The sequence below is a fragment of the Medicago sativa genome, chromosome 1 (genome assembly GCF_051527215.1).
Source record: "Medicago sativa cultivar Bolivia chromosome 1, Bolivia_mono, whole genome shotgun sequence".
Classification (NCBI taxonomy): domain Eukaryota; kingdom Viridiplantae; phylum Streptophyta; class Magnoliopsida; order Fabales; family Fabaceae; genus Medicago; species Medicago sativa.
In genome coordinates this window covers 22858170-23002348 of record NC_140749.1, presented here as the reverse complement: position 1 = coordinate 23002348, position 144179 = coordinate 22858170, and the positions used below count along the sequence as shown (strand labels likewise).

The following is a 144179-nucleotide window of genomic DNA, read 5'->3' as shown; positions in this document are numbered from 1 at the left end:
AAATATGCCTCATTAAAACCTTACTAAAATAAAAACCTAATGGAAAAAAAATTCTAGTGAAGGAAAAAGAGTACAATATCCTTTTGAGTGTGAACTGCCTCGTTAAAAACCTTACCAGGAAAACCCAATGGGATAAAACCTAGGTGAAGGGAAAAAGAGTGCAGTATACATTTATTTCTCCCCCTCATGAAGACAAATATCTTTTAGACGGCGAAGACCAATTCTTGACACAAGTTTCTCAAATACTTTACTTGGGAGTGACTTTGTAAAAACATCTGCAAGATTATCACACGATCGAATTTGTTGAATGTTGACATCACCATTCTTCTGAAGATCATGAGTGAAAAAGAATTTTGGAGAAATGTGTTTTGTTCTGTCTCCTTTAATGTATCCTTCTTTCAACTGAGCGATGCATGCTGTATTATCTTCGTAAATTATTGTTGCATCCATTTTTCCAGAGGATAAACCACAATTCTTTTGTATATGTTGAACCAATGACCTTAACCAAACACATTCTCTACTTGCCTCGTGAAGTGCTAAAAGTTCTGCATTATTTGATGATGTTGCTGTTATGGTTTACTTTACAGATCTCCATGAAATGGCTGTTTCTCCACTTGTAAACAAGTAACCTGTTTGTGATCTACCATGATGAGGATCTGACAAATAACCTGCATCTGCATAACCAATTAATTCTAGCTTGGGTACTTTGGGATAAAACAATCCCATATCCATTGTACCTCGAAGGTAACGAAGTATATGCTTAATCCCATTCCAATGTCTTTGTGTAGGTGTAGAACTATATCTTGCTAATAGATTGACAGAAAATGATATATCGGGACGTGTATTATTTGCAAGATACATCAATGCACCTATTGCACTGAGATATGGTACTTCAGGACCAAGTATTTCTTCATCTTCTTCTTTAGGTCTGAAAGGATCTTTCTTTACATCCAGTGATCTAACAACCATTGGAGTAGATAATGGATGAGATTTTTCCATGTAAAACCGCTTTAACACTCTTGTTGTGTAAGCTTCTTGATGCACAAGAATCCCGCCATTTAGGTACTCAATTTGTAATCCAAGACAAAACTTAGTCTTTCCTAAGTCTTTCATCTCGAACTCTTTCTTTAAGCAATCTATGGCTTTTGGAAGCTCTTCAAGAGTTCCGATAATGTTTATGTCATCAACATAGACAGCAATTATAGCAAATTCTTTTCCAGATCTTTTCATAAAAATACATGGACAAATGGAGTCATTTTTATATCCTTCCTTCAGCAAATATTCACTGAGGCGATTGTACCACATGCGTCCTGATTGTTTTAGCCCATAGAGAGACTTATATAATTTTATGGAGTAGTCTTCTCTAGATCCTGAATTATTTGCTTCAGGCAAATTAAATCCTTCAGGGAGTTTCATGTAAATGTCACTGTCAAGTGAGCCATACAAGTAGGCTGTAACAACATCCAACATGTGCAAATTGAGCCCTTCATGAGCTATAAGGCTCATTAAGTATCTAAAAGTAGTTGCATCAACTACAGGTGAGTATGTCTCATCAAAATCAATTCCGGGTCTTTGGGAAAACCCTTGAGCAACAAGTCTTGCTTTGTATCTTGCAATTTCACCATTCTCATTGCGTTTTCGGACAAACACCCATTTATATCCAACTGGCTTCACATCTTTAGGTGTTCGGACAACAGGTCCAAATACTTTTCTCTTATTAAGAGAATTTAATTCTGCTTCAATTGCATCTTTCCATTTTGGCCAATTTTTGCCTTGTCTACATTCCTTAATAGACCTTGGTTCTTGATCATCATTATCATTTATCACATTTAACGCTATATGATATGCAAAAGCATCATCAAGGTTGACTTCATCTCGGTTCCATTGTATTCCATTGGTGACATAATTTATTGAGATCTCTTGATTTTCAGGTATTTCAGATATCTGATTAGGTTCTTCTGGAACTGAAATATTGATTATGTCATAAGACTCTTTTAGAGTTTCTATATCCTCTTTTGGGTCATCTTTCCTTTTAGCTCCTTTGCTTGCTCGAGGATTTTTATCTTTGGAACCTATTGGTCTACCACGCTTCAAGCGTGGTTCAGACTCATTTGCAATTTTAGATTGTCCAACAGGGACATCCATTTTTATAGGAGCATTAGCAGCTGGTACATGTGATTTAGTCACACTTTTTGGATCAGTGAATGCATTTGGTAATTGATTTGCTAAACTTTGCAAATGAATTATCTTTTGAACTTCGAGTTCACATTGTTTAGTTCGAGAATCAAGATGAGACAATGAAAGTTCATTCCAACTGATCTCCTTCTTCAGTTGCATTTTCTCTCCCCCTAATATTGGGAAATTTGATTCATCAAAATGACAATCAGCAAATCGAGCTGTAAATAAATCTCCTGTTGTTGGTTCGAGATACTTTATAATGGATGAAGATTCATATCCAACATATATTCCCAACCTTCGTTGAGGACCCATCTTAGTGCGTTGTGGTGAAGGAATTGGAACATACACCGCACATCCAAAAATTCTTAGATGGGAAATATTAGGTTCTCGACCAAGAACCATTTCTAAAGGGGAGGAGTTATGATAACTTGTTGGCCTGATGCGAATCAATGATGCAGCATGCAAAATTGCATGTCCCCAAGTGCAAATGGGTAATTTGCATCTCATGAGAAGTGGTCTTGCAATTAACTGTATACGCTTAATAAATGATTCCGCAAGTCCATTTTGTGTATGAACATGTGCTACAGGATGTTCAATGTCAATCCCAATGGACATACAATATTCATTAAATGATTGAGATGAGAACTCAGCGGCATTATCAAGTCGTATTTTCTTGACAGGATAATCAGGGAAATGAGCTCTTATTCGAATTAGTTGAGCTAGCAATCTCGCAAACGCCTGGTTGCGAGTTGATAATAAACAAACATGTGACCATTTAGTTGATGCATCAATTAAAACCATAAAATATCTAAATGGTCCACATGGTGGGTGTATTGGCCCACAAATATCACCATGTATTCGCTCTAAAAAATTTAGAGATTCACTTCTAATTTTCGTTGGTGATGGCCTGATTATCAATTTCCCTTGTGAACAAGAGGTACATGAGAACTTATCAAATTGAAGATTCTCCTGGCTCTTCAACTGATGACCACAAGAATTATTAATTATTTTTCGCATCATTATAGACCCAGGATGGCCCAACCGGTCATGCCAAACAACAAATTTATTATGATTTGTAAACTTCTGGTTTACAATCACATGTGCTTCAATTGCACTTATATAAGTGTAGTACAAACCAGAGGAAAAGGAAGATAACTTTTCCACTACACTTATTTTATCCAAATTATGTCTCGTTATATAAAGATATTCAATATTTCCTTCATTTCTTGTTTCAATATGATATCCATTTAGACGAATATCCTTGAAACTTAATAAATTCCTATGAGACTTGGGAGAATATAATGCATTCTCAATGTTTAAATTTGTTCCTCCACACAATATTACATTAGCTCTTCCGGAGCCTTCAATTATTTTTGAACTCCCAGATATAGTACTAACACCAGATTGTTGCTTTAGAAAAGAAGAGAAATATTTTTTATCCTTGAAAATTGTATGAGTTGTTCCACTATCAGCGAGACACATATCTCCATTATTGGGGTTAATGTTAATATTCATTCTATCTAAAAAAAATGAACAAATAAGAGATAAGTATGAATATAAGAATTACTATAAAACATTTATAATTATCAGATAAAACATAACATAAAACAAATAGATACAACATAAAACTGTAAAACTTTTATTATCATTAGATAAAAACATATCATACAACACTTTTATTATAAGAAAATAAAAGGTACTCTTAAACATTTTATAGGTGGGGTTCTATTCCTGGATATTTTCATCTCTAATGAGACGATCAATCTTTTCATCAGGATCAACAAAGAAATCAGCAGCATCTAAGTGGGTACTTTCCATATTACCATAATCATCTTCATCATTTTCACATGCAAAATGCGTTTCAGGCCTTTTATCCTTATTTTGAAGTGATTGTTGGTAAAGATCAACAAGATGTTTTGGCGTACGACAGGTACGACTCCAATGACCTTTTCCTCCACAACGATAGCAAATACTCTCATTACTTTTGCTGCTTTGACCAATATCATTCTTTACAACATTTTTCATCTTCTGGTGAGAAAATGTGTTTTTGTTTTGGTGAGAGTATGTATTCTTGTAATCTCCATTGTGATTACGATTAAAACCAAAACCACGTCCCCTTCCATAACCACGACCACGTCCACGTCCACGTCCACGACCATAACCATGGCCACGACCACGACCACGAGTTTGTCCATAGTGATCATGCGTTGCTACATTCACTTCTGGGAATGGAGCACTGCCAGTGGGACGAGTCGTGTGGTTTTTCATCAAAAGCTCGTTATTTTGTTCTGCTACAAGCAGACATGATATTAAGTCACAATACCTTTTAAAACCCTTTTCGCGGTATTGTTGCTGCAAGATTACATTAGATGCATGAAAAGTGGAGAATGTTTTTTCTAACATTTGTGCATCAGACACCTTTTCTCCACACAGTGTCAATAGAGAAGTAATCTTAAATACAGCTGAGTTATATTCGATTACAGACTTAAAGTCCTGTAAACGCAAATACAACCATTCGTTACGAGCATTAGGAAGGATGACAGTTTTCTGATGGTCAAACCTTTCTTTTAAATTTTCCCAAAGATCTTTTGGATCTTCTATGGTAAGGTATTCATTTTTTTGATCCTTATGAAGGTGGTGACGAAGGAATATCATGGCCTTAGCCTTTTGTTGTTCAGTTGTTTTGTTTCCTTCTTTAATGGTATCTCCATGCCCTTCGGCATTTAAATGAATTTTGGCATCAAGGGCCCAAGCCAGATAATTATTTCCAGAAATATTAAGAGCCTCAAAATCAAGTTTTGCAAGGTTCGACATGATTCAATCTATAATACAAAAGAGCATAATCATCATTAAATACACACACATATATATATATATATTATGACGAAAATAAAAATACCATTTTATTTAATAGCAATGATTACAAAACATGATAATATAATATTTTAATCTAATCCTCCACGAAAACAAAAAGTAATTACACAAGCTAAGATTAAAAATGGTAAAACGCAAATTATAGCTAATAGTACAAAATCTTCTCCTATTTCTTCAATAAGAGCGAAAAAGAAGAGGAACACAATAACCACAAATAGAGAGATGCATATGAAAAGGTTTTTAGCCATTTTGTAAGTATGTGTAAAATTTTGAGATGTGAAAAATTATGAATGAAGGTGAGGTATTTATAAGGTGAATTTTGTAAAAATGACCGTTATTGTTACCGTTAAAAACACTGTTCATAGCCGTTTAAAATACTGTTTATGACCGTTGAAAACACTGTTCAGGACCGTTGATTTTACTGTTCATGACCGTTAAAAACACTGTTCATTAACGTTGGAAAATGAGAAAAATATTTTAAGAATTAAATATCATCTAAATTATGACACATGAGTAGTATAGAAAAACACAAGACAACATATATGATAAATAAATATATATGATAATCACATTAAATATTATTTATCTACCTCATGAATCAATATTATAAATGGGGTTTTAGACCTCCATTAAATATAAAAGTTAGATGGGGTTTTAGACCTCCATTAAACATGAAAGTAAAATTATATTAGATGGGGTTCTTTTAGACCTCCATAAAGCATAAAAGTAAAATTAGATTATATGGGGTTCTTAAACCTCCATAAAGCATAAAAGTAAAATTAGATTATATGGGGTTCTTAAACCTCCATAAAGCATAAAAGTAAAATTAGATTATATGGGGTTCTTAAACCTCCATAAAGCATAAAAGTAAAATTAGATTATATGGGGTTCTTAAACCTCCATAAAACATAAAATTAAAATTAGATTAGATGGGGATTTTAAACCTCCATAATAATAATAACAATAATAGCCACTCTTAGTTATAAATCACTTGACAGGTTGCCAGTTTTTTATAACCGGGGCAAATAATAATAATATTAAAATTATAAAGATAAATGATATTAAAGTGATGAGTATTAGGTGACCTACCTAGCAGTAGTGTAAACTTCCTGTAGAAACAATCGTGCTAATAACGTGTTATAAAAATACTGATTGATGAAGAGAAAAACAGAAAACTGAGAGAAGAAAGAAAAGAGAAATAATTGAGAGAAGCTTGCTTTGCTTTGTTTATGTTTGCGTGCGTTTTCTGTAATACATCGTTCCCTATTTATAGGGAGAAAAAGTAGTGCACAGTAGTAGTGCATAGTAACTGTGGTGGGACATACACAATAATTCATAACAAACATGATAATTATTTTTTTATTTTTTTGCTATTATGGTTTATTTTAAATTGCATTTGCCATAAAATATTTGAACTCTCCGCAGTCACATTCAAACTATGGATTGTGGTAGCCAAACTAAACTCAGTAAAACTAAAAACCTCCATGCTTGACATCTCATGTCAAGTGTAAGAGAAATTAAGAGTACAGAGCGTATCTATAAAACGTGTACTTACTTCATACACGACATTGACATGTAAACACAAATAATAATATGAGAAAATAAATGGCTAAAATCTAATTTTTTTTTCCTCACAATGGCATTTCCATAAAAGAACAAATTAGTCTATGTAATATCCCGCCTGTCAGTATCGAGATATTACCCGTTGATTGTGTCAGAGGAATTAAATTCATGGAAAAGTAAGTAAATGGAAAATATTTATGACATGTCAGCTTTTTACGGAATAAGTTTCGGTATTGTTTTAAACACGCTTGAGGCAAGGGCATTATTGTAATTTCACAGGAATGATTATTTATATGTTTTGGATGGGAAAATATCTCACTTCCCTTGTTATTTTCTCTCTCTTAAAATGTTGGAAAACATTTCCTCTCCCTTCTCTCTCTAGTCTCACGCCCTCTTCCTCTCTTCTCTCTACCAAATCTTCCCAAATCTTCATCCTCTCATGGCAAGTTTTGGATTATGTTTCCTCAAGATCTCTTAAGTTAAGGAAAGCTTGAATTTGGTTTAATTTCTCTACTTCTCCTCTCCTTCAAGAAGTTAGGGTTTTGGTAGTTTGGGAGTTTAAACATGAAGTTGTGCTTGAAGTGGTTCCTTTATGATTAAAGAAGGTGAATAGATGATGTTTAGAGGTTGGGTTGAAGAACTAAAGTGTGGATTGTGATTCTTGGAGTTTTGGAATCAAGGAGGCAAGTTAAGGTTTGTTTGATGGTAAGCTTCCAAAACTTATTCTTTTATGATCACTTGAGATTAAGGAAGTGTGTATTGTGTTTAATTCTTCTCTTTTCTCCTCTTGAAGAAGTGTTTGGAAAACTAGGGTTTGATGTATGGTGAAGATGGATGCTAATTGGTACAAGGAATGGTCTCTACATGATCAAGGTAATAATATTAAGTTGAATGGATTGATATTTCATCCTTCCTCACAAAATATTCCTTTTAATGTTAAGGTTTGATTATGTGTTTTGAGGGTGATGTTAGGATCATGGTTTGGAGCTTGATAAGGAGTCTTGGGTTGCAAGAATAGGATGACAACTTTGAATGGTATGGGTTAAGAGTGCAAGAGAATCAAGTTACGGCTTTGAATGCTTGGAAGCTTGGATATGTCTCAAGAAACTTGCTAGGTGAGTTCCATAGATAGCTATCCTACCCTTTGGGATTATGTTATGCCATGTTAAATGAATATGAATAACTTGGTAATTCTAGGATTTTCTAGTATAAGTTTAGTTGCCCTTTTATTGCCATGCTTGCTAAACATGATAATACTTGCTATATGAGTGTTTTATAAGTATCCTATGATCAAATGTGTTTCAAAATACTTAGAGGCAATTGGTTTGAGGTTTTTGGGCTTAAAATGCCATTTGTACAAGTTCTGAACTGTCATAACTCGCCACAGCGAGCTATTACTCGCCATGGCAAGCAAAGCATCCTCCCTGGTAGGTTACTCGCCACCAACTCGCCACGGCGAGTAAGTTACTCGCAATGGCGAGTAATGGTAGCTCGCAATGGCGAGCAAGAACCAGTTACTCGCAATGGCGAGTAAGGCAGCTCGCAATGGCGAGCAAGTGGTACATTCTGGTACTGCTTGCTCGTTCTGGCAGTTTTGATGATTTTCGTTCCGGATCTTTTGTGCAGTCTTTTATAAATGTAAACCCCTCAAACCAAGGCCCCAAATGATGATCAATGGAAGCAAGATTCTTATGTTAAAGAGGCAAGTATTGTGTATGTTAGTAAGGCATGGCATACGAGAGAAACATGTTATGAATCGGGTAGTAAATTATCCATTAAGCAAGGGAAAGCTAGAGCCTCGACCTAGTAGTCGAGAAATAGCATGTTAGCAAGAATCCCTAGAGGATAAGACGCGAAGAAGGATATCTTCGCACATGATTAAGTAAGATATAGCAAGTATGTTAAGATGTGGTTTGATTAGTTAATCACTCCACCATGATTAAAAATGTATAAGTAAGACTTTACCATTAATCGGATCGATTCAAGGATCCGAGGTAAACATGATTGCATGATTAGGTTTAACCTAAATGAATGTCAAGACCATGATTTATGTAATGTAGGTGCCATGTCTCTTGCAATCCATGAAGGTATGGATTCAAGGGGTTCTCATGATGAGAACGGGGAAGGCTCCGTAAGGGGATCACATGGTACTGAGTAATTTAAGGATGTAGGTGTTCGTGTCTCTTGCAATCCATGAAGGTATGGATTCAAGGGGTTCTCATGATGGGAACGGGGAAAGCTCCGTAAGGGGATCGCACGACACTGAGGGAGTCCGATGTACGTACATCGGTCATGATGGGATTGTGCTCGGGGTTACTCCACCCGGGACTTTCCGTAAAATGAACCAAGATGATAATGTTTGTTCAACACTAACATAATAAATGAACTTATGTACGACATGTATGTTATGAGTATGTATATATGTATGATGATGATATGCTCGTGAAGAGTACATGTATGATTATGTTTAAGAACAAGAACAAGAGCACAAGTTGCTATTAGGCAAGTGCAAGTTATGCATAGAACAAGTAAAGAACTTGATACCGGAGACGATCTTAGGTTTCCCCTAATCGTCCGGTTTAGCATCGTGCCATGATTATGTTATGTTTAGGCCTTGATACGTAGAGCGTATTCTTGGCAATGCGGTCCTAGGTTCCCCTCGACCGCCATGACACGTATAGGATGTGAAACCTATAACATGTAAGATGAAATTATGACGGCTATAGTATGCACGACCGTCTGAGTATGCATGTCCCCACACACGTATAATCAACCGTCAGGTTGTAAAGTAGACACGTGGTGACCGTAGGTTTCCCCTTGAGGTTGCCTATAGCCTAGGATTTAGGGGAACTCACTGAGACATTATGTCTCATCCCAATCCTTATTTGTTTCAGATAAGCAAGTTGGTATGTAAGCTTGAAGCGGATGGATGTTTCAACAAGTGCGTGCTCGTATCGCTACAAGATGCCAAGGATATCAAGGATGTGATTTTCTATGTATGGATAAGATGTTTATGTTATTGTACGTACGAACGCAATTTGTTGTATAAGTATTCATTCAGAAATTTTATTGTTGTATATTCTAATGTATCCAGTACTAAATTCAACGCACGTGCTAGACTTTCTAGATACGTCTAGTATGGGTGTTACATTTGGTATCAGAGCAGGTCGATTCAGACCGTGCCTTGGGTTATTAGATTACAACTAACGTAGTGGGACCATTGGGTTCCGGGTAAAAGTTCTAGTTGTTGTTGTTAGTTGAGCCTGATCAACTCAACTTAGCATTCAACGATTAGAATGGATGCCTGAGAGCTGAATAGTACCCAGGAGGAACGAAGTAAGTGATGAAGAAGTTCGATCGTGCCAGAAGGTGGCCGGTGAACAAAGCAAGTAGAAGTGTAAATCCTCCAGGAATGTAAGGCATGTTAAGACAGAATGTTCCGACAACGTTGGTGAGATGTTAGCAATACTTCGTGTACCCGTAAGTGAAGAAGTTGGATATACATATCTAATCATGACCGAAATATTCGGTAAAGGTTGTTGTTGGAACGGGTTTATGATATTCTGGAATGCCAGAATAAGATTACAAGGTAGTGAGAGGTCGACATGTGTTGATGGAGTCAGCAGGTTCTCAGGAATAGCAATATGTAAATGAAGTTAAGAATTCAAGAGAAAGATTTATGTTATCAGGAATAAGGCATTGATTTCCGACGTGCCAAGAATTGTATCGAAAAAAAAATTTGAGGATTGCCATGCATATGTTATAAAGTATTTCACGATGATAGGAATAAATGATGTGCATTGGATATTTGAGAATAAAAATTTCAAGCAAAGAATGTTTTGAAAAAAAATAGAGTTGGAGAAGCTCACCAATAGCAAGCCTGGGACGAAACTTTCCGTTTTTTTTATGAAACCTACCAGGTTGTCCTATGGCTTGCAATGACTATTGGGGAGATGTCTTCACAATAATCTTTTATGTGACGAAAATATTTTATGACCTCAAGTAACGAATGCATATCATATCCTAAGATTTCCACGGAAAAAGGCATGGGCAACCATCAACGAAATCGATACGATTCAAGGTAGCTTTGGAAGTTAATGTGTTAAGAGTCAAGAATGATCCAAAATCAAGAGTATATAAGTTCCGGTATTTAGAAGGAAAGTCACAGATGTTTATGCATGAGGTAAGAAGTAAGAAGTTTAAAGTGGTGCAAAGTTATGAGAAATCACAAGGTTCACGGACTATGTGGAATTAAGACGTATCTCTCAAACCTATGTTTTCCTGAATTAACTTGCTAAGGCTCATTATGAAGTTGGACTATAAAGTTTAAAGTATTTTTTAAAAGATTTACATGTATGGGTGATTGAGGTTGATATTTTAAAAATTTATGAGATTTTATAGGAACCGGTTTGCTACGATACTTGTAGAGCGAGCTAGACTCATTAAAATCTAGATTTGATGACACGTATGTGTTATCAACTCGTTCTATGATTTTAGAGTATCAACCGGGGCCTAAACTCAATATTTATATATAAAGTAGAAAATTATCAACGTCAATGACCCGTGCGCTAGTTTACGAAGTTTTCCTTAAATGAAAAGTTAACGAGCATGCAATGGTATTATTAAGCAAAATGTAGCATGTGAGAATACGAAGGTACAAAGTGTTAGAAGAGTTTGTCAAAGGAATTTGAGTTTACACGGTAATAAGTTCAAGTATGACATGTATGCTTTAGCCGGTAAATCCAATTAGTAAGAATGTAAGGTTATTTCCAAGTCAAGTATTATGAGTATAAGGTAAATTATCATGAGTTTTGAATTTACAAGACAAGTGTGAGGTTGAGACGTTGTTTGCAACATGGAAGATCTTAAGAATTAAGTATTCAAGTGATAAGCATGAATTGAAGTTTCACTCGCTCTAATGGATTATAGTATTGGTTTAAGCCAACCGGTGGGAATCAGAGTAGCGCCATGAAAGTTGATCGGTAATCATGAAATATGGAAACATGTAAGACTCAGAAGGTTCGACTTGCGACTCAAGTAAAGAATCAAAGTATCAAGAATGATGACCGGTTTCCGGAAAAGGTATTAACACTCAAGCGACAACTGAATAAGATGATGTGGAGAATCAAGTTAATGTCAAGAGGTCTAAGGATTGTATATGGTTATGATAGCGTGATACGAATAAGTATATCGGTTAATAAGGGCAGAATTCACTCACGAAGTTAAGCATGTTATTAAGAAAGGAGAAGCAACTCTTGAGTGTTATGCAATGAGCTTCATACCTTTGTGTGCAAGCTTGTTGAGTGAAAACGATACTTGTTAAGACATGCCAAGTCACGGTTTTATAACTTTTAAAGCTAAAATTGGTATTATGGAATTTGGGAACGATGATTATTTTTCTAACCTCATGGAATTATACAATTTCGAAACAGATGAGATACGTTTTAAGTAAACTCACTTAAGACGTACGAACTTCAGGACCAACTTGTTGTTGACAAGTTAGGAGCGAGTTGTTAAATCTTTTTCAAAATATAGAAACTCGTTCGGTGGTTCTGTGGTACCATTACAAATTCAGTTTTGGAAATGATAAAAAAAAAAAAAAAATTAGTCATGTATATATTTGTTCCAAGAACCCGAATACCAAAATTTAAGAAAAAATTTCTTCAAGAAAGATGCTTGAACACGTATCGTTATCAATTAACAAGAGACGACACTGGAAAGTATGCACATGTTATGGAAACAAGAATGTTCGTATGAAGTCAATATACTACGGGATACACAAAAATGTGTTAAGAATGTATGATGTAAGTGCAAGTAAATTTGCTAGAAAGTTTCAAGAATATGTTGACCACAACGTTGGTTATTAGATTGTCAGATGAAGTAACAATTTGATTTCACTCCTTCATGTCAAGCTATATGAGATACCCACTAGTTCGGGTGTGATGAGATGCAAAAAGTTTTCAATGAGAACGGAAGATTTCTTAAGACTCGGAAGGAGATTCGTGGAATCGTCTAGATGAGTAATGGAAGTAAGAGACATATGCCTCAAGGTACAGTACGTAAATGATTCATGAATTATGTATTCAAGATAAGATGTATGTATGAAAGATGTTAATATGTTACAAGTAAGCACTGCAGGGCAAACCTGGCTTCCGGTAGGATTCCAGTTAAAAAGGCAAATCCTGAGTGTTCATGTTTGTGATAAGATATCTTTATGAATGGTTTATGTTAAGCGGGTAAGATATGAGTTCAAGACAATGAGTCTATGTGTAGCAAGGTAAGTTTCAAATCATGATATACTAAGATAACTCTAAGTTTGAGTGGTATTAAGATCATGAAGACTATGTTCGGTTACTTGTGGGTTAAGAAACAAGATGAGGATATGATATGAAGAACCCTTTGGATAGATATGTATGGCTTAGACCACAGATGTTTAGCTCTTTGTCATGATGATTAGGAGACGGTCTCTAAATTTCGAGGACGAAATTTTTTTTAAGGGGGGGTAGAATGTAATAACCCGCCTGTCAGTATCGAGATATTACCCGTTGATTGTGTCAGAGGAATTAAATTCATGGAAAAGTAAGTAAATGGAAAATATTTATGACATGTCAGCTTTTTACGGAATAAGTTTCGGTATCGTTTTAAACACGCTTGAGGCAAGGGCATTATTGTAATTTCACAGGAATGATTATTTATATGTTTTGGATGGGAAAATATCTCACTTCCCTTGTTATTTTCTCTCTCTTAAAATGTTGGAAAACATTTCCTCTCCCTTCTCTCTCTAGTCTCACGCCCTCTTCCTCTCTTCTCTCTACCAAATCTTCCCAAATCTTCATCCTCTCATGGCAAGTTTTGGATTATGTTTCCTCAAGATCTCTTAAGTTAAGGAAAGCTTGAATTTGGTTTAATTTCACTACTTCTCCTCTCCTTCAAGAAGTTAGGGTTTTGGTAGTTTGGGAGTTTAAACATGAAGTTGTGCTTGAAGTGGTTCCTTTATGATTAAAGAAGGTGAATAGATGATGTTTAGAGGTTGGGTTGAAGAACTAAAGTGTGGATTGTGATTCTTGGAGTTTTGGAATCAAGGAGGCAAGTTAAGGTTTGTTTGATGGTAAGCTTCCAAAACTTATTCTTTTATGATCACTTGAGATTAAGGAAGTGTGTATTGTGTTTAATTCTTCTCTTTTCTCCTCTTGAAGAAGTGTTTGGAAAACTAGGGTTTGATGTATGGTGAAGATGGATGCTAATTGGTACAAGGAATGGTCTCTACATGATCAAGGTAATAATATTAAGTTGAATGGATTGATATTTCATCCTTCCTCACAAAGTATTCCTTTTGATGTTAAGGTTTGATTATGTGTTTTGAGGGTGATGTTAGGATCATGGTTTGGAGCTTGATAAGGAGTCTTGGGTTGCAAGAATAGGATGACAACTTTGAATGGTATGGGTTAAGAGTGCAAGAGAATCAAGTTAGGGCTTTGAATGCTTGGAAGCTTGGATATGTCTCAAGAAACTTGCTAGGTGAGTTCCATAGATAGTTATCCTACCCTTTGGGATTATGTTATGCCATGTTAAATGAATATGAATAACTTGATAATTCTAGGGTTTTCTAGTATAAGTTTTGTTGCCCTTTTATTGCCATGCTTGCTAAACATGATAATACTTGCTATATGAGTGTTTTATAAGTATCCTATGATCAAATGTGTTTCAAAATACTTAGAGGCAATTGGTTTGAGGTTTTTGGGCTTAAAATGCCATTTGTACAAGTTCTGAACTGTCATAACTCGCCACAGCGAGCTATTACTCGCCATGGCAAGCAAAGCATCCTCCCTGGTAGGTTACTCGCCACCAACTCGCCACGGCGAGTAAGTTACTCGCAATGGCGAGTAATGGTAGCTCGCAATGGCGAGCAAGAACCAGTTACTCGCAATGGCGAGTAAGGCAGCTCGCAATGGCGAGCAAGTGGTACATTCTGGTACTGCTTGCTCGTTCTGGCAGTTTTGATGATTTTCGTTCCGGATCTTTTGTGCAGTCTTTTATAAATGTAAACCCCTCAAACCAAGGCCCCAAATGATGATCAATGGAAGCAAGATTCTTATGTTAAAGAGGCAAGTATTGTGTATGTTAGTAAGGCATGGCATACGAGAGAAACATGTTATGAATCGGGTAGTAAATTATCCATTAAGCAAGGGAAAGCTAGAGCCTCGACCTAGTAGTCGAGAAATAGCATGTTAGCAAGAATCCCTAGAGGATAAGACGCGAAGAAGGATATCTTCGCACATGATTAAGTAAGATATAGCAAGTATGTTAAGATGTGGTTTGATTAGTTAATCACTCCACCATGATTAAAAATGTATAAGTAAGACTTTACCATTAATCGGATCGATTCAAGGATCCGAGGTAAACATGATTGCATGATTAGGTTTAACCTAAATGAATGTCAAGACCATGATTTATGTAATGTAGGTGCCATGTCTCTTGCAATCCATGAAGGTATGGATTCAAGGGGTTCTCATGATGAGAACGGGGAAGGCTCCGTAAGGGGATCACATGGTACTGAGTAATTTAAGGATGTAGGTGTTCGTGTCTCTTGCAATCCATGAAGGTATGGATTCAAGGGGTTCTCATGATGGGAACGGGGAAAGCTCCGTAAGGGGATCGCACGACACTGAGGGAGTCCGATGTACGTACATCGGTCATGATGGGATTGTACTCGGGGTTACTCCACCCGGGACTTTCCGTAAAATGAACCAAGATGATAATGTTTGTTCAACGCTAACATAATAAATGAACTTATGTACGACATGTATGTTATGAGTATGTATATATGTATGATGATGATATGCTCGTGAACAGTACATGTATGATTATGTTTAAGAACAAGAACAAGAGCACAAGTTGCTATTAGGCAAGTGCAAGTTATGCATAGAACAAGTAAAGAACTTGATACCGGAGACGATCTTAGGTTTCCCCTAATCGTCCGGTTTAGCATCGTGCCATGATTACGTTATGTTTAGGCCTTGATACGTAGAGCGTATTCTTGGCAATGCGGTCCTAGGTTCCCCTCGACCGCCATGACACGTATAGGATGTGAAACCTATAACATGTAAGATGAAATTATGACGGCTCTAGTATGCACGACCGTCTGAGTATGCATGTCCCCACACACGTATAATCAACCGTCAGGTTGTAAAGTAGACACGTGGTGACCGTAGGTTTCCCCTTGAGGTTGCCTATAGCCTAGGATTTAGGGGAACTCACTGAGACATTATGTCTTATCCCAATCCTTATTTGTTTCAGATAAGCAAGTTGGTATGCAAGCTTGAAGCGGATGGATGTTTCAACAAGTGCTCGCTCGTATCGCTACAAGATGCCAAGGATATCAAGGATGAGATTTTCTATGTATGGATAAGATGTTTATGTTATTGTACGTACGAACGCAATTTGTTGTATAAGTATTCATTCAGAAATTTTATTGTTGTATATTCTAATGTATCCAGTACTAAATTCAACGCACGTGCTAGACTTTCTAGATACGTCTAGTATGGGTGTTACAGTCTATTTGCTATTTGTTATAATGAATCAAACTTAACAAGAGGTTAATTTTTCCGTGTTCTATAAAAGGTTGGAGATTGAATTCGGCCACCACAAAAGTCGATATTATCTATCAAAGAGTGAAAGTGGCAGACCGTGACACATATAGCACATGTGAATTAGATAATATAACTTATGTGGTACTGATGTAAAAAATGGGAACAAAATTCATAAAAATCACATACCACAGATAAACGTTCAATCTTATCTTTATACATCTCTCCAGCATTATTCTCATCATCAAGCATATCATCTAACATATCACTTTTACCACAATAACCCTCCAACTTCCTCATCTTCAACCGTTGATCAACCAACCCTTGAAAAATACCTACCAACTTCCCAAAATATTCACCAGTGACCAGTCCTTCTTCTAATACCGATAGGATCCAAAACTTTCAAAACAGGAAAACAATCTGCAATATTAGCTCTTCCAACTTCCTTCATAATATTTCTAACTAATTCCTTAAACTCCCCAGCTATATCACTTGAACTAACCAAATCAACTGAATAAATTGTATTCGACAACATATTAATGGTTGTTTTAAAAGCAAGTCTTCCAATATTAACCGCTTCAAACTTCTCCGCGCTATTGTTTATATCGTTTGAAAGTTCGAGAATCTTCTTCTGTCTGAGTGTGTGATTCATGTCAAGGTTTTTGTTCGAGAATAATAAGTTGTTGCATATTTTTCTGATGTCTTTCCAACGTTGAGAGATATGCATAAATCCTAAACTGTAATTATGGTGGTTAGCACCTTTCATTGCATCAGGGACTATTCTATTAGAGAGGGATTGGTCGTTGATTTGAAGGACTGATTTGGCGGTTTCCGCAGAAGACATAACTATGGTAGTTATTTGGCCCAATTTTAAGGACATTATTGGGCCGTGGATTTTGGAGAGATTTGCGAGGGTTTGGTGGGGCTTTTGACCTAGTTGATGGAGGTTGCCTATGATGGGGAGGCCACATGGACCTGGTGGAAGTCGAGGTTTGTGTTTTAAGAAAAAGGAATGGAGGAATTGGAGGAAGATGAAGGTGAAGAGAATGAGGAGTATGGAGTTGAGTGTGTCCATTTGTTGTTGTAGGAGATGAAGTTGCAGAGGATGAAGAAGAGATAGCAAGTTTTTCTTTGTTACTAAGGGCACATGCTCTTAAGATTTTATAGTGTTATTTTATTTAGTTTTTGTCCCTACCACTCCAAATTGTGTGTTAGTAATATGAAGTTTGACGTTAAAGGTAAATAAAATTTGACTAGAAAATTATTTTAAAAAAGATGTAAATTCGAGATTAATCTTAAGTTTTGTTTGTGAATGAAGTTTTGAAAGGTTTTGCAGGATTAAATTTGTATTTTGATATTTTAAAAAGAGTGAAAGAACAACATCATAAATGATAATATAATACTTCAATAACACTTAATTTATTTTTAAAAATATTTTATAATGTTCTCATTTATTTTTAAAAGTTTTCTCTTTCAAAACCTAACTCACAAACAATTTGCTCAAGTTCGTTAACCACCTTATTGTTCATTTTACAAACAAAACTTCAGTTTTTTTTTTTTTTAAAGAATCAAACAAAACTTTGGTTGTTTTATGTTTTTGTTTGTTTCTGTTTATTAAGCATAAAGCATATACTATGACAATGTTGGATAAAAATAATTAAAGTGGACTTCAAATAAATCATATTTTTTATTCATTTTCTAACTCATGAGAAGCACGAGGGATTGAACTTACAATAAAATTCAAATAATTATGGGGGGATACTAAGTTCTTCCGACCGTCCCTAGGAAAAAAAAAAAATCTTCCGACCGTACATCAACAACATATCCTAAGAGAAAAAACAATTTTAATTAACAAGTGGAAAAAGGTTTAATTTTTTTTTTTTTGAAGGAGAAAAAGGTTTAATTTTGATATTTCATTTTCTTGTAAAGAAATATTTTGAGACAAAATTTGACAATAAAATATTGATAATTGCTGTTGACACATATGCATTGGCTGAGAAACACAAGTAAATTACCCAAATATCCCTCGGTAGTTAACTGCCGAGGAAACCTGAAACTACCATTATTAATATTTATTATCCAATTTCACGACATATTTATTATCTGAAAATATTCACAAAAAAGTCCAAAATGAAGTTGTTGTTTATTGTTGATGAATTCATGATTACTCCCTCCAGTCCTTTTTATAAGAAGGAAATGGGTCAACAAAAGTTAATGTATTTGGTCTATATCATAAACCAAATACATCAACTTTAGTGCAACCAATTAATGACTAGTGCAACCAATTAATGTCATTATGGGAATGATTGTCACAACAATAATGACATTAATATTCTAGACGGAGGGCCATTTCAACTTATATTTTTTTTTCGTGATTCATTTCATAAAAAAATTATATGTCATAGTCAATACTATACTAGTTAAAAATGAACAATAAATATACACACAGTGATAGTAACCGTGCCAAAAAAATTGGAAATCATCATTGCACATTATTGCATTTTCAACGTGAATTATATCCATTTAATAGAAAATTAATGTGAGGGTCACAAGTTTTATTGCTGCAAACTAGAAAAAAGAAGTAAAAATTGAAATATTAGTGGTTTAAGGTTTCCTCGGCAGTTAACTGCAGCCGGTTTTTTATTTCCTCGACACTTAACTACCGAGGGGTATTTGGGTAATTTACTTGTGTTTCTCAGTCAAGCAACATATGTATACAACAATTTTCTAAAATATTTCGACAACAATTTAGGGGATTGACGTAGTTTACATCTATAGTTAATTATGTTTAGTGAATACGGTATATAATGTGTTGGGGTTAATAGTGTTTTTCACCCCTGTAATATAGGTCATTTCCGGTTTTCGGCCTTATAAAATTTCCGGTTTGAAATGCACCCTTGTAAAAAAAAAATTTCCGGAATACACCCCTCCCCCCTCCAACTCAGCAGATTCGCTTACGTGGTGCTGACTTGGCTTTTTTTTTTCATTTTTTATTTTTTTTAAATGGCCAGGTGTAAAAAAAAATGGCACATCATATTTTTATTTTAAAAATATTTAAAAATAATTTTTAAAAAATAAAAAAAATCCAAAAAATAATAAAAAAATTCAGTTTTTTTCCAAAAATTAAAAAAATCGAAAAATAATTTTAAAAAATAAAAAAAATTCAGTTTTTTCCAAAAATTTTAAAAATCGAAAAATAATTTTAAAAAAATCATAAAAAATCCAGTTTTTTTCTAAAAATTTAAAAAATCGAAAAATAATTTTAAAAAATAAAAAAAATCCAAAAAATAATAAAAAAATTCAGTTTTTTTTCCAAAAATTTTAAAAATCGAAAAATAATTTGCGGGTGCATGTACGATACGATACGGATACACGGATACGCAAATTTTTTAAAATTCAGGATACGATACGGCTAAGATACGTTAACAAAATATTTATTCTAAAATTTATATGCATGTAAAATACTTTAAAAAAAAGCGTTGATTACTCTTCAATACTATATAATCTACGCTATTCTAAATGTTGATGGTAGCTGTATCGGGAACCCCACCCGTGCGGGCTTTGGTGGTATTATCCGCAACAATTCAGGCAACTATTTGTCAGGCTTCTCGAGTTTCATCTACAACTCCAAAGATATTTTGTTGGATGAACTTTCCGCAATTCACCAAGGGCTCAAGCTGCGCTATTCTAAGATTTTTCTAATTTTTAAAATTTTTGAAAAAAAATCTAATTTTTTTTTCGATTTTAAAATTTTTTGGAAAAAAATATGAGTATTTTTCTGTTTTTTTATATTTCGAAAAAAATCTTAATATTTTTTCTGAATTTTATAAAAACTATTTTTCGATTTTTTAAATTTTTTGGAAAAAAACTGAATATTTTTATTTTTAAAAAATTATTTTTTGATTTTTAAAATTTTTGGAAAAAAACTGAATATTTTTATGATTTTTTGGATTTTTTTATTTTTTTAAAATTATTTTTCGATTTTTTAAATTTTTGGAAAAAAACTGAATTTTTTTATTATTTTTTGGATTTTTTTATTTTTTAAAAATTATTCTTCGATTTTTTTAATTTTTGGAAAAAAAACTGAATTTTTTTATTATTTTTTGGATTTTTTTTATTTTTTAAATATTTTTAAAATAAAAATATGATGTGGCATTTTTTTTTACACCTGGCCATTTAAAAAAAATGAAAAAAAAAAGCCAAGTCAGCGCCACGTAAGCGAATCTGCTGAGTTGGAGGGGTGTATTCCGGAAGAAAAAAAAATTTACAAGGGTGCATTTCAAACCGGAAATTTTATAAGGGCGAAAACCGGAAATGACCTATATTACAGGGGTGAAAAACACTATTAACCCTAATGTGTTGTAACTCATCGAGTACAAATTAAACATAATTAAAGTTATTTTGAACCTTGACAAAAAAAAAAGTTATTTTGAACGTCATTAATTGCAACTTTCAAGCGTTCATACTAAGGGTGAGAATAAGCCGGATCGAGTCAGACTTTGCTTAAGTAAGACATGCATAGTTGAAAAAACTAAAACCTAAACTTGACCTATTAGTCTCTCAAAGACTTTACTTTAAGTCTGGTCTGACCTTTTTAAAAGCTCGACCTAACATATTATCCTGTCTAAAAGCCTAATTTGTACTAATAATTTTAAATATAACATTTGATCTATTTATAAAAAGGCTAGTAAACATATATATATTTTTTGAAGGAAGTAAACATATATTTTTAAAAGTCTAACAAGTCAATAAAATTTTGTAAAGCATGTAATTTCAATAAAATTTTGTAGAGCTGACACATCTATTTTGTAGAGGCTAATACGAGTGTATTATACAATGTAGTATATATAATTATGTAACAACCAGTTTTCCGCTGGAATTCTTGCATTTAATTATTATGTGTATTTATATGTGGGTGTGTGTGATTATTTGTCTTTGTGTGTATTTAATTCGGGATTAGTGAATTTTTGGCATAGAAGGGTATTTTAGTCATTTTTAGACTAAGGGATATTTTGGTCATTTGGCGAGTAAGGGTAAATTAGTCATTTTATTAAGAAGGTTATTATTGGTGTTTTAGTAATAATAGTATTTTTACTAAGTTACTTGTGAGTTGGGGTAATTATTTCGATATGGTAATTATTCGGTATTTTAGCGGTTTAAGTGAGTAGTAACTTTTGAGAATTAGTTGGTAAAAACCTAGCCCATCTGGAGAGTAGTATATAAACATAACTCTTATGAGAAAAATAGGTTAAACCATTCATTATTTCATTTCACAAACTTGAGAAGTAGCGAGAGAAAGTAGATCACAAACTTGGTAAAGAGGAAGCTAAGGTTTTGGGAGCTAGAAGGGAGATTGAAGCTTAAGCTAGTGGATTCAGAACTTAGAGGTAAGGGGGATAGATCCTTTCTATTAAATAAGCTAGAATTCTCATTTTTCACTTTTGGGTCATAATCACTTTTGTATGAATTATGATTTTGTTGATTTTAAATGTTGATTTTCGTGCTCATAAACTTGTTGTTTGTGCTTAAACTTCATGGTTGTTATGTGTTAAAATGATTATGTTGAAGTTTTGGCTTAAAATAGTGAAAATGAAGTTGTTGTTGTTTATTGTTGATGAATTCATGATTACATGCTATGAATATTGTTGGATGTTGTTGGTGATGATAATTCATGATTTGGGTGATGATAAGTTTAAGTTGTTGTTGTTGTTGCGTTGTTTTTAAATAAGTCAAAATGTTGTTGTTAGAACTTTGGTGTTTTTGTGAAAACTAATTGAATTGTTATGCAAGCTATTTTAAGGGTTGTGAAAAAGAGCTAATTTGATGTGTTTGAGCCTTGGAACAAGACTTTAACGGTTTTGGGATAAAGGGGATCTAAATAAGCACTTTTGGGACGTTTTTGACGAAAATCCGAGTCCAAAACACACCAAACGGGATTTGTCGCGGCACTGGCACCTGCACTGGAGCACTAGGCGCCCAGTTACACAGAGCCAGCACCTGGCCCTGACCCCTCTGGCGCTAGGCACCCTGGACAGTGCAAGTTTCTACTTGCTTTTGTTCCGAGTGCTTGGGGGCGACGCATAGGGTTCCTAGGCGATCTTTAGGTGATGTTCTTTTGCTGTTTTGATTAAAATTATTGCTGGAACATAGTATGCTTACACTTATATTGGTTTTGTTAATATGGAAAGAAACTTGAATTTGAGACGAACTTGATTTTGAAATAACCGGACCATGATTTTTTCTTAAGAGCGATGATTATGTTTTGAGTTGTCTACTATAATAATGGACTTAGATGATGTATGTAGGATTGATAAAGCACCATAAGAGTATGAAACTTTGTTTTCAATAAAAAGGTGAAATAGACGAAAACTTGGGATTTTCATAGGCGAACTTTAGTGAAATCATGAATTCAAACTTGTTAGTTTTCCAATGATTTGCATTCATGATAATATGATAGTTTATGATTGAATTGAGGATTTATACGCTTGAGATATGATGAATTGTATGAAAATGTCAAAATTGGTGTTTTGTGAAAAATATACGAACTTTATCGAAATTGAGTTTTATGACTTTCAAAACTTGTGAATGGTTTGTAATCATGTTTATATGGTGGAATGATGATGAATCAATGTTGAATATGTGTTTTATATGATGCATATCATGATATTGTTGTTTGTCCGTCTTTCATGCAAAATGTGAATTTAAAACGATATTGTTTCTTTAAGGTGATAATTGTTGATGGTGAATTATGTTGTTGATTATGATGATGATTACGATGATGATTTATTAATGGTGACGAAATCTTACATGGAAAATGGTGACGAAATTGATGATGTAAGCATGTATGAAAAATGTTGATGTTGATGATGACGATTTGTTGAATGAACATATGCGTTATTGAGTTATATGTTCATGCATTCATAAGTGTCAAGAGGCGATGATTAGAATACTTTGTATTCAAGAGGCTATAATTATGATATGGTTTCTTACCAAGAGGCAATGATTATGATATGGTTTCTTATCAAGAGGCAATGATTATGATACAGTTGTATCCAGAGGTGACAATTGGTACCATATACATACATATATACATATATATGTATATATATATATATATATATATATATATATATATATATAGTCGGGTCTAGAACGCATTGCATACATTTGTTATGTGTCATACTTGCTATGTGCTTGATGATTTTGTGCATTGTTGAAACTTGGTGATTAATGTACTTGGTGAATATGTGAAAACGTGAAATTGTGCTTGTTATAGCTTTAGGCTTGTATGCTTAATGTTTAATTATGTTGAATTCGTTGTAAATAATTTAATGAAGTGTTGTTGAACTTATGAAATTAAATATACCGTTTTAGTTTCAATTGATTATGTTGTATTTGTGAAATGTTATATAACCCCCAGTGGTAGTTTGGTTGACCGCCTGCCTATTTGTATGAATGAGTAGACGGCTTGCAGAATTAATTGCTTTGATTCTCTTGAGTATGCTTGAGGCTAGCTTTGGAGCAACCTCGTCTCTCTGCTTTGCGAGTCTTAGTTTAGGGCTCTGATTAGGTGTCGGTCTTATGTCATTTATGTTTTATGACTTTATGAGATTTATTCACCCAGTTTGTTGAGATTTGTAGATGTATTATGATTTATGTGGCATGACTACTTTGGAGATTTTTATTATCTGTTGATGAGATATTATGATATTATTCCACTGCGATGTTTTTGGAAAATTATTTATGCATGTTTTGGACTTATAGAAGAAGTAGCATCTAAGTCCTTTGTATGATTTGCGTGATTTATCGCTTTAAGGGTTTAGGGTGTTACAAATTACACATATATTGGCCGGCCTGATAGGCTTAGTAGAATTTTCTTTAAGCCTTAGCCTGACCTATTTAAATTAATGAGATTTTTAAAAAACTTAAACCTAACCTACTTAATAAACGAGCTTGGCCGAGTCAGGCTTTAAGTAGGCCAAGCTATAAGGTCTTTGACGGACGGTCTAACCTATTCCCATCCCTAAATCATACATACACAATATCAATTAACTAATTATTTCTTCTAAATATAAATGAATAAACTGCCTACAAACTTCACATGAAAGATTCAGATTGATTTTCCCACTGTCTGCACATGTTGGCATTGGCATTTGACATTTTTACCACATTACAATAACAAACTAAACACAATATGTTGGAACACTAGTTGGAATTGAGTGGAAGTTGAAAAGAATAAACACATATCCCTTATGAAAGAACTAGTGTTGGTATGAATTAAAAAAATGTCCCACATTGGATACGACATACCCACTAGTAGTGTTTATATAACTGGGGGTGACTTTCAAGGGTGTGCCCTTGGGGTACCCACTTTTGCCCTTGGGGATACGATATATCCGGAAGGTTTCAGATATATCCACTCGCATGAGAACCGGTCCGCGAATTGCTTAGAGATTAGGTCTGCTTAATCCGCAAGCTAACTTAATCCTTAAGTCGCTCCGGATTTGTTACGAACTCTCCCTATAAAAGGAGAGTTCGCCTCACTCATTCTTCACACCGAAAAACACAGTTGATGCTTCGCGTGCTTTTCCTCTCTTCTCCCTTTTTCGACTTGTGTTGACGAGTTCTTCTTCCTTTTTTCTACTCCTTTTATCCCTTCGGTTTTGAGTGGTCTTCGTACCATATAGAGTGGTTTAATCGAACGTAAACCACATTGAGGATATTATATTTCGAACGATTGCTTGCGGTGATGTACGTAACCGAACAGGTGAACTGAGATGTTTTATCCTTAAGGCGGCTCGGTTGTTAGTATATCTTGCACAAATTCGGATAGTGTCGTGAAACGTCTTAAAGAAAGCGACCTGGTCGTGACTCAACCGATAATATCTTCGGTGGTGATTTCTTTTTTCAAAAAGGTACTTTTCTAATACCGAAAACAACACAATATAATATTTTTTTTGGCTTAAATATGGAAATGGTCCCTGCAAATATCTGGCATTTTGGTTTTAGTCCCTATAAAAATACTTTTTTGGTTTTAGTCCTTGCAAATATAGAATATTTGGTTTTGGTCCTTGGTAGTTTGTTTTAATCCTTGTAAAATCATTTCATATTGAAATTGGTCACTATAATATTCATTTTAGTCCTCATTTTGAGGGACTAAAATCAAATATTCTACATATTACAAGGACTAAATCCAATATGAATCAATTTTACAAGGACAAAAAAAATATCAAGGACCAAAACCAAATTTTTTATAGGGTTAATTATGTTTCTAGTCCCTATAAAATAGCGACCTTGTAAGTTTAGTCCCTACTTAATTTTAATAGCATTTTTAGTCCCTAATTTTGTTTTTCTGCACTGAGTATTAGTCCCTACTCAATTCAAATTTGTTTAATTTATGCTTAAACTCTTAAATTTTTGAACAATTTTTTGCAGACATGTTTAGAACATTACTAAAAGTTCGTCCGCAAAAAATTATCGCAAAATTTGATTTCAACATCCAGATTTTATTACTTTTTATCTTTAACTTTTGTCGTTTTAAAAAATTCATATTTAATTCATTTCATGTCAGAAAATTCTAAATTTTAGTAAACGAACCTTTCATAGTGTTCTAATCTTGTCTCAAAAAAATCGTTCAAAAATTTAAGAGTTTAAGGATAATTAATCAAACTTTGTTTTAGCAGGGACTAAAATTATAAGTAAATTTTTTTTTATAGGGACCAAAAAAATCTTTTTACAGGAACTAAAACCAAAATATATGTCAGATATTTGCAGGGACTATTTTCATATTTAAGCCTATTTTTTTTTTAGATGGTCATAATGGTAATAGTCATTATAAACTAACACACATAAGTAAATGAACGAGATTCAAACCCCGATCACAAGATCTGGCTTAACAATACTAACATTTTTGTCAGAGAAAATAAGATTTGTGGACAACACAACAGTTATCTATTTACTATTTATTTCACCACATAAAGTTTTGATCAACTATTGCTTACTTCATTGGAACAGATAACACATGCTGAGCATTCTCCAAAGTAAGTCAAAATTGATCATCCATATAATATTCATATCATCAGGTTTGATTCCATCTGCAAGTTCCTAATCAAAACAATTAATAAACAAACCCAGCATAAAGTCTCTCAGGTAAAAATTCATTTGAATTACTCACAATTTTGGATATCTCCCAATAGCCTAAAAATTAACCAAATATTTTGCACCTTCTGGGTCTTTATAGCCTTTTTTTTTTTTTTTAAAATCAATTTCAGCTTTTCATGGTAGTAAAAGTGCAACTGTTGTGTGTAATCTGAAAGTTTCCTTCACTATTGCTTGTAAAAAAGGTAAGTTTCCCTAATGTCTACGTTGAAGTGGAATTATATCCCTTCAACAAATAAATTCGAAACATCAATTTAAGATTTAAGTTTGATCCTTAAAGGATTATTAGTTGACAGATTTAAGGTTACAAGTCTTAGTTTCCAGTGCAATAAACATTTGACCTAAGTAAAAATGTAAGGAGTAAGAAAAAATCACACACAAATGTGGAGAAAAATTAGAGAGAAAAGGTAAAAAGGAAATAATATTATTAATACAAGTAGATATGAGTTAGACTATAAAAAAAAAGATATGAGTTAGACTATGTGCAATGGGAGTGTTGAATCTGACATTCAACAAGCAAAATCAGTCCAATGGTGTGTTGAAGGTGTGTTTAATGATCTGCTGGATGAGAGAGATGATGAACCGGTTCAACACCAATTAATCTGCCATCCGATGCCACGTGGCGGCGTGCAATTGGACCGAACAGGCGCGTGCAGCACACGCGCAGACAGCAGCGTGTGAGCTGCAGACCGGAAGAGAGAGGGATTGCTTTTTGCTTTTTGCTGCAGACGTGTCGCGCTCTGATTGGTCACGCAGATTTTATCATTTTAATCTTTTAAATCAAGTATTTTCGGTGAAAAATAATTTAAAAAAAATACCAAAATTCATTATTTTTTTTCCTCTATAAATAGAGATTTGGTTCATTTGATTTGGACACAGAAAAAAAACTAAGTTTTTCACTATCTTCATCTTATTATTATCTTTCTATTAGCAAACTAAGTGAAGTTTTAATCTTCTTTTTAGTGAAATGGATCCCAATAATAACCCTTTCAACAGCCAAAATTATTCTAATTTCCCATTTAACTACGAAAATCCCAACAATTATCCAAATCCAAATCTATTTTTCAACCAACGTCCTCAAAACATACCTCAAAATGTACCTAATTTTGGTTTTACACCAAATTTCAACCAGTCATCCTCTGTTCCAAACTTTCATGGATATTATGGATCTATGATGAGATATCCATCTCAAACAACCCCGTTGCATGGTTATATGCCAATGGAGAATGAAAATTTTCCCGGTGGTAGTGCATCTCAATATCCTGAATTTTCAACACAAATAACTCCTGGTGGCATGGCAGTTGCTGATGAAGTGTCTCCAGAAGATTCAACTCCTAAGAGCAAGAAAAGTAAGGAACCAACATGGAACACTCAACAAAATTTGGTGCTAATTAGTGCATGGATTAAATATGGAACAAGCTGTAACACCCATACTAGACGTATCTAGAAAGTCTAGCACGTGCGTTGAATTTAGTACTGGATACATTAAAATATACAACATAAAATTTCAAATGAATATTATTTACAACAACAATGCGTTCGTACAAAGATATACAACTCATCTTTTCCTAAAGTAAAATAAATATATCCTTGGAATCCTTGTCATCCTGCTGCGGTACGAACGATCCTTTGTTGAAACATCCATCCGACTTCAAGCTTGCATACCGACTTGCTTATCTGAAACAAATAAGGATTGGGATGAGACATAATGTCTCAGTGAGTTTCCCTAAATCCTAGGCTATAGGTAACCTCAGGGGAAACCTACGGTCACCACGTGTCTACATTACAACCTGACGGTTGATTATACGTGTGTGGGGACTTGCTTTTCTTAGACGGTTGTGCATACTAGAGCCGTCATAATATTCTTAACTTGTTATAGGTTTCTCATCTTACACGTGTCATGGCGGTTAAGGGGAAACTAAAACCGCAATGCCAAGATACTATCTACGCATCAAGGCCTTCACTTGCTAAAGTCATGACACAACTCTAAACCGGACGATTAGGGAAACCTATGATCGTCTTCGGTATATCTTTCTTACTCGCTTACTTGCTTACTTGAATAAATTATATCTATCTTAATCTTGCCACAAAAGTGACTCTTTCTAGCTTGCTAGTTCTTGACTATCTTTTTCTTTATTCTTTCTAATTCTTGACAGTCTATGCCAAGGCTCTATGACATAACACATAAATATATGATGAATATGCATAGTCAGCTTCATTGATTATGTTAGCGTGTAACAAACAACTTATCTGAGTTCATTTTACGGATTAGTTCCGAGTGGAGTAACCCCGGAAGTTAATCCCTTACTACCGGTGAAAATGCTTTGCAATAGCGCACCGGACTCCCTTAGTGAACGTGCGGGTCCCTTACGGCTTACCCCATTCCCCTTGGAGAACCTTTTATATCCAACCTTGGAAGGAATATAAAAGACACGACACCTTAACTTAGTGAAATGCGGCTCCCTTTCGGCTTAACCATTCCCCTTGGGGAACCCCTTGAACCCAACCTTGGAAGGAATTCAAGAGACATAACACTTCTTACTATAATCTTAGTCGTATGCATGTATGAAGGTTAAACCTAAACATACTATCTCTTTTACCTCGGATCCTTGAACGATCCCACTAGAGGTAAACTTAAGCCTTGCTTATCTTACTTTGTGAATGGATACGAAATCGATTCACATCTTGCCATACTCGTATGGCTCTTGCTTCTGAATAAGATAATACTCTTAACATATGCGAAGAGCTTAAACTTTGCGTCTTATCATTCTAGGGAATCTTGCTATCTTACTAGTTCTCGACAACTATGTCGAGACTCTAGTTCTTTCCCTTGCATACAGATTAACTTGCTACCTGATTCACGACTTGTTTCTCTCGTATACCATGCCTTGCTAACATACTTAATACTTGCCTTTTTTTCATAAAAATCTTGCTTAGATTGATCATCATTTAGGAACTTGGTTTGAGGGGTTTAACTTATAAAAAGACTGCTCAAAAGATCCAGAACGGAAAACACCGAATCTGCCAGAACGAGCAAGCAGCACCAGAAGGTACCACTTGCTCGCCATTGCGAGCTGCCTTTACTCGCCATTGCGAGTAACTGGTTCTTGCTCGCCATTGCGAGCTGCCCTTACTCGCCGTGGCGAGTTAACTTACTCGCCGTGGCGAGTGACCCACCAGGGAGGATGTTTTGCTTGCCATGGCAAGTAATAGCTCGTCGTGGCGAGTTATGACAGTTCAGAACTTGTACAAATGGAATTTTAAGCCCAAAAACCTCAAACCAAGAGCCTCTAAGTATTTTGAAACACATTTGATCATAGGATACTTATAAAACACTCATATAGCAAGTATTATCATGTTCAGCAAGCATGGCAAGAAAAGGGCAACTAAACTTATACTAGGAAACCCTAGAATTATCAAGTTATTCATATTCATTTAACATGGCATAACATAATCCCAAAGGGTAGGATAGCTATCTATGGAACTCACCTAGTAAGTTTCTTGAGACATTCCAAGCTTTCAAGCCCAAGCATCAAAACCCTAGCTTAATTCTCTTGCAATCTTAACCCAAAATACTTTGATCCATATCCATGAAGAAATCATCCCTTGATCCAACTTTGAACCTACAAAATACCAACCCTAACTCATGGCTTCAAGATGAACTCCACTCCAAGTTGTTTCTTGCTTTACTCTCCAATTCATGTAATAAACTCCACAAGAGTCCCAATACCTCAAACATGAACCCTAGCTTCTTGTTCCAATCCAAAACCCTAGATTGCCAATCACTTCTTCAAGAGGAGAAATAGGAGAAATCAAACACAATCCATACTTCTTTAATCTTAAGTGATCATAAGGGAACAAGTTAGAAGCTTACCATGAGTGGTTGAAGTTTCACAAAATATTGATGAAGAGGAAAAGAGGGAGAGTAGAGACAACAACAAATCCCAAGCTTCTAGTGACAAAAGATCTTGAGGAACCTCATAAGACATGATTCTTGGTAGAGAAGAACTTGAGAAGGATTGATGGAATGAGTGAGAGAAGAGGGCGATGGAGAAGAGTAGAGAGAAGGAAGAGAAAAGCTTATGCCAACTTAGAGAGAGAAAGAGAATTGGAAATGAGATATTTTTGGGTTAAAACCAATTAAATATCCTTTCCACGTGAAATTACCATTTTACCCTTGCCTCAAGCGTGCTTTAAACGGCTCTGATACTTTTCCCGTAAAAAGCTGACATGTCATAAAATATTTCCATTAACTTACTTTCCTTAAAATTTATTCCTCGGCACGATCGACTGGTAAAATAACGATACTGACAGGCGGGATGTTACACAAGCAGTGTTGTCGGGAGAAACTAGAGAGGAGAAACATATTGGGGTAAAATTGCTGAGTATTGTAATGAGTATTGCTCATTTGATTCTCCCCGCGATCTAGTTGCATGCCGAAACCGTTTTAATTATATGAACAAAGTAATAAATAAATGGGTTGGTGCTTATGATGCCGCTAAGCGTTTGCAAGGAAGTGGTTGGTCGGAAGATGATGTGGAGGCAAAAGCCCAGGAATTATATGCATCTGGGAAGAATGTTCAATTTACTTTAAAGGAAGAATGGCGCGCTCTCCGTGATCAACCATGTTATGTTAGTCAAGTAGGAGGAAATGTTGGATCAGGAAGTAGTGGATCTAAGAGATCTCACGAAGACTCTGTAGGATCTAGTGCTCGTCCAATGGGTAGGGAGGCAGCTAAAAAAAAAGGAAAAAAGCAAAGCAAGGACGCTGCCTTGGAGGAGGTGGAAAATGAGTGGGTTCAATTCAAAGAAATGAAGGTGCAAGAGATTGAACACTTGAAAGAGTACACTGCAGAAATGAAGGAGTACACCGCAGTGCAACAAGAGAAAAACAGATTGAAGAAAATGAAATTGTACGTAAAGTTAAGTTCCCAAGAGCATCTCGATGACAGGAAAAAAGATCTGTTGGAAAACTTGGAGCGTGAGCTGTTTGGAAATTAATTTCACTGTAATATTTGTTTGTATTCGGTCAAAATTGTCAGTGTTGTCTAGTCCCCAATGTTTACTTTAAATAATTGTCAGTGTTGTCTAGTCCTCACAAACTATTTGCTTTAATAATTATGCATACTATTTGCCCCGTGACTTATTTCACAAACTTTAATTTCACAGCCCATGGTATTCCTCACTAGTTGCTTTACACATACTATGCATATGTGACTTTAATTTCACAGCCCATGGTATTCCTCACTAGTTGCTTTACACATACTATGCATACATGACTTTAATTTCACAACCCATGGTATTCCTCACTAGTTGCTTTACACATACTATGCATACGTGACTTTAATTATCATCACTGTCCACCACACATATTCTATATATAGGGACTCAGATCTACTTCCAATATCACAAATCTCATTCATATCTACTACCAATATCACAAATTGCATTCAGATCTACTTCCAATATCACAAATCTTATTCATATCTACTTCAAATATCACCAAAAATTATCAATGGATCCTTATGATTTCACAGCCTACTTCAAAAAACGTGATGTTGAAGACACTTATATCGTCAACCGATTTATTCAGCGTCGAAAACAAATAGAGGAAGGTAGTGGATCTCGTAGTAGAAAATATTTAAATAGAGATCATTCAGCGGCAAATCAAAGACTCATTGACGACTACTTTGCCAATGAGCCTACATATGATGATGCAATGTTTCGTCGTCGGTTCCGGATGCAAAAACACGTTTTCCTTCGAATCGTTGGAGACCTTTCAAGTAGTGATAACTACTTCACCCAGCGAGTTGATGCCACTGACAAAGAAGGTATATCACCCTTAGCAAAATGTACAACAGCAATGCGAATGTTAGCATATGGTGTGGCAGCAGATGCGGTCGATGAATACATCAAAATAGGAGGTACTACAACATTGGAGTGCTTACGTAGATTCTGTAAAGGAATCATACGATTGTATGAGGAAGTGTACCTGAGAGCACCAACCCAAGATGACCTTCAAAGAATACTACACGTTAGTGAAATGCGGGGGTTCCCAGGGATGATCGGGAGTATTGACTGCATGCACTGGGAGTGGAAAAATTGTCCTAGAGCATGGGAAGGTCAATTTACTAGGGGGGATAAGGGAACCACCACGGTTATTCTTGAAGCAGTTGCATCTCATGATCTATGGATCTGGCATGCCTTTTTTGGATGTCCAGGAACGTTGAACGATATCAACGTTCTAGACCGGTCACCGATGTTTGATGATGTGGAATAGGGAAAGGCTCCAAGGGTGAATTTCTTTGTGAATCAACGTCCCTATAATATGGCATACTATCTAGCTGATGGTATCTACCCTTCTTATCCAACTTTCGTCAAATCGATTAGACTTCCTCAAAGTGAACCCGATAAGTTATTTTCAAAACAACAGGAGAGCTGTAGGAAGGACATCAAACATGCTTTTGGAGTGCTTCAAGCTCCATTTAAAATCATCCGTGAACCAGCTCGCTTGTGGGACATAGCCGATTTGGGTATCATCATGAGGTCATACATCATATTACATAATATGATTGTTGAGGATGAACGAGATACATATGCTCAACGTTGGACCGATTTTGAGCAATCTGAGGGAAGTGGATCTAGTACACCGCAACCATACTCAACTGAGGTGTTACCCACTTTTGCAAATCATGTGCGTGCTAGATCCGAGTTGCGTGATCCAAATGTTCATAACGAATTGCAAGCAGATCTAGTGAAGAACATATGGATAAAGTTTGGAATGTTTCGTGATTGAAGATGATTTGTATCGTACTAAATAAATTACTTGTGTGTTGTGTGCTTTTTTTTTCCTTGCATTTTAATCTATTTGTGTGTTGCGTGCTTAGTTTGTTGTATTGCATTTTAAGTTAAGAAAATAAAAATAAATTATTTAAATAAATTGTGTTTACAAAAAAAAAATGTTAAGTGTTTACTTTAAATTTATAATAACTTATATATCGAATAACTGAAATATACACTGATTTCATGTGAAATGTATTTTATTTTGTGTAAATTCATTTACATTTTGATTAAAAATAATATTTTTCTATTAAATTTTATAAATACGTTAATTTCCCGTACTTGGCAGTTTAATATAATAGGGAGATCAAAAGTATAATCAAGCTTTTTTTTTTCTTTCTTTTTGCCAAAGTCTCGAACCGAGTTCTTCATGACTGAAAAGAGACATGCAATTAAGCCTTATTATTACTCCAACCTTAAATATAAACAAAAATTTCAAACAGTATAAATGTAGCTGGTTAAAAATTTGAATCAAGTACTTCCATCGATCTCAAGTATAAACAACATTTCACATTTTAGGTTAATTAAATAACTGATGTATTTAGTCAATATTACAAACCAGATACATGAGTTATTCAATAAACGTAAACACATATGTTTTACTTGCAATTGAGACCAAAGGGACTATATCAACTTTTTTTAACCTTTTTTTTTCACATTCAAGATCAGAAGGATATTACTGAATAAATGAATAAAGTGGATGCAAATTTCACGTGAATGATTCCAATTCATTTTTACATTGCTTTCTTATGATGCCACTAACATTCTCACTAGTCACTACATTACAAACTAACTAACAAAAGGAAACAACACCATGCTGCAGTAGATGCTAAAACAAACAAAAAAACAATACGTACACAATTTATTTTGTCACATATGAAAAATTCAATTATTGCTTACTTTAATTGGAACAGCTAGCAAAGGTTGAGCCTTCTCCAAAGTAAGTCCAAATTTATCATCCATATTCATATCCTCAGGTTTAATTCCACCTTCAAGTTCCCAATCAAAACAATTAATAAACAAACCCAACATCAAAAACAAAACCCTAATAGCCAATGGCAAACCAGGACAAATTCTTCTCCCACCACCAAAAGGTGTCAACTCAAAATTTCTACCTTTAAAATCAATATCTGACCCCAAAAATCTCTCTGGTGAAAATTCATTTGGATTTTCCCACAACTTTGAATCCCTTCCAATAGCCCAAACATTAATCAAAACTTGTGAATCTTTAGGTACTTTATAGCCATTTATTTCTAAATCAGTTTCAGCTTTTCTTGGAAGTAATAGTGGAACTGGTGGGTGTAATCTGAAAGTTTCTTTTATTATTGCTTGTAAATAAGGGAGTTTTCCAATGTCTGATTCTTCAACTAAGTTTCCTTTGCCAATAATTTGGTGTAACTCAGCTTTTGCTTTTGACATAATATTTGGATTGTGAAGTAATTCAGCCATTGCCCATTCTATTGTTGAAGTAACTGTGTCAGTTCCTGCCACAAACAAGTCCTAGCAACAATGGATATTGGATGATACTAGTAAAGAAGATAACTTGTGCAGCAAGTTATCTAGGACAGCTTAGTTTTCAGTTTCTATTCTATATAGATAGATCACCATAGCTATCCTACTCTATCATTCTATGTATATATATGATTGTACTCTCTATCATTGATCAATAAGAATCATTTTTACTTCATTCATAATATGGTATCACGAGACTCTCTCAAGAGAGAGAAGTTAGTTACGATCCGTTTCTCTTTTCTAACCGTTTCCGCCATGGAAGCTTGAAGCTCAAGCTTCGTTTTTCTCTGATTCTTCATCCTTTTTCGCGTGAATCTTCTTTGTTTCACCGATTATTCTTGTTCTTTGATCTCAATTTCTTGTTGAGATTCTTCTTTCTTGCTTCACCATTTCTGTGAACTGGTTTCTTCGTTGTTCTTCAATCCTCTGTTTTTGGTTCATTTCTGATTGATTCACTATGGTTCGTTCTCAGCAATCCAATCAAGATATTGAATCTCCTTTCTATGTTCATCCTAGCGAAGGTCCACATTCTATGGTGATTTCTCCAAAGTTCAATGGTTCCAATTACCTTGCATGGAGTAGATCAATGCAACGTGCTCTTGGTGCGAAGAACAAACTTCCATTCATCAATGGATCTATTCATGTTCCTGATGATGATGATCTTAACAAAAATGCTTGGGAAAGGTGTAATCACCTAGTGCAATCTTGGCTCATTGCTTCACTCTCTGATTCAATTGCACAAACAGTTGTCTTTCACAACACTGCTTTTGATGTTTGGCAAGATCTCAAGGAGAGATTTTCCAAGGTTGATCGTATTCGCATTGCAAATTTACGTTCCTCCATTAACAATCTTAAGCAAGGTTCCAAATCTGTGTTGGAATATTTCACTGAATTGAATGCACTATGGGAAGAACTTCATTCTCACCGTCCAATTCCAACTTGTACTTGTCCTCTTCAGTGCAGATGTGTTGCTATGAGAGTTAACAAGGAATATAGGATTGAAGATCAAATAATTCAGTTTCTAACTGGTCTCAATGATCAGTTTTCAGTTGTGAAAACTCAAGTGCTTTTACTTGATCCTTTACCTTCATTGAACAAGGTATTTTCTCTTGTTGTTCAGGAGGAGAGTAACAATGTATATACTCCTTCTCTTCCTTCTCTAGAAGAAGGTTCTGTACTTGTGAATGCTTCAGATACTAGAAGACCTCAAGGGCGTGGAAGGGGCTCTTCTAACAAATCTTCTGGCAGATATTGCAATTTCTGCAATAGGTATAATCATACCATTGAGTATTGCTATCTGAAGCATGGTTTTCCTAACAAACCTAATCCACAAGTCAACATGAATTCTCAGACTTCTATGAATTCTCAAGCTAATGCTTCTTCAGCTGAATCTTCTGATGCAAGCAATGTATCTGGTAGTATTGGTTTGGCTCAGGAGAAGATTGATCAACTTGTGTTGCTTCTTCAACAAGCAAATTTGGTTTCCTCAGTTCCTAACCCTTCACCTGGCCCCACTACTAACCATATCAGTGTTTCTCCCAATATCACTTCTGGTTATTCTGCTTCTTCTTCATCTGCAGGTATACCCATTGTTAACTCATGCTCTTCAGTTTCCAATTCTTTTTGGATTCTTGACTCTGGTGCAAATGAACATATATGCACTACTTTATCTTTGTTTACTTCTATACACTCTATTCCACCTGTTTATGTCAATTTACCTAATGGTTCTTCTGTTGTTCTTAATCAAGCTGGTACTATTGTCTTCAGCCCTCAATTTTACTTGACCAATGTGCTTTATTCTCCCACATTCAAACTGAATCTCATGTCTGTTGCTAAAGTGTGTCAAAGTTTATCTTGTGTTTTTCATTTCTCTGATAACCAATGTCTTATACAGGACATGAAATCATTGAAGATGATTGGTTTGGCTAGTCAACAAGATGGACTATACAAGTTTCATGTTTCCAATTTAGCTTCTTTTGATTCAGTTTCTAGCAAAATAAATGTACCTTGTACTTCAATTTCTTCTGTTACTTGTAATTCAAGTATTTCCATTCATGTTCAAGCCTTATGGCACTTTAGATTGGGACATTTATCCCATCAAAGATTGAATAAAATGTCATCTTTGTATCCTATGATTACCAATGATAATAAAGCTACTTGTGACATTTGTCACTTTGCTAAACAAAAACATATACCTTTCAATACCAGTTTATCTCATGCATCTTGCAATTTTGAACTTCTTCACCTTGATATATGGGGACCATTATCTGTTTCCTCCATACATGGTCACAAATTTTTCTTAACTATTGTTGATGATCATAGTAGGTTTTTATGGGTTATTTTACTTAAATCCAAAGCTGAAGTAGCTCATCATGTTCAGTCTTTCATTACTATGATTCAAAATCAATTTCATGTCACTCCTAAAGTTGTTAGGTCTGACAATGGTCCTGAATTCATGCTTTCTACTTTCTATGCATCTCATGGTATAATACATCAAAAATCATGTGTTGAGACTCCCCAACAAAATGCTAGAGTAGAAAGAAAACATCAACATATTCTTAATGTTGGCAGGGCACTTCTTTTTCAATCCAAATTACCTTCCTCATATTGGTCATATGCTATTTTGCATGCTGTCTTTCTTATCAATAGGATTACCACTCCTGTCCTCAAATATCAATCACCCTTTCAGGTCTTATATAATAAACTCCCTAATGTTACTTCTTTTAAGGTGTTTGGTTGTTTGTGTTATGCTTCATCCTTGCAAGCTCATAGAACCAAGCTCCAATCCAGATCTAGAAAATCTGTCTTTCTAGGATATCAATCAGGATACAAAGGCTTCAATCTTTTAGACATGCACACTAGAGACATATTTGTATCCAGACATGTCATCTTTCATGAACATATTTTACCTTATCCCACCACCTCAGAATCCATTACTTCTAATTGGGAGTATTTTCCTTCTGTTTCATCATCACCATCTCCTTCCAACACTGATGAACCTCTTGTTCATCCCCCTGTCATCATTGATGACCCTCCTATTGAGTCATTAAACCCTAGTCCTCCTCCTTCTCCTCCTTTACCTGTTCCTATTAGACATTCCTCCAGACAAATTACTACTCCATCCTATCTTCAAGACTATGTCTGCAATAATTTTCATACTTCTGCATATCCTATTTCCAATTATATTTCTCATAATAAACTGTCTAACTATCATTCTTCTTATGTTCTTTGACACATACAATTATGTGAAACCAATTGGATGCAAATGGATTTATAAAGTGAAACACAATGCAGATGGAACAATTGAAAGATATAAGGCTAGATTGGTAGCCAAGGGCTACAATCAGATTGAAGGCCTTGATTTCTTTGACACATACTCTCCAGTGGCCAAAATGACAACTGTTAGATTGGTTCTTGCCTTGGCATCCATAAAGCATTGGAACATACATCAGTTGGATGTGAACAATGCTTTTCTTCATGGAGATCTGCAGGAAGATGTTTACATGACTCTTCCTCCTGGTGTTTCATCCCCCAAGCCAAATCAAGTTTGTAAGTTGATGAAATCATTGTATGGTCTCAAACAGGCAAGCAGAAAATGGTATGAGAAGTTGACATCCATTTTGCTGCAACATCACTTCATTCAAGCTGCTTCTGACCACTCTTTGTTCATTAAACAAACTGATTCATCCTTTACTCTTTTACTTGTCTATGTGGATGATATTATATTGGCTGGTGATTCATTATCAGAATTTGATCACATCAAATCCATTCTGCATGCATCCTTCAAGATTAAAAATCTAGGTCAGCTTAAATATTTTCTTGGTCTTGAGGTTGCCCATTCTCACAAGGGTATTTCTCTATGCCAAAGAAAGTATTGCCTAGATCTGCTATCTGATTCAGGTTTTATTGACTCCAAACCTGTTTCCACACCCTCAGATCCTTCTATCAAGCTTCATGCTGATACTTCACCTCTTTATGAAGACATTTCATCATATAGAAGGCTGATTGGCAGGTTACTTTATCTTAACACCACAAGGCCTGACATTACATTCATTACATAGCAGCTGAGTCAGTTCCTTTCTAAACCTACTCAGATTCATCATCAAGCTGCTTTAAGGGTACTCAAGTATCTCAAAGGATGTCCTGGCAAAGGTCTTCATTTTCCCAGAAATTCATCCTTAATTTCTTGGAGAACTAAGAAGAAGTTAACTGTTTCCAGATCCTCTTCTGAGGCTGAATATAGGGCACTTGCTTCAGCTACATGTGAACTCCAATGGCTTCTTTACTTGCTTAGAGATCTTCACATTCAATGCCCTAAGCTTCCTGTTCTTTTCTGTGACAATCAGAGTGCTATTCACAAAGCTTCCAATCATGTATTCCATGAAAGAACCAAGCATTTGGACATTGATTGCCATATTGTCAGAGAGAAGCTTCATGCAGGCATCTTGAAACTTCTACCAGTTTCCTCCAAGGAGCAACTAGCAGATTTCTTCACCAAATCCCTTTTGCCTCAACCTTTTGGTATTCTTTTGTCCAAGATGGGTTTGATAGATATATACCAACCTCCATCTTGTGGGGGGATATTGGATGATACTAGTAAAGAAGATAACTTGCGCAGCAAGTTATCTAGGACAACTTAGTTTTCAGTTTCTATTCTATATAGATAGATCACCATAGCTATCCTACTCTATCATTCTATGTATATATATGATTGTACTCTCTATCATTGATCAATAAGAATCATTTTTACTTCATTCATAATAATGGAAAAAAGAAATTGGCTAGGTGCAATCATAAATGATATTTGTAAATCCGTTTTTTTACAACTTATTGAACAACATTTTTGGACAAAAAAAATGTAATTGTTCTAAAAATAGTTGTATAAATATCATTTTTCTAGAATAAATTTTGATGTCAAATAATGATGCATTGCTGGAGTTAGGTAATCCAATAGATGAGTCATATCCTGATCATGATCATTCAAATTTAAAATTCAAAACATGAATCTTATGATTTTATCCAAAGTAAAAATTGTTTATTTAGATATGTGTGCGGTTCTTAAGAAAATGATTAAAAATTACTCCCTCCATTCCTTTTCTTTTGATGTTTTAGAACTTCAACTATATTCCAAAACTTTTGATGTTTTAGTGAATTTATTATTGTTTTCTTAAGTTTACCCTTGTTGGAAAACACAATAAACTATTAAAGTAGTTGTGACCTTTGGTTTATCACACGTGAATTTAATGATAAATAAGGACATTTAAGTAAAACACACACAAATGTTTATATACTTTAATTACTCCTTAAAACTTGTGTCAAGAGCTAAAACATCAAAAGAAAAGGAATGGAGGGAGTATTTGTTTAGAGTTGTGCATGGTTCTTAAGAAAATGATTAATTAGATTAATTTCTATATTATTCAAAGTGATATTATTCATAATTTGTATATTATTTTTCTCTTACCACAGAATAGTAATAACTTTTTGTCATTATTTCTCTATATTTTTCTCTGCCTTTCGTTATTTTATTTTTTCAACAGTGAATTTATCAATAAATAACCCGACTCCTCTCAAGTTGAGAAGGACGGGATAAAAAATTAGCACCCTTTACAAAAATCCACCACTACATTGGGAAACACAAACAGCCAGCCATACAAGAGAAACAAAACAAAAAATACCACCCACCCAAAAAATTATGAGGGAGTAAATTTGGGCAAACATAAAAATTTATCATTTAAATTTTCTGTCTTTTTTCTTTTTTTGTTAGTGTGTGTAAATCTTGCTTATAAAATTTGGAGACCACACCAATTGTATCAAACATTTATACACATAACACCTGACATGCACCTCCAAATACCAATTTTAGAAAATGAAATAGGAAAATAAATTCATTTTTTTTGACAAAAGGAAAATAAATTCATAAAAATCACATACCACTGATAAACGTTCAATCTTATCTTTATACATCTCCCCAGCATTATTCTCATCATCAAGCATAGCATCCAACATATCACTTTTACAACAATAACCCTTCAACTCCCTCATCTTCAACCGTTGGTCAACCAAACCTTGAAAAATACCTAACAACTTCCCAAAATACTCACCAGTCCTTCTTCTAATACCAATTGGATCAACAACTTTCAAAACAGGAAAACAATCTGCAATATTAGCTCTTCCAACTTCCTTCATAATATTTGTAACTAATTCCTTACACTCCCCAGCTATATCGCTCGAACGAACCAAATCAACTGAATAAACCGTATTCGACAACATATTAATCGTTGTTTTAAAAGCAAGTCTTCCAATATTAACTGCTTCCAACTTCTCCGCGCTATTGTTTATATCGTTTGAAAGTTCGAGAATCTTCTTCTGTCTGAGTGTGTGATTCATGTCAAGGTTTTTCGTTGAGAATAAAAGGTTGTTACAGATTTTTCTAAGGTCTTTCCAGCGTTGAGAGATGGGTATAAATGGTAAGCTATAGTTATGGTGGTTAGCAACTTTCATTGCATCGGGGACTGTTCTATTAGAGAGAGATTGGTCGTTGACTTGAAGGACTGATTTGACGGTTTCTGTGGAGGACATAACTATGATCGTTATTCGGCCCAATTTTAAGGACATTATTGGGCCGTGGATTTTGGAGAGTTTTGCGAGGGTTTGGTGGGGCTTTTGGCCCAGTTGATGGAGGTTGCCGATTATGGGGAGGCCACGTGGACCTGGTGGAAGTCGAGGTTTGTGTTTTGAGAGAAGTGTATGGAAGATTTGAAGGAAGATGAAGGAGGAGATAAAGAGGAATATGCAAGTGAGTGTGTCCATTTTGAGTTGTTTGTTGTGGGAATTTGGAGTAGAAGAAAAATGGAAACATATATATGTAGGGAGAGAGGAGGTTTTTAATTGTTTTTTTTTTTTTGGTTAGAATTCTTTGTTGTTAAGATTCATGTTTTGAATTTTAAATTTGAATGATCATGATCAGGATATGACTCATCTATTGGATTACCTAACTCCAGCAATGCATCATTATTTGACATCAAAATTTATTCTAGAAAAATGATATTTATACAACTATTTTTAGAACAATTACATTTTTTTTTTGTCCAAAAATGTTGTTCAATAAGTTGTAAAAAAACGGATTTACAAATATCATTTATGATTGCACCTAGCCAATTTCTTTTTTCCATTGTTGCTAGGACTTGTTTGTGGCAGGAACTGACACAGTTACTTCAACAATAGAATGGGCAATGGCTGAATTACTTCACAATCTAAATATTATGTCAAAAGCAAAAGCTGAGTTACACCAAATTATTGGCAAAGGAAACTTAGTTGAAGAATCAGACATTGGAAAACTCCCTTATTTACAAGCAATAATAAAAGTCGTGGACGCGGTGGTAACGTAGATCCAGCCGAGTTAGGTTGGAAACCCAGAAAACCGGGTTCGCGGGTCGTTTCGTGACCCGATTAGTGCTTCATTTTCCAAAAATACAGATATACCGGGTCGGGTTCGTGACCCGGTTCGCAAAAAACGAATTTCCCCAATCACAAAGTCAAAAAAAACGTTTTTCACCCTTCTTAATCTCTTAAACCGTTTCAAATCCTATCATTAAACCCATTGATTATTGAATATCTTCCCAATAATAATTAGGGAAATTTTTCAATAAACCCATGAATCATGGAACCTTACCAATGCAATTCCATATTCATAGCACTCAACTTCCTCTCTTACGTTCCTTATTTAATCAGTCTTCTACCAATTACTTCTGCAGACAACAATCCTTCATTCTTACTTTCAAAAAAATAAAAAAAATCATTCATTATTAGCCTCTATTTTATATTCAACCCTTTTCTTGTTCTGTTCTACCATACCAAGTACCAATTACCAATTATCTTAATTAACCGTTAAGATAATTATGATTAAGTTTTAATGTTGTTATGGAGTTGTATGAGTACTGTTTTTAAGTGTTTTTTTTTTCTTTTTCTATTAATGAATTTGAGTTTTATTTAAAGTTTTTTTTCTATCAAATTATGTTGCTTCATATGAGTATGTATGAATTTATATGCAATATATATGAATTTTTAAATTTGGTAGGATCTTACGATCCGTGTTACGATCCCCCGATTCACGATCTCATGGGTCCTTCCCGATCTTACTTAGGATCTCGAGTTTGTCTACCATGCCCACTAGTTCCACTATTACTTCCAAGAAAAGCTGAAACTGATTTAGAAATAAATGGCTATAAAGTACCTAAAGATTCACAAGTTTTGATTAATGTTTGGGCTATTGGAAGGGATTCAAAGTTGTGGGAAAATCCAAATGAATTTTCACCAGAGAGATTTTTGGGGTCAGATATTGATTTTAAAGGTAGAAATTTTGAGTTGACACCTTTTGGTGGTGGGAGAAGAATTTGTCTTGGTTTGCCATTGGCTATTAGGGTTTTGTTTTTGATGTTGGTTTTGTTTATTAATTGTTTTGATTGGGAACTTGAAGGTGGAATTAAACCTGAGGATATGAATATGGATGATAAATTTGGACTTACTTTGGAGAAGGCTCAACCTTTGCTAGCTGTTCCAATTAAAGTAAGCAATAATTGAATTTTTCATATGTGACAAAATAAATTGTGTACGTATTGTTTTTTTGTTTGTTTTATCATCTACTGCAGCATGGTGTTGTTTCCTTTTGTTAGTTAGTTTGTAATGTAGTGACTAGTGAGAATGTTAGTGGCATCATAAGAAAGCAATGTAAAAATGAATTGGAATCATTCACGTGAAGTTTGCATCCACTTTATTCATTTATTCAGTAATATCCTTCTGATCTTGAATGTGAAAAAAAAAGGTTAAAAAAAGTTGATATAGTCCCTTTGGTCTCAATTGCAAGTAAAACATATGTGTTTACGTTTATTGAATAACTCATGTATCTGGTTTGTAATATTGACTAAATACATCAGTTATTTAATTAACCTAAAATGTGAAATGTTGTTTATACTTGAGATCGATGGAAGTACTTGATTCAAATTTTTAACCAGCTACATTTATACTGTTTGAAATTTTTGTTTATATTTAAGGCTGGAGTAATAATAAGGCTTAATTGCATGTCTCTTTTCAGTCATGAAGAACTCGGTTCGAGACTTTGGCAAAAAGAAAGAAAAAAAAAAGCTTGATTATACTTTTGATCTCCCTATTATATTAAACTGCCAAGTACGGGAAATTAACGTATTTATAAAATTTAATAGAAAAATATTATTTTTAATCAAAATGTAAATGAATTTACACAAAATAAAATACATTTCACATGAAATCAGTGTATATTTCAGTTATTCGATATATAAGTTATTATAAATTTTCCTTCAAAAAAAAAAGTTATTATAAATTTAAAGTAAACACTTAACATTTTTTTTTTGTAAACACAAAATTTATTTAAATAATTTATTTTTATTTTCTTAACTTAAAATGCAATACAACAAGCTAAGCACGCAACACACAAATAGATTAAAATGCAAGGAAAAAAAAAGCACACAACACACAAGTAATTTATTTAGTACGATACAAATCATCTTCAATCACGAAACATTCCAAACTTTATCCATATGTTCTTCACTAGATCTGCTTGCAATTCGTTATGAACATTTGGATCACGCAACTCGGATCTAGCACGCACATGATTTGCAAAAGTGGGTAACACCTCGGTTGAGTATGGTTGCGGTGTACTAGATCCACTTCCCTCAGATTGCTCAAAATCGGTCCAACGTTGAGCATATGTATCTCGTTCATCCTCAACAATCATATTATGTAATATGATGTATGACCTCATGATGATACCCAAATCGGCTATGTCCCACAAGCGAGCTGGTTCACGGATGATTTTAAATGGAGCTTGAAGCACTCCAAAAGCATGTTTGATGTCCTTCCTACAGCTCTCCTGTTGTTTTGCAAATAACTTATCGGGTTCACTTCGAGGAAGTCTAATCGATTTGACGAAAGTTGGATAAGAAGGGTAGATACCATCAGCTAGATAGTATGCCATATTATAGGGACGTTGATTCACAAAGAAATTCACCCTTGGAGCCTTTCCCTATTCCACATCATCAAACATCGGTGACCGGTCTAGAACGTTGATATCGTTCAACGTTCCTGGACATCCAAAAAAGGCATGCCAGATCCATAGATCATGAGATGCAACTACTTCAAGAATAACCGTGGTGGTTCCCTTATCCCCCCTAGTAAATTGACCTTCCCATGCTTTAGGACAATTTTTCCACTCCCAGTGCATGCAGTCAATACTCCCGATCATCCCTGGGAACCCCCGCATTTCACTAACGTGTAGTATTCTTTGAAGGTCATCTTGGGTTGGTGCTCTCAGGTACACTTCCTCATACAATCGTATGATTCCTTTACAGAATCTACGTAAGCACTCCAATGTTGTAGTACCTCCTATTTTGATGTATTCATCGACCGCATCTGCTGCCACACCATATGCTAACATTCGCATTGCTGTTGTACATTTTGCTAAGGGTGATATACCTTCTTTGTCAGTGGCATCAACTCGCTGGGTGAAGTAGTTATCACTACTTGAAAGGTCTCCAACGATTCGAAGGAAAACGTGTTTTTGCATCCGGAACCGACGACGAAACATTGCATCATCATATGTAGGCTCATTGGCAAAGTAGTCGTCAATGAGTCTTTGATTTGCCGCTGAATGATCTCTATTTAAATATTTTCTACTACGAGATCCACTACCTTCCTCTATTTGTTTTCGACGCTGAATAAATCGGTTGACGATATAAGTGTCTTCAACATCACGTTTTTTGAAGTAGGATGTGAAATCATAAGGATCCATTGATAATTTTTGGTGATATTTGAAGTAGATATGAATAAGATTTGTGATATTGGAAGTAGATCTGAATGCAATTTGTGATATTGGTAGTAGATATGAATGAGATTTGTGATATTGGAAGTAGATCTGAGTCCCTATATATAGAATATGTGTGGTGGACAGTGATGATAATTAAAGTCACGTATGCATAGTATGTGTAAAGCAACTAGTGAGGAATACCATGGGCTGTGAAATTAAAGTCATGTATGCATAGTATGTGTAAAGCAACTAGTGAGGAATACCATGGGCTGTGAAATTAAAGTCACGTATGCATAGTATGTGTAAAGCAACTAGTGAGGAATACCATGGGCTGTGAAATTAAAGTTTGTGAAATAAGTCACGGGGCAAATAGTATGCATAATTATTAAAGCAAATAGTTTGTGAGGACTAGACAACACTGACAATTATTTAAAGTAAACATTGGGGACTAGACAACACTGACAATTTTGACCGAATACAAACAAATATTACAGTGAAATTAATTTCCAAACAACTCACGCTCTAAATTTTCCAACAGATCTTTTTTCCTGTCATCGAGATGCTCTTGGGAACTTAACTTTACGTACAATTTCATTTTCTTCAATCTGTTTTTCTCTTGTTGCACTGCGGTGTACTCTTTCATTTCTGCAGTGTACTCTTTCAAGTGTTCAATCTCTTGCACCTTCATTTCTTTGAATTGAACCCACTCATTTTCCACCTCCTCCAAGGCAGCGTCCTTGCTTTGCTTTTTTCCTTTTTTTTTTTAGCTGACTCCCTACCCATTGGACGAGCACTAGATCCTACAGAGTCTTCGTGAGATCTCTTAGATCCACTACTTCCTGATCCAACATTTCCTCCTACTTGACTAACATAACATGGTTGATCACGAAGAGCGCGCCATTCTTCCTTTAAAGTAAATTGAACATTCTTCCCAGATGCATATAATTCCTGGGCTTTTGCCTCCACATCATCTTCCGACCAACCACTTCCTTGCAAACGCTTAGCGGCATCATAAGCACCAACCCATTTATTTATTACTTTGTTCATATAATTAAAACGGTTTCGGCATGCAACTAGATCGCGGGGAGAATCAAATGAGCAATACTCATTACAATACTCAGCAATTTTACTCCAATATGTTTCTCCTCTCTGGTTTCTCCCGACAACACTGCTTGTTCCATATTTAATCCATGCACTAATTAGCACCAAATTTTGTTGAGTGTTCCATGCTGGTTCCTTACTTTTCTTGCTCTTAGGAGTTGAATCTTCTGGAGACACTTCATCAGCAACTGCCATGCCACCAGGAGTTATTTGTGTTGAAAATTCAGGATATTGAGATGCACTACCACCGGGAAAATTTTCATTCTCCATTGGCATATAACCATACAACGGGGTTGTTTGAGATGGATATCTCATCATAGATCCATAATATCCATGAAAGTTTGGAACAGAGGATGACTGGTTGAAATTTGGTGTAAAACCAAAATTAGGTACATTTTGAGGTATGTTTTGAGGACGTTGGTTGAAAAATAGATTTGGATTTGGATAATTGTTGGGATTTTCGTAGTTAAATGGGAAATTAGAATAATTTTGGTTGTTGAAAGGGTTATTATTGGGATCCATTTCACTAAAAAGAAGATTAAAACTTCACTTAGTTTGCTAATAGAAAGATAATAATAAGATGAAGATAGTGAAAAACTTAGTTTTTTTTCTGTGTCCAAATCAAATGAACCAAATCTCTATTTATAGAGGAAAAAAAATAATGAATTTTGGTATTTTTTTAAATTATTTTTCACCGAAAATACTTGATTTAAAAGATTAAAATGATAAAATCTGCGTGACCAATCAGAGCGCGACACGTCTGCAGGCTTATCCAAAAAGCAATCCCTCTCTCTTCCGGTCTGCAGCTCACACGCTGCTGTCTGCGCGTGTGCTGCATGCGCCTGTTCGGTCCAATTGTACGCCGCCACGTGGCATCGGATGGCAGATTAATTTGTGTTGAACCGGTTCATCATCTCTCTCATCCAGCAGATCATTAAACACACCTTCAACACACCATTGGACTAGTTTTGCTTGTTGAATGTCAGATTCAACACTCCCATTGCACATAGTCTAACTCATATCTACTTGTATTAATAATATTATTTCCTTTTTACCTTTTCTCTCTAATTTTTCTCCACATTTGTGTGTGATTTTTTCTTACTCCTTACATTTTTACTTAGGTCAAATGTTTATTGCACTGGAAACTAAGACTTGTAACCTTAAATCTGTCAACTAATAATCCTTTAAGGATCAAACTTAAATCTTAAATTGATGTTTCGAATTTATTTGTTGAAGGGATATAATTCCATTTCAACGTAGACATTAGGGAAACTTACCTTTTTTACAAGCAATAGTGAAGGAAACTTTCAGATTACACACAACAGTTGCACTTTTACTACCATGAAAAGCTGAAATTGATTTAAAAAAAAAAGGCTATAAAGACCCAGAAGGTGCAAAATATTTGGTTAATTTTTAGGCTATTGGGAGATATCCAAAATTGTGAGTAATTCAAATGAATTTTTACCTGAGAGACTTTATGCTGGGTTTGTTTATTAATTGTTTTGATTAGGAACTTGCAGATGGAATCAAACCTGATGATATGAATATTATATGGATGATCAATTTTGACTTACTTTGGAGAATGCTCAGCATGTGCTATCTGTTCCAATGAAGTAAGCAATAGTTGATCAAAACTTTATGTGGTGAAATAAATAGTAAATAGATAACTATTGTGTTGTCCACAAATCTTATTTTCTCTGACAAAAATGTTAGTATTGTTAAGCCAGATCTTGTGATCGGGGTTTGAATCTCGTTCATTTACTTATGTGTGTTAGTTTATAATGACTATTACCATTTTGACCATCTAAAAAAAAATAGGCTTAAATATGAAAATAGTCCCTGCAAATATCTGACATATATTTTGGTTTTAGTTCCTGTAAAAATATTTTTTTGGTTTTAGTCCCTGCAAATATAAAAAAGGGTTAATTATGTTTCTAGTCCCTATAAAATAGCGACCTTGTGGGCTAACTAATCTGGTCTGCGGACATTCCACCTTCAAAATCTTTGATGACTTGGAGACTCATGCATAATAAACTTCCCACTGATGATAATCTCATGCGTAGAGGCTGCAACTTACCCTCTATGTGCTCTTCCTGTCAAGCGGCTTCAGAAACTTCGTTCCATCTTTTCTTTGAATGCCCCTTTGCTGGCAAAATGTGGTCCTGGTTAACTTCTCTTCTAAATATTCCTCTGCATTTTAGCGCTGCTGAAGACATGTGGTCTCTTCTTAATCATAGCTGGTCCCCCCAATGCAAAGTAGTAATTTTAGCCTGCATCATTAACTTGTTGAATATTATCTGGCTCAGAAGGAATAATATCCGGTTTCAAGACAAAAAGGTCGATTGGAAGACAGCAATTAATTTGATTATTTCTAAAGTCTCTCTTTCAGGTAATTTAACTACAAAGACCTCTGCTGCCAATATGTTGGAGTTCTCAATCTTAAAGGCTTGCAAGGTTAACATTAAGCCTCCAAAGCCCTCATTAATCAAAGAAGTTTTTTGGACACCTCCATTTATCTCTTGGGTCAAAATCAATACAGATGGCGCCTCTATCAAAAATCCTTCTAGAGCAGCAGCTGGTGGGATTTTCAGGAACTCACAGGGAGCTTGTTTGGGTGGTTTCTCTCAATTTATCGGCAACGCTGACGCTTTGGTTGCTGAACTGTCCGCAGCTATGAACGCAATAGAAATTGCTTCTTTAATGGGCTTCTCAAAGGTTTGGTTAGAATCAGATTCTCAACTTGTGATTAAGGCTTTTGATTCTATTTCTGTGGTTCCATGGGGTTTAAGAAATAGGTGGGAAAACTGCTTACAAATCACTTATAATATGCAGTTTTGTGCATCTCACATATATAGAGAAGGGAATAATTGTGCAGACAAACTTGCTAATTTTGGTCTTTCTTTGTGTTCTTTGGATTTGTTTTGGTTTGATTCTTTACCGGACTTTGTCAGGGAGGATTTTAATAGAAACAGGTTGGGTTTACCCAATTTTAGATATGTATCTTTCTGAAAAGGTTTGGTTTGGCCCCCCTTTTCTTTTCTTGTTCTTTTTCTTTTCACTCTTTATTGAATAGATCTGATGCTTTTTGCATCTTTTCAAAAAAAAAAAAAAAAATAGCGACCTTGTAAGTTTAGTCCCTACTTAATTTTAATAGCATTTTTAGTCCCTATAAAAAAAATTTACTTATAATTTTAGTTCCTGCTAAAACAAAGTTTGATTAATTATCCTTAAACTCTTAAATTTTTGAACGATTTTTTTGAGACAAGATTAGAACACTATGAAAGGTTCGTTTACTAAAATTTAGAATTTTCTGACATGAAATGAATTAAATATGAATTTTTTAAAACGACAAAAGTTAAAGATAAAAAGTAATAAAATCTGGATGTAGAAATCAAATTTTGCGATAATTTTTTGCGGACGAACTTTTAGTAATGTTCTAAACATGTCTGCAAAAAATTGTTCAAAAATTTAAGAGTTTAAGCATAAATTAAACAAATTTGAATTGAGTAGGGACTAATACTCAGTGCAGAAAAACAAAATTAGGGACTAAAAATGCTATTAAAATTAAGTAGGGACTAAACTTACAAGGTCGCTATTTTATAGGGACTAGAAACATAATTAACCCTATAAAAAATTTGGTTTTGGTCCTTGATATTTTTTTTGTCCTTGTAAAATTGATTCATATTGGATTTAGTCCTTGTAATATGTAGAATATTTGATTTTAGTCCCTCAAAATGAGGACTAAAATGAATATTATAGTGACCAATTTCAATATGAAATGATTTTACAAGGATTAAAACAAACTACCAAGGACCAAAACCAAATATTCTATATTTGCAAGGACTAAAACCAAAAAAGTATTTTTATAGGGACTAAAACCAAAATGCCAGATATTTGCAGGGACCATTTCCATATTTAAGCCAAAAAAATATTATATTGTGTTGTTTTCGGTATTAGAAAAGTACCTTTTTGAAAAAAGAAATCACCACCGAAGATATTATCGGTTGAGTCACGACCAGGTCGCTTTCTTTAAGACGTTTCACGACACTATCCGAATTTGTGCAAGATATACTAACAACCGAGCCGCCTTAAGGATAAAACAGCTCAGTTCACCTGTTCGGTTACGTACATCACCGCAAGCAATCGTTCGAAATATAATATCCTCAATGTGGTTTACGTTCGATTAAACCACTCTATATGGTACGAAGACCACTCGAAACCGAAGGGATAAAAGGAGTAGAAAAAAGGAAGAAGAACTCGTCAACACAAGTCGAAAAAGGGAGAAGAGAGGAAAAGCACGCGAAGCATCAACTGTGTTTTTCGGTGTGAAGAATGAGTGAGGCGAACTCTCCTTTTATAGGGAGAGTTCGTAACAAATCCGGAGCGACTTAAGGATTAAGTTAGCTTGCGGATTAAGCAGACCTAATCTCTAAGCAATTCGCGGACCGGTTCTCATGCGAGTGGATATATCTGAAACCTTCCGGATATATATATATATATATATATATATATATATATATATATATATATATATATATATATATATATATATAAGCGCTCACCCGTTCGCAAAAGTGGGTACCCCAAGGGCACACCCTTGAAAGTCACCCCCAGTTATATAAACACTACTAGTGGGTATGTCGTATCCAATGTGGGACATTTTTTTAATTCATACCAACACTAGTTCTTTCATAAGGGATATGTGTTTATTCTTTTCAACTTCCACTCAATTCCAACTAGTGTTCCAACATATTGTGTTTAGTTTGTTATTGTAATGTGGTAAAAATGTCAAATGCCAATGCCAACATGTGCAGACAGTGGGAAAATCAATCTGAATCTTTCATGTGAAGTTTGTAGGCAGTTTATTCATTTATATTTAGAAGAAATAATTAGTTAATTGATATTGTGTATGTATGATTTAGGGATGGGAATAGGTTAGACCGTCCGTCAAAGACCTTATAGCTTGGCCTACTTAAAGCCTGACTCGGCCAAGCTCGTTTATTAAGTAGGTTAGGTTTAAGTTTTTTAAAAATCTCATTAATTTAAATAGGTCAGGCTAAGGCTTAAAGAAAATTCTACTAAGCCTATCAGGCCGGCCAATATATGTGTAATTTGTAACACCCTAAACCCTTAAAGCGATAAATCACGCAAATCATACAAAGGACTTAGATGCTACTTCTTCTATAAGTCCAAAACATGCATAAATAATTTTCCAAAAACATCGCAGTGGAATAATATCATAATATCTCATCAACAGATAATAAAAATCTCCAAAGTAGTCATGCCACATAAATCATAATACATCTACAAATCTCAACAAACTGGGTGAATAAATCTCATAAAGTCATAAAACATAAATGACATAAGACCGACACCTAATCAGAGCCCTAAACTAAGACTCGCAAAGCAGAGAGACGAGGTTGCTCCAAAGCTAGCCTCAAGCATACTCAAGAGAATCAAAGCAATTAATTCTGTAAGCCGTCTACTCATTCATACAAATAGGCAGGCGGTCAACCAAACTACCACTGGGGGTTATATAACATTTCACAAATACAACATAATCAATTGAAACTAAAACGGTGTATTTAATTTCATAAGTTCAACAACACTTCATTAAATTATTTACAACGAATTCAACATAATTAAACATTAAGCATACAAGCCTAAAGCTATAACAAGCACAATTTCACGTTTTCACATATTAACCAAGTACATTAATCACCAAGTTTCAACAATGCACAAAATCATCAAGCACATAGCAAGTATGACACATAACAAATGTATGCAATGCGTTCTAGACCCGACTATATATATATATATATATGTATATGGTACCAATTGTCACCTCTGGATACAACTGTATCATAATCATTGCCTCTTGATAAGAAACCATATCATAATCATTGCCTCTTGGTAAGAAACCATATCATAATTATAGCCTCTTGAATACAAAGTATTCTAATCATCGCCTCTTGACACTTATGAATGCATGAACATATAACTCAATAATGCATATGTTCATTCAACAAATCGTCATCATCAACATCAACATTTTTCATACATGCTTACATCATCAATTTCGTCACCATTTTCCATGTAAGAGTTCGTCACCATTAATAAATCATCATCGTAATCATCATCATAATCAACAACATAATTCACCATCAACAATTATCACCTTAAAGAAACAATATCGTTTTAAATTCACATTTTGCATGAAAGACGGACAAACAACAATATCATGATATCAATCATATAAAACACATATTCAACATTGATTCATCATCATTCCACCATATAAACATGATTACAAACCATTCACAAGTTTTGAAAGTCATAAAACTCAATTTCGATAAAGTTCGTATATTTTTCACAAAACACCAATTTTGACATTTTCATACAATTCATCATGTCTCAAGCGTATAAATCCTCAATTCAATCATAAACTATCATATTATCATGAATGCAAATCATTGGAAAACTAACAAGTTTGAATTCATGATTTCACTAAAGTTCGCCTATGAAAATCCCAAGTTTTCGTCTATTTCACCTTTTTATTGAAAACAAAGTTTCATACTCTTATGGTGCTTTATCAATCCTACATACATCATCTAAGTCCATTATTATAGTAGACAACTCAAAACATAATCATCGCTCTTAAGAAAAAATCATGGTCCGGTTATTTCAAAATCAAGTTCGTCTCAAATTCAAGTTTCTTTCCATATTAACAAAACCAATATAAGTGTAAGCATACTATGTTCCAGCAATAATTTTAATCAAAACAGCAAAAGAACATCACCTAAAGATCGCCTAGGAACCCTATGCGTCGCCCCCAAGCACTCGGAACAAAAGCAAGTAGAAACTTGCACTGTCCAGGGCGCCTAGCGCCAGAGGGGTCAGGGCCAGGTGCTGGCTCTGTGTAACTGGGCGCCTAGTGCTCCAGTGCAGGTGCCAGTGCCGCGACAAATCCCGTTTGGTGTGTTTTGGACTCGGATTTTCGTCAAAAACGTCCCAAAAGTGCTTATTTAGATCCCCTTTATCCCAAAACTGTTAAAGTCTTGTTCCAAGGCTCAAACACATCAAATTAGCTCTTTTTCACAACCCTTAAAATAGCTTACATAACAATTCAATTAGTTTTCACAAAAACACCAAAGTTCTAACAACAACATTTTGACTTATTTAAAAACAACGCAACAACAACAACAACAACTTAAACTTATCATCACCCAAATCATGAATTATCATCACCAACAACATCCAACAATATTCATAGCATGTAATCATGAATTCATCAACAATAAACAACAACAACTTCATTTTCACCATTTTAAGCCAAAACTTCAACATAATCATTTTAACACATAACAACCATGAAGTTTAAGCACAAACAACAAGTTTATGAGCACGAAAATCAACATTTAAAATCAACAAAATCATAATTCATACAAAAGTGATTATGACCCAAAAGTGAAAAATGAGAATTCTAGCTTATTTAATAGAAAGGATCTATCCCCCTTACCTCTAAGTTCTGAATCCACTAGCTTAAGCTTCAATCTCCCTTCTAGCTCCCAAAACCTTAGCTTCCTCTTTACCAAGTTTGTGATCTACTTTCTCTCGCTACTTCTCAAGTTTGTGAAATGAAATAATGAATGGTTTAACCTATTTTTCTCATAAGAGTTATGTTTATATACTACTCTCCAGATGGGCTAGGTTTTTACCAACTAATTCTCAAAAGTTACTACTCACTAAAACCGCTAAAATACCGAATAATTACCATATCGAAATAATTACCCCAACTCACAAGTAACTTAGTAAAAATACTATTATTACTAAAACACCAATAATAACCTTCTTAATAAAATGACTAATTTACCCTTACTCGCCAAATGACCAAAATATCCCTTAGTCTAAAAATGACTAAAATACCCTTCTATGCCAAAAATTCACTAATCCCGAATTAAATACACACAAAGACAAATAATCACACACACCCACATATAAATACACATAATAATTAAATGCAATAATTCCAGCGGAAAACTGGCTGTTACATAATTATATATACTACATTGTATAATACACTCGTATTAGCCTCTACAAAATAGATGTGTCCGCTCTACAAAATTTTATTGAAATTACATGCTTTACAAAATTTTATTGACTTGTTAGACTTTTAAAAATATATGTTTACTTCCTTCAAAAAAAAATATATGTTTACTAGCCTTTTTATAAATAGATCAAATGTTATATTTAAAATTATTAGTACAAATTAGGCTTTTAGACAGGATAATATGTTAGGTCGAGCTTTTAAAAAGGTCAGACCAGACTTAAAGTAAAGTCTTTGAGAGACTAATAGGTCAAGTTTAGGTTTTAGTTTTTTCAACTATGCATGTCTTACTTAAGCAAAATCTGACTCGATCCGGCTTATTCTCACCCTTAGTATGAACGCTTGAAAGTTGCAATTAATGACGTTCAAAATAACTTTTTTTTTTGTCAAGGTTCAAAATAACTTTAATTATGTTTAATTTGTACTCGATGAGTTACAACACATTAGGGTTAATAGTGTTTTTCACCCCTCTAATATAGGCCATTTCCGGTTTTCGCCCTTATAAAATTTCCGGTTTGAAATGCACCCTTGTAAATTTTTTTTCTTCCGGAATACACCCCTCCCCCCTCCAACTCAGCAGATTCGCTTACGTGGCGCTGACTTGGCTTTTTTTTCCATTTTTTTTAAATGGCCAGGTGTAAAAAAAAATGCCACATCATATTTTTATTTTAAAAAATAAAAAAAATCCAAAAAATAATAAAAAAATTCAGTTTTTTTCCCAAAATTAAAAAAAATCGAAAAATAATTTTTAAAAAATAAAAAAATCCAAAAAATAATTAAAAAATTCAGTTTTTTTTCCAAAAATTTAAAAAATCGAAAAATAATTTTAAAAAATTCCAAAAAACCATAAAAATATTCAGTTTTTTTCCAAAAATTTTAAAAATCGAAAAATAATTTTTTAAAAATAAAAATATTCAGTTTTTTCCAAAAAATTTAAAAAATCGAAAAATAGTTTTTATAAAATTCAGAAAAAATATTAAGATTTTTTCCGAAATATAAAAAAATAGAAAAGTAATCATATTTTTTTCCAAAAAATTTTAAAATCGAAAAAAAAATTAGATTTTTTTTCAAAAATTTTAAAAATTAGAAAAATCTTAGAATAGCGCAGCTTGAGCCCTTGGTGAATTGCGGAAAGTTCAGCCAACAAAATATCTTTGGAGTTGTAGATGAAACTCGAGAAGCCTGACAAATAGTTGCCTGAATTGTTGCAGATAATACCACCAAAGCCCGCACGGGTGGGGTTCCCGATACAGCTACCATCAACATTTAGAATAGCGTAGATTATATAGTATTGAAGAGTAATCAATGCTTTTTTTTAAAGTATTTTACATGCATATAAATTTTAGAATAAATATTTTGTTAACGTATCTTAGCCGTATCGTATCCTGAATTTTAAAAAATTCGCGTATCCGTGTATCCGTATCGTATCGTACATGCACCCGCAAATTATTTTTCGATTTTTAAATTTTTGGAAAAAAAAACTGAATTTTTTTATTATTTTTTGGATTTTTTTATTTTTTAAAATTATTTTTCGATTTTTTAAATTTTTGGAAAAAAACTGGATTTCTTATGATTTTTTTAAAATTATTTTTCGATTTTTAAAATTTTTGGAAAAAAACTGAATTTTTTTATTATTTTTTGGATTTTTTTTATTTTTTAAAAATTATTTTTCGATTTTTTAAATTTCTGGAAAAAAAAACTGATTTTTTTTTATTTTTTTAAAATTATTTTTCGATTTTTTTAATTTTTGGAAAAAAACTGAATTTTTTTATTATTTTTTGGATTTTTTTTATTTTTTAAAAATTATTTTTAAATATTTTTAAAATAAAAATATGATGTGGCATTTTTTTTTTACACCTGGCCATATAAAAAAAAAATGAAAAAAAAAAATCAAGTCAGCGCCACGTAAGCGAATATGCTGAGTTGGAGGGGGGAGGGGTGTATTCCGGAATTTTTTTTTTTTACAAGGGTGCATTTTAAACCGGAAATTTTATAAGGCCGAAAACCGGAAATGACCTATATTACAGGGGTGAAAAACACTATTAACCCCAACACATTATATACCGTATTCACTAAACATAATTAACTATAGATGTAAACTACGTCAATCCCCTAAATTGTTGTCGAAATATTTTAGAAAATTGTTGTATACATATGTTGCTTGACTGAGAAACACAAGTAAATTACCCAAATACCCCTCGGTAGTTAAGTGTCGAGGAAATAAAAAACCGGCTGCAGTTAACTGCCGAGGAAACCTTAAACCACTAAATTTTTACTTCTTTTTTCTAGTTTGCAGCAATAAAACTTGTGACCCTCACATTAATTTTCTATTAAATGGATATAATTCACGTTGAAAATGCAATAATGTGCAATGATGATTTCCAATTTTTTTGGCACGGTTACTATCACTGTGTGTATATTTATTGTTCATTTTTAACTAGTATAGTATTGACTATGACATATAATTTTTTTATGAAATGAATCACGAAAAAAAAATATAAGTTGAAATGGCCCTCCGTCTAGAATATTAATGTCATTATTGTTGTGACAATCATTCCCATAATGACATTAATTGGTTGCACTAGTCATTAATTGTTTGCACTAAAGTTGATGTATTTGGTTTATGATATAGACCAAATACATTAACTTTTGTTGACCCATTTGCTTCTTATAAAAAGGACTGGAGGGAGTAATCATGAATTCATCAACAATAAACAACAACTTCATTTTGGACTTTTTTGTGAATATTTTCAGATAATAAATATGTCGTGAAATTGGATAATAAATATTAATAATGGTAGTTTCAGGTTTCCTCGGCAGTTAACTACCGAGGGATATTTGGGTAATTTACTTGTGTTTCTCAGCCAATGCATATGTGTCAACAGCAATTATCAATATTGAAAGTTCAATCCCTCGTACTTCTCATGAGTTAGAAAATGAATAAAAAATATGATTTATTTGAAGCCCACTTTAATTATTTTTATCCAACATTGTCATAGTATATGCTTTATGCTTAATAAACAGAAACAAACAAAAGCATAAAACAACCAAAGTTTTGTTTGTTTCTTTAAAAAAAAAAAACCGAAGTTTTGTTTGTAAATTAAACAATAAGGTGGTTAACGAACTTGAGCAAATTGTTTGTGAGTTAGGTTTTGAAAGAGAAAACTTTTAAAAATAAATGAGAACATTATAAAATATTTTTAAAAATAAATTAAGTGTTATTGAAATACTTATATTATCATTTATGATGTTGTTCTTTCACAATCATTCTTATTCCTAAAGTTCCTGATGCTTTACAGGTGGGCCATTACAGACCAATAGCCTTAGCAAATTTCAAATTCAAGATTATTTCGAAGATTTTGGCTGACAGACTAGCCCCTATCATGAACAGCATCATTTCGCCTGAGCAGAGAGGTTTCATAAGAGGCAGAAACATTAAGGATGGCATTTGTGTTACTTCTGAAGCCATTAACCATCTTCATCAGAAAACTTTTGCAGGAAATCTAGCTTTCAAAGTGGATATTTCTAAAGCGTTTGATACTCTTGAATGGAAATTCCTCCTCAGTGCTCTTAGTAAATTTGGATTTAATGACAAGTTCTGCTCTTGGATTCACACCATTCTAAAGTCAGCAACTCTTTCAATATCTGTTAATGGTAAGCAGCATGGTTATTTTAGCTGCAAGAGAGGAGTGAGACAAGGTGACCCTCTATCACCCTTACTCTTCTGTATTGCTGAAGATGTCTTAAGCAGAAGCATCACCTTACTTGTGCAACAAGGAAAGATTGACCTCATCAAAGGATCCAGATCTTGTAATGTTCCTTCTCACTCATTATATGCTGATGATATCATGATATTTTGCAAAGGTAAGATAGCATCAATCCAAGCTCTTATGCAGCTTTTCAACTCTTATGCCTTGGCTTCTGGACAAATCATTAATCCCTTTAAGTCGACTGTTTTTTATGGTTCAATCTCTACTGCTAGAATTGATCAAATTGCAGATTTGATTGGGTTTAATAAAGGCTCTCTTCCATTCACTTATTTAGGGGTCCCGATTTTCAAAGGCAAACCAAAAAAATCTCATTTGCAGCCTATTGCAGATAAGATAAAATCTAAGCTTTCAGCATGGAAAGCCTCTTTGCTTAGCATTGCTGGAAGAGTCACCCTGGTGAAGAGTGTAATACACGGTATGATGGTTCACTCAATCTCTATATACTCTTGGCCTAGAAAGCTTCTCAAAGAAATTGAATCTTGGATTAGAAATTTCATATGGAGTGGCGATATTGCCAAAAGAAAATTGGTGATTGTTTCTTGGAAAAAAACTTGCAAGCCTTTAGCTGAAGGGGGTTTAGGGATTAGATCTCTCATTACTCTAAATGAATCTGCAAACTTGAAGCTTTGTTGGGATCTGTTAAACTCCAATGAAGACTGGGCTATCTTGATCAGAAGTAAAGTGCTTAGAGGTAGAAAGATAATCTCTTATCACATTTTCTCTTCCATATGGAGCAGTATAAAGTCTGAATTTTCTACAATTCAAGATAATAGTGTTTGGCAAGTTGGGAATGGTGACAACATCAACTTTTGGCTCGACAGTTGGTGTGGGGATCCCATAGCTTTGCAACTGAACATACCTCCTCATCTTCATCCGTACCTCAGTGCTAAAGTCAGTGACTTTATAGTGAATTGTCAATGGAATGTTCCTTCCTCAGTGTTAATTACTTTCCCAATGGTTAAGCAGCTTGCAGATCAAGTAACCATTCCTGTTGAATATTTTGAGGATAAGCTAGTGTGGAGAAAAAGCAACACTGGTGATATTTCGTTCAAGGAAGCATTTCTTTTTAAGTATGGTGCAGGTCAAAATGTTCAATGGGCAAAATCTCTTTGGTGTCCAGATATTCCTCCGTCTCAGTCTTTACTTGTTTGGAGGATAATGCACAACAAAATCCCTTCAGATGAGATGCTCCAGTCGAGAGGTATTTTCATATCCTCAATGTGTTCATCATGTAATATGCAAGGTGAGTCTACCTTTCATCTCTTCTTTGAGTGCTCCTTCGCCATGAAACTTTGGAATTGGCTTTTCTCCATCTTAAACACTTCTATTCATTTCAATTCAGTGGGAGACTTTTGGTTGTTACTCGATAGAAATTGGTCCCATCAATGTAAACTTGTCATTAAAGCCTGCATAGTAAATATTCTTAATATTATTTGGTTTAGAAGAAACCAAATAAGATTCCAAGACAAGGTGCTTCATTGGAAGTCAGCCATCAATTTAATTATTGCTAAAACTTCCATTGCTGGCAATAACACTAAACAAACTTCTAGAGGCGACATGTTAGAATTTCGTATCCTCAAAGCTTGCAAGGTCGACATCAAACCTCCCAGAGCTCCAACTATCAAAGAAGTCATATGGTCACCTCCTTTAGATTCTTGGATTAAAGTGAACACAGATGGAGCATCCACAAAGAACCCAGTTAAAGCTTCCGCAGGTGGTATTTTTAGAAACAGTGTAGGTGAGTGCATTGGTTGCTTTTATCAATTTCTTGGAAGTAAAGATGCTTTACATGCTGAGCTTGTAGCGGCCATGATTGCCATTGAAATATCATATCTCAAAGGTTTTCAAAATGTTTGGCTTGAATCAGACTCCCAATTAGTTAATTTGGCTTTCAAGTCAAATTCAGTGGTTCCTTGGTGTCTCAGAAACAGATGGCAAAACTGCTTATTTAGACTTAGAAATATGAGATTTGTGGTGTCACACATATATAGGGAAGGGAATGCTTGTGCTGATAGCCTTGCAAACCTGGGTCTCTCTTTCACTTCTTTTGATTTATTTTGGTCAGATACTATCCCTGATTTTATTAGGGGAGAGTACATTAGGAATAGGTTGGGTATGCCCAATTTCAGGTTTAACACCTTTTGAAAAGGTTTTGGTTTGGTCCCCCTTTTCTTTCTTGTACTCTTTTTGCTTTATATATTGATTTGATGCTCTTTGCATCTGTTTAAAAAAAAAAATGTTGTTCTTTCACTCTTTTTAAAATATTAAAATACAAATTTAATCCTGCAAAACCTTTCAAAACATCATTCACAAACAAAACTTAAGATTAATCTCGAATTTACATCTTTTTAAAAATAATTTTCTAGTCAAATTTTATTTACCTTTAACGTCACTTCATATTACTTACACACAATTTGGAGAGGTAGGGACAAAACCTAAATAAAATAACACTATAAAATCTTAAGTGTAACACCCATACTAAATTTATCTAGAATATTTAGCATGCGCGTTAAACTTAGTACTAAATACATTAAAATTACAATAAATAAAAATTCTCCAAACAAATTATAGAATTACTTGTCTTATACAACTGAAAAAGTACATTAAAGTGTACAAAATATACGCAACGACAAGTAAACATAATTTTCCAGCTTCTTCTGCTACTTCACCATGAACTGTTCTGCTTGCTCGCCACCTGAGCATCTGAAATAAAATAAAAGGAATTGGGGTGAGACGGGATGTCTCAGTGAGTTCCACCTATCCTAGGCTGTAGGCAATCACAGGGAACCTAGGATCGCCATCTGTCTCTAAACTCAACCCTTTTTGGGTTTATACAGTTTTGTCATGCATAACTGAGCGATCGGGAGATAACTAGGATCGCTATCTGAAATGCTGAGTCAGCTCTGAAACTAATGCTGAAAACATACTCATAATTATATTCATAATGTTTGTCATATTATGTTAGAAATGTTAGCGTTGAACAAACAATATTATCTGAGTTGATTTTACGAATAAACCCAGGTGGAGTAACCCCGGAATTTATTCCTCTGATAACCGGTAATAATTCCAACTGGCGGGAACCCAACTGACGGGGATACCGGACTCCTCTGATTATTGTGGGGTCATCCTCACGGATAGTGCCCGTTCCAACTGGCGGGAACCTTTCGTATCCAACTGGCGGGATAGCAAAAGCCACATCTTAAACATGTTTTAATATTATAACTTGAACTGATTTCTGATAACTGAGTTAATCCTCAACTCCACTACTAACGGGGAGCTAAAGAGGAATAACTTAACTGATTTCCTTGTAGAAATAACATCCTGAGTCTAATAATAAAGACGTAGTAATTTCGTCTTTATTCTGAAATTATTTCTTATACTAACCTATTCAGGTTCTAGGCATATCGTTGTCATATGCCATTTCTAAAAGGTTATAAAATTTTCCCCATATCCTGATAAATTAAATTCGACTAATTAAGTCGAACTTTCATACTTAGAATTCTTTTCTTTCCAATGATTGGAAATCTACTCATGAATGATTTGTTCCAATGGCTAATTTACTCTAAACTTTCTTTTACACAAATAAATATACACTATGGTAGTATATGATCAGAGGATATTCATAATACAATTTCGGCTACATATACATATTTGATAAAAATGAGAATTTAGAGTCTTAGCCAAACCAAACCATCATATCACCTTAAAAGTATAATTTATATTAGCTAAGGGTCGAAATAAAGTAATAAAATCCAACAATTCTCACTTTCCGGAATGTTAGCCGAAATTGCATATTTATTCATACTCACGTAAAACTTATCATAATAATTTTCCTCTAACTCCCACATTACCATAAGCATATTTATCAACATAAAATCTATTTTAGAGTACACTAGCAAGGGTGTGAACCTTAAATCATAATGTCACTAAATTATGTTCTATTGTACCAAATTATATTCTATTATTCTAAAGGCATTATTTAACTACCCAAAGGGAAGTTTTCTAACTAAAGGAACTCACCTCGAATCACTCTTGGAAAAATTGTAAAGCATCTTATCAACAGCCTGCAGCTTCTGCTATCTCCAAAACTCCATAATCACTTTTCCAAAATAGCTTATGCCTTGGCTTATAGGTCTTTCCTTTTCCAAAACAACTCAACTGACTTGTGACATACTCCTAACTCATCAACCAGCATATTGAAAAATTACCATTTCAGTCCCTGCACCAGAAGTTTGCCGTTTGACTATTTAAGCACTTCCAAAATAGCTTAATTACTATTTAAGTACTTTTATCATCACTAAAACAGCTTATAATTTTACCATTACTCATATACCAGTTTAACATATCTCTCCTAAACTGGTCATTACAAAACAATACTTGAAACAGCTCAAATTCCAATTTAAGCTATTTTCCAAACGGCTTAACTAGAAACTTATGACTTTTAGCGTATCAATTTCAATTCAAACTTTCACACATACTTCCAACATGAATAATCAGCCCTTTTAATCACTTACAAATCAGTTTGAATCCACAACTTAATCATTTAAGGCCTTTTGATCAAAACAGCTTAACTGACAGCTTATTCCTTCTAAACCATTCATTTTCTGTTCAAATTTTCCAGAATCAAAACATACATGTATACACAACTCATATCCCATTTCTACAGCAATCCTAACATGCTAACTTTAAAAATCAATTATGGAAGTTTTGGAACAACTTATGGCTTTTAGCTTCTAGCTTCTAGCTTTTCATGCCAAACAACAACAACAACAATACAAATTCTACTAACAGCCCTTACCTCAAACTTCTTGCCAAGCCAAAACCCTAACTTTTGTGTCTTGCCTTAATCTTGCTCAAGCTTGCCTCTAATGCTCAAAATACAACACAAACTTCAATTTTCTCTACATGATCACCATCTTAGCTCTAACTCCTTGAACTCATGCTAGGATCACTTGAATGAATTTCTTAGGAGAGGAAGAATGAGAGAACAAGTTGTTTAGAGGTTATACTTCTTCCACAACTCAAGAAAAATACCTAAGCATGATGATTCCATGGTGAAGTGTTGATTTTTGGTGGATAGCATGAGAGTGAGGGAGAGGACGTGAGGTTAGGAGTAGAAGAAGAAAAAATCTGATTTTGGGTGAGAGATTATGGTAGAAAAGTGTAGAAACTCATAAGTTTTGTCTTATATACTCATCTTAATGAAAATGACCATAATACCCTTTTTTTACATTTTTCTTTAAACTAAAATATCGGATAAAAATGTCGTGAAAGTTTTAAGCAGGAATAATACATTTCCCGTAGACTGTTGGAATAATATAATTCGAACCTGAAAAGTTTTATGCACAATTACCATTTTGTCCTTCTCTTAAATTTTTCAATGATAAAATAAATGATGCTGAATTTTTACATGCGGGGTATTACATTAAGAGCATGTGCCCTTAGTAACAAAGAAAAACTTGCTATCTCTTCTTCATCTTCTGCAACTTCATCTCCTACAACAACAAATGGACACACTCAACTCCATACTCCTCATTCTCTTCACCTTCATCTTCCTCCAATTCCTCCATTCCTTTCTCTTAAAACACAAACCTCGACTTCCACCAGGTCCATGTGGTCTCCCCATCATAGGCAACCTCCATCAACTAGGTCAAAAGCCCCACCAAACCCTCGCAAATCTCTCCAAAATCCACGGCCCAATAATGTCCTTAAAATTGGGCCAAATAACTACCATAGTTATGTCTTCTGCGGAAACCGCCAAATCAGTCCTTCAAATCAACGACCAATCCCTCTCTAATAGAATAGTCCCTGATGCAATGAAAGGTGCTAACCACCATAATTACAGTTTAGGATTTATGCATATCTCTCAACGTTGGAAAGACATCAGAAAAATATGCAACAACTTATTATTCTCGAACAAAAACCTTGACATGAATCACACACTCAGACAGAAGAAGATTCTCGAACTTTCAAACGATATAAACAATAGCGCGGAGAAGTTTGAAGCGGTTAATATTGGAAGACTTGCTTTTAAAACAACCATTAATATGTTGTCGAATACAATTTATTCAGTTGATTTGGTTAGTTCAAGTGATATAGCTGGGGAGTTTAAGGAATTAGTTAGAAATATTATGAAGGAAGTTGGAAGAGCTGATATTGCAGATTGTTTTCCTGTTTTGAAAGTTTTGGATCCTATCGGTATTAGAAGAAGGACTGGTGAATATTTTGGGAAGTTGGTAGGTATTTTTCAAGGGTTGGTTGATCAACGGTTGAAGATGAGGAAGTTGGAGGGTTATTGTGGTAAAAGTGATATGTTAGATGATATGCTTGATGATGAGAATAATGCTGGAGAGATGTATAAAGATAAGATTGAACGTTTATCTGTGGTATGTGATTTTTATGAATTTTGTTCCCATTTTTTACATCAGTACCACATAAGTTATATTATCTAATTCACATGTGCTATATGTGTCACGGTCTGCCACTTTCACTCTTTGATAGATAATATCGACTTTTGTGGTGGCTGAATTCAATCTCCAACCTTTTATAGAACACGGAAAAATTAACCTCTTGTTAAGTTTGATTCATTATAACAAATAGCAAATAGACTAATTTGTTCTTTTATGGAAATACCATTGTGAGGAAAAAAAAAATTAGATTTTAGCCATTTATTTTCTCATATTATTATTTGTGTTTACATGTCAATGTCGTGTATGAAGTAAGTACACGTTTTATAGATACGCTCTGTACTCTTAATTTCTCTTACACTTGACATGAGATGTCAAGCAAGGAGGTTTTTAGTTTTACTGAGTTTAGTTTGGCTACCACAATCCATAGTTTGAATGTGACTGCGGAGAGTTCAAATATTTTATGGCAAATGCAATTTAAAATAAACCATAATTGCAAAAAAATAAAAAAATAATTATCATGTTGCTTTTGTTGTCTTAATTTTTTCTTTTATTGTTGTTGTTACTGCTGCTAGGACTTGTTCGTGGCAGGAACTGACACAGTTACTTCAACAATAGAATGGGCAATGGCTGAATTACTTCACAATCCAAATATTATGTCAAAAGCAAAATCAGAGTTAAACCAAATTATTGGCAAAGGAAACTTAGTTGAAGAATCAGACATAGGAAAACTCCCTTATTTACAAGCAATAATAAAAGAAACTTTCAGATTACACCCAGCAGTTCCACTATTACTTCCAAGAAAAGCTGAAACTGATTTAGAAATAAATGGTTATAAAGTAGCAAAAGATTCACAAGTTTTGATTAATGTTTGGGCTATTGGAAGAGATTCAAATCTATGGGAAAATCCAAATGAATTTTCACCAGAGAGATTTTTAGGGTCAGATATTGATTTTAAAGGTAGAAATTTTGAGTTGACACTTTTGGTGGTGGGAGAAGAATTTGTCCTGGTTTACCATTGGCTATTAGGGTTTTGTTTTTGATGTTGGGTTTGTTTATTAATTGTTTTGATTGGGAACTTGATGGTGGAATCAAACCTGAGGATATGAATATGGATGATAAATTTGGACTTACTTTGGAGAAGGCTCAACCTTTGCTAGCTGTTCCAATTAAAGTTAGCAATAATTGAATTTTTCATATGTGACAAAATAAATTGTGTACGTATTGTTTTTTTTGTTTGTTTTATCATCTAATGCAGCATGACGTTGTTTCCTTTTGTTAATTTGTTTGTAATGTAGTGACTAGTGAGAATGTTAGTGGAATCATAAGAAAGCAATGTAAAAATGAATTGGAATCATTCACGTGAAGTTTGCATCCACTTTATTCATTTATTCAGTAATATCCTTCTGATCTTGAATGTGAAAAAAAAAAGGTTAAATAAAGTTGATATAGTCCCTTTGGTCTCAATTGCAAGTAAAACATATGTGTTTACGTTTATTGAATAACTCATGTATCTGGTTTGTAATATAGACTAAATACATCAGTTATTTAATTAACCTAAAACGTGAAATGTTATTTATACTTGAGATCGATGGAAGTACTTCATTCAAATTTTTAACCAGCTACATTTATACTGTTTGAAATTTTTGTTTATATTTAAGGTTGGAGTAATAATAAGGCTTAATTGCAAAAAGAAAGAAATCTTGATTATACTTTGGCAAAAAGAAAGAAAAAAAAGCTTGATTATACTTTTGATCTCCCTATTATATTAAACTGCCAAGTACGGGAAATTAATTCTTTCAAAAAAAAAAAGTATGGGAAATTAATCGTTTTTATAAAATTTAATAGAAAAATATTATTTTTAATTAACATGTAAATGAATTTACACAAAATAAAATACATGATTAAGCAGTATATTTTGGTTACAAAACATTAAGCAGTATATTAAATCGTAAGTTAACAGAAAATATTCAATTCCAATTTAAGAATAAGTCAAAACAAATCCGTTTTTAATGTCATTAAAATTAGATTTGAATGGTCTCCTTTTTTTTTTTGGTTACAATTTGAATGGTCTCCTTTATTATGAAAAACAATTTCATATAAATCGTAAGTTAACAAAAAAAATTCAATTCCAATTTAAGAATAAGTCAAAACAAATCCATTTTTAATGTCATTAATATTAGATTTGAATAGTTTCCTTTATTATGAAAAATAATTTCATTTGAATGGTTTGTAAAACTAATGACAATAGTCATTGGCTTTGGCTTTGGTAATTTCAAAAATTACAAAAAAAAGCCATTGGCTTTGGTAGAAAATAATAGACTGCCAAGTGGATTAATTACTACTTGGAACATGCTCAAATGTATGTATGTATATAGATGTATATAGATATAGATAGGAGATATAGGAGATAGGAGATATAGGAGATAGGAGATTATATCTGTTTATAATAAGAAATGTCTAATGTTTCACTATATTCCTACTTTTTTATTTACAGCAATAGTACATTCCAATTTCTTTATTATTAGAATCGACCAATATTAATATTTAACTTTAAATAATTATTTGGAATTGATGAAAAAACACTTCAAAATTTACATCAAAACAATAAGAAAAAGGAAATATGATGGATAAATTCAAATTCTTGTTAATATATCATGTTTTTATTTAGTTGCAATGAAGCTTAATTATTTTTGAACAACGTTACATTTCATATAGAAGAATAGCTCAAATATTAAAGCTAATCATTAATCAAGTATACAACAACAATCCTGCTGCTTCGGTAGAACACATTCCCCTCTCGCATAGCCGTTGTGTTTGCAATCATCATTACAAGCATGAGACCCATGTTGACATGGACCGATGCAGGTGGTACGTACGACATTTCTACACTCACTGTTGCGTATTCCTAATTAAAAGAACATCATTAGTGAATTTATATATAATATATATAAGGAATATTATTAGTGTACAGGAGAAAAAAATTCAGACTAATATGTTAATTGTCCACATACCTCCTGCAAATACAAGAAGAGCAATCAAGGTTGCGATGAAAAACTTTTGATTTTGAGCCATTTCTTTGTATCTTCTTGACATACTAATGAACATGTTCACCCTGTTTGTGTGAATATATATATTGAAATGACAGAAACTTGGGTAAAAACGTTTCTATTCAAAAGAGAGGCCATCGCTTTATTTTAGAAAAACAATTAAATCTTATTAACTATACAATCAAATACAATAAATCAAAATAAATCAGAATAACTCTAATTCATTGACTAAGTCATTGACACAAATAAATGTTAAATCTGACACAATAAAATACAACACATTAATATATGTGTGTATGCACAAATAAATTTTGTCAAAAGCATGATAATTTATAGTAGAGCAATATTGCTATATAACGCGAAGATTATCTCGCGAATCTCCCACGAACGCGCGCACTTGCTTACTGCTTTTTTTAGGCAAAGTAAAGCTCTCTACTTACAAACCCAACCTTATAATTTAGTGTCTTAAAAATAAAGTAAATTCAAAATATCTCATTCACTTACCACAAAGTGCAAAGTATATTCTAGGATAGGAAGTAGGAACCACCGCTATCACGAGTGTCATCTTCACCACCATTGTGGGTATCATGGTTAATTGACACATCTTTCATTTTAATGCAGCAAGATGATGTAGCACCGCAGACATAAGATATATATAATAAAGTGGATAAAATATTTAGCATATATCTTTCTTTTCAAATGGAAAACTAGAAGAAAATGAATTGCAAATGGAAGTAAATCACACACATTCGTGAAACTCTTGTTCGGATAAAGTATTTCCGTTTAAAAAATGTAATAAATTAGATGAGTTTGTTTATACTTTTTCATTATCCCAATTATATCCTTAAACTATATTTTATATAATAAAAATTGTTGTTGATGTCATTCAAAAAAATTCAGATTATATTTTTTTTTATTATATTGTTGGTGTCATTGAAATAAATAATCATGATTAGTTTGGTTTGCTACAACTTGAAAGCAATAAACATTCATATTTTTAATTTTAATCGAAATTTCATAAAAAACACCGTTCTTAATTTTCAAACGTTAGCGTAATAAAAAGAGTGGAAAACACGTGTCTGTCTTTTCGCTAGTAAACAATAACAATTGTAATGTTGTGCTGCCTCAAAAATAAATAATAGTAATTTTGTATTGAATGCTACTTCAATTTCGGGCGAGTTTTGAAAAACCCCATGTAAAAAAATAAATTTTATATCCACCTTGCCATTTAAAGATTCCATCAAAAACAACCTTAACCCCGTCTCACAAGGCAAATAAAATGATGTGGCACACTCACTAGCCAAATTATTTTTTTTTTTGAACAAATCAAAATGGAATATATTGCATCAACCAAAAGTGAATCACCCCGCACAAAGTGTGCTAAAAGTGATGACTCACTCACAATCAGTTACAGAGACATGGCCCCTATGTAAAGGACACCAACCACCAAGGAAAAAAAAACAAAAATTACATGACACCCATACAAAGGAGAGGGTGCCGCCACCAGTCATGATAACAATACCCTAAATGGACACGATTCGAAGACATCCATAAAAAAGAATTTAGCTTAATTTTTTCTAGTATAATGAAAGAGTCAGACACCACATCGGTAAAGATACGAATGTTCATTTCCTTCCATATTGCCCAAGCACATGCAAGCCAAATAACCTTTAAATAATGATGAACAGATCATGACATTCCCGCCAAGTGAGTAACTGTAAGAAGTGATCAACAAGAGATCCAGGAAAAGCAAAAGCCAAATTAATTTCTCTATTAAGAAAAATTTGAATGAAAAGAGTTAAAACTATGCGATCAAATTATTGGAATCACCCTAAGCATAAATTATAAACAAATATGTCATTGAAAGTTGAGTTCAGTTGGTAGGAACAATGCATACAAAGAAAATGACAAACTTTTTTTGTCGACAAATATAAAAAATAATAAAAGTATGTTTTTCACTGACTCATAAAAACAAATGGCGTATGCTTATCACTGATAAAATAAAAGTATGGATTACATATTTGTCATTGCGACATAAGAAAAAACGGGCAAATTAAAAAAAGACACAATAAATAAGTTTCTTTGAAAAACAAAAAACAATATATTTACGGAGATTGAAAAATAGTAGTTGTCGTCCGTGCATGGATTAATCCACTAGAGTTAACTTAATCTTTTGTAGTTACGTCGTACATGTAATTTGATTGTTTTTTTTGTTTGTATTCCCTCTATTGTTTTTTTTCAGTAGCCAGAAGAGATGGCAAAGCCATCATAAAGTCACACACACAAAGTGGAGGTACCGGGGTTCGAACCCCGGTCATGACATCCGACCTAACAATTTTGGTATTTTCGCCAGTTGAGCTAGGACTTATAAGACATTCCCTCTATTGTTTTAGTTAAAACAAATGTGACATGCATACATTTCATTGGCAACTTTGATCGTCTTCGTTAAATTCTACGTATGTAAAACTGTATAGAAGAACAAACTATAAAAAATGGTATATTTATAGCATCTAAAAATTTAGTTTAATTAATATTTTGCATTTAATCTCTTAATATACTATCTTATTTAACTTATATTAACTATGAGATCAAAATTTTATCTAAATAAATATTTGAAACATCATTTTTTTAAGGACACCATTCTTTTTTTACTCTGCAAAATATATAATATATTTTAGAGACTAAAAAAAATAGCCTAGCGCCCGTGCACTGCACGGGTTAACACATAAACCGTTGTTTTTTTTTTTTGAATCAGCAAATATTATTAAACGCCATCCCTGCAAGACGCAAGGTATGGACGGAACAAGATACAAATGGTGCCGCATATAGACGGTACACCATAACCACCAAACAAAGCCCATGAAGATAAACCCACCAAAACACATCACCACCTAATATGACACCTTAATAGAAACAAAACATTGTAAACACAGTAACCACCACCACCCATCGCCACTACTCACCCCCTAAGAACACCCTTCAAAATAAAATTCCTAGACTTCAACACCCAAACTGAGCCACATTCGAAAAGCTCCTAACCGAATGAACAAGCAGCTTCCACAACTTCTCGACCTCCGATCCACCGAAAGAGCATAAAAACAAAAGCCCAAAAACCAAGTTAAGCCAAAGAACTGACTCCCGATCTCGAATCAAAAGTGATCGGACCATCAAACTTTAGAACCAAAATCAGCAGGGCACCCCTCGCCCCCGGTACACTAGAGAACACCATATCAAAGTGATCGGCCCATCAAACTTTAGAACCAAAATCAGCAGGGCACCCCTCGCCCCCGGTACACCAGAGAACACCATATCAAGTCAAACAGGATTGTAGCTAGACACCAACTCCCGATCTCGAAGCAAAAATAACCGGCCCACCGGATTTTTTTTTTTTTTTGCTAAGCAAAGAGTAATGGCAGACATCGGGAGGAAACACCGACATACCAACTAGGTTGGCATCTGGGAAACCTCCGTCCTATGCCGCCAAACTCTAAAATTTTATTAAAAAAAGGAAAAAAAAAATATACAAGAAGAGGGGGGACTAGGCCAAAACCCTCAGAAGAAAAACAAACAGAAAAAGCTGGAAAAAAACTACTACAGACTAAGAAAATCTGTAGTTAAACATACCAACTCTATCACGAATAAATCCATATGCAACTGACGATTAGCCGGAAGAGTATCTAACCAAATAGAACTTTGAATCCCATGACCCATATTTGTCAATTTGTCCGCACAGCTGATACAGACATTCCAATATAACAGAATCATTTGGAAGATGGAAGAGCACCCTTTGCGCGGGTTTGATAGGACTTGCCAAGGGCTAGCTTTTTACGAGTTTGCTTTTGTGCCTTGGTAAGAACTTGAGTGAAGCCTTCATCAGCCATTCGTTGATCATATTCACGGATTCTGGCCCATAAATCAAGACCATCTTGAATGTTCTTGCTAACATGTTGCTGTACTGGTGGGATCGGAAATGATAAATCTTGCTCATTTCCCCGATCCACTATGTTCTCCTCAGCATCTATCTCCTCTAACACATGTAAAGAAGTGTTAGGCAGCCGGTTGGTGCGAGTTGTAGTAACTTCTATCTGATCCTCAAATGTGTAAGTAGCTTCAAACTCTTTATTGACAGAATTCACATTTTCCTGAGGAGAAGATGTATGCAAGACAATAGACATGATATGCGATTGGTGCAGACAACAACCAGTCACAAGGAAAAGGCTCAAACACAACAGGACATGCACCCTCCAAACCCCCAAAAGCGCCAACAACATATAATATATTGTTGAAATATTTTATTGTCAAATATTTCGTTGTTGAAATATTTTAAAGGTCCCTAACTTAGATTCAATATAATATATTCACTAAACATAATTAACTATAGATGTAAACTACGTCAATCATCTAAATTGTTGTTGAAATATTTTATTGTCAAATATTTTGTCTCAAAATATTTCTTTACAAGAAAATGAAATATCAAAATTAAACATTTTTCCACTTGTTCATAAAAAATGTTTTTTCACTTGAGGATATGTTGTTGATGTACTGTCGGAAGAAAAAAAAATTGAGGGACGGTCGAAAGAACTTTTCAAAAAAAAAAAACAAAAGCATAAAACAACCAAAGTTTTGTTTGTTTCTTTAAAAAAAAAACCGAAGTTTTGTTTGTAAATTAAACAATAAGGTGGTTAACGAACTTGAGCAAATTGTTTGTGAGTTAGGTTTTGAAAGAGAAAACTTTTAAAAATAAATGAGAACATTATAAAATATTTTTAAAAATAAATTAAGTGTTATTGAAATACTTATATTATCATTTATGATGTTGTTCTTTCACTCTTTTTAAAATATTAAAATACAAATTTAATCCTGCAAAACCTTTCAAAACATCATTCACAAACAAAACTTAAGATTAATCTCGAATTTACATCTTTTTAAAAATAATTTTCTAGTCAAATTTTATTTACCTTTAACGTCACTTCATATTACTTACACACAATTTGGAGAGGTAGGGACAAAACCTAAATAAAATAACACTATAAAATCTTAAGTGTAACACCCATACTAAATTTATCTAGAATATTTAGCATGCGCGTTAAACTTAGTACTAGATACATTAAAATTACAATAAATAAAAATTCTCCAAACAAATTATAGAATTACTTGTCTTATACAATTGAAAAAGTACATTAAAGTGTACAAAATATACGCAACGACAAGTAAACATAATTTTCCAGCTTCTTCTGCTACTTCACCATGAACTGTTCTGCTTGCTCGCCACCTGAGCATCTGAAATAAAATAAAAGGAATTGGGGTGAGACGGGATGTCTCAGTGAGTTCCACCTATCCTAGGCTGTAGGCAATCACAGGGAACCTAGGATCGCCATCTGTCTCTAAACTCAACCCTTTTTGGGTTTATACAGTTTTGTCATGCATAACTGAGCGATCGGGAGATAACTAGGATCGCTATCTGAAATGCTGAGTCAGCTCTGAAACTAATGCTGAAAACATACTCATAATTATATTCATAATGTTTGTCATATTATGTTAGAAATGTTAGCGTTGAACAAACAATATTATCTGAGTTGATTTTACGAATAAACCCAGGTGGAGTAACCCCGGAATTTATTCCTCTGATAACCGGTAATAATTCCAACTGGCGGGAACCCAACTGACGGGGATACCGGACTCCTCTGATTATTGTGGGGTCATCCTCACGGATAGTGCCCGTTCCAACTGGCGGGAACCTTTCGTATCCAACTGGCGGGATATCAAAAGCCACATCTTAAACATGTTTTAATATTATAACTTGAACTGATTTCTGATAACTGAGTTAATCCTCAACTCCACTACTAACGGGGAGCTAAAGAGGAATAACTTAACTGATTTCCTTGTAGCAATAACATCCTGAGTCTAATAATAAAGACGTAGTAATTTCGTCTTTATTCTGAAATTATTTCTTATACTAACCTATTCAGGTTCTAGGCATATCGTTGTCATATGCCATTTCTAAAAGGTTATAAAATTTTCCCCATATCCTGATAAATTAAATTCGACTAATTAAGTCGAACTTTCATACTTAGAATTCTTTTCTTTCCAATGATTGGAAATCTACTCATGAATGATTTGTTCCAATGGCTAATTTACTCTAAACTTTCTTTTACACAAATAAATATACACTATGGTAGTATATGATCAGAGGATATTCATAATACAATTTCGGCTACATATACATATTTGATAAAAATGAGAATTTAGAGTCTTAGCCAAACCAAACCATCATATCACCTTAAAAGTATAATTTATATTAGCTAAGAGTCGAAATAAAGTAATAAAATCCAACAATTCTCACTTTCCGGAATGTTAGCCGAAATTGCATATTTATTCATACTCACGTAAAACTTATCATAATAATTTTCCTCTAACTCCCACATTACCATAAGCATATTTATCAACATAAAATCTATTTTAGAGTACACTAGCAAGGGTGTGAACCTTAAATCATAATGTCACTAAATTATGTTCTATTGTACCAAATTATATTCTATTATTCTAAAGGCATTATTTAACTACCCAAAGGGAAGTTTTCTAACTAAAGGAACTCACCTCGAATCACTCTTGGAAAAATTGTAAAGCATCTTATCAACAGCCTGCAGCTTCTGCTATCTCCAAAACTCCATAATCACTTTTCCAAAATAGCTTATGCCTTGGCTTATAGGTCTTTCCTTTTCCAAAACAACTCAACTGACTTGTGACATACTCCTAACTCATCAACCAGCATATAGAAAAATTACCATTTCAGTCCCTGCACCAGAAGTTTGCCGTTTGACTATTTAAGCACTTCCAAAATAGCTTAATTACTATTTAAGTACTTTTATCATCACTAAAACAGCTTATAATTTTACCATTACTCATATACCAGTTTAACATATCTCTCCTAAACTTGTCATTACAAAACAATACTTGAAACAACTCAAATTCCAATTTAAGCTATTTTCCAAACGGCTTAACTAGAAACTTATGACTTTTAGCGTATCAATTTCAATTCAAACTTTCACACATACTTCCAACATGAATAATCAGCCCTTTTAATCACTTACAAATCAGTTTGAATCCACAACTTAATCATTTAAGGCCTTTTGATCAAAACAGCTTAACTGACAGCTTATTCCTTCTAAACCATTCATTTTCTGTTCAAATTTTCCAGAATCAAAACATACATGTATACACAACTCATATCCCATTTCCACAGCAATCCTAACATGCTAACTTTAAAAATCAATTATGGAAGTTTTGGAACAACTTATGGCTTTTAGCTTCTAGCTTCTAGCTTTTCATGCCAAACAACAACAACAATACAAATTCTACTAACAGCCCTTACCTCAAACTTCTTGCCAAGCCAAAACCCTAACTTTTGTGTCTTGCCTTAATCTTGCTCAAGCTTGCCTCTAATGCTCAAAATACAACACAAACTTCAATTTTCTCTACATGATCACCATCTGAGCTCTAACTCCTTGAACTCATGCTAGGATCACTTGAATGAATTTCTTAGGAGAGGAAGAATGAGAGAACAAGTTGTTTAGAGGTTATACTTCTTCCATAACTCAAGAAAAATACCTAAGCATGATGATTCCATGGTGAAGTGTTGATTTTTGGTGGATAGCATGAGAGTGAGGGAGAGGACGTGAGGTTAGGAGTAGAAGAAGAAAAAATCTGATTTTGGGTGAGAGATTATGGTAGAAAAGTGTAGAAACTCATAAGTTTTGTCTTATATACTCATCTTAATGAAAATGACCATAATACCCTTTTTTACATTTTTCTTTAAACTAAAATATCGGATAAAAATGTCGTGAAAGTTTTAAGCAGGAAAAATACATTTCCCGTAGACTGTTGGAATAATATAATTCGAACCTGAAAAGTTTTATGCACAATTACCATTTTGTCCTTCTCTTAAATTTTTCAATGATAAAATAAATGATGCTGAATTTTTACATGCGGGGTATTACACTCTACCCCCCTTAAAAAAATTTCGTCCTCGAAATTTAAAGATTACCTGAGAATAACCGTGGATGGCTCTCCAACATACGTTCATTACTAGCTGATTCTTCTTGTCCGACTAAATTATCGGTTTCCCATTGTTACATTAGGTTCTAACGACATAACTATTAATATAAATTGACTTGAGCTGACATATGGAGGGTGATCTTAAAATCATAATTTTCAATTCCATATATTGAAAAGGAAATCAATAAAACTTTCCTTAAATGTGATTCATGAGATATCTTATACATTCCAAACATAGTGGAAAGCAAGGTTAACTGATGCGTCTGATTTTCTTCGAACAAATTCCTGGTTCCACATACTCTTTATAAATCGTCTTAGGTTACTCCTACTTGTTTACCTTTACTGAATTCGTGAAAAATCTCATACGTTTACTAGAGTAACACTTCTATCGACTTCGTCAACTTTTATCTTGTCTTCGACGGATATGACCTTTGAGTGATCTTCATGCTATGTCTGGTCCCAATAAAATTTTATTTCTGAACTATGCCCCAAATATCGAGGTCTTATAATGATAATCATACCATACTTTGTTTAAGATCGTCCCTTCTCTGAGCAATATCTGACGTCAAGTTTATTTCATCGAAAGTAAGAATTGTTTCAACTTTCTCCGTTAATCAACACATAAATAGGAAAATGTTACTTCTAATATTTGTTATGTTTTATATGAATAAACTCAACATGGTGCTACCTCAAACATCTGTTGGAAGTACTAACTGACGAGTACAATCCATAAGTCAGATTTAAATACATAGTGTACTACCTAGCGAGTACATTAAATATATAAATCTTATATGAGAATGGTGCACTGACTGGCTAGTACACAATGCACAATGTAGTACAATTGATAGCTTAATACATAACATATATTTGTAGTCATTCAACTTTGCTTCATCTATACCAGGTTTTTAAATCAATCACGATACACCTTAATCATACACCTTGATCATATTAGGATGAGTAGAAAGTATCATCATAGATTTTCTCTTGAACTTATATGTTCAAAATATACACTTCATTCTTGAACAATATTGTTATGGTTGTTACTCTAGGGAATGTCTTATCATCTTTTCTTAATTCCATACTCATAACTTGAACATGCGTAGTCCCATACTGTAGCTCATATAATTTCCTAACTTGTGTGATATCAATCTTTTCTTTACCTCAAAAATATGGAGTTTAGATTCCTGAACTTCACGACTAAAATTGCATTCAAGCATTTGCATTCATATTCTGAGTAGTATATGTTCCCTCAGATACATGTTAATATACCTGATATTCCATGATAGTATTTCAAACCAAAATAAAAATAAAATCTTCAAGATACAACATTCATATTTGTTGCCTCATACAAGACTCCTTTTTAACTAATCTGATACTTCTAAGTCATTCTTCGAAATCACCGCGTCGATTAATCGGGTTACATACTGTAGGTGATTCCAATTTCTTATATTTAATAAGGTAGGAACACCTTCATCCTACTCTTACTACTTGAACTTTTAATATCTGTGAATTATGCGGTTTGGAAAATTGTTTAAATAGTCTCTTAAGATTTCCCATAAATATCTCATTCAAAGTCTTAAACTTTTGCACATTATGTTACTTCTTGCTGATTAGTATCTCGCTGCGCTATTCTGATTTATTAGTTCACTTCGCTTAGGCGTACTGCTCCAACCATACTGTAAATTTCTCCATCTAATTACTACATGTTATGAACATGGGGCTAACTCTACACTTCTTGCTATTTCGAGCACCGACTTATAATCACTGACGAGTCATTTTCAAATACTGCAGTTTTTTTTTAAACATGCACTACATACTTGTTCTCGCAAAGTGTTCCTTGAATGATTCTCACATTCACATTATTTATGAACTAAAACATACTTGAATATTTGAGGCTTATTTCCATTTAGTTTGTTCTTGTCTGTAATGACAGTTACACTTATGATCTCCTCTGTAATAACTTCGACTCCCAAAATTCGATGTAGTTAACAAAATCATTCTTTTGGTTTTCAAGACACTTGCATAAGAAAAATCATCAGATAAAAATGTTTAACTCCTCAATACTTTATTTCGTTCTTAACTCTTTTACACTAGCAACAATTTTTTTCCTGTAGCAGAACCTTAAAATAATTTTCAAATTCAAAAATCTTGATTAATCCTTAACACATCAACCTATTGTATTCATGCGTTAATACATTCTTGTCCTCGACATTCTGTTGAAAGAGCTTGACATCATTCGTCCATTAGTTCATTGTACTTTGGCAACTTCTTATTCAGTCTTCATCATTTTTTTTTGTTTCGATTAAAAGTTACATCTTGTCTCTGACCATTACCGGGATCTCTTTCCACTTATTTTTATACTTGTATTTCTTAGTTCGAAGAACAACTTAATATCATGATAAATGCAAGGGGTCTTATTCAATTTCCTTAGCGTACAATCCTTATTAATTTAACTTTTCTGCAATTCCTTACTAATAAGAAATACATCCAAATCGTGCTCTAATCCGTAAGGATCTTTCCACTATTATTTATTCAGCCTTCTTGACTCTTATGCTGCATAACATCTTCACTTTACTGATTCATAAATCTAGCACTTTAGATTTCGGGAGGTGCGATTAATCCAACATAGTTTATCTGACTTACGTTGTCCATTCAATGCTCGCATTGAGGGGATTTCCTTGTCTGCTCCAAGATAATTTACTTATTCCTTAATTAGTTCACTTAACAACTCAAACATCAAAAGTCGGCTTGTTTCGACATTCGAGTCATTCACTTCTTACATATTCTACATCCACTGAGAGTTTATGAATTCCATTGTTCGTCGGATAATTTTCTCATATCAAGTTCATCTTCTGATCCCGCAGTTCTAGTTACGCCTTTAGAAATACTCATTTCTTCTATACCTTACTTATGCTTCATATATTGCGGCTCCTGTCAAAGTTGCAATCATCCCTGAGTCACCCAAAATATCTTAATTCTACGGTATCCACATAAAAGTGTCGTTCAACAATATCAGAGTACTCCATCTTAATCTTAACATTTCCCTTATGTCCTTGAAGAACCTTCAACTTCACAGTTTACCAGCCACCATTTGTCGTTGAATACTTCCTTATCAAGATTCGTCATAAAGCCTGACTTTCCTTCTTCGTATGCTTCATTCCTCCGAGGTCCTATTCAGCTCTCAGACATTTGTTCTAACTGCCATATACTAGTCTGAGTTGATTAGGCTCAGCTAGACATGACATTTAGAATAAATATCCGGAACCCAATGGTCCCACTGCATTTAATTGAATTCTAATGACCCAAGGCACGATATGAATCGACCTGCTCTGATACCAAATTGTAACACCCATACTAAATTTATCTAGAATATTTAGCATGCGCGTTAAACTTAGTACTAGATACATTAAAATTACAATAAATAAAAATTCTCCAAACAAATTATAGAATTACTTGTCTTATACAACCGAAAAAGTACATTAAAGTGTACAAAATATACGCAACGACAAGTAAACATAATTTTCCAGCTTCTTCTGCTACTTCACCATGAACTGTTCTGCTTGCTCGCCACCTGAGCATCTGAAATAAAATAAAAGGAATTGGGGTGAGACGGGATGTCTTAGTGAGTTCCACCTATCCTAGGCTGTAGGCAATCTCAGGGAACCTAGGATCGCCATCTGTCTCTAAACTCAACCCTTTTTGGGTTTATACAGTTTTGTCATGCATAACTGAGCGATCGGGAGATAACTAGGATCGCTATCTGAAATGCTGAGTCAGCTCTGAAACTAATGCTGAAAACATACTCATAATTATATTCATAATGTTTGTCATATTATGTTAGAAATGTTAGCGTTGAACAAACAATATTATCTGAGTTGATTTTACGAATAAACCCAGGTGGAGTAACCCCGGAATTTATTCCTCTGATAACCGGTAATAATTCCAACTGGCGGGAACCCAACTGACGGGGATACCGGACTCCTCTGATTATTGTGGGGTCATCCTCACGGATAGTGCCCGTTCCAACTGGCGGGAACCTTTCGTATCCAACTGGCGGGATAGCAAAAGCCACATCTTAAACATGTTTTAATATTATAACTTGAACTGATTTCTGATAACTGAGTTAATCCTCAACTCCACTACTAACGGGGAGCTAAAGAGGAATAACTTAACTGATTTCCTTGTAGCAATAACATCCTGAGTCTAATAATAAAGACGTAGTAATTTCGTCTTTATTCTGAAATTATTTCTTACTATTCAGGTTCTAGGCATATCGTTGTCATATGCCATTTCTAAAAGGTTATAAAATTTTCCCCATATCCTGATAAATTAAATTCGACTAATTAAGTCGAACTTTCATACTTAGAATTCTTTTCTTTCCAATGATTGGAAATCTACTCATGAATGATTTGTTCCAATGGCTAATTTACTCTAAACTTTCTTTTACACAAATAAATATACACTATGGTAGTATATGATCAGAGGATATTCATAATACAATTTCGGCTACATATACATATTTGATAAAAATGAGAATTTAGAGTCTTAGCCAAACCAAACCATCATATCACCTTAAAAGTATAATTTATATTAGCTAAGAGTCGAAATAAAGTAATAAAATCCAACAATTCTCACTTTCCGGAATGTTAGCCGAAATTGCATATTTATTCATACTCACGTAAAACTTATCATAATAATTTTCCTCTAACTCCCACATTACCATAAGCATATTTATCAACATAAAATCTATTTTAGAGTACACTAGCAAGGGTGTGAACCTTAAATCATAATGTCACTAAATTATGTTCTATTGTACCAAATTATATTCTATTATTCTAAAGGCATTATTTAACTACCCAAAGGGAAGTTTTCTAACTAAAGGAACTCACCTCGAATCACTCTTGGAAAAATTGTAAAGCATCTTATCAACAGCCTGCAGCTTCTGCTATCTCCAAAACTCCATAATCACTTTTCCAAAATAGCTTATGCCTTGGCTTATAGGTCTTTCCTTTTCCAAAACAACTCAAATGACTTGTGACATACTCCTAACTCATCAACCAGCATATAGAAAAATTACCATTTCAGTCCCTGCACCAGAAGTTTGCCGTTTGACTATTTAAGCACTTCCAAAATAGCTTAATTACTATTTAAGTACTTTTATCATCACTAAAACAGCTTATAATTTTACCATTACTCATATACCAGTTTAACATATCTCTCCTAAACTGGTCATTACAAAACAATACTTGAAACAACTCAAATTCCAATTTAAGCTATTTTCCAAACGGCTTAACTAGAAACTTATGACTTTTAGCGTATCAATTTCAATTCAAACTTTCACACATACTTCCAACATGAATAATCAGCCCTTTTAATCACTTACAAATCAGTTTGAATCCACAACTTAATCATTTAAGGCCTTTTGATCAAAACAGCTTAACTGACAGCTTATTCCTTCTAAACCATTCATTTTCTGTTCAAATTTTCCAGAATCAAAACATACATGTATACACAACTCATATCCCATTTCTACAGCAATCCTAACATGCTAACTTTAAAAATCAATTATGGAAGTTTTGGAACAACTTATGGCTTTTAGCTTCTAGCTTCTAGCTTTTCATGCCAAACAACAACAACAACAACAATACAAATTCTACTAACAGCCCTTACCTCAAACTTCTTGCCAAGCCAAAACCCTAACTTTTGTGTCTTGCCTTAATCTTGCTCAAGCTTGCCTCTAATGCTCAAAATACAACACAAACTTCAATTTTCTCTACATGATCACCATCTTAGCTCTAACTCCTTGAACTCATGCTAGGATCACTTGAATGAATTTCTTAGGAGAGGAAGAATGAGAGAACAAGTTGTTTAGAGGTTATACTTCTTCCATAACTCAAGAAAAATACCTAAGCATGATGATTCCATGGTGAAGTGTTGATTTTTGGTGGATAGCATGAGAGTGAGGGAGAGGACGTGAGGTTAGGAGTAGAAGAAGAAAAAATCTGATTTTGGGTGAGAGATTATGGTAGAAAAGTGTAGAAACTCATAAGTTTTGTCTTATATACTCATCTTAATGAAAATGACCATAATACCCTTTTTTTACATTTTTCTTTAAACTAAAATATCGGATAAAAATGTCGTGAAAGTTTTAAGCAGGAATAATACATTTCCCGTAGACTGTTGGAATAATATAATTCGAAGCTGAAAAGTTTTATGCACAATTACCATTTTGTCCTTCTCTTAAATTTTTCAATGATAAAATAAATGATGCTGAATTTTTACATGCGGGGTATTACATTAAGAGCATGTGCCCTTAGTAACAAAGAAAAACTTGCTATCTCTTCTTCATCTTCTGCAACTTCATCTCCTACAACAACAAATGGACACACTCAACTCCATACTCCTCATTCTCTTCACCTTCATCTTCCTCCAATTCCTCCATTCCTTTCTCTTAAAACACAAACCTCGACTTCCACCAGGTCCATGTGGCCTCCCCATCATAGGCAACCTCCATCAACTAGGTCAAAAGCCCCACCAAACCCTCGCAAATCTCTCCAAAATCCACGGCCCAATAATGTCCTTAAAATTGGGCCAAATAACTACCATAGTTATGTCTTCTGCGGAAACCGCCAAACCAGTCCTTCAAATCAACGACCAATCCCTCTCTAATAGAATAGTCCCTGATGCAATGAAAGGTGCTAACCACCATAATTACAGTTTAGGATTTATGCATATCTCTCAACGTTGGAAAGACATCAGAAAAATATGCAACAACTTATTATTCTCGAACAAAAACCTTGACATGAATCACACACTCAGACAGAAGAAGATTCTCGAACTTTCAAACGATATAAACAATAGCGCGGAGAAGTTTGAAGCGGTTAATATTGGAAGACTTGCTTTTAAAACAACCATTAATATGTTGTCGAATACAATTTATTCAGTTGATTTGGTTAGTTCAAGTGATATAGCTGGGGAGTTTAAGGAATTAGTTAGAAATATTATGAAGGAAGTTGGAAGAGCTAATATTGCAGATTGTTTTCCTGTTTTGAAAGTTTTGGATCCTATCGGTATTAGAAGAAGGACTGGTCACTGGTGAATATTTTGGGAAGTTGGTAGGTATTTTTCAAGGGTTGGTTGATCAACGGTTGAAGATGAGGAAGTTGGAGGGTTATTGTGGTAAAAGTGATATGTTAGATGATATGCTTGATGATGAGAATAATGCTGGAGAGATGTATAAAGATAAGATTGAACGTTTATCTGTGGTATGTGATTTTTATGAATTTTGTTCCCATTTTTTACATCAGTACCACATAAGTTATATTATCTAATTCACATGTGCTATATGTGTCACGGTCTGCCACTTTCACTCTTTGATAGATAATATCGACTTTTGTGGTGGCCGAATTCAATCTCCAACCTTTTATAGAACACGGAAAAATTAACCTCTTGTTAAGTTTGATTCATTATAACAAATAGCAAATAGACTAATTTGTTCTTTTATGGAAATGCCATTGTGAGGAAAACAAATTAGATTTTAGCCATTTATTTTCTCATATTATTATTTGTGTTTACATGTCAATGTCGTGTATGAAGTAAGTACACGTTTTATAGATACGCTCTGTACTCTTAATTTCTCTTACACTTGACATGAGGTCAAGCAAGGAGGTTTTTAGTTTTACTAAGTTTAGTTTGGCTACCACAATCCATAGTTTGAATGTGACTGCGGAGAGTTCAAATATTTTATGGCAAATGCAATTTAAAATAAACCATAATAGCAAAAAAATAAAAAAATAATTATCATGTTGCTTTTGTTGTCTTAATTTTTTCTTTTATTGTTGTTGTTACTGCTGCTAGGACTTGTTCGTGGCAGGAACTGACACAGTTACTTCAACAATAGAATGGGCAATGGCTGAATTACTTCACAATCCAAATATTATGTCAAAAGCAAAATCAGAGTTAAACCAAATTATTGGCAAAGGAAACTTAGTTGAAGAATCAGACATAGGAAAACTCCCTTATTTACAAGCAATAATAAAAGAAACTTTCAGATTACACCCAGCAGTTCCACTATTACTTCCAAGAAAAGCTGAAACTGATTTAGAAATAAATGGTTATAAAGTAGCAAAAGATTCACAAGTTTTGATTAATGTTTGGGCTATTGGAAGAGATTCAAATCTATGGGAAAATCCAAATGAATTTTCACCAGAGAGATTTTTAGGGTCAGATATTGATTTTAAAGGTAGAAATTTTGAGTTGACACTTTTGGTGGTGGGAGAAGAATTTGTCCTGGTTTACCATTGGCTATTAGGGTTTTGTTTTTGATGTTGGGTTTGTTTATTAATTGTTTTGATTGGGAACTTGATGGTGGAATCAAACCTGAGGATATGAATATGGATGATAAATTTGGACTTACTTTGGAGAAGGCTCAACCTTTGCTAGCTGTTCCAATTAAAGTTAGCAATAATTGAATTTTTCATATGTGACAAAATAAATTGTGTACGTATTGTTTTTTTGTTTGTTTTATCATCTAATGCAGCATGGTGTTGTTTCCTTTTGTTAATTTGTTTGTAATGTAGTGACTAGTGAGAATGTTAGTGGAATCATAAGAAAGCAATGTAAAAATGAATTGGAATCATTCACGTGAAGTTTGCATCCACTTTATTCATTTATTCAGTAATATCCTTCTGATCTTGAATGTGAGAAAAAAAAAAGGTTAAATAAAGTTGATATAGTCCCTTTGGTCTCAATTGCAAGTAAAACATATGTGTTTACGTTTATTGAATAACTCATGTATCTGGTTTGTAATATTGACTAAATACATCAGTTATTTAATTAACCTAAAACGTGAAATGTTGTTTATACTTGAGATCGATGGAAGTACTTGATTCAAATTTTTAACCAGCTACATTTATACTGTTTGAAATTTTTGTTTATATTTAAGGCTGGAGTAATAATAAGGCTTAATTGCATGTCTCCTTTCAATCCTGAAGAACTCGGTTCGAGACTTTGGCAAAAAGAAAGAAAAAAAAGCTTGATTATACTTTTTTTTTTTTTGAAGGAAGCTTGATTATACTTTTGATCTCCCTATTATATTAAACTGCCAAGTACGGGAAATTAATCGTATTTATAAAATTTAATAGAAAAATATTATTTTTAATTAACATGTAAATGAATTTACACAAAATAAAATACATGATTAAGCAGTATATTTTGGTTACAAAACATTAAGCAGTATATTAAATCGTAAGTTAACAGAAAATATTCAATTCCAATTTAAGAATAAGTCAAAACAAATCCGTTTTTAATGTCATTAAAATTAGATTTGAATGGTCTCCTTTATTATGAAAAACAATTTGATATAAATCGTAAGTTAACAAAAAAAATTCAATTCCAATTTAAGAATAAGTCAAAACAAATCCATTTTTAATGTCATTAATATTAGATTTGAATAGTTTCCTTTATTATGAAAAATAATTTCATTTGAATGGTTTGTAAAACTAATGACAATAGTCATTGGCTTTGGTAATTTCAAAAATTTCAAAAAAAAAAAGTCATTGGCTTTGGTAGAAAATAATAGACTGCCAAGTGGATTAACTACTTGGAACATGCTCAAATGTATGTATGTATGTATGTATGTATGTATGTATGTATGTATATAGATATAGATAGGAGATATAGGAGATAGGAGATATAGATTATATCTGTTTATTAGAAGAAATGTCTAATGTTTCACTATATTCCTACTTTTTTATTTACAGCAGTGGTACATTTCAATTTCTTTATTATTAGAATCGACCAATATTAATATTTAACTTTAAATAATTATTTGGAATTGATGAAAAAACACTTCAAAATTTACATCAAAACAATAAGAAAAAGGAAATATGATGGATAAATTCAAATTCTTGTTAATATATCATGTTTTTATTTAGTTGCAATGAAGCTTAATTATTTTTGAACAACGTTACATTTCATATAGAAGAATAGCTCAAATATTAAAGCTAATCATTAATCAAGTATACAACAACAATACTGCTGCTTCGGTAGAACGCATTCCCCTCTCGCATAGCCGTTGTGTTTGCAATCATCATTACAAGCAGGAGACCCATGTTGACATGGACCGATGCAGGTGGTACGTACGACATTTCTACACTCACTGTTGCGTATTCCTAATTAAAAGAACATCATTAGTGAATTTATATATAATATATATAAGGAATATTATTAGCGTACAGGAGAAAAAAATTCAGACTAATATGTTAATTGTCCACATATCTCCTGCAAATACAAGAAGAGCAATCAAGGTTGCGATGAAAAACTTTTGATTTTGAGCCATTTCTTTGTATCTTCTTGACATACTAATGAACATGTTCACCCTGTTTGTGTGAATATATATATTGAAATGACAGAAACTTGGGTAAAAACGTTTCTATTCAAAAGAGAGGTCATCGCTTTATTTTAGAAAAACAATTAAATCTTATTAACTATACAATCAAATACAATAAATCAAAATAAATCAGAATAACTCTAATTCATTGACTAAGTCATTGACACAAATAAATGTTAAATCTGACACAATAAAATACAACACATTAATATTTAATATATGTGTGTATGCACAAATAAATTTTGTCAAAAGCATATCTCGCGAATCTCCCACGAACGCGCTCACTTGCTTACTGCTTTTTTTAGGCAAAGTAAAGCTCTCTACTTACAAACCCAACCTTATAATTTAGTGTCTTAAAAATAAAGTAAATTCAAAATATCTCATTCACCTACCACAAAGTGCAAAGTATATTCTAGGATAGGAAGTAGGAACCACCGCTATCACGAGTGTCATCTTCACCACCATTGTGGGTATCATGTTAATTGACACATCTTTCATTTTAATGCAGCAAGATGATGTAGCACCGCAGACATAAGATATATATAATAAAGTGGATTTTGTCAAAAAAAAAAATATAATAAAGTGGATAAAATATTTAGCATATATCTTTCTTTTTTCAAATGGAAAACTAGAAGAAAATGAATTGCAAATGGAAGTAAATCACACACATTCGTGAAACTCTTGTTCGGATAAAGTATTTCCGTTTAAAAAATGTAATAAATTAGATGAGTTTGTTTATACTTTTTCATTATCCCAATTATATCCTTAAACGATATTTTATATAATAAAAATTGTTGTTGATGTCATTCAAAAAAATTCAGATTATATTTTTTTTTATTATATTGTTGGTGTCATTGAAATAACATGTGTCTGTCTTTTCGCTAGTAAACAATAACAATTGTAATGTTGTGCTGCCTCAAAAAAAAAATAGTAATTTTGTATTGAATGCTACTTCAATTTTGGGCGAGTTTTGAAAAACCCCACGTAAAAAAATAAATTTTATATCCACCTTGCCATTTAAAGATTCCATCAAAAACAACCTTAACCCCGTCTAACAAGGCAAATAAAATGATGTGGCACACTCACTAGCCAATTTTTTTTTTTTTTTGAACAAATCAAAATGGAATATATTGCATCAACCAAAAGTGAATCACCCCGCACAAAGTGTGCTAAAAGTGATGACTCACTCACAATCATTTACAGAGACATGGCCCCTATGTAAAGGACACCAACCACCAAGGAAAAAAAACAAAAATTACATGACACCCATACAAAGGAGAGGGTGCCGCCACCAGTCATGATAACAATACCTAAATGGACACGATTCGAAGACATCCATAAAAAAGAATTTAGCTTAATTTTGTCTAGTATAATGAAAGAGTCAGACACCACATTGTTAAAGATACGAATGTTCCTTTCCTTCCATATTGCCCAAGCACATGCAAGCCAAATAACCTTTAAATAATGATGAACAGATCACGGCATTCCCGCCAAGTGAGTAACTGTAAGAAGTGATCAACAAGAGATCCAGGAAAAGCAAAAGCCAAATTAATTTCTCTATTAAGAAAAATTTGAATGAAAAGAGTTAAAACTATGCGATCAAATTATTGGAATCACCCTAAGCATAAATTATAAACAAATATGTCATTGTAAGTTTAGTTCAGTTGGTAGGAACAATGCATAATAAATGTAAGGTCCAAGATTCAAACCTCCACAACCAAAAGAAAAGTTATAAACAAATAATAATTTATGTTACGACTATGAAGGAAAATAAAGGTTAAAAGCAAGCCCTTGGTAAGAACAATGCATAATATATGCAAGGTCCATGATTCAAACCTCGATAACCTTTTTTTTTTTATAAACAAATAATAATTTATGTTAATTACGACTATGAAGGAAAATAAAGGTTAAAAGCAAGCCCCAACAGAGCTCTATTCAGACTGCAACATATGGAAAATGCATTACAGAGCAGCAATCAAATTCTATGTACCATAATTTGAACCCATTGTTTTTCTAAGACAGTTGGAAGAGGTAATGACCATGAAGTTAGCAAGAGGTAATTAATCAATACCTCAATAATTATTTGACAAAAGAAAATGACAGATTAGAATGACCATGAAGCTTCGTTTGTATGCATATTTGATCATCTGACGGAAGAAAATGATAGATTAGTGTAACCAAAATAAAATAAAATAAAATGATAGATTTTTTTTTTTTTGGTTACAATAAAATGATAGATTAGAATCCTATTCTTTTCCCAATAATCCAGATGTTACTGATAAATTGGGAAGGTTACTGATCCTAATAATTCATGGTTACATACAAGTTGTCAATATCGAGATTTTGCTTCAGGACGAAAGAGAAAAGCAAAATCGACAATCGTAAAATTGCAACTAAATCGAAGGATTTTACTCAATTACTTCCGTAGAATCGATATAAGAATACGTAAAATCAAAATTGTTGGTCACAAAAAAAATACTTAATATATGTTATAAATGATATATCTATACTATATATAAAGAAAACAACCCCCGTCCTCGTGAGCTTAGCCCAGTTGGTTAGGACAATGCATAAAATATGCAAGGTCCGGGATTCAAACCCCGACCACTACCAAAAAAATGCTCTTAATTTTCAATACAAATAACACATCTAACAAATAGATAAGAATAAATTTAAATATTAAAATAAAAGTGCAATAAACATAAATATTTAGTTTTTTTCCTTTATCAATTAAAAATTGTAACAAAATAAATGAGTATATCTATACTTACCTTTTCATTATCTCAATTATACCCTTAAACAAAAAAAAAATTCTATAATAAAGATTGTTGTTGGTGTCATTGAAAAAAATAAGAGCTCTATTCAGACTGCTTAATATTCGACATTGATTCTGTTGGAACAAAATGTGTTTAACAATGAACCTTAAAGAGTATTGATGATAACAAGGTATTAAAAATTGTAAATTGGACTAGCTAATATTTGTTCAAGTGTACAGGACCAGAACTATATTTTTACATCATTAATTGGTCTGAATGAGAAAATAAAGAGCAAAAGAAATCAACGGAATTGAAGCTTAGACGCTCCTGAAGGCAATATGCTCCTGAAGACGAAAAGCGCTCCTGAAGTCAAGCCGCTCCTGAAGTGAGTAAAGTGCTCCTGAAGACTAAAGCGCTCCTGACGAAATAAGTGCTCCTGAAGATTAGTGCTCCTGAAGACTAGAGGTCCAGAAGCGCCACATCATCATCAGAAGCTGCCTCATCAGAAGCCATTTCACCAGAAGCTGAAGATCAACTGAATTTGAGAAATTCAAGGATTCAAGAGTTGTTTTATGGATCAAAATTCTTCAAAGGACAGCAAAAGATTAGTGGAATTTTGCAACGGTCATTTCAAAGGTGTTTGAAGGCATGTGCATTCAAAGGTGGCAATTTCACAACTAATATTTGTTTCAAAGGTGTTCTTCATAGGACAACAACCAAATCAGGCAAAAGATCATTGGTGAAAGATCAAGCTTCAACAACGACTCTTTTGATGCGCTGACAATTTCACAACGTCTCTTTCACACCTCTATATAAAGGAGTGAAGACTTAGAGTTTTGGTAATGCTGAACGAAAGACTCACAACATTTTTACAAGTGCCAAACCTCTGCTGAAATTGTTCTGCATTCACTTAGAATTTCTGTGTCTCAAAGTTTCATCTTAGAAATTCTTAAGTTATTGAGTCTGTATCTAATTTGTATTGTGAGCACCTCTGATTGTATATCAAGTGTTCAACCTTAAACAATTTTCTGTGTAATTTTGTTTAGCTAGATGTCTCTTGCAGTTGTGCTTGAGAAGGGAAGTCTCTTGATTGTGTTCTTGAGCATAGGAAGACTCTTGCAAAGTGTGCTTGAGCAAAGGAAGTCTCTTGCAGGTGTGCTTGAGCAATTGTAATCAGATATTACATTATAGTGAAATCTCCTTGGAAGTGCAAGGGGACTGGACTACTTCTGGATTGTGGAAGGAACCAGTATAATTGATTTGTGTCTTTCTTCTTCTCTCTCTGTTTTATTTCGCTGCGTTCAGATTCTGATTATCACTTCAGAAGCTGTTTCACTTAGCTTTTGATCAGTGTGTTCAGTTTTTAGAGAAATGAAGAATTTTTCAAAACACAATTCAACCCCCCTTCTTGTGTTTTTCTCACCTTCAATTGGTATCTAGAGCCTTGGTTCTGTTGATAACACCTAACAGTGTAACAGTCCAAAATCTGAGAAAAACATGTCTACTCCTACTCCTACTGGATCTGGTCATACTAGCTATAATAATGTCTCACATGATTATAGTGACAGTAAGAAATCTAGTGTTGGAAAGATTCCAAAGTTCAACGGAGATGCTGAAGAATTTTCTTGGTGGAAAACCAACTTCTATAGTAATATCATGAGCTTAGATGAAGAACTATGGGATATACTAGAAGATGGTGTTGGTGACTTAGTTCTTGATGAAGAAGGAGCTGCTGTGGATAGAAAGAAACATACTCCTGAGTTGAAGAAACTCTACAAGAAGCATCATATTATTAGAGGAGCTCTTGTCACTGCCATACCCAAAGCAGAGTACATGAAAATGAGTGACAAATCCACTGCTAAAGCTATGTTTGCTTCTCTCTGTTCAAACTACGAAGGCAGCAAGAAGGTCAAAGAAGCTAAAGCTCTCATGCTTGTACATCAGTACGAGTTATTCAAGATGAAGGATGATGAAACTATTGAGGAGATGTACTCAAGGTTTCAAACCTTAGTCTCTGGGCTACAAATTCTAAAGAAGAGCTATGTTGCTTCTGACCATGTGAGCAAGATACTCAGAAGCTTGCCTGCTAGATGGAGACCAAAGGTGACTGCCATTGAGGAAGCTAAAGATTTAAACACTTTAAGTGTCGAAGATCTTGTTAGTTCTCTCAAAGTTCATGAGTTAAGTCTTAATGAACATTAGTCTACTAAGAAGAGTAAATCAATAGCTCTTCCATCCAAAGGCAAGTCTTCAAAAGCTCTCAAAGTGGTTGAATCTAAAGAAGAAGAACAATCAAGTTCAGATTCTGAGCCAGATGCTGCTGAAATGGCCATGCTCTCCAACAGACTTCAGTATCTGGCCAAGAAGAACAGAAAGCTTCTAGCTAGAAGGAGTAACTCCAGAAGCTCAAGGAGAGAAGATCAGAAGGGATGCTTCAACTGTAAGAAGCCTGGACACTTCATTGCTGAATGCCCTGATCTTCAGAAGGAGAAGTCAAAGGACAAGTCAAAGAAGTCAACATTCAAACCAAGCAAATTCAAGAAGCAGATTAGGCAGAGTTTAATGGCAACCTGGGATGATTTGGGAAGTGAATCTAGATCTGATAAAGAGGAAGCTGATGAAGATGCAAAGGTAGCTGTTGGGTTAGTTGCCACAACAACTTCAGAAACTGGATCATAATCAGATGCTGAAGATGAAAATGAGGTATATTCTAAGATTCCCAGAGATGAACTTGTTGAGTCACTTAAAGAACTTCTTACACATTTTGAAGTAAGAACCAATGAGTTGAAGGATTTAAAAGAAAAATATGTTGATTTGGTAAAACAGCAAAAATCAACTCTATTGGATCTGAAAGCTTCTGAACAAGGACTTAGGGGCATTGAATTCATGTGTAAAACTTATGAAGATCAGCTCAGGTTCTTATGTCAGAAGCTACAAGAAAAGTGTAATGAAAAACCTTTAAGCAACCATGAAATTGCTCTTGAAGATTTTATCATATCTGGCATTGACAGAAGCAGAGTGGCTTCTATGATCTATAGCATTTACAGAAACAATGGCAAAGGGATTGGTTTTTCAGGAGGGAAACCAAATGAAATCAGTCTCAAAGCATGTTGTGAATGCATCAAGGAAGGATTGAAAACCTTCTTTGTACCTGAAGGTGCTGAGTTGGAAACTGTTATTCAATCAGAACCTGAAGATTCTAGCTCTAAGGCTAAGATCACCTCAAAGCTAAAGAACTCTAAGCCAAAGGCTATGATCAAATCTGAATCCAAGACTTAAAAGATCAGGATCCTGAAAAGATCAGAACCTGTTCCTCAGAGTCTGGTGAAACCAAAATCTGAGGTTCTGAAGTCCAAGTTTCTGAAGAAGACAGTTACTGCTTCTGAGGTACCAAAACCTAAGGTGATGGTTAATCAGAAGCAACCCAACTCACAGCACAAGGTACATGAAGCGAAGAGTAAAGCCTCAAGTACTAACCTTTCAGGACCCATAAGACAATGGGTACCTAAATCTGAAAATGTTAATGATGCAGGTATGTCTAAGAGCAGTGCCAAAGCAAAGATCATGATACCTAGACAGCGGTTGCTCAAGACACATGACAGGAGAAAAGTCCAGCTTCTTCAGCCTAACAATGAAGGAAGGAGGAAATGTGAAATTTGGAGGCAACCAGTCTGTCAAGATCATAGGTACAGGAACTATTGGTAATTCCTCTACCTCAATTAATAATGTATGGTTGGTAGATGGTCTTGAACATAACCTTTTGAGCATTAGTCAATTTTGTGATAATGGTTATGATGTGCTTTTTGAGAAAACCAACTGTATTGTAATCAACAAGGAAGACAAATCCATTGTGTTCAAGGGAAAGAGAGTTGATAATGTCTACAAAATCAATTTTTCTAAATTGGCTGATCAGAAGGTGATTTGCCTTCTATCAGTGAATGATAAGAAATGGATGTGGCACAGAAGGTTGGGACATGCTAGTTATACCCTAATTTTGGACCTAAAAATACTGGCTCAATTCTTCTTTTCTTGCATGTTAAACCATCCAAAGGGTTTTTCTTGCATTTCAAGTCATTTGAATTTGTCTCTGATCAATTGCATCTTTCTCTGCATTTTATTTCAATGTTATTTGCAAAATTCATGAAAAAGGGTATTTTAGTCATTTCCTGCATTCAAACTCATTTTGGTCCTTGAAAATTGTTTGAGTCTTTTCATTTGGTTTGTATAAGTCTTTGTTTCAATCTCATGTTAAAATCCATTTCATGGATTGCATCTGAGCCATTTTTGGGCCAATTTGGTCCCTAGGGGCATTTTAGTCAATTCCTGTGCTAAAACTCTTTTTACCCCTAAAAATTGTCTCTGAGTCTTTTAATTTACTTGTATGAACTCTTGCTTTGATTCCCTGCTAAAAAACCATTTTAAAATTGCATTTGAATCATTTTGAGTCATTTTAGTCCCTAGGGGCATTTTGGCCATTTCACATGAAATTTTGACAGAGAGAGGTTACTTTTAAGTACCTCATTTATGCAATTGGTTCGTTTTAGCCCATTTTATTTTTTTTATTGGTTTCACTTTACGTTTTTTCCAAATTACCAATTTTATTTCAATTTTATTATTAATTGCATTTCAGTCCTTCAAGTCTTAAAAATTGCACTTTAGTCCTTTCTTCCATTTTATTTTTCTTTTAAAATCTTTCTCAATTTAAATTTTAGTCCTTTAAGTCAAACTTTTGTTTTTAGTCCTTTTTAGGTCAATTGCAGATTGGTCCCAAAGTCTTAAAAATTGCAGAAAGGTCCTTAAGTCCCAAATTTAGTCCAAATTCGAATCAGACAAGTCCAGTCCAGGTGTCAACTTTCCATTGGATTACAAGTACACATGTCAGCTATAAATACGACACATTGATAGACTTTTAGCAAGTGTACTAAAAATATATCGAAGTAATAAAATTTATAAGATTCGTATCCACATGGACTGTTTCAACTTCTACTCGGTAATAACGTTATTATTAAGGATGTATGTAAAATAGGGGTTGCCCTAGGCAGTTGGTTTGGTTTGCAAATGTAAGGAAAAATTGGTTAAAGAAATGATATGGAGAGATGATTAGGTCATTCGATTCATCTATTCATCGCTCATATTAGCAACCTGTTTCTTAAGTCTACGAATAATATTCAGTTCACGACAAATTAACAAAATAGCTTAGGTCAATCCCTTGATCCTAAACCCTCTTTTCTAATTATAATTCCCTAATCCCTTAGGTGAACCTATAATCATCAAAGGTTTTAAGTCCGTTAATTCACTTATCACAACCTAACAACGCTCTATCCCTAGATTGTCCGTTAGATTGAACAGTATAAATATGTCAGAGTTACACGCTAGTGTCAGTAGTCATATAAACTCTAGAATCAATTATATTGGGTCAGAATCATAAAAGCATTAAGAACAATTTATACTGAATAAACTAGAATAACATTCATAACAATTAAGAGTTACAGGTTACATAAACATGAGCTAGAACAGAATCATCTCTTGACCTAATCACAAAGGATCTAGCTATTCATGGCTAAAGCATAAATAACTAATATGAAAGAAGGATTCATTACATGAAATTGGTTACCGGATATGAGTTTTGATGGTCTCCAACCTTCTATCCATGGTTCCTGCTCCAAAAGTCTGTTTCTTTCCCAAAATTTTCCTTCCTCTCTCCAGAAAACAGCATTGGCTTTTATAGAAAATTGCAAAAAGCTAAGCACCCATCGTAGTACGATCTAAAGCATAGTAGTACGATACTTCATTTTGCCAAGTCAACGTTTAAAGATACTATTCCATCGTAGTACGATGCTTTACCATCGCACTACGATATTTCCAGTGCATGCAGCCTTCCAAAACGTGACAGACCTTGTCTTGTGCGGCTGTTTTTTTATTGTTTCAAACCATTTCCCTTTCTTTTCCTTTCAGCCGTTCCTTTTTATCATGACAGGCCAATTGATTTTTATTTTATTCATTGTGGGCAGCTAGCACTAAGACCCACATATTCCTTGGTTCCATTGTCCAACATACACGCACACAAAGATATAAATAATACTATAGTATATATAATAATATATTATATCACATACATATATGTATATCATATAATATATATAAATATATGCATAATATTATTTGCAACTCTCTCAATTAAAACTAACATAAACTCATCTAAAGACTCACAAAATGACAATGAAAAGACTCTAAAAATAGTGTATGACTGACTGTCATCACAACCCCAAACTTGCATCGTTACTTGTCCTCAAGGAACTTACTTTAAAATGAAAATTAACAGTAAAATAACATTTACCTCAGCAATGGTAATATCAAAAGTTCATCTTCTAGTTAGCATTAGAGGGCTAACTTGCTTGCCAAAACATTCACTCCACAACTTCACGCAACATCATAGAACAGGCACAAACAGTCGACACACTAATCACTATATTGCCAAAACTTGAAAAGCTTCTAAACATCAGTTAAAGTTACATTACAATACACACTTTAAGGACTTTCAGGGTGTAACGGGGCTAAGGACACAGGTGGGATTATTTGGGAAGTATGCTTAAAATAACAAATTGGAGTAATAAAATTTATAAGATTCGTATCCACAGGGACTGTTTCAACTTCTACTCGGTAATAACGTTATTATTAAGGATGTATGTAAAATAGGGGTTGCCCTAGGCAGTTGGTTTGGTTTGCAAATGTAAGGAAAAATTGGTTAAAGAAATGATATGGAGAGATGATTAGGTCATTCGATTCATCTATTCATCGCTCATATTAGCAACCTGTTTCTTAAGTCTACGAATAATATTCAGTTCACGACAAATTAACAAAATAGCTTAGGTCAATCCCTTGATCCTAAACCCTCTTTTCTAATTATAATTCCCTAATCCCTTAGGTGAACCTATAATCATCAAAGGTTTTAAGTCCGTTAATTCACTTATCACAACCTAACAACGCTCTATCCCTAGATTGTCCGTTAGATTGAACAGTATAAATATGTCAGAGTTACACGCTAGTGTCAGTAGTCATATAAACTCTAGAATCAATTATATTGGGTCAGAATCATAAAAGCATTAAGAACAATTTATACTGAATAAACTAGAATAACATTCATAACAATTAAGAGTTACAGGTTACATAAACATGAGCTAGAACAGAATCATCTCTTGACCTAATCACAAAGGATCTAGCTATTCATGGCTAAAGCATAAATAACTAATATGAAAGAAGGATTCATTACATGAAATTGGTTACCGGATATGAGTTTTGATGGTCTCCAACCTTCTATCCATGGTTCCTGCTCCAAAAGTCTGTTTCTTTCCCAAAACTTTCCTTCCTCTCTCCAGAAAACAGCATTGGCTTTTATAGAAAATTGCAAAAAGCTAAGCACCCATCGTAGTACGATCTAAAGCATAGTAGTACGATACTTCATTTTGCCAAGTCAATGTTTAAAGATACTATTCCATCGTAGTACGATGCTTTACCATCACACTACGATATTTCCAGTGCATGCAGCCTTCCAAAACGTGACAGACCTTGTCTTGTGCGGCTGTTTTTTTATTGTTTCAAACCATTTCCCTTTCTTTTCCTTTCAGCTGTTCCTTTTTATCATGACAGGCCAATTGATTTTTATTTTATTCATTGTGGGCAGCTAGCACTAAGACCCACATATTCCTTGGTTCCATTGTCCAACATACACGCACACAAAGATATAAATAATACTATAGTATATATAATAATATATTATATCACATACATATATGTATATCATATAATATATATAAATATATGCATAATATTATTTGCAACTCTCTCAATTAAAACTAACATAAACTCATCTAAAGACTCAGAAAATGACAATGAAAAGACTCTAAAAATAGTGTATGACTGACTGTCATCACACATCATCAATGCACAGTGTTATACCCTAATTTTGGACCTAAAAATACTGACTCAATTCTTCTTTTCTTGCATGTTAAAATGACCCAAAGGGTTTTTTTCTTGCATTTTAAGTCATTTGATTTGTCTCTGATCAATTGCATCTTTCTCTGCATTTTATTTCAATGATATTTGCAAAATTCATGAAAAAGGGTATTTTAGTCATTTCCTGCATTCAACTCATTTTAATCCTTGAAAATTGTTTGAGTCTTTTCAATTGGTTTGTATAAGTCCTTGTTTCAATCTCATGTCAAAATTCATTTCAAAAATATCAGTTGAGTCATTTTTAAGTCAGTTTAGCCCCTAGGGGCATTTTGGTCATTTCCTATGTTAGAATTTCTTTCAATCTTTGAAAAGTTGCCCCTGAGTCATTTCAATTGGTTTGAATAAACTCTTGTTTAGTTCTATGTTAAAATCCGTTTTAAAATTGCATCTGAGACATTTTGAGTCATTTTAGTCCCCAGGGGCATTTTGGTCATTTCACATAAAATTTTGGCAGAGAGAGGTTACTTTAAAGTACCCCATTTAAGTAGTTGGTTCATTTTAGTCCGTTTTGTTATTTTTAACTGTTTCACTTTACGTTATTTTCAAATTACATTTTTTTTACCAATTTTATTTTAATTACATTTTAGTCCTTTTTCCATTTTTGCATTTTAGTCCTTTGCTTTTTAGTTAATTGCAGATCAGTCCAAAAATTAGTTACAAGTCCAGTGCCACATGGCATTAGCAGATTGGTCCAGGGTGCACAAGTGTCACCAATAAAAGTCCAGTCATAGTCAATGGTCAAGGGACTAATCACTTTTTGCCAACTCACAAAAACACTTTCACTTTCTCTCTCTGATCATCAAAGATCAAACTCCACAAAATTCCAGAAACTGAGATGAATGTTCAAGAACATTCATCCCCTTTATGAACCCTAACCACCTAGAACCACCGTAACAAACTTTTCCGGCCACCCTAACTAACCAAAACAACCGCAAGCCACCGTTCCAGAACACCAAATTCACCTCAAATCATCACCAATTCACCACTGAAACATCAATTCTCAACAATTCTACCACAAACGAATCCGATTCAATAATCATTTCATCAAATCAGTTTCGAATTCATCGTTTTCCACAAGGTTCAACATCACAGAATACTCAACAACCCCGAAATCACCAGAAGAGCTCAAGAAAGTTCGCGAAAGTGAGAAGAGGAACAAGAACGAATTCAAAGAAAAAGGAACAGAATCGCAAGATTCGACGAACAAAAAGGGAGGAAGACAGCAACATATCGGAACTACTTCCTTGAAGTATTCCCGTCGTTCTTCTTCTCCGTTTTCGAACCAGAGGTAACCATTCATCATCCTTACCGTTTCGTTTGAATACCAAATTTTCCTAGCCTAAAACTTTAGATCTGCTCCGATCTGCTCATCATCTTTGAAAACTAATTGTGGATTTGAAAAGAGGAGAGAAAGAGCTGTTTAAAATCGTAAAGAAAGTTCAGATCGGAGCAGATCGGAGCTCCGACACGGCGGCGCCACCACCGGCCACCGCGTCGGAGAAAAGAGGCCTCGTCGGAGAAGAGAGAGTCACTTGCAGACTCTCTCTCTCTAGATTTCGTTTTAGTGAGAGAAGGAGAGGGTGGAAATGAACCAAAACCGGTTCAAGGCCTTATATAGGCCAATGAACCGGTCTGACCCATGGTTTGTATCCAACCCGGCCTGTTACTCTCCCCAGGCCCACTCTGCATGCTTGTATGCCTTGGTGCTACGCGCACCTCCCTGCTTCCTGCATTTCTTGTTGAAAATTGCTATGTGAACCCCCCTGTTGTGTTAATTTTTGCATGATAAAATTCTAAAAAGAATTCCTATTATTTTCCTTTGTCATTTTTGTTGATTCATGATAATTCTTGCATGTTGATACTAAAAAATATGTGGAAAATATTTTGTGGTTTTTGTTAACTCAATGAGTCGAGATGTGGTAAAATTTTCTAAGACTTGTGTGAACCTTTGGCTTATGATTGTGGACACTTGATGTTTGCTTGTGAAATGTAAACTCATGCTGAAATTCACTTCAAAATTATGTGCAACCTTCTTGTATTTTTGGCTCACCTTTTCTTGTAAAACTTTGTGCAATTTTGAATTGATTTTGGCTCTTGAATTTGGCACATAATAGTAGGCTTTGAATATGCATTCTTTTAGTGAGTTGGCTTCTTGATTTAGTATATACTTGCTGTTTGATTTGGTTTCATGTTGTGGATTTTGTACCTTGTGAATAATGTGTATTTCTTGTGCTAAATAAAGTGTAAATAGACTTGAAAATATTATGATTGTATTGCATGCTAATTTCCCTTGATTCCTCACATCATGATTGAATTAAAACTTTTGTAATGTTACCATTGATATGAGGATTCTAGGCCTTAGTGTTGCCTTAGAATTTTAGTAATCTTTCAAGTACTATTTCATCATGTGTTTTTGATTAAGTTCTTGGTTATCTCTCTGTTAATTTCTAGTTACTTTAATTCCATTTACTTGGTTCTATCTCTTTTCTATATTTTTTGTGCTACAAACCCCTTTTATGTCATGCTTCATACATCCATAAGCATCTCACACTTCATCTCCTCCTTCACTTTATTTCTTGCACTTTAAATTTTACCAAAACTTAGTTAGAATGTAAAAGCTTAGGAATTTTTGTACTTTACTTTTATGCAATTTTAATTTCTTGCAAGACCATAGCATGTATCTAGGCCAATGATGTAATATGGACAATGGACTCTAGTGACGAACACCGACACAAGCACCGACACATGCACACCCATCACATAGATAGGTTTAGATGTATGGCTAGGATATGCATGTTTAGATGTATGTTTAGGATTGAATGTTTAGATGAATGCTTAGGATTTACACTTAGAAAAATCAATTTTCCAAAAAACTTGAACAATATCACTCAAATCATTCTCTTAATAAACCTTGGGATCAAAATCCCATTGCATTTTCTCTTTTATTTTCTTAATCAAATTTCAATGAAAATTAATCATACTTGACTTTTTTTCCAAAATCACTAATCAAACCTCACTTTTTCCTAAAATCTCATGCCTTTAAGGCCTCTCAATCTCATTCTTCAAATTCCAATTTTCAAACTTAAAATCAACCAACAAAAACAAAAACATTTTTTGGAAGAGAACTACGGTGGATTTGATCCCTTAAAAGGGTACGTAGGCAAGGAACCAAAATTCCTTCAATTCAAATAAAACAAAAATTCAAACACTTTCTTCTCCCTCCAATTCTTCACTTAGTAAACTATTAGGTGCAGATAACATTTTTTCAAATAGCATTTAAAAATAAAGCGCGCGCGTAGAAAGTAAAGACGGTTCCTATAGGATACTATAGTCGTTATGGGTGCCTAACACCTTCCCGTAGCGAAAACAACTCCCCGACCTCGATTCTCAAGGGTTTTGCTTATTTTTCCCTTCCCAAGAAAAAATGAGATATCAAAGGTTAAAAAGGTTCAAACTTAATCAATGTTTGACGCCCGAAAACCAAGATAAAACAGCTGGCGACTTCACTGGGGAGATTCGAGAGTTACGCCTAGTTTTTATTTTCCACGCTTGCGCTTTCTTTTTACTTGCTTCTTTTACTTGCTTTCTTTTGTGAATAAATGTTTAAATTCTTGCAAACGTGTGGGGGTGAGAATATCAAAGCCCTGCACCCGGGCTGAGTGAACTTAGGATTTAGGGGGGATATAATCGACAATTCAATCCGGGGGTTGCCTCGTGTATTGGATTATGCGATCAATCCCACATAGCTAAGGCATTTTGGGGGTGATGTTGTCGGCGCGTGTTGTCGCGTTTAGGCACTTTACTTCCAATTGTTCTATGACGCTATGGACCGTAGATAACCGAACCCATCCATGGCCATTTTCTAGGATGTAGTGCGGAGGCTAAACCGAGTGTTGTCTCGAGTTTTAGTCGTCACACGATACTACACTCAAGTTAGACCTTCTTATGGATAATCATGGAGCGAGTGTTTGTCTCGTGGCACCATGATATACGCAAGAGAGGTTGCAACTTGGGAACCATTTTTAGAACTCGGTTACTATTTCCTAAAGCCCTAGTTTCACCGGACACCGTGTCCACCCATGACTCCTTGACTTTGAATCTCAAACCCTCCATGTTTTCTCCGTACTTGAATGTGATCATGCATACATGCATACATGCATACATGCATAAACTTTTTTTCAAGCATTTATCGAAGGGCTTAGACAATTTGAATTTGTAAACATTGTAGGAATGGGGAAGACTAAGTCATACAAGTTCATGGAAGTGGATTTGGCTAGCTTGAGAGATTTGTCACTCAAGGTTAAGGATCCAAATGGTTTCCGACACCGTTATGGGGATCTACTTACTATTCTCCGGACTAATGTGGATGAGAAGCTTGTGCACACTCTAGTGCAATTCTATGATCGAGATTGTCGGTGCTTCACTTTTCCTGACTTTCAGTTGGTGCCTACTCTAGAGGCTTATGCTTCCTTGACATGTTTACCTATAGCCAAGGGCATACCTTTTGCGGGACTTGAGAATCCCCCTACTCCATTGGTTATTGCTAAAGATCTCTATCTCAAGACCACTGATGTTTCCAAGAATCTTGTCACTAAGGATCACATCCGAGGGTTCACTTCAAAGTATCTACTTGAAAAAGCCAATCTTGAAACCACTTGTCAAGACACTCTTGAGGCTATTCTTGCACTACTCATCTATGGGCTTATTCTCTTTCCACACCTTGATGACTTTGTGGATATGAATGCTATTGTGATCTTCCGCTCCAAGAATCCGGTTCCTACCTTGCTAGCTGACACATATCATGCCGTTCACGATCGATCCGGCAAGGGTCGTGGATATATTCTTTGCTGCATACCTCTCCTCTATAGGTGGTTTATTTCGCACCTTCCAAAGTCTTTCCATGATAATCTGGAGAATTGGACTATTTCACAGAGTATCATGGCTCTCACTCCTAATGAAGTGGTTTGGCTTACTCCCGCTGCTAGAGTCAAAGAAATTATCTTTGGTGGTGGAAAGTTTCTTAATGTACCTCTTCTTGGTACCCGGGGTGGAATCAACTACAATCCGGAACTCTTTTTCTATTCCTAATAATGTTTACAAAAGCTCTAATTTGTCTAAAACCCTTCGATAACATAAAAAAGAGTCTTTTTGCATATGCATCTGTATATATCATGCATCATTCTGCATTCATAGCTTCTCGTTCGTGTCTCACATGTTTCTCTTTCCTACAAGAGGGTCGTCTCTGCCGCCTAAAGTCAAGCTACAACTGTAAAATGCTCGGGCTAAACAAGAAATCAGAATGAGTCCATTTGAACAAGAAATTCAGGAGCTTCGCGAAGAAGTAACAACACTCCGTGGGGAGATGGAGAGGTTAAGCGCCTTGGTGACAATATTGGCAGCCGCACAGGGTCAGCCGACACTCTCATCACCAGCCAGCTTTCAAGCTCAAACGCCTGATGTTACTGTTCCGATTCTGACAAAGGTTGCCAATACTCCCCAACATATGCATGTGCTCTATGGTCTTGATGAAGTACCTCTTCCCCATGTCTCTGAGGTTCCAACGCCTACGCACCTGATCAGAAGAAGTGGTCCCACTGATGGTCCTGGAGAGAAAGAACAAAGAGTGAGTATGGTGAACTTCAATGCTGCCACTGTTATACCTATTATCAAGGCTGCCCGAAACCTGGGTCATCAATCTACTGGAACTGTGATACCTGTCTTCCATGCTGCTCAGAAACATGTTGCTACTGTTACACCTGTAATCAAAATTGCTCAAAGTCCCAGTTATCAGACCCAGTTTCAACTTTACCAGCATCAAGGACAACAGAATCTTCAACAATCTCAGCAGCCTCAACGACAACATCAGGGTCCCCAACCTAAGCAAATATTTCCTCCTATACCGATGCAATATGCTACACTGCTCCCATTTCTTATTGCTAAAGGGCATTGTCAGACTAGGCAGGGCAAGCCTCCACCCAATATCATGCATCCCGAATTCCGTACCGATCTCAGGTGTGTTTTTCACCAAGGTGATATGGGCCATGATGTTGAGGGATGCTATGCTCTGAGGTATATTGTGAAGAAGCTGATAGGCAAGGGAGAGTTAACTTTTGAAAATAATACTTCTAATGTCCGAGACAACTACCTTTCAAATCATGCACTTGTTGTTAGCAAGACACGGCCATTATTACACCTTACACCAAGGGGGATGAAACCTTGAGCTCGAGCATTGTTTTTTCTGTGAAAATGGAAGTCCAGAAATTGATTGAGGATAACATCTTTCTGTCCATATATGGAAGTCAATTTGAAATCAGGGGCATGGCGCCTATTGCTGATACATGGGATATTCAACTGCAACTGAGATGTTTTGTTGATGTTTTCTACTAGTTGTTTGTTTGATAATTGTGTTTGTTTGCTGTTTTTCAAAAATAAAAACCTTTCGTCTCGCCCGAGGACAAAAGTGAACTTATTTAGGGCACTTTGCTTCATGTGTTTGCATCACTAATAAAAAGTCGTTTCTATCACGGCTTTGTTTTTTTACTTTGTGCTTTCTTTGGAAAGAATGGTAATACCAAAAAAACCATAAATTTTTTTTTTTACTTTACTTTGATCATTTCTGAATACCTGCATAATCATAATTTCTATTCAAAATCAAAGCATGCATTGATAAACCCATTGAACACTGTAACACTGTGCTCTCTCTCGACTTTGAGTTCCTATGTTCGAAGTTGAAGGAGTTGGAGATGATAAGTTTTCCAATAAGATCTCTCGCCCACTGGAACATTCTAGTCATCTGAGCTGCAAATATGAGCATCAAGAAGATTATCCCGCAGGGACATTTGCTTACAAAAACTAATTCAGGGAGCTACCACTAGTCTGGCATGGATATCGTACTTCAATACACATTAGCAAGAGCAAAGGGATGCCTAGTTCCAAATGATAATGACAAGTTTGCTTGTCTATGAACCCCAATGCAGTCAATGAATGCTTCGTCAAAAAAAAAAAAAATCAAAAAAAAATTTCAAAAAGCTCGACAAGTCACCCACCTAAAAGGTGGCTTGGGCAAAAAAGAGCGTCTCGATGGACTAAAGCAGTCCATGCAAAAGTTAGAGACACAAAAAGTTTATCCTCATAGATCGAAGACCCGCAAGGGCGATCTATGCAAAAATTAAGGATTTATGACAAAACAACTGCATCGGGTCCGACAAGATTCACCTGAGGCAATCCTTTTATCTCTGGTATATGGAATGGAATCAGTACTCCCAGTGGAAGTCATGATCATGTCAGTGAAAATTCTCATGGAAATCAAGTTTGTCTGTGTGTAAATGATGCTCAAACAAATGTGATCTGTTGAATTTGAATGTTAATGCTTTGTGCCATGGTCAACTATATCAAGAGGAGGATGAACCAAACTTTCGACAAGAAAGTCCATCCCGGTGCTTTTCAAGAAAGAGATCTCATGTTCAAGTATGGTCTTATATTTTCAAGCCCACTCCAGGGGCAAGTGGATGCTGAGCTATGAAGGCCCATATATTGTCAAGATGTTTTTCTCCAGTGGTGCAATGACTCTTACAATCATGAATAATGTTGAACTTTCTCGTCTTGTGAATACTGATGCAGTTAAGAAATACTTTGTCAAAAATAATGAAAAGAACAGCGTGGTAGGTCGAAAACCCGAAAAGGCGGCCTAGGCAAAAATGCGCTTCCTGGTGGATCGAAAACCCGCAAAGGCGATCCAGGCAAAAATTAGGGACAAAAAAAAAATGAATATAAAAAGCTCACTGAGATGGTACACAACTCAGGCAAGAATGAGCGTCTCGATGAACCGAAAACCCGAAAGGGCGGTTCATGCAAAAATGAGATTGAAATGGAAAGATAAGTAACTGTATCAGTCAGTCACGACTCACTTGGGGCATCGCACCTATCAAAGGACCCCGATTCAAAACGCCATCTATCAGAGGACTCCAGTTCTAAATACCTCTAATATAAAGTCTCTACTATGCAAGGCGTATCAAATTCAAGACATCTCCAATGCAAAGTCTCTGTGGTTCAATGTATCTGTAAATTTAAAGCATCCCCAGTTCAACATACTTACAACTCCAAAACATCTGTGTTTCAAAGCATCTGCAATCCGGAAGTGTCTACCATTCAAGCATTCGAACAAAGGAATTCAAAGTTGCCAGTGAGAACAATGTTATTGTGTTCAATGTATCCTTTCAAATATGATTACCATCTTCCAAACTTTTTAGATCTGTGGAGCTGCGCCCTCGGCCGGTTACCACTCTCCTACATCAATTTGAGTCTGTGCCCATTTATTTGGAACTCTCATTTCTTCTACTTGCAAAATTTCTTCTATTTGTGATGCTAATACTTAAAGTAAAATTTCAAAAATCTTTTTTCAAAAAAAATCTTTTTATGCAAACAACGAACATGCACTATCTTTGAACTTATGAACAGGTGAAACATGCATCAACATCCATCTCAACATGCAATATGTACATACAATCTCTCCAGGACAAACTGTGGTCAATGGCAAGAATGAAAAAACAGAATGAAAAATGGAAAAAACGAAAAATGGAAAAACGCAAATGAAAAGCTCGCTAAGTCGAAAACCCGAAAGGGCGGCTTAGCCCAAAATGAGCGCCCCGCTGATTGACAACCTATGAAGACAATTCAGGCAAAAATGGGGCAATGAAAAGAATTTATTCCCGGTGAATCGAAAACCCGAAAGGGCGGTTCAGGCAAAAATGGGATTGAAAAATGAAAGAATGAAAATGAAAATGAAAGCATTGACCACATGTGCGACATTCAAAGTCTACCCAACACTAGTTCTGGAGAACTGGCGACCTCTGCCAAAGTCTTGTCAAAAAGATTTCCATGTGAAACATTCAATGTATATCCATTACTAATTCCTGAGAAATGGCGACTTCTGTCCGAGTTTGTTCGAAGAATTTTCAGGGGCAATTTTCAAAGTCTATCCAGCTTGCGACTTCTACCAAGGTTTTGATCAAATGGTCTCCCCCAAGAAGCATGTACTATTGCAAGTATGATATGATCAGGTTCTCTCAGTTATGGTTTTGATACGTTTTTTCAACGACGTCATCCCCTTTGAAGATAGCCGAGTGCGTATGTTGTAGCTCAAGTCACTACGTGCCCAATCTTCCAATGTTTTGTCTATCTCTGTGAAATTTTCTTGCCAATTTAAAAGCCAATCATGCATTTCCAAGCATTCATACATGCATAATCATGCATTTTATGTGCTCATACATTTGATGATTTTTGATATACCATACATACATTTCGCATTTCCAATTTTAACTGTCAATTCAACTCAATCTCCACTTTCAATTCAATTCAATTTCAACTTTTAGTTCAATTCAATCTCAACTCTCAATTCAAATTCTATGCCTATGTCTATGTCTATGTCTCTGTTGAACCTTCAATTCAATTCAATTTCTATGTCTATGTCTCTGTTAAACTTTCAATTCAATTCAATGTCTATGCTTATGTCTATGTCTCTGTTAAACTTTCAATTCAATTCCATGTTTGTGTCTCTGTTGATCTCAACTTTCAATGTCTCTCTCAAATGTCAACTTTCAATTCAAATTCAAATCAATGTTAATTCACTCTCAATTTGCTTTTGGGCCAACAACAATGGTCATGTATATTTTCAAGTCAAGTCAATGTCAATCAACCCTCAATTTGTATCTCGATTAAATCAAACTTCCAATATACCTTGTTATATGGGTCAAGTGGCAAGTTCGATCCAAAGAACAGCTTGTACCTGCTTATATGCCTATGTTTTCGGTCAAACGGCAAGTTCGATCCAAAGAACAGTTTGTACCCTTGCTTATGTCTTGTTTTCGGTCAAACAGCAAGTTCGATCCAAAGAACAGTTTGTACCCTTGCTTATGTCTTGTTTTCGGTCAAACGACAAGTTTGATCCAAAGAACAGTTTGTACCCTTGCTTATGTCTTGTTTCCGGTCAAACGGCAAGTTCGATCCAAAGAACAGTTTGTACCCTTGCTTATGTTTTGTTATCGGTCAAACGGCAAGTTTGATCCAAAGAACAGTTTGCACCTACTTACATGTTGTGGTACTGATCAAGCGGCAAGTTCGATCCAAAGAACAACTTGTATCTACCCTTTGTCTATATCTCTGATCAAGCGGCAAGTTCGATCCAAAGAACAGCTTGTATCTGCCTATATGGCTATGTCTTCAATCAAGTGGCAAGTTCGATCCAAAGAACAGCTTGTATCCGCCTATATGGCTATGTTTTCAATCAAGTGGCAGGTTCGATCCAAAGAACAGCTTGTATCCGCCTATATGGCTATGTTTTCAATCAAGTGGCAAGTTCGATCCAAAGAACAACTTGTATCTGCCTATATGGCTATGTTTTCAATCAAGTGGTAGGTTCGATCCAAAGAACAGCTTGTACCCATCTCTTGTTTGTATCTCTTGGTCAAGTGGCAAGTTCGATCCAAAGAACAGCTTGTACCCATCTCTAGAACAGCTTGTACCCATCTCTTGTTTGTATCTCTTGGTCAAGTGGCAAGTTCGATCCAAAGAACAGCTTGTACCCATCTCTTGTTTGTATCTCTCGGTCAAGTGGCAGGTTCGATCCAAAGAACGGCTTGTACCTCTCTTTTGTCCCCTGGTTTGTCTACCCTGTCAATGTCTACCTAGATCCCCAGTGATATGACGAGCTCTGTAGACTCCAGTTGTTAGTCTTGCATTCATAATCGAAATGGTGCATGGCATTCATGTTTTGAAAATCTGTGAGCGTATTTTTACGTCCAAAAACAGTGCAAATGTTAATATTTAAGTATCTTCGTCCCGTCAAATCAAAGACTCCGTCTCTTGACTCTCCAGACAAAGAAACTTTAATAGGGACAGCTGTTATACCCTAATTTTGGACCTAAAAATACTGACTCAATTCTTCTTTTCTTGCATGTTAAAACCACCCAAAGGGTTTTTTCTTGCATTTTAAGTCATTTGATTTGTCTCTGATCAATTGCATCTTTCTCTGCATTTTATTTCAATGATATTTGCAAAATTCATGAAAAAGGGTATTTTAGTCATTTCCTGCATTCAACTCATTTTAATCCTTGAAAATTGTTTGAGTCTTTTCAATTGGTTTGTATAAGTCCTTGTTTCAATCTCATGTCAAAATTCATTTCAAAAATATCAGTTGAGTCATTTTTGAGTCAGTTTAGCCCCTAAGGGCATTTTGGTCATTTCCTATGTTAGAATTTCTTTCAATCTTTGAAAAGTTGCCCCTGAGTCATTTCAATTGGTTTGAATAAACTCTTGTTTAGTTCTATGTTAAAATCCGTTTTAAAATTGCATCTGAGACATTTTGAGTCATTTTAGTCCCCAGGGGCATTTTGTCATTTCACATAAAATTTTGGCAGAGAGAGGTTACTTTAAAGTACCTCATTTAAGTAGTTGGTTCATTTTAGTCCGTTTTGTTATTTTTAACTGTTTCACTTTACGTTATTTTCAAATTACATTTTTTTACCAATTTTATTTTAATTACATTTTAGTCCTTTTTCCATTTTTGCATTTTAGTCCTTTGCTTTTTAGTTAATTGCAGATCAGTCCAAAAATTAGTTACAAGTCGAGTGCCACATGGCATCAGCAGATTGGTCCAGGGTGCACAAGTGTCACCTATAAAAGTCCAGTCATAGTCAATGGTCAAGGGACTAATCACTTTTTGCCAACTCACAAAAACACTTTCACTTTTTCTCTCTCTGATCATCAAAGATCAAACTCCACAAAATTCCAGAAACTGAGATGAATGTTCAAGAACATTCATCCCCTTTCTGAACCCTAACCACCTAGAACCACCGTAACAAACTTTTCCGGCCACCCTAACTAACCAAAACAACCGCAAGCCACCGTTCCAGAACACCAAATTCACCTCAAATCATCACCAATTCACCATTGAAACATCAATTCTCAACAATTCTACCACAAACGAATCCGATTCAATAATCATTTCATCAAATCAGTTTCGAATTCATCGTTTTCCACAAGGTTCAACATCACAGAATACTCAACAACCCCGAAATCACCAGAAGAGCTCAAGAAAGTTCGCGAAAGTGAGAAGAGGAACAAGAACGAATTCAAAGAAAAAGGAACAGAATCGCAAGATTCGACGAACAAAAAGGGAGGAAGACAACAACAGATCGGAACTACTTCCTTGAAGTATTCCCGTCGTTCTTCTTCTCCGTTTTCAAACCAGAGGTAACCATTCATCATCCTTACCGTTTCGTTTGAATACCAAATTTTCCTAGCCTAAAACTTTAGATCTGCTCCGATCTGCTCATCATCTTTGAAAACTAATTGTGGATTTGAAAAGAGGAGAGAAAGAGCTGTTTAAAACCGTAAAGAAAGTTCAGATCGGAGCAGATCGGAGCTCCGACACGGCGGCGCCACCACCGGCCACCGCGTTGGAGAAAAGAGGCCTCGTCGAAGAAGAGAGAGTCACTTGCTGACTCTCTCTCTCTAGATTTCATTTTAGTGAGAGAAGGAGAGGGTGGAAATGAACCAAAACTTGTTCAAGGCCTTATATAGGCCAATGAACCGGTCTGACCCATGGTTTGTATCCAACCCGGCCTGTTACTCTCCCCAGGCCCACTCTGCGTGCTTGTATGCCTTGGTGCTACGCGCACCCCCTGCTTCCTGCATTTCTTGTTGAAAATTGCTCTGTGAACCCCCCTGTTGTGTTAATTTTTGCATGATAAAATTCTAAAAAGAATGCCTATTATTTTCCTGTCATTTTTGTTGATTCTTGATAATTCTTGAATGTTGATACTAAAAAATATGTGGAAAATATTTTGTGGTTTTTGTTAACTCAATGAGTCGAGATGTGGTAAAATTTTCTAAGACTTGTGTGAATCTTTGGCTTATGATTGTGGACACTTGATGTTTGCTTGTGAAATGTAAACTCATGCTAAAATTCTCTTCAAAATTATGTGCAACCTTCTTGTATTTTTGGCCCACCTTTTCTTGTAAAACTTTGTGCAATTTTGAATTGATTTTGGCTCTTGAATTTGGCACATAATAGTAGGCTTTGAATATGCATTCTTTTAGTGAGTTGGCTTCTTGATTTATGCCATGCTTCATACATCCATAAGCATCTCACACTTCATCTCCTCCTTCGCTTTATTTCTTGCACTTTAAATTTTACCAAAACTTAGTTAGAATGTAAAAGCTTAGGAATTTTTGTACTTTACTTTTATGCAATTTTAATTTCTTGCAAGACCATAGCATGTATCGAGGCCAATGATGTAATATGGACAATGGACTCTAGTGACGAACACCGACACAAGCACCGACACATGCACACACATCACATAGATAGGTTTAGATGTATGACTAGGATATGCATGTTTAGATGTATGTTTAGGATTGAATGTTTAGATGAATGCTTAGGATTTACACTTAGAAAAATCAATTTTCCAAAAAACTTGAACAACATCACTCAAATCATTCTCTTAATAAACCTTGGGATCAAAATCCCATTGCATTTTCTCTTTTATTTTCTTAATCAAATTTCAATGAAAATTAATCATACTTGACTTTTTTTTCCAAAATCACTAATCAAACCTCACTTTTTCCTAAAATCTCATGCCTTTAAGGCCTTTCAATCTCATTCTTCAAATTCAAATTTTCAAACTTAAAATCAACCAACAAAAACAAAAACATTTTTTGGAAGAGAACTACGGTGAATTTGATCCCTTAAAAGGGTACGTAGGCAAGGAACCAAAATTCCTTCAATTCAAATAAAACAAAAATTCAAACACTTTCTTCTCCCTCCAATTCTTCACTTAGTAAACTCTTAGGTGCAGATAACATTTTTTCAAATAGCATTTAAAAATAAAGCGCGCGCGTAGAAAGTAAAGACGGTTCCTATAGGATACTATAGTCGTTATGGGTGTCTAACACCTTCCTGTAGCGAAAACAACTCCCGGACCTCGATTCTCAAGGGTTTTGCTTATTTTTCCCTTCCCAAGAAAAAATGAGATATCAAAGGTTAAAAAGGTTCAAACGTAATCAATGTTTGACACCCGAAAGACCAAGATAAAACACACAGTACAACAGAACCATTCATTCAGTGCCAACTCAACAAACTCCAGTCCTATTTCTCTCTCTTCTCCACAGAATCAAACCCTAACCGTTTCAGAAAAATCTCAAGAACACGATGAAGTTCATGAAGAACTTCATCCCCAAATCCTAAACCCTAACTGTCCAGAATCAAAATCCACCTCAATTCATCACAAAATTCATCACAAAATCCATCGCGATCACGAAGGATTCAGAAAGAGAAGAAGAGGATCGAAGTGGAAACGAAGAGGAATCAAGCATCAGAAAAGTTCAAAAAAGACGAAGAGTGAGAAGACGAAGAATCTTCGATTTATTTTCGAAGATTGAACCAGAACACTTACCGGAAGCAAAAGCAAGGCACCAGAACTCTTTTCACTGTTTCTTTGCTTGAATCTCCGAATTACAACGAGGTAATCCATTAATCCTCCTCTGTTTCACAGTTTCATTCGTATAAGTGTGATTTCTTCACGAAACGATGTAGATCTACAATGTTTAAAACGTTTAGTCACAAGTTTCATTGAAATCTTTTGAAAAGAGTTTAAAACCGAAGGATTAGGAGTAGATCTACGTCGTTTTGTGGCTTATTTGTGTTTTTTGGTTATGAATTTGTGTTTAGCGTAAAGAAACAAGTAGAAAGATGTTTAGATCAGGCTTTTTTGAGCCAAGAAAGTGGTGGTTAGGTTTCCGTCGCCGGAATCTTCGCCGGCGGTGGTCAAGTCCGCCGGAGAAGACAACCGGCATCTCAGAGAGAAGGGAGAGCGTCTTAGGATTTAGAGAGAGAAAGAAAGGGAAAAAAATGAAGAAAACGTTGGGGAAGGGTTTATATAAACATCTAGATTGTATTTCCACCGTCAGATCTAGGGTTAGGGGGAACTGGATTAATCCAACGCCCCTGATGCGTTTGGATAGTCCAGATCCCTGTTGGATCTTGGGCATGGGCTTCAGTCTGACTGGACTTCGTATTCTTGTGTTTTTGTTGCTATCTCAATACTGCTTCTTGCTGTTTGCACCCCCTATGTGTTCAAAAGCTTTGATAAAAGTCCTAGAAAAATTCCTATGGGTTTTCAATGTGTTTCTTGATATTTTTGTGAATGTTTTACATATTAAAATTGATAAAAAATATATATGATATCACTTGTGATTTGTTTGTCTTTCTTGTGACTTTTTGCTATGTTTTGATATGATATTTTGTCAAATTGATACTTGTACTTGTTGTGTAATCTTGTGATATGCTTGCCTCTGATTTGTGTCTTTTTTTTTTTACTGTTTGTGAATGTAATTTGTCAATTTCTTGTGTTGCAAGTTATGTGGATATTTGTTTGTGAAAATAAAGTGCCAAGTGTGCCAAAAAGTATATCATGATCCTTGACTTGAATATGCCCTTATAATTCTCACATTCTTAATGCAATGAAGCCTTTGAAAAATTGTTATGATATGAGAATTATAGGTCATGTGCATATTGAGAGGTTATGGTGAATTTTTATTACATTTTGACACTTTATTCTTGTTATTTTTGCTATTCTTTGTTTAGTATTTCCTTGCCTATCTTTCTATCATCCTATGCCTATTATTACTAACCACTTTGTTCATTGTTTCATAAGCATCCCTCATCATCTTCACCTCATTCTCCGTTTCTTTTCTATTGCGCTTTATTTTGGCTTTAATTCATTTTATGTGAGATTAAGTTCTCATAAGGGAAGTAGTTTGTATTTAGGCAAATGATGTACAGGACAATGGACTCTAATGATGTACACCGACACAAGCACCGACACATGCACACACATCACATAGATACTTTAGATGTATGTTTAGGATATGCATGCCTTAGATGTATGTTTAGGGAATGTATGCTTAGATGTATGTCTAGGAACTTCGAAACTTAGGCAAAAATCCTTTTTCCAAAAAAATATGAACAATTTCACTCAAATGATTTTCTAAATAAACCTTGGGATCCAAGATCCCATTGATTTTCCCTTTCTTTTCTTAAAAAACCTTAATGAATTTTAATCATACTTAGACTTCTTTTGCAAAACAATTAATTCCACCTCACATTTTTTAAATCTCATGCCCTTGAGGCCTCTCTCTCTTATTCTTTAAAATTCCATTTTTCAAAATTAAAATCAACCAACAAAAACAAAAAAAAAAATTTTTGGAAGAGAACTACGATGGATTTGATCCCTTAAAAGGGTGCGTAGGCAAGGAACCAATATTCCTTCAATTCCAATAAAACAAAAATTCAAACATTCTTCTCCCTCCAATTCGTCACTTAGTAAACCCTTAGGTGTAAATATCATTTTTCAAATAGCATTTAAAAATAAAGCGCGCGCGTAGAAAGTAAAGACGTTTCCTATAGGATACTATAGTCATTATGGGTGCCTAACACCTTCCCATAATGAAAACAACTCCCGAACCTCTATTCTCAAGGGTTTTTCTTATTTTTCCCTTCCCAAGAAAAAATGAGATATCAAAGGTTAAAAAGGTTCAAACTTAATCAATGTTTGACACCCGAAAAACCAAGATAAAACAGCTGGCGACGTCACTGGGGAGATTTGAGAGTTACGCCTAGTCTTTATTTTTACGCTTGCGCTTGTATTTTTACTTGCTTCTTTTACTTGCTTTCTTATGTGAATAAATGTTTAAATTCTTGCAAAACGTGTGGGGGTGAGAATATCAAAAGTCCTACACCCGGGCTGAGTGAACTTAGGATTTAGGGGGGATATAATCGACAATTCAATCCGGGGGTTGCCTCGTGTATTGGATTATGCGATCAATCCCACATAGCTAAGGCATTTTAGGGGTGATGTTGTCGGCGCGTGTTGTCACGTTTAGGCACTTTACTTCTAATTGTTCTATGACACTATGAACCGTAGATAACCGAACCCATCCATGGCCATTTTCTAGGATGTAGTGCGGAGGCTAAACCGAGTGTTGTCTCGAGTTTTAGTCATCACGCGATACTACACTCAAGTTAGACCTTCTTATGGATAATCATGGAGCGAGTGTTTGTCTCGTGGTACCATGATATACGTAAGAGAGGTTGCGACTTGGGAACCTTTTTAGAACCCGTTTACTATTTCCCAAAGCCCTAGTTTCACCGAACACCGTGTCCACCTATGACTCCTTGACTTTAAATCTTAACCCTCCATGTTTTCTCCATACTTGAATGTGATCATGCATACATGCATACATGCATAAACTTTTTTCCCATGCATTTATTGAAGGGCTAAGACAAATTAAATTTGTAAACATTGTAGGAATGGGGAAGAATAAGTTCTACAAGTTCATGGAAGTTGATTTGGCTAGCTTGAGAGACTTGGCACTCAAGATTGAGGATCCGACTGGTTTCCGACATCGTTACGGGGACTTACTTACTATTCTTAGGACTAATGTGGTTGAGAACCTTGTGCACACTTTAGTGCAATTCTATGATCGGGATAATCGGTGCTTCACTTTTCCTGACTTTCAGTTGGTACCTACTCTTGAGGCTTATTCTTCCTTGACTGGTTTACCTATAGCTGAGGGGATACCTTTTACGGGTCTTGAGCATCCTCCTACTCCCTTGATTATTGCTAAGGATCTCCATCTCATGACCTCTGATGTCTCCAAGAATCTTGTCACTAAGGCTCGCATCCGAGGGTTCACTTCGAAGTATCTACTTGAGAGAGCCAATCTCAAAACTACTTGTCAGGACACTCTTGAGGCTATTCTTGCACTACTAATCTATGGGCTTATTCTCTTTCCAAATCTTGACGACTTCGTGGATATGAATGCTATTATGATCTTCCGCTCCAAGAATCCGGTTCCTACTTTGCTTGCTGACACATACCATGCTATCCACGATCGATCCAGCAAGGGTCGTGGATACATTTTCTGCTGTGTACCTCTCCTATACAGGTGGTTTATTTCACACCTTCCGAAGTCTTTCCATGATAATCCGGAGAATTGGTCTATTTCACATCGGATTATGGCTCTCACCCCTAATGAAGTAGTTTGGCTTACTCCCGCAGCTAAAGTCAAAGAAATTATCTTTGGTGGTGGGAAGTTTCTTAATGTACCTCTTCTTGGTACCCGGGGTGGAATCAACTATAACCCGGAGCTCGCATTGTGACAATTTGGTTTCCCGATGAAAGAAAAGCCCATCAATCTTGCTACATCTCCTTATTTCTTCCATTACTCCAATGCTCCTACCGGGATAAGAGAAGACTTCATAGAGGCTTGGTCTAATATTTGGAAGAAAGATGTGAAGCATATGGGTGTGAGATCCGGTATTGCTCATGAGGCTTATACTCAATGGGTGATAAACCAAGCTAAGAAGATTGGCATGCCTTACCCCGCCATGAGATACGTGTCTGCATCTACTCCATCCATGCCTTTGCCTCTACTACCACCTACTCAGGAGATGTATCAGGAGCATCTAGCTATGGAGAGTTGGGAGAAGCATCAATGGAGGACTAGATACTATGAGGCTGAGAATTTGATCATGACTTTGGATGGAAAAGATGAGCAGAAGACTCATGAGGTTTTGACATTGAAGAGGGAATTGGCTAAGGCTAGAAAAGAAATTGAAGAAAAGGATAGGTTGCTTATGAGGGATTCCAAGAGGGCTAGAGGTGCCCGTGACCTCTATGCCCGATATTGCAGCTATGAGTCTGAGTCTGAGCCTGAGGATGATCCCTCCACTTCCTATGTTTGAGGATTTCTGTTTCCTGTTGTTATTTCCAGTTGTTGTTTACATTTCAAAGTCTATCCTTGGCTTGGCATTTCAAAGGGAACTGTCCTGTAAAACTATATGTTGATTTGTTTGTTTCCCATTTATTTTAATTGTTGTGTAGTAATGTTTACAAAAGTCCTAATTTGTCTAAAACCCTCCGATAACACAAAAAGAGTCTTTTTGCATATGCATTTACACATCTCATGCATCATATGCATTCATTGGTCACAAAAAACTTCCCTCGTGCTCATTGCCTCCTGGTTTTTTCCGCCGCAGTCTGAAAGGTGGCTCGTGCTCGTAAAGTTTACCAACTAGCTAGAATTCATCAAACAAGATTGTACAAAAGAAGAAACATGGCTAACTTTGAAGAGGAGAATGCTCAGCTCCGTGCCAAATTGGCTGCTATGAAAGAAGACTTAGCTAAGGCTCATGACACTATGTCTACTCTGATGGCTGCACAAGAACAACTAGCCACATCTGTTCCAGTTTCTACTGAAGGGATCCCATCTATCCCACTGTCTACTGGGGCTTTTGATGCTCGTTTTATTATGCCCAACGGGCGTCCTTATGGACTCTCAGCTTTCTATGCTCCCAATACTGCAGCCGGTATCTCTGGTGTTGCCAATCAAGGACAGATTCCTACAACAACTCTTATTCCTACAACCACCTCTATGCCTCAAGTGACTACTATTGCTACCGAACCTGTTGTACACACTGTGCATCAGGTGATCGATGTTGACACTCCACGTGGACAGGACCCTGTAATAGAGGCTATGAAAGAACAACTGAGAGAGCTAGCTGGAGAGCTCCGTGAAGTCAAAGCTAGCCGTGGGAACGGTGTATCTGCCAAGGATCGTGATCTATGCCTTGTATCCCGACTTGAGATTCCTAAGAAGTTCAAAATGCCAGATTTCGACAAGTACAATGGATCTTCGTCCACACAAGTGCACGGTTCCTAAAACAAGATAGGCCAAACCGCAAGTTCACGATCTATCGAAGTAATAGTAGTAAAAAAGTATCATTCCGCTAGGGAGTTATGAATTCGATTAACTTTTTAGAGAATGATTAGAAAAGAAGAAAGATTATAAAAAGGGAGGTTTAGTTGCTGAAGGTAAATAACAATAATAATAATAATAATAAAAGAGCCTTGGGATTATTGGTTCATCATAACAACGAATCTTTTCACAAGCAAGCCTTAAACTTATAATTATGCGTTAATCTTAATTTCTAAGGACAAGTTTCTCTTTAGCATATCACAGCTTCTCTCGAAGTCAGTGAGTGTATCCCTCCAACAACCACACCTATTCTCATGGGTGATTGCCTTTGGGACCCTTGAAGATCGAAACTTTATGTGTCCCAAGGTTTGCTAGACTATTCTCATGTTTCGCAAACCTTGTCTAAATTCACTTGTTTGGATATCAAAGCTCCGCGTTCGCTTCATGAATTGATATCTGTGATGATGAAATAACCATTATCAAACCATCCGCGTTCGCTTCCACAGTTTGATAATAATTAATTCATGTTAAAACGGTGAATTTAGATTAGGAATTAAGGTAACAAATAATTAGGGTTTAAGGCTTGGCTTGATCCGGATTACGTCATTAGACTTATCCAACAATCCCAAGACAAAGAAGTCTACTCACTAACGTTCATTGTAGACATGGGGGAAGAAGAGAGAAAACAATAACAATAAAGTAAAAGAACAATAACATAAAAGTGAACTTTTATTCCAAGAACAAAAGATGAATGTTTATGATGGAGTGCTACTCTATTTATAGCTTTACAATTGACTTAAAATCTAAGCAACTATAAGGGCAAAGCAGTAAAACTACAACAGAGTAACTTGGGCTTGAAGAAAAGCAGCAAAAGAGTATCCTAGAGGGTGGCACGGCCGTGCCACATGTTGGCACGGGCCGTGCCAAGCTTCTGACTTGGTAGAGACATATTTTTGTCTCGTATCTTCGTATTCTTGTACTGTATTTGCTCCAGTCCTCTTTCTTTTGCTCCAAGGCACCTTCCACCATATATTCGTTCCTAAAATAAAATAAAAAGCAATTTAAAGTAAAATATTCAAAAAGGAAATAAATATGCAATAAAATAAAATCAAATCTAAATAAAACTAAACTAAATAATGCAATAAAATAGACTAATTAATGACTCATCAAACTCCCCCACACTTGAATCTTTGTTTGTCCTCAAGCAAAAGGCAATAGACATGGTAGCAACAAAAGATTAATCATGGCAATATTAAGAACACATGTCTCAAAAGAAAGGTTTTGCTTCAAGTACACTAATTACAGTTTCAAACATTTCTCATGAACCTATTCTACCCAACATCAAGTCTCAAGTGAGTGTGTGTGTGTGCAGTCCAACCCTTTTCTTGCTCTTGTATAAGACATATATTATGAGGAATAGGTTCTATCCTTAATGCTAAAGTAACCGAGAAAAGTCCTTTCTTCATTTCATATAAGAGTGATGGGAGTTTAAGTTAAAATTAAATTAGATTAACAATTAAGCACAAGGGGCTGCAGATGCTTAGGGGCTATCTATCCTCATAGGAAGTCTTCTCGGATGTAATTGTCCTTTCCCCCTAGATTCAAAATCACCCTAAGTGGTGCTGCAAAATTTATTTATTTGTTTCATCTCCGCGTAGGAAGTCTTCTCGGATGTAATTGTCCTTTCCCCCTAGCATTGATGAATTAGTTTCACTTTAAGTTCAAATTAGGGAGTCACCACCACAATTAGGAAGTTAGGATGTAATTGTCCTTTCCCCCACATGTTGGTGCCATTCTCCCGCCCCATTTATCATTAACAAATTAAGAAGAATATAACAATTAAGAACAATTTATTTAATTTTCCCACACAAACTTATATTACTTTTACTCTTAAGACTTTAAAGGGTCTAAGTTAACACTAAAGCTAGAACGTGTTCCTTAAAATACCTATTCATACATTTACTCAAGGATTGCAACCGGGTGCTTTTCTCATTGGAGAATTCACAATAAAACATGATATGGGTATAGCAAGAACATAAGAAACACAAGAAACTACTTTCATGTACAAGAAACAACCTTTAAAGAAGAGACAAAACAAAAAAGTTTATGCCAAATTTTACATTAAAAACAAGCTACTAATCATGCCTTTCGCTATAAAAACAAAACAATAGAATAAAGTTCAAGGGAGTTTGGACACTACGACTCTCGACACTTTATTAGCCCCCCCCCCCCCCCCCCCCGCCCCCCCCCACTTAGGGGAAGCATTGTACTCAATGATTCAAAAAGAAAAATAAAAGAAGAAGTAGAAGAAGAAGAAGTAGAAGAAGAAGAAGAAGTAGAAGAAGTAGAAGTAGAAGAAGAAGAGTAGAGGAAGAGGAAAGCTCACAATTTTATTGAAGTCCATAATGGACTTTGGAGGTGAAGGTGTTGCATCATGTTTTGGAGCATTTGATTGTTTTCTTCATTTATTCGATTGCTCCTTTGGACATTGTTCCTTTCAACACCTTATTTTTGTTGCTCGGTGCTTATTCTCTGAACTTTGGTTTGCATTTATGTCCGCCGTTCATCATTACAGCTTCCACCGGCTTTTTGTTCATGGTGCAAGTTTGCACCTACCTCCTCTTCATTACCATCATCATCACCGTCATTATGTACCTGTGGGTTAATACCAACATAAAGCAAATTTTCCACCACCTCCGGATTAGTTATGTCCGAATTAGATAGAATAATCAAACAAATTCTCCATTCATATTGGTAATTGTGAGTAGGGTCATGGGTTCTAAGGAAGGACAAAATAGTATATAAGTCTAGATAATAGTTCCCCTCTATCCTCTTGATCCCTTGATTCACACTCACCCCAAACTTCCTAGCAAGAAAAGTGATGATTCCACCTACCATTATATCACCCTTATCATTCAGTTTCTTTTTAACAATTGAAACAAGATAATCAAGCAAATAATAGCAAATGTTAATATGATGGTTATAAAGCATAGCCCACAACACAAATAGTTCATTAATCCTCATCATTCCTACCTCTTTTCTACTTTATTATGCATTCATGCCCATCTTTGGTTTTCATTAAACTCACCTGCTTCATGGCCATGATATTCTTCCTCTTGGTGCAAGTTAGCACCTTCTCCCACATCATAGTGCAAGTTAGCATCGCCTCCCTCATCATCATCTTGCTCACTAAGAACCTGCACATCATCAACATACAACAAATTTGCTTCCACCTCGGTGGTAGTCCGAGATGGGTTAGGAAGTAAAAACATAATAGGCATATTAAGCTTTGAGTTGGTGATGGAGTGGTGGACGAGGTTTGATGAAATTTATAGAAATGACGGTGTCCATGTTAAGTCTATTGTTTCCCTCAATTTGTTTGATCCCCTCATCCTCACCAATGCCAAAATGCCTAGCTATGTTTGTAATGATGCCACCACTACTATATCTCCTTTACCGGTCGGTCTAGTACCGACAAAGTCTAGGTAATTAATCAAATAAAAGCAAGTGTTGACCGGGTGGTTGTAGAGCATTACCCATAACATGAACAGCTCATCGGTTCTAGTGTTTCCTAGCTTGGTTCTACCCCAAATAGTGCAAGTCATTACCCTTTGAAGGTACCTAAGTACGGGGTTGTGAATGTTGATAGCTTTATTGGCTCTAGTGACAAAGGAGCTAAGGCCGGTGATACGTTCCCAAAAGACGGCTGGGTCATAGTTAACCGGTTTTAGGCTAGGATCACAAGAATCATGAATATACCCTTCATTTGCAAAACCTAAGGCCTCACAAAAGTGCTGAAGTGACATATTATAATCAATATTCATCAACCGGAAAACAACTCTATGGTTAGGGTTATCAAAATTCAGCTTATCTTTAGTGAAAACAATTGAGCTTAAAAATTCATAAGTGAAATTCTCATAACCCCGCATAGGTGTTAACATATCAGTCCAGCCTAATCTACCCATTAGCCTATAAACATCATCTCTAAGCTCTAGTTCATCCAAATCATGAGAAGCAGGATATCTAGTGGGATGCAAGGTTTTAGAAATTAGAATTTTATACCTGTCCCTTTGCTTGTTGTCCTTGAACTTGATTCCATGATTCTTCACTTGTGCTTGCTTCTTTGGGGGAGGTCCTCCTTTAGAGCTTGCTGGTTCCTTACCACTTCTTCTTGAAGCCATTGACCCTTGTTGGAATTGGTTGGAAGGTTTAGGGTTTGGACGTGGAGATTGGTTAATGTTTTGTGGTGTTTAGGTTAGGTTTTGAAAGATTAGGGTTTTGGTGAATTATAGTTTTGGATGGATGAAAGATGTTTTTGATTGGTGGTTTTTGTTTGAGGTGAAGTTTGTGATTGATTGGTGAAAGAATTGAGTTGATTTGGTGGAGTTTTGATGAAGATATGGAGGTTTGAAGATGGATGGTTATGGAGGTTTTAGAGAGAATTTGAAGGTAGAGAGAGGTTTGTGTTGGAGAATGAATGGAGAAGAAGAGAAAAATTTAAGTTATAGAGGTGTAGGAATTGGCCACGGCCGTGCCAACCTTGGCACGGGCCGTGCCAACATTCTGACTTCATGACTCCTTTTTTTTCTTTAAAAACTTGGCACGGCCGTGCCAACCTTAGCACGGGCCGTGCCTACCTTCTGGACACAGGGGCTTCAAAATTTTCAACTTTTCTTGAATCATACTTGGACAATTACCTACAAAACAACTTAAAACAAAAAAAAAACAAACAAAACAAAAGCAATTAAATGCGTGGGTTGCCTCCCACGAAGCGCTCGTTTAAAGTCATTAGCTTGACGATCAAAAGGTTTCTCTATCCGATACCTAATCTCTCACTAAGGGACAATGGCATCAAACTAATATTCTCCCCCAAATCACATGTTGTTCTTTCTATAGTCTTGGATCCTATGACATATGGTATGGAAAAACTCTCGGGATCCTTAAGTTTAGATTACAATTTGCTTTGAATGATTGAAATAGATTTCCTAAACTGCTCATCTAACTTGGACTCATCAAACCCTTGTGGGAAATGAATTTTTGGCTCATATAGTGGTGATATGTGAGGCTTTCCACTTTCTACTACAACTTTCTCACTTTGTGGCTTTTCACTCTCTACCTCAACCTCAATTTTCTTGGTTTCCACAACGGGGTCTTCTAATTGCTTACCATCCCTAGGTGTAATAGCATTTATTGGGCTTTTGGGGTTGGTTTCAGTTTGACTCGGGAAGACTCCGGAGGGTTGTGGGGAAGAGGTTACTTGTTGGGCTACTTGAGGGATTTGAGTCTCAAGCATTTTGTTGTGAGTAGAAAAGAGAATCCACATTTGCGGAAAGCCTATTGAGAGAGTCATTCAAAATTCCAGCTTTGACTTTAAACTCTTGGTTATGCCTAATGTTATCTAATTCGAAATTTTCTATCAAAAGTTCCAAGTCGGATTTTTGAGAGACTCTTTGGTTGTTTGCAAAACCGGATGGTGATGTTTGTTGTCCAAAAAGATTTTGAGGGGTTTGAAAATTTTTTTGACTATTCCTAAACCCATAGTTTACCTGCTCGGGACTTCTAACAACACTACCTAGTTGACATTCAACACCAGTGTGACCAAAAATTTCATAAGCTTTACAAGGTGGTGAAAGGGGAGAAAAGGTCCATTGATAAAGGTTTTGAGCCATGCATGAAGTCAAAACAGTTAGAGATAGAATAGAAAAAGAGAAAGAGAGAGAGAGAGAGAGAGAGAGAGAGAGAGAGAGAGAAAGAGAGAGAGGAAAAGAAAAAGGAAATATATATATATATATATATATATATATATATATATATATATATATGTATTTTTTTTTTATAATAACTTTTTTTTAGAAACAAATATAAAAAGAAAATAATAAAATAGAATCAAATAAAGATTTTTTTTTAAGAAAGAAATATAAAAATAAAAACAATAAAATAAAATAACGAAAAAGATTTTTTTTTTTTTAGTCTAATCGTTAAAAAAAAAATAATCAAATTGCAATAACTCCCTGGCAACGGCGCCAAAAACTTGATAGGCCAAACCGCAAGTGCACGGTCTATCGAAGTAATAGTAGTAAAAGAGTATCGTTCCGCTAGGGAGTTATGAATTCGATTAACTTTTTAGAGAATGATTAGAAAAGAAGAAAGATTATAAAAAGGGAGGTTTAGTTGCTGAAGGTAAATAACAATAATAATAATAAAAGAGCCTTGGGATTATTGGTTCATCATAACAACGAATCTTTTCACAAGCAAGCCTTAAACTTATAATTATGTGTTAATCTTAATTTCTAAGGACAAGTTTCTCTTTAGCATATCACAGCTTCTCTCGAAGTCAGTGAGTGTATCCCTCCAACAACCACACCTATTCTCATGGGTGATTGCCTTTGGGACCCTTGAAGATCGAAACTTTATGTGTCCCAAGGTTTGCTAGACTATTCTCATGTTTCGCAAACCTTGTCTAAATTCACTTGTTCGGATATCAAAGCTCCGCGTTCGCTTTATGAATTGATATCTGTGATGATGAATTAACCATTATCAAACCCTCCGCGTTCGCTTCCACAGTTTGATAATAATTAATTCATGTTAAAACGGTGAATTTAGATTAGGAATTAAGGTAACAAATAATTAGGGTTTAAGGCTTGGCTTGATCCGGATTACGTCATTAGACTTATCCAACAATCCCAAGACAAAGAAGTCTACTCACTAACGTTCATTGTAGACATGGGGGAAGAAGAGAGAAAACAATAACAATAAAGTAAAAGAACAATAATATAAAAGTGAACTTTTATTCCAAGAACAAAAGATGAATGTTTATGATGGAGTGATACTCTATTTATAGCTTTACAATTGACTTAAAATCTAAGCAACTATAAGGGCAAAGCAGTAAAACTACAACAGAGTAACTTGGGCTTGAAGAAAAGCAGCAAAAGAGTATCCTGGAGGGTGGCACGGCCGTGCCACATGTTGGCACGGGTCGTGCCAAGCTTCTGACTTGGTAGAGACATATTTTTGTCTCGTATCTTCGTATTCTTGTACTGTATTTGCTCCAGTCCTCTTTCTTTTGCTCCAAGGCACCTTCCACCATATATTCGTTCCTAAAATAAAATAAAAAGCAATTTAAAGTAAAATATTCAAAAAGGAAATAAATATGCAATAAAATAAAATCAAATCTAAATAAAACTAAACTAAACTAAATAATGCAATAAAATAGACTAATTAATGACTCATCAATAGCCATATCATTCGGTACGTCCGGAAGATGGCCAATTACGCAGAAAATGATGGACTGATGATCCACTGCTTCCAGGACAGCCTGACAGAAGATGCGGCAGACTGGTACACTTTTTTGAGCAAAGACAATATCCATACTTTTGAAGAACTTGCTGCTGCTTTTGAAAGTCATTATGAGTTTAACACCCGCTTGAAGCCGAATAGGGATTCTCTCAAGTCCTTGTCTCAGAAGTCAGATGAAACCTTCCGTGAATATGCTCAGAGATGGAGAGGGGCAGCTGCCCATGTTTCTCCTCGGCTCGATGAGGAAGAACTGACACAAACATTCCTGAAAACTTTGAAGAAGGAATATATGGAAAGAATGATAGTCTCTGCACCAAACAATTTCTCCGACATGGTTACTATGGGGACCCGTCTAGAGGAAGCTGTCAGAGAAGGCATCATTGTTCTCGAGAAGGGTGAATCCTCAGCTAGTGCACCGAAGAAGTACGGTAATGGCCACCACAAGAAGAAAGAATCCGAAGTAGGGATGGTATCCGGTAACCAGTCTACAGCTGCTATTGCTCCTAATGCTGCCCAGTTACCTCTACCCTATCAATACATGCAGTACTCTCAACATCCTTTCTTCGCACCGTTCTACCAGCAATATCCTCTGCCACCGGGTCAGCCACCAGTGCCCGTTAATGCCATTGCTCATCAAGTACAACAACAACCTCCTGCTCAACAGCAACAGGCTCAGCAACAGGGCCCTCGGCCCAGGACTTATTTTCCACCAATACCAATGCGGTATGCTGATCTGCTCCCAACTCTACTTGCTAAAGGACACTGTGTCACCAGGCCACGCAAGCCTCCGCCTACACCATTGCCTCCCAGGTTCCGGCAAGATCTCAAATGTGAATTCCATCAGGGCGCTCAAGGCCACGATGTGGAAGGTTGCTATGCTCTGAAGTACGTTGTAAAGGATCTAATGGACAGGGGATGGTTGACTTTCGAAAATAGTGTCCCGCACGTCTTTGATAACCCACTTCCAGATCATGGGGCTGTTAACATGATTGAAGCTTTTGAAAGAGTCGGTGCTTTTGATGAGGTGGAAATGTCTTGGGTAGCCCCCGCTTTAGATGTCCGTAATGTTGCTACTCCTCTGGTGCCGTTACATGTCAAACTCTGCCAAGCTTCCTTGTTTAGTCATGATCATGCTTCTTGTTCAGAATGTCTCCAGAATTCTATGGGTTGTTGTGTGGTACAAGATGATATACAGAGCCTAATGGATAACAAGCACTTGATTGTCAGCGACGTTTGTATGATTGTGCCAGTGTTTCATGATTCCCCTTTCAAGAAGGTACCTCAGACTAGGAAGGTCGAACCTTTAGTGATCAAGCTACCAGGCCCGGTATCTTATACCTCTACTAAAGCCATCCCTTACAAGTATGGTGCAACTATGATCGAGAATGGGGTAGAAGTACCTTTGGTATCTCCAGCTGCGGTTAGTAACATTGCTGAAGAAACTACAACTCTGAGAAGTGGAAGGGTCCGTCCACCCTTGTTCCAGAAGAAGGTTGTTACACCTGCTGCCACAGTAATTCCACCAGTTTCTCCTCCTGTTGACAAAAATGCCAGCCCGTCGGGCCAGTCTATTGAAGATTCTAATCTGGACGAGATTTTGAGGCTCATCAAAGGGAGCGATTATAAGATTGTAGACCAGCTGCTGCAAACTCCATCAAAAATAGCCATCTTGTCTTTGCTCCTGAGCTCAGAAGCTCACAGGAAAGTGCTGATGAAAGTACTGGAACAAGCTTATGTTGATCATGAAGTCTCTGTGGATCAGTTCGATGGAATCGTGGGTAACATTATGAAGGTGAGAAAAACACAAGAAGGGGGGGGGGTTGAATTGTGTTTTGGAAAATTCTTCGTTTCTCCTAAAAACTGAACACACTGATCAGAAGCTAAGTGAGACAGCTTCTGAAGTGATTATCAGAATCTATATGCAGCGGAAAAAACAGAGAGAGAAGAAGAAAGACACAAAGCAATTATACAGGTTCCTTCCACAAACCGGAAGTAGTCCTGTCCCCCTTGCACTTCCAAGGAGAGTTCACTATGAGTAATATCTGATTACAAATGCTCAAGCACACAAGCAAGAGACTTCCAATGCTCAAGCACACAAGCAAGAGACTTCCTTTGCTCAAGAACACAATCAAGAGACTTCCTGCTCAAGCACAACTGCAAGAGACTTCCTAACTAAACAAAATTACACAGAAAATTGTTTAAGTTTGAACACTTGATATACAATCAGAGGTGCTCACAATACAAATCAGATACAGACTCAATGGACTTAAGAATTTCTAAGATATGACTTTGAGACACAGAAATTCTTAGTGAATGCAGAACAATTTCAGCAGAGGTTTGGCACTTGTAAAAATCTTGTGAGTCTTTTCGTTCAGCGTTCTTGCATTACCAAATCTCTAGGTCTTCACTCCTTTATATAGAGGTGTGAAAGAGACGTTGTGAAATTGCCAGCACACCAAAGAGTCGTTGTTGAAGCTTGATCTTTCACCAATGATATATTGCCTGATTTGGTTATTGTCCTATGAAGAACAAATTTGAAATCCATTCCTTATCCAAAGGAACATATATGCAGGCGAAACCGTATTCTGGAGTTGTTTCCTTGTCCTGTAGCGTGGACACAAAACAGAGTAGTGGAGAACGTGGTTGTACAATTCGTACAAAGTACAATGTCAACGCTTTCGTCCAAATTGCAAGCACAAGCCTTCAAACACCTTTGAAATGACCGTTGCAAAATTCCACTAATCCTTTGTTTGTGTTTTCGAATCCAATAGACAGCTTTTGCATTGATAATTCTTCAATTCTTGATTCTTTGCAAATCCAGTTGATATTCAGCATCTGGTGAAATGGCTTCTGATGAGGCAGCTTCTGCAGCTTCTGATGGTGCAGCTTCTGATGATACAGCTTCTGATAATGTGGCTTCTGGACCTCTTGTCTTCAGGACCACTATTCTTCAGGAGCACTAATCTTTCTTTCAGAAGCGACTTAACTTCAGGAGCGCTTTTTCTCTTCAGTAACAAGTTGCCTTCAGGAGCGTCCAAGCTTCAAATTTCTGTTGTTTCCTTTGCTCTTTATTTGCTCATTCAGAACCAATGATGATGTAACTTTATAATTATGGTCATGTACACTTGAACAAATATTAGCTAGTCCAATTTACAATTTTTAATACCTTGTTATCATCAAAACTCTTTAAGGTTCATTGTTAAACACATTTTGTTCCAACAATCTCCCCCTTTTTGATGATGACAAACAGAAGTATTTAAAAATTGATCAATTGTTGTTAATCTAATTAACAAGTTGACTTTGAGGTTCTGAGGTTTGTAAGCTCAGAATCTGAGGTTTGTAAGCTCAAACTCCCCCTGAGTCTGATAGTCTTTAAGGTGAGGTTTGTAAGCTCCCCCTAAGTTCTATCCAGGTTAATTAAATTCATTTTTCGCACAATAAAATTATCAGAGCTTTAAAAAATTGAATCATTGAAAGAATTAACTTATAGATAAGAAGAATGGTTCAATTAATTTTACTTGAATTTTGATACTCCTTCTTTCGTTCATAGCTTATACCAATAAGGTAAAAAAAAATGATAGAAGTTTTTCAAAAATTTCAAATGCCATTAATGGGGCTCAGAGCCTTTAAATACTTGTCACATATACTCCCCCTTTTGTCATTATCAAAAAGAATTGAAATAAAAATAAGCATAAAAGACAAAAAGATTTGAGAAAAAAACTCAAACATGAGAGAGTATAATCAGAGCAATGTATATGAACATGAATATCCAATTATCAGAAGCAGCTAAGCAGTCAGAATCATTTAAGCATTCAGAAGCATAGAAAAATAAAACAAGATGGTTTCAGAAGCAAGGACTAAAAATTTAAAACACAACAAACAAAAGATAACACTAAGGTGTGCAACTAATGGTTGGTTTGTTGTTGTTTCTTCATCTTCTCCATTTCTTCAGTTTTTGTCTTCAACAGTTCTTCAAGATATTGTTGCCTCTGGAGAAGAGCCTGTTCCCTTTCTTTAGCCTCTTGCCGCTGCTGTGCCATTTGTTTCTTCAGAAGCTTACACATCCTTGCGTCTCTGGTCAAGTAGTCCTTTTCTGAGAAGAAAGGTTGGTTTGCCAGGAGCAGTGTAGAACTTCTTACTCTGAGACTCTGCTTCAGATGCTCCATTAATTTTCTGACAGAAGCTTCCTTGCTTCTGATGCACTTAGCCTTTACATTTTCAATAAGCTCAGCTGCCCGGTTCTGAAGAGATGCCCAGGAATCTTCATATGCACTGGTGAGATCAATTGACCTTCTTTGATCCACCAGATTATGCATTTGACTAAGGATTGTGAGAAGCTCAGCGTTAATATATCCAGATTCCAGGATGTTTGTGGGTGGTTGTTCAAGGGTTTCTAGGTCTGAATCACTAAGTTCAAGGTCTTGAACAGGGCTGGAAACTGGAATGGTTAAGTGTTGAGTTTGGGTTGAGGTTGATGGCTGGTCAGAAGTAATTTGTGAAGTAGAGGTTGAGGCTTGGATATTGACTTGAGAAATGTCAATATCCATGGGAGTTGGTTGGGGTTCAATGTGTTCTGGTTGGGTTTCAGTTTCAGTTGGTGATTGTGGTGGTGTTGTGGATTTGTGTGGTTCAGGTGTTTGTTGTTGGGGGGTTTCTGAAACAACTTTTTCAGAAGCAGCTGCTTCTGAAGTTGTCTCAGAGGCTTTTTCTGAGGTGGGTTCAACATTTTCTGGTATGACCATGTTGAGAGGTGGAATATTGAGAGGTTGAGGGTGATGGCGAAGGATAGTATCAATGACTCTTTCTCTCTGCTCAGCCATTTGAGCCAACTTCTCATTAATTATGTGACCAACTGGTTCATAATTAGTTGACTGAGAGGGCTTTTTGTTGGTTTTGGTTGATGTTGGCTGGCTTTTTACTGGTTTTTGAAAAAGTTGAGCTAAGGGTATATCATCATCAGAATCATCAGAATCTGATAATGATGAGGATGCGGAATCTGATGATATATTAATTACCTTTTCTGGTTCAGGATCAGAATCCTCTTTAGCAGACTCACTGGTCATCAGCATCAGTTGCTTGGCTTCTGAAATTACAGATTCTTGTAGCTCAGCAGCAATTTCCAAGACTTTTTCAGCTTCTTCCTTCTTCCCTTGTAAGTCCTTTAATTCCACATCAGAAGCAGCTTTAGCTGTCATGGTGATATGAGGAAAATCCTTGGTCCTCCTCAAGGCTGGCTTTCTCTTCCTCTTTGGTATATCAGGTTGATCAAGAGTAATGCCAACATCCATCATCAACCTGGAATCCATGTCTCCAAAAGCTTCTTCAATTGATGGTACTGAAGAACCACCAATCTTGAGCTTGTCAGAAGCAACTCTTGCCTTCTTAACAGACTTTTCAACGTCCAGGTATTCTTCTGCAGACAATTTCCTCTTAGCTCTTCTGCCTTTTGCCAGAGGCACAGTACCACCAAACATTTCCTCAGGTACTTCATCCAACCTGATGACTTTGTTGGTTGCCTCATAGTGATCTTTGATGTACCTCATCTGCACTTCAATAGGATCCTTTTTGCAGATGGGTGGAAAATCTCTCATAAGATCAGATACAACATGAGATTCACTTAAATCAGTTTGAAGTTTGGTGACTTCACTGATTAGCTTCATATTCAAGAGAGTATGAGCATTAATGAACTTCCCAGTTTTTGTGTCAAGTAGATGATCTGTGAAGCCTTGAGATCTACTGAGACTGTCCAAGACACCTCCTTGATAGAATATCTCCGATAAGAGTCTTCCATAAGGAACCCAGGGTTTATTCAGTAGCTGACTCTGTTTCAAACACTCTATGAGGTACTTGAACATATATTTGGGCACGTTCACCTTTTCCTTCTTGATGAAGTGCTGGAGAAGGACCTTCTGAGCTAAATTTGGTTTCACACTGTCACCACATGGAAACAGATTCTCATTCTGAATCTTCAGAAGCATCTTAGTTTCCATGCTCAATTCAGCATATTTCTTCTCCTTCTCAGAATTGTATATCACCAAGTTGGTTTGTTTCTTCCAAATGCGTTTTTCAGCAGCACTTGAAAGATCAATTCCAGAGTAATATCCAGACGCTTCAACCTTAAGAACAGCTTCTATCTGCCATTGAGTAATTCTTACAGGAATACCGCAGATACTTGATCTGATTTCATCTTCAACAAACGGCACAAGACCCATTTCTTCTCTTGTCTTCCCTTCTAATTCAGGATACATTAACACCATCTGACTTTCCTCAGCTAGGGATGCCGCTTGATAGAGGTTTGGCAAGTGCACCAAATACTATCGAAGTAGTAAAATATCGATCCCACGAGGACTGTGTTAATCTCAATTCAGCAATAAAGTAAATATTTAGGATGTGTAAAAGTTATTTTTGGTTTGCCACTAGGCAGTAGATTTGATTGCATAAAATTAAATAACATAAATTAAAGATTTGGTTAGAAAATAATAGAGAGATGAGATCAGGTCTTTCGAATCATCTATGTTTCCCTAATTGGTATACTGCACTTATTCTTATGAATGATTTTCTAGTTCCACGATAGTTAACAAAATAGTCCTAATCAATCCCTTGAGTTAGGACCCTCTTCTTAAACTACAGCCCCTAATCCCTTAGGGGGTCTAATAATCTTTGAAGGTTTAAAGCACGTTAACCTAATATCACTAATAAACGATTATCCATTCCTAGACTAACCATGTTTATTAGAACAATTCAATAGGTCTAAGTAGAAAGCTATGGTCAGTAGTCATTCATTCTCACTAAATCATGTTTATATTTGATCAGGATATAAAAAGCATTAAGAACAATTAAATTGAATAAAAACTAGATTGTCATTCACAATAAATAGAGTTTCACAGCAACATGGTTCAATTAGGGTTACAAAGAATCATCTCAGACCTAATCTCTAAGAGATTTAGCTACTCATAATTGAGTTTACAAATAGCATAATCAATGAAAGAATTAAAACATACATAAACTGGTAAAGAATGGAGGAAATCGCCCCGTTCTTCAGTCTCCAGGTCTGCAAATCGCACTTTCTCTCTCCAGAATTCGTAACCCTTGTTTTTGGAATAGACTTCAGCTTAAATAGGCACAGAAATTCGCCTAAAATCGTGTCACGTTTTAAGTAAATCGTGACACGTTTTTAAAAACAGCTGAAGAAATCGTGTCACGTTTTTGCAATCGTGACACGTTTTGTCCCAATGTCGAAAGCATGTTTTTCTGGTCTGGTAAAATCGTGTCACGTTTTGGCAAATCGTGACACGTTTTTGGCGTTTTTCCAGCATCTTCAATTTTTCCTCTTTTTAGCACTTTATCATCTTTTCATGCTTTTCTTGCTTTTCTTGCTGCTTAAGTTGCCTTGTGAACTCCAAAATGTGATGAAAATGACACTAAAAATAGCGCATAATTGACTGTCATCACAGCCCCAAACTTGAACCATTCCTTGTCCTCAAGGAATCTACTTGCAATATTGACAATTGACAGTAAAATAACAATTACCTGATCAAGCGATAGTACCCAAAAGTTCAACACCTTACTAGCTAAAGATGAGCTAGTTTGACTTGTACGCATCCACCAATTCACAACTCCACGCAAAAATATGAAAGGGTTCACACGCAGTCGACATGCAATCTACATATTACCATACGCTTGAAAAGTTTCTAAACGTCAATCAAAATCCATGTCAATGCACACTTTGAGGTCTTTAAGGGTTATAACGGGGATTAGGTGAAGGTGGGATAATATTTGGATAAGTAGGCTACACAAAATTTGAGTTAGGCATTCCTACGGAAGTTAAGCACACAATTCAATCCATCATTCATTCACCTTATGGAACAACAATTCTTGCAAAGGTACTAGAGAACACTTGTAACTATTGGGACAATCGAGTTTAAAGTTACTCGGATTTTCAATGTTTTGTCCCTTTTTCATTCTATTCTTTTTTTTCTTTTTTTTTTGATACACCATTTTTGTGTGTATTTTTCATGATAATGTTCTTTGTTCTCTAGTACCCCCAGCCCCAAACTTAGTTGGTTGCAAATTCCAATAGCAACCCCAAACTTAATTATTTAGCAACATTCTACAATGCCTAACTCAGAAAAGCAATATGGGACATTTCCTAAAAGTCTCTAAGCTTGTAATGTAGTTTGTCACCGAACAAAAAGTTCTAATCCTACCGGCTCAAATTGGCTAAGAAAAGGATAAAATTTAACAATTAAAATCAGGGTAGGCTTCAAAAGGCTCACAGGACCAAGCACTTTTGCCTCAGTGTGCTAATGTCAAAGATCAATCAACAATAGAGAAACAATGCAAGTTCTAGAAATGTAAAAGCATGGAACACTCTATATAAGTAAATTGGAAAAATAAAATTTGGCCATGAATCCTTACAGTTATGATATCTGGGAGTTGTGACTACCTATCCTTAATGCCGTACACTTCGCCTTTGAAACACAAGTCACTCCTCCTTTTGAACTTTTGGAATACCACTTGAACAAACATTTGTTACTAAACTGTAAAAAGTCAACAATCAAGCAAATTCATCAATAATAAACAAGTTCAGATTCAATCACATAACAGGGGGATACAACTGAGTTATTCAAACATACTGACAATTGTCTGACTCAACAATAAAAATAAAATACTGAAAATAAAGACATAATAAAAAGGATGGGTTTCCTCCCACCAAGCGCTTTCTTTTACGTCATTGAGCTTGACGCTTCAACCACTGTTAGGGTGGCAAATATGTCAGAAAGAACACATCATCCTTCTTCTTCCTCTTGTTTGGTAGGAATTCCATGAATTTGTAACAAAGAAGTAGATGCTCCCATGCGCTCACAGTTAAACCTTTGGAATTTAAGCTCTCCCACCTTAGAGAAGGACATGCATCCATTTGCACACGAGTGATTTCCTTAACCGCTATTTGTTCAGACTTCAGGAAAATGTCAGCACTCCTTACTTTTGGATTTTCTTCCATCACAACCTTGTGACACTCAATCTCCATCTGAACCAATTTCCTCTGAGACTCATATGCTTTCTCAACAAGATCACCACACTTAAGATCAAACTTCTCAAATGAAACTTGATTTGACACCAAGAAATCATCTAAAATATTCTGAAGTTGAGTATTGTAATCGATGTTGATCACCTCTTTCTTCCCTTCACCATCACTACCTGGTTGATTCGCCTCATAATGACCACTTCTCAAATTTAATATCGAGTCCAAATATTTTATCTTCAAAGATAGCATATACTTTTCATACTGCAAGGACCAAATCTCTTTTGTGTCATAGAGGCGTAACCTGTCTATCATAGCTGCAAAACTTGGATAAACTTTTTAGTAGCACAGTATGAGAAGAAAATAAAGAGCATAATATTTTTTTTTTTAATATATATATACAAAAATATAAAAGACAGAAATCCTAAATAATAACGTAATTACCAAATTGAAATGACTCAACAGTCCCCGGCAACGGCGCCAAAAACTTGATAGAGGTTTGGCAAGTGCACCAAATACTATCGAAGTAGTAAAATATCGATCCCACGAGGACTGTGTTAATCTCAATTCAGCAATAAAGTAAATATTTAGGATGTGTAAAAGTTATTTTTGGTTTGCCACTAGGCAGTAGATTTGATTGCATAAAATTAAATAACATAAAATAAAGATTTGGTTAGAAAATAATAGAGAGATGAGATCAGGTCTTTCGAATCATCTATGTTTCCCTAATTGGTATACTGCACTTATTCTTATGAATGATTTTCTAGTTCCACGATAGTTAACAAAATAGTCCTAATCAATCCCTTGAGTTAGGACCCTCTTCTTAAACTACAGCCCCTAATCCCTTAGGGGGTCTAATAATCTTTGAAGGTTTAAAGCACGTTAACCTAATATCACTAATAAACGATTATCCATTCCTAGACTAACCATGTTTATTAGAACAATTCAATAGGTCTAAGTAGAAAGCTATGGTCAGTAGTCATTCATTCTCACTAAATCATGTTTATATTTGATCAGGATATAAAAAGCATTAAGAACAATTAAATTGAATAAAAACTAGATTGTCATTCACAATAAATAGAGTTTCACAGCAACATGGTTCAATTAGGGTTACAAAGAATCATCTCAGACCTAATCTCTAAGAGATTTAGCTACTCATAATTGAGTTTACAAATAGCATAATCAATGAAAGAATTAAAACATACATAAACTGGTAAAGAATGGAGGAAATCGCCCCGTTCTTCAGTCTCCAGGTCTGCAAATCGCACTTTCTCTCTCCAGAATTCGTAACCCTTGTTTTTGGAATAGACTTCAGCTTAAATAGGCACAGAAATTCGCCTAAAATCGTGTCACGTTTTAAGTAAATCGTGACACGTTTTTAAAAACAGCTGAAGAAATCGTGTCACGTTTTTGCAATCGTGACACGTTTTGTCCCAATGTCGAAAGCATGTTTTTCTGGTCTGGTAAAATCGTGTCACGTTTTGGCAAATCGTGACACGTTTTTGGCGTTTTTCCAGCATCTTCAATTTTTCCTCTTTTTAGCACTTTATCATCTTTTCATGCTTTTCTTGCTTTTCTTGCTGCTTAAGTTGCCTTGTGAACTCCAAAATGTGATGAAAATGACACTAAAAATAGCGCATAATTGACTGTCATCACCGCTTTGTTGTAAAATTTTGCTCTTACCCAGAAGTGTCTAACCAGAGCTTCATATGTTGGTCCATTCAACATTTTGAAATAATGCATGAGTCCTTGCTCTTCATAGTAGCTTCTGATCCAACACTTATGAAACGCCAGAGAATCAAAATCCACAGGATTCTCTATCTGAACTTGTAAATCCCATTCTTCCAATTTCATGCTTCTTCCTCTGTAGTCATATTCAGGGACCATTCGTGAAGTAGATACTGAACCTTCTCGTTGTGAACTTGATGATGCCATTTGATGATTGAAGAATATTTGAAGAGGATGAAGATTTTAGGGTTCTAGGGTTGAGAGAATGCGCTTACTTCGCAAGAGGTTTGAAAGCAAATGTGTTTGTTGTGAGTGAGTAGTGTGTGAATTGACAAAGTGTTAAAAGTAAAACGATTGCAATTCAAAAAAGACAAACAAACATAGCATTAATGACAAAATTGGGGGCGCGTGAAAAGTACTTTCAAAGCTATTAAATCATCATTGTCCTTTTAGTTATACACCAATACATACAGGCCACGTAAGAAGTTCACAGAGTAACTACCAAGTTAGTGGGCCAGAAGTTACTTTAAAAAGTAACTCCCAACGTTTCCACTAATTCAGCTATTCGAAAGCAATAAATCCAGCTTCTGGACTTCAGATGCTGACGTCATCATCAGAAGCGAGTTTTCCTCAGAACCTCAATAAAGAGCTTCTGATGGACTACTGCTTCTGAACTAACTTCAGAACCTAAAATCCTATTCAGGAGCAAGCAAACATCTAATCAGACACGTAGTGCATGTTCAAATTTTTCTTTATAAAATCAAATCTTTCAACAGTTAAAGGCTTAGTAAATATATCAGCCCATTGATTTTCAGTATCAATGAATTGTATATCTAAAATTCCTTTTTGAACATAATCTCTGATAAAATGGTGTTTGATCTCAATGTGCTTAGCTCTAGAATGCAAAATTGGATTTTTAGACAAACAAATAGCAGCAGTATTATCACAATAAATAGGAATACTGTTAGCAGTTATCTGATAGTCTTCCAACTGATGTTTCATCCAAAGTAGTTGTGTACAACAACTTGCAGCTGAAATGTATTCTGCTTCTGCTGTAGACATAGCAATAGTTGTTTGTCTTTTGCTAGCCCAGGATATAAGATTATCACCCAGAAATTGACAATTGCCACTGGTTGACTTTCTTTCAATCCTATCACCAGCATAATCAGCATCACAGAATCCAATTAGCTTATAATCTAAGGATTTCCTATAAAGGAGTCCAAGATTAGTTGTTCCTTTCAAATACCTGAAGATTCTCTTGACAGCAGTCATATGAGATTCTCTAGGATCTGATTGGAATCTTGCACACAAGCATACACTGAATAAAATATCTGGCCTAGATGCATTGAGGTATAACAAAGAACCAATCATACCTCTATACAGCTTCTGATCTACTTTAGCTCCTTCATCTTCTTTGCTTAAGGTGCACGTAGGGTGCATTGGAGTGTTCATCACTTTACAATCTTCAAGATTGAACTTCTTCAGAAGCTCCTTTGTGTACTTTGATTGATGAACATAGACTCCATCTTTGCATTGATTGATTTGAATGCCAAGGAAGAACTTCAGCTCTCCCATCATGCTCATTTCAAATTCATCCTGCATTAACTCAGAAAATTCCTTGCAAAGAGATGCATTAGTAGAACCAAATATTATATCATCAACATATATTTGCACAACAAGAATATCTTTTCCAAGGGTCCTTCTGAAGAGTGTTGTATCAACCTGTCCTCTTTTAAAATCATTTTTGATTAAGAAATTACTTAGTCTATCATACCAAGCTCTGGGAGCTTGTTTCAAGCCATATAGTGATTTCTTCAGTTTAAGAACATAGTCAGGATATTTAATATCCTCAAATCCAGGAGGTTGCTTGACATACACTTCTTCTTCTATGACACCATTGAGAAATGCACTCTTGACATCCATCTGATATAATGTTATGCCATGATTAACTGCATAGGAAAGAAGTAACCTGATTGCTTCCAATCTTGCAACTGGAGCAAACGTTTCAGTGTAATCAATGCCTTCTTGTTGACTATACCCTTGTGCAACAAGCCTGGCTTTGTTTCTAGTTACTTCATCTTGCTCATTCAGCTTGTTTCTGAATACCCATTTTGTTCCAATAATGTTCTTGTGCTGAGGTTTGGGTACCAGATCCCACACATCATTTCTTTGAAATTGATTCAACTCTTCTTGCATAGCTAGGATCCATCCATCATCTGAAAGTGCTTCATCAACTGTTGTAGGTTCAATCATTGAGATTAGTCCAATCATTGACTCTACTTGTCTGAAATGTGATCTTGTTCTTCTTGGACTATCTTTGTTTCCAATGATTAGCTCCTCAGGATGTGAAGACTTGTGTTTGAATGTGTTTCTGGGAGGATCTGCTTGATGTGAGCCATCTTGTGCTTCATCAGAAGCAGCTTCATCTTGCGCTTCTGATGTGGGTTCAGCTTCTGGACTATCTTCAGACTCAGCTATCTGATCAGGTTCTGGAGTAGCTTCAGGAACCTGTATCTCTGCAAAACTTTCATCTTGCTTTGAAGTTTTATCTTCAAGCTCCTTGTCATCAAATTTAACGTGCATAGATTCTTCAACACAGAGTGTTTCTGAATTATACACTCTGTATGCCTTTGACCTTTCAGAGTAACCTAAAAAGATTCCTCTTTGGGCCTTGGCATCAAATTTCTTTAGGTAGAGCTTGTTGTTCAGAATGTAACATGTACATCCAAATTGATGAAAGTAAGAGATATTGGGTTTTCTTCCTTTAAAGAGTTCATATGCAGTTTTCTCCAAAATAGGTCTGATAAAGATCCTGTTTTGAACATAGCATGTTGTATTCACTACTTCTGCCCAAAAATGTTTAGCCAAATTGTTTTCATGGATCATGGTTCTGGCCATTTCTTGTAAAGTTCTATTCTTTCTCTCTACAACCCCATTTTGTTGTGGAGTTCTAGGAGAAGAGAATTCATGGATGATTCCATGTTTTTCACAAAAAGCTTCAAATGGCTCATTTTCAAATTCTCCTCCATGATCACTTCTGATTTTCAAAATTTTTGACTCTTTTTCAGTTTGAATTTGTGTGCAGAAGTTACTAAATACATCACATGCAACATCTTTACTCTTTATGAATTTCACCCAAGTCCATCTGCTGTAATCATCAACAATGACTAATCCATATTTACTTCCATATAAGGATGCAGTACTCACTGGTCCAAATAAATCAATATGGAGTAGTTCCAAGGGTCTTGAGGTTGAAACAATGTCTTTGGATTTAAAAGATAATTTCACAATTTTTCCTCTCTGACATGCACCACAGAGTGCATCTGAATGATAGTCAATGTCTGGTAGCCCTTTGACAAGTTGTAACTTACTAAGCTTAGAGATTAACCTCCAGTTAGCATGTCCCAACCTTCTGTGCCACATCCATTTCTTATCATTCACTGATAGAAGGCAGATCACCTTCTGATCAGCCAGTTCAGAAAAATTGATTTTATAGACATTGTCAACTCTCTTTCCCTTGAATACAATGGATTTGTCTTCCTTGTTGATTACTGTACAGTTGGTTTTCTCAAAAAGCACATCATAACCATTATCACAAAATTGACTAATGCTCAAAAGGTTATGTTCAAGACCATCTACCAACCATACATTATTAATTGAGGTAGAGGAATTACCAATAGTTCCTGTACCTATGATCTTGCCTGACTGGTTGCCTCCAAACTTCACATTTCCTCCCTCTTTCATGGTTAGGCTGAGGAACATGGACTTCTCTCCTGTCATGTGTCTTGAGCAACCGTTGTCTAGGTACCATGATTTTTGCTTTGGCGCTGCTCTTAGACATACCTGCATTATTGACATTTTTAGATTTAGGTACCCATTGTCCTATGGGTCCTGGAAGGTTAGTACTTAAGGCTTTACTCTTCTCTTCTTGTACCTTGCGATGTGAGTTGGATTGCTTCTGATTAACCATCACCTTAGGTTTTGGTACTTCAGAAGCAGTAACTGTCTTCTTCTGAAACTTAGACTTCAGAACCTCTGGTTTTGGTTTCACCAGACTCTGAGGAATAGGTTCTGATCTTTTTAGGATCCTAACCTTTGAAGTCTTGGAATCAGATTTGATCATAGCCTTTGACTTAGAGTTCTTTGGCCTTGAGGTAATCTTAGCCTTAGAACCAGAAGCTTCAGGTTCTGATTGAACTACAGTTTCCAACTCAGCGCCTTCAGGTACAAAGAAGGTTTTCAGACCTTCCTTGATGCATTCACAACAAGATTTTAGACTGGTTTTCTCAAGTTTCACTTCTGGAAAACCAATTCCTCTGCCATTGTTCTTGTAAATGCTATAAATCATAGAAGCCACTCTGCTTCTGTCAATACCAGATATAATAAAATCTTCAAGAGCAATTTCATGGTTACTTAAAGGTTTTTCATTACACTTTTCTTGTAGCTTCTGACATAAGAACCTGAGCTGATCTTCATATGTTTTACACATAAAGTCAAAGCCCCTAAGTCCTTGTTCAGAAGCTTTCAGATCCAATAGAGTTGATTTTTGCTGTTGTACCAAATCAGCATATTTTTCTTTTAAATCTTTCAACTCATTGGTTCTTACTTCAAAGTGTGTAAGAAGTTCTTTAAGTGACTCAACAAGTTCATTTCTGGGAATTTTGGAAAATACCTCATTTTCATCTTCTGAGTCTGAATCTGGTCCAGCTTCTGAAGTTGCTGTTGCTACCAACCCAACAGCTACCTTTGCATCTTCATCAGCTTCCTCTTTGTCAGATCCAGATTCACTTCCTAAATCATCCCAGGTTGCCATTAAACTCTGCTTAATCTGCTTCTTGTATTTGCTTGGTTTGAACGTTGATTTCTTTGACTTGTCCTTTGATTTCTCTTTCTGAAGATCAGGGCATTCAGCAATGAAGTGTCCAGGCTTCTTACAGTTGAAGCATCCCTTCTGATCTTCTTTCCTTGAGCTTCTGAAGTTACCCTTTCTGGCTTGAAACTTTCTGTTCTTCTTGGCCAGATACTGAAGTCTGCTTGAGAGCATAGCCATCTCAGCAGGATCTGGTTCAGAATCTGAACTTGATTGATCTTCCTCTTCAGATTCAACCACTTTGAGCGCCTTTGATGACTTGCCTTTAGATGGAAGAGCTATTGATTTACTCTTCTTAGTAGACTCATGTTCATTAAGACTTAGCTCATGAACTTTGAGGGAACTAACAAGATCTTCGACACTTAAAGTGTTTAAATCTTTAGCTTCCTCAATGGCAGTCACCTTTGGTCTCCATCTTGCAGGTAAGCTTCTGAGAATCTTGCTTACATGGTCAGAAGCAACATAGCTCTTCTTCAGAATTTGTAGCCCAGAGACTAAGGTTTGAAACTTTGAGTACATCTCCTCAATAGTTTCATCATCCTTCATCTTGAATAACTCGTACTGATGTACAAGCATAAGAGCTTTAGCTTCTTTGACCTTCTTGCTCCCTTCGTAGTTAGAACAGAGTGAAGCAAACATAGCTTTAGCAGTGGATTTGTCACTCATCTTCATGTACTCTGTTTTGGGTATAGCAGTGACAAGAGCTCCTCTGATAATATGATGCTTCTTGTAGAGTTTCCTCAGTTCAGGAGTATGTTTCTTTCTATCCACAGCAGCTCCTTCTTCATCAAGGACTAAGTCACCAACACCATCTTCCAGAATATCCCATAATTCTTCATCTAGGCTCATGATGTAACTGTAAAAGTTGGTCTTCCACCAAGAGAACTCTTCAGCATCTCCATTGAACTTTGGAACTTTTCCAACACTGGATTTCTTACTATCACTATAATCATGTGAGACATTCTTATAGGTAGTATCACCAGAACCAGTAGGAGGAGGAGTAGACATGTTTTTCTCAGATCTTTGATTGTTACACGGTTAAGTGAGACACAACAGACCAGGGCTCTGATACCAATTGAAGGTGAGAAAAACACAAGAAGGGGGGGTTGAATTGTGTTTTGGAAAATTCTTCGTTTCTCCTAAAAACTGAACACACTGATCAGAAGCTAAGTGAGACAGCTTCTGAAGTGATTATCAGAATCTATATGCAGCGGAAAAAACAGAGAGAGAAGAAGAAAGACACAAAGCAATTATACAGGTTCCTTCCACAAACCGGAAGTAGTCCTGTCCCCCTTGCACTTCCAAGGAGAGTTCACTATGAGTAATATCTGATTACAAATGCTCAAGCACACAAGCAAGAGACTTCCAATGCTCAAGCACACAAGCAAGAGACTTCCTTTGCTCAAGAACACAATCAAGAGACTTCCTGCTCAAGCACAACTGCAAGAGACTTCCTAACTAAACAAAATTACACAGAAAATTGTTTAAGTTTGAACACTTGATATACAATCAGGGTTGCTCACAATACAAATCAGATACAGACTCAATGGACTTAAGAATTTCTAAGATATGACTTTGAGACACAGAAATTCTTAGTGAATGCAGAACAATTTCAGCAGAGGTTTGGCACTTATAAAAATCTTGTGAGTCTTTTCGTTCAGCGTTCTTGCATTACCAAATCTCTAGGTCTTCACTCCTTTATATAGAGGTGTGAAAGAGACGTTGTGAAATTGCCAGCACACCAAAGAGTCGTTGTTGAAGCTTGATCTTTCACCAATGATATATTGCCTGATTTGGTTGTTGTCCTATGAAGAACAAATTTGAAATCCATTCCTTATCCAAAGGAACATATATGCAGGCGAAACCGTATTCTGGAGCTGTTTCCTTGTCCTGTAGCGTGGACACAAAACAGAGTAGTGGAGAACGTGGTTGTACAATTCGTACAAAGTACAATGTCAACACTTTCGTCCAAATTGCAAGCACAAGCCTTCAAACATCTTTGAAATGACCGTTGCAAAATTCCACTAATCCTTTGTTTGTGTTTTCGAATCCAATAGACAGCTTTTGCATTGATAATTCTTCAATTCTTGATTCTTTGCAAATCCAGTTGATATTCAGCATCTGGTGAAATGGCTTATGATGAGGCAGCTTCTGCAGCTTCTGATGGTGCAGCTTCTGATGATACAGCTTCTGATAATGTGGCTTCTGGACCTCTTGTCTTTAGGACCACTATTCTTCAGGAGCACTAATCTTTCTTTTAGAAGCGACTTAACTTCAGGAGCGCTTTTTCTCTTCAGTAACAAGTTGCCTTCAGGAGCATCCAAGCTTCAAATTTCTGTTGTTTCCTTTGCTCTTTATTTGCTCATTCAGAACCAATGATGATGTAACTTTATAATTATGGTCCTGTACACTTGAACAAATATTAGCTAGTCCAATTTACAATTTTTAATACCTTGTTATCATCAAAACTCTTTAAGGTTCATTGTTAAACACATTTTGTTCCAACACATTACTGCTTGTAATAACTTGTGGTTTGGTGATGATGAACTCCCCGAAGCAGGGAAACACCACAACTTAGCTTTACATATATCGGTGCACTGTAAGTCTGATATGCTATCCAATGTGTTGGTGGACACTGGATCATCCTTGAACGTAATGCCTGAGTCTACACTAAGACAGTTAAGTCATCATGGACTCTTTCTAAGGGGAAGTAGCTACTTGGTTAAGGCGTTTGATGGATCTCGTAAAGATGTTCTTGGGGAGGTAGATCTACCAATTACCATTGGTCCTGAGACATTCCAGATCACTTTCCAGGTCATGGACATCAATGCTTCTTACAGTTGTCTCCTCGGAAGACCGTGGATTTACGACGCTGGGGCAGTAACTGCCACTCTGCATCAAAAGCTCAAGTTTGTGAGGAATGGTAAGCTTGTCACTGTGCATGGTGAAGAAGCGTATCTGGTTAGCCAAGTGTCATCTTTCTCTTGTGTTGAAGCAGGGTCCGCTGAAGGGACGTCATTTCAAGGATTGACTGTTGAAGGTGCGGAGCCTCGAAGAGCTAGTGCTACTATGACCTCATTGAAAGACGCCCAGAGGGCTGTTCAAGAAGGGCAAGCTGCTGGCTGGGGCAAAGTGATACATATTTTGGAGAATAAGCGCAAAGAGGGCCTTGGGTTCTCCCCCACCTCAGGCGTTTCAACAGAAACTTTCTACAGTGCTAGGTTTATCAATGCTATAGATGCTGCTGAAAGTAGTTATGTACCTGTGTTTGTTGTACCAGGAGGCACCGTGAGAAATTGGGAGGCCATTGATATTCCCTTAGTCATGCATGCTTCCATGTAATGTGTCTTGTTGCTCATGTTTTTTTGTTTTCAAAATAACAATCCTTTCGCTCTGCCCAAGGCGAAAGTGATGTCTTTGTAAGGGCATGTTTGTTTCGGCATTGCCGTTATTAATAAAAATTGTCGTTTTTTCCACGACTCTTTGTTTTTTTACTTTTTAGTGCCTTTTTCTTGGAAATAATGGTAATGCCAGAAAAAACCAAAACATCTGTATTTTCTTATTAATTTCAAAAATCTGCATGAAAAACATTTTTCTAAAATCATCCCAATCATATTATGCAGATTGAACCATAATAAACCCGTTGAACACGGTGACCCTACGGTTCCTCCAAATTTTGAATTCCCTGTATATGAAGCTGAAGATGGGGATGATGATGAAGAGGTACCATATGATATCACTCGACTGCTTGAGCAAGAAAGAAGAGCCATCCAGCCTCACCAGGAAGAGATTGAGCTTGTCAACCTGGGTACCGAAGAGAAAAAGCGAGAGATCAAAATCGGTGCTGCACTCTAGCGTAGATTCATCACCAATAGTGACGAATCCAACGCGATCACGAAGGATTCAGAAAGAGAAGAAGAGGATCGAGGTGGAAACGAAGAGGAATCAAGCATCAGAAAAGTTCGAAAAAGACGAAGAGTGAGAAGACGAAGAATCTTCGATTTATTTTCGAAGATTGAACCAGAACACTTACCGGAAGCAAAAGCAAGGCACCAGAACTCTTTTCACCGTTTCTTTGCTCGAATCTCCGAATTACAACGAGGTAATCCATTAATCCTCCTCTGTTTCACAGTTTCATTCGTATAAGTGTGATTTCTTCAAGAAACGATGTAGATCTACAATGTTTAAAACGTTTAGTCACAAGTTTCATTGAAATCTTTTGAAAAGAGTTTAAAACCGAAGGA

General features: G+C 35.3%; 5 protein-coding genes, 5 long non-coding RNA genes and 7 pseudogenes across 12 annotated transcripts; 7 read left to right on the top strand and 10 right to left on the bottom strand.

Moving 5' to 3' along the window:
- LOC146953693 (cytochrome P450 76C4 pseudogene) overlaps positions 1-450 on the bottom strand; it is a 1567-nt pseudogene extending 1117 nt beyond the window's left edge.
- Positions 451-3797: 3347 nt separating this feature from the next.
- On the bottom strand, positions 3798-6291 carry LOC146953692 (uncharacterized). The gene is made up of 2 exons (XM_085711490.1): positions 6142-6291; positions 3798-5000 (listed from the first exon to the last, which is right to left on the bottom strand). The coding sequence occupies exon 2, from the start codon at positions 4990-4992 to the stop codon at positions 3904-3906; it is 1089 nt and encodes a 362-aa protein (XP_085567616.1). The 5' UTR covers positions 4993-5000; positions 6142-6291; the 3' UTR covers positions 3798-3903.
- Positions 6292-27207: 20916 nt separating this feature from the next.
- Positions 27208-31361, top strand: LOC146953690 (uncharacterized; annotated as a pseudogene).
- Positions 27838-30673, bottom strand: LOC146953691 (uncharacterized). The gene is made up of 2 exons (XR_015011140.1): positions 30235-30673; positions 27838-30148 (listed from the first exon to the last, which is right to left on the bottom strand). It is a non-coding gene; the product is annotated as an uncharacterized LOC146953691 (long non-coding RNA).
- A 514-nt stretch (positions 31362-31875) lies between the features above and the next one.
- On the top strand, positions 31876-33156 carry LOC146953689 (uncharacterized; annotated as a pseudogene).
- A 741-nt stretch (positions 33157-33897) lies between these two features.
- LOC146953688 (geraniol 8-hydroxylase-like) lies at positions 33898-42071 on the bottom strand. The gene is made up of 2 exons (XM_085711445.1): positions 40644-42071; positions 33898-34700 (listed from the first exon to the last, which is right to left on the bottom strand). Exons 1-2 carry the CDS (start codon positions 41520-41522, stop codon positions 34086-34088), a joined length of 1494 nt encoding a protein of 497 aa, XP_085567571.1. The 5' UTR covers positions 41523-42071; the 3' UTR covers positions 33898-34085.
- Positions 42072-42830: 759 nt separating this feature from the next.
- Positions 42831-43292, top strand: LOC146953687 (cytochrome P450 76C4 pseudogene; annotated as a pseudogene).
- A 961-nt stretch (positions 43293-44253) lies between these two features.
- Positions 44254-45534, bottom strand: LOC146953686 (uncharacterized; annotated as a pseudogene).
- Positions 45535-46048: 514 nt separating this feature from the next.
- Positions 46049-47172, bottom strand: LOC146953685 (uncharacterized; annotated as a pseudogene).
- Positions 47173-60991: 13819 nt separating this feature from the next.
- On the bottom strand, positions 60992-63945 carry LOC146953684 (uncharacterized). Its single transcript, XR_015011138.1, has 3 exons — positions 63326-63945; positions 62548-62746; positions 60992-61230 (listed from the first exon to the last, which is right to left on the bottom strand). It is a non-coding gene; the product is annotated as an uncharacterized LOC146953684 (long non-coding RNA).
- An 85-nt stretch (positions 63946-64030) lies between these two features.
- LOC146953683 (geraniol 8-hydroxylase-like) lies at positions 64031-66312 on the top strand. 2 transcript variants are annotated; one of them, XM_085749112.1, is made up of 2 exons: positions 64031-64913; positions 65510-66312. In XM_085749112.1, the coding sequence occupies exon 2, from the start codon at positions 65977-65979 to the stop codon at positions 66121-66123; it is 147 nt and encodes a 48-aa protein (XP_085605238.1). In that variant the 5' UTR covers positions 64031-64913; positions 65510-65976; the 3' UTR covers positions 66124-66312. The 2 variants fall into 2 exon arrangements, with proteins under 2 accessions (XP_085605238.1, XP_085605268.1); XM_085749142.1 differs by having other exon boundaries at positions 65510-66067.
- A 1246-nt stretch (positions 66313-67558) lies between these two features.
- LOC146953682 (uncharacterized) lies at positions 67559-68585 on the bottom strand. Of its 2 annotated transcripts, XR_015029962.1 has the most exons (3): positions 68489-68585; positions 67949-68049; positions 67559-67842 (listed from the first exon to the last, which is right to left on the bottom strand). It is a non-coding gene; the product is annotated as an uncharacterized LOC146953682 (long non-coding RNA). The 2 variants fall into 2 exon arrangements; XR_015029960.1 differs by lacking the exon at positions 68489-68585 and having other exon boundaries at positions 67949-68480.
- A 4436-nt stretch (positions 68586-73021) lies between these two features.
- On the bottom strand, positions 73022-82220 carry LOC146953681 (uncharacterized). Its single transcript, XR_015011137.1, has 5 exons — positions 81710-82220; positions 80929-81127; positions 75357-79618; positions 74582-74780; positions 73022-73264 (listed from the first exon to the last, which is right to left on the bottom strand). It is a non-coding gene; the product is annotated as an uncharacterized LOC146953681 (long non-coding RNA).
- A 194-nt stretch (positions 82221-82414) lies between these two features.
- LOC146953680 (geraniol 8-hydroxylase pseudogene) lies at positions 82415-83172 on the top strand (annotated as a pseudogene).
- LOC146953679 (cytochrome P450 76C1-like) lies at positions 83151-84454 on the top strand. The gene is made up of 2 exons (XM_085711437.1): positions 83151-83304; positions 83897-84454. The coding sequence occupies exons 1-2, from the start codon at positions 83194-83196 to the stop codon at positions 84362-84364; spliced, it is 579 nt and encodes a 192-aa protein (XP_085567563.1). The 5' UTR covers positions 83151-83193; the 3' UTR covers positions 84365-84454.
- Positions 84455-85927: 1473 nt separating this feature from the next.
- LOC146953678 (uncharacterized) lies at positions 85928-86889 on the bottom strand. Its single transcript, XR_015029956.1, has 2 exons — positions 86822-86889; positions 85928-86418 (listed from the first exon to the last, which is right to left on the bottom strand). It is a non-coding gene; the product is annotated as an uncharacterized LOC146953678 (long non-coding RNA).
- A 29680-nt stretch (positions 86890-116569) lies between these two features.
- LOC146953677 (uncharacterized) lies at positions 116570-143470 on the top strand. The gene is made up of 4 exons (XM_085742255.1): positions 116570-116782; positions 124446-124530; positions 124639-126095; positions 142444-143470. The coding sequence occupies exons 1-4, from the start codon at positions 116570-116572 to the stop codon at positions 143275-143277; spliced, it is 2589 nt and encodes an 862-aa protein (XP_085598381.1). The 3' UTR covers positions 143278-143470.
- The last annotated feature ends 709 nt before the right edge of the window (positions 143471-144179 follow it).

Excerpts from the sequence above, each read along its gene's own strand:
- LOC146953692 (XM_085711490.1), bottom strand. The coding sequence starts at position 4,992 with ATGTCGAACCTTGCAAAACTTGATTTTGAGGCTCTTAATATTTCTGGA.
- LOC146953688 (XM_085711445.1), bottom strand. The coding sequence starts at position 41,522 with ATGGACACACTCACTTGCATATTCCTCTTTATCTCCTCCTTCATCTTC. Across the intron at positions 34,701-40,643 it reads AGATTGAACGTTTATCAGTG|GACTTGTTTGTGGCAGGAAC; the intron begins GTATGTGATTTT and ends CATTGTTGCTAG.
- LOC146953683 (XM_085749142.1), top strand. The coding sequence starts at position 64,035 with ATGGACACACTCAACTCCATACTCCTCATTCTCTTCACCTTCATCTTC. Across the intron at positions 64,914-65,509 it reads AGATTGAACGTTTATCTGTG|GACTTGTTCGTGGCAGGAAC; the intron begins GTATGTGATTTT and ends TACTGCTGCTAG.
- LOC146953679 (XM_085711437.1), top strand. The coding sequence starts at position 83,194 with ATGAGGAAGTTGGAGGGTTATTGTGGTAAAAGTGATATGTTAGATGAT. Across the intron at positions 83,305-83,896 it reads AGATTGAACGTTTATCTGTG|GACTTGTTCGTGGCAGGAAC; the intron begins GTATGTGATTTT and ends TACTGCTGCTAG.
- LOC146953677 (XM_085742255.1), top strand. The coding sequence starts at position 116,570 with ATGCCCAACGGGCGTCCTTATGGACTCTCAGCTTTCTATGCTCCCAAT. Across the intron at positions 116,783-124,445 it reads CTCCACGTGGACAGGACCCT|CCGAATAGGGATTCTCTCAA; the intron begins GTAATAGAGGCT and ends ACCCGCTTGAAG. Across the intron at positions 124,531-124,638 it reads GAGATGGAGAGGGGCAGCTG|CCGACATGGTTACTATGGGG; the intron begins CCCATGTTTCTC and ends CAAACAATTTCT.